The sequence below is a fragment of the Thermobia domestica genome, chromosome 2, assembly GCF_964235325.1.
Source record: "Thermobia domestica chromosome 2, izTheDome1.hap1.1, whole genome shotgun sequence".
NCBI classification, from domain to species: Eukaryota; Metazoa; Arthropoda; class Insecta; order Zygentoma; family Lepismatidae; genus Thermobia; species Thermobia domestica.
The window spans coordinates 122,921,469-123,065,647 of NC_137455.1; the positions used below are offsets into that span (position 1 = coordinate 122,921,469).

At 35.2% G+C, this 144,179-nt stretch overlaps 3 protein-coding genes across 5 annotated transcripts in view; 2 read left to right on the top strand and 1 right to left on the bottom strand.

The window, feature by feature from the left end:
* The window catches only part of Ppt2 (palmitoyl-protein thioesterase 2), a 42,765-nt gene extending 42,032 nt beyond the window's left edge, over positions 1–733 (bottom strand). The window contains exon 1 of the mRNA XM_081745597.1: positions 424–733. Coding sequence (XP_081601723.1) covers positions 424–597 — 174 coding nt within the window. The 5' untranslated portion in view covers positions 598–733. The remainder of the gene's footprint in view (positions 1–423) is intronic.
* Positions 734–41,812: 41,079 nt separating this feature from the next.
* LOC145675219 (uncharacterized) lies at positions 41,813–114,065 on the top strand. 3 transcript variants are annotated; one of them, XM_081745599.1, is made up of 13 exons: positions 41,814–42,045; positions 57,532–57,697; positions 60,846–61,085; positions 62,560–62,655; positions 65,753–65,902; positions 69,593–69,688; positions 78,143–78,268; positions 81,859–82,010; positions 96,204–96,302; positions 99,483–99,604; positions 102,308–102,444; positions 102,917–103,161; positions 108,518–114,065. In XM_081745599.1, exons 2-13 carry the CDS (start codon positions 57,560–57,562, stop codon positions 108,690–108,692), a joined length of 1,776 nt encoding a protein of 591 aa, XP_081601725.1. In that variant the 5' UTR covers positions 41,814–42,045; positions 57,532–57,559; the 3' UTR covers positions 108,693–114,065. The 3 variants fall into 3 exon arrangements, with proteins under 3 accessions (XP_081601731.1, XP_081601725.1, XP_081601727.1); XM_081745601.1 differs by lacking the exon at positions 41,814–42,045 and adding an exon at positions 42,094–42,295; XM_081745605.1 differs by lacking the exon at positions 78,143–78,268 and having other exon boundaries at positions 41,813–42,045.
* Positions 114,066–140,334: 26,269 nt separating this feature from the next.
* The window catches only part of LOC145675232 (V-type proton ATPase subunit G-like), an 18,168-nt gene continuing 14,323 nt past the window's right edge, over positions 140,335–144,179 (top strand). Inside the window, exon 1 of the mRNA XM_081745617.1 lies at positions 140,335–140,527. Coding sequence (XP_081601743.1) covers positions 140,446–140,527 — 82 coding nt within the window. The 5' untranslated portion in view covers positions 140,335–140,445. The remainder of the gene's footprint in view (positions 140,528–144,179) is intronic.

Here is a 144,179-nt window from a genome sequence, read left to right on the forward strand (position 1 = left end):
AAATCGTAAAAGAGTTGTAATTTTTCAACAATTATTTCTGATGGCCAACTTAAATTTTATAGATGCCAAGTGAGATGTTTTCATCTCGACCAACGCAAATCATGTAAGGGACAATAAGAAGAAAATTAGTCAAAGAATTATAATTTTTGGATTGAGTATAGCCCGCTCCTTCCAGTGATTTTTAACGAATCATAGTGATTCTAACGATTCATATTAATTCATAATGAATCGGAATCGTATGTTATAAAGACTTAAGATGTAAATCTTGTGGTAAGGAAGCTAATATATTAAACTATTAAACATTGTAAACTAACATATTAATTAAGTAAAATGTTATATGTTTCTTTTTGAAGTAATATATTTTGCTCGTAACCTTCGTAATGGCCACCGCATTGTTTAACTGTGCCATAAAAAATGACATACCTGTTGAATTCTTTCTCCCATTAAAGACATTCCCGGTGCTCCATCCATTACACCATGTATTATGAATACGGGCTTATATGAAACACAATACTGAATTTCAGATATCATAAGTACGAAGCACAAATACAAATATTGCAATATCACTTGTAAGATCTTTGAGGAAGAATATTTCATATTGACTGTTAAAAATCTTTCAAAAAAAGAAAAAAACTTATAGTTTTTGTTTACTTTAGTCCTGTAATTATCAACATTCAAACAGCTGATCGATCCTATGTTAAAAATAAATCTATGCAGATTTATGCTTTTGTCTTTCGTCCCAGAGAACAAGATTCTTATATCTGTACTGTATTGCCTCAGACAATTCGGTGTAGGTCAATGGGGATTTCCCCTTTTTTTATTATTTATCTGAATTTAAAAGAACAGCATGCGTAATAAATATATTTCTTTCTTTTATATATATGCAATATTAACGATTTAAATGGATTTGAAAAGTCCCTTAAGCTTCGCCCACTGAAAACTACATAGCTCTATGTTTATCCGGAAATAATCTTAAGTCGTGCCCAAGTCTATCGGAAGTCTAGGGCGTTATTTGGATATAGAGCAAATAGATGGAGAAAGGATTTTTTAAAGATATAATGACATACTGTAAAACTTCACGAATATTAATTTTACATTCTACATTAAAGCAAAGTCAATCGCTTTAAAGCTCAATCGCTGCCGTAAAAAAATTAATTACATCACACATGATGAATTGGGTGGTTTGATGTGATAAACTATGTTATCTAAATTATACAATTACAGAAACCTGTTTAAATTATGTTATTGTACCACGTAATTTTTGAATCTCCTCACTGTATGCAATATTCAATTATTTCAGATACAAACTGTAAAAGTGTCGAGCAAATTTATCAGAATGAATTGTTATCAAATTAGCTTTGCGTACCACAAATAATTTATATTAACTTCCATTTTAAGATCCTATTTCATGAACTATAATTTAAAATCATCATCATCATCATTACAGATATTCTGAAATTATTTTTGCAATTAAAAAGCTCCATGCTCCACAGTCTTCAGCTAACCTCTTCGTCTTCAAGGAAGATTTTGCTATTTGGATATCATCCATTAATACTAGTGTCATTTGCCCCTCCCTCTCTTTCCTGATATAGTTTCTTCTTAGCCAATGTCCGAACCAGTTTCTCTTCCTCTACATAATAATATTTAAAAAATGTCTTTTTTCTCCATCATTTCTCAAACACATATAAACTCTACTAGAGCATGATATGAAGGTTATGTTGACTGTGCCAAATAACTGTGGGAGGCAGGAGAAAACATATGTATTTAAAGACATATGTATGAGATGATCGGTAATTTCCTTTTGTAATAAAAAGATTTCTAATATATATATAGGGCGTAACGGGAGGTAATACAAATACTGCGGTAGGTGATTCTTGACATCAAAAGAAAACAAAAAGTCCTCTTGCATATTGTCGAATTCTGCGCGTGTAAGAGGGATAGGGTTGCCAGCTTGAATCGAAAATCGAGTAGAAAGATGTACACATATTTCTGGAGCTGATTTGTCATATCAAAGAAAAGCAAAATGGCCTTTTGCATGGTGGATTGATTTGCAAAACTTTCTATTTCATTCCAATTGTAGTGATTCGAGCTTCAAGTTGGCACCCCTGTCACTTGTACATAATGTGGAATTCGATAATATGTAACGGGACTTCTTGTCTTCTTTTGATATGACGAATCACATCTAGAAGTATGTGAACATCTTTCCGTTCCGTTTCAATTGTCACTATTTGATTTTCAATTCCATACTGGCAGTCATACACGACGCGGAATTCGACAACATGCAAGAGCACTTTTTATCTTCCTTTTATGTCACGAATCACCTACTGCAGTATTTCCATTACCTCCCTTCACACCCTATACTATATATATATATATATATATATATATATATATATATATCTGTGTGTGTGTGTGTGTGTGTGTGTGTGTATGTATGTATATGATACACATGTGACCAACTGTTCGTAGGACAATGTATGTACTCTATTATGAGTAATAATTTACCTTACGGTCAACCTTAAACGTGAATAACATCTTGCCTTGATAAGAAGTAGGTAATCACGCGTTTATTATCACTGTGCAAGAGTGAATTTACAGAAGAGTGAATTTCATCCTTTATTGATTTTGGGCGCTGAACACGAAATTGACGATAAAAATGTTCTCCTGGCTAAGATTTACTTGTAATTATACAATTTACATGTTACCTATAACGCTATAATAATGAAATTGTAAAGGTAAAGGTCACAAAACATTGAAAGGATTACGGAAATAAAAATAGCTGTTCTTTTATTATTTCTTGGACACTGAACAACAAAATGACAATGATAATATTCTCCTAGCTCAGATTTAGTGAAAACTGCATAATTTGCCTTTCGCATATAACGCTATTATAATGAAATTGTAAAGGTAAATGTCACCAAACTTTGAAATGATTACATAAATAGAAATATCCGTCCCTTATAATAAATCCAATAGCCCAAGAAGGACAAGCATGTTTCTGTATAGTCTAATGACGAATCGCCGAACATGTTCAATTGTAACAAAGACAGATTTTTCAGCGGTACACCGAATTAAAAAGGAAAAGAGTTTATTTAGGTGAAGATGGAATAATAATAACCAGAACCAATTACCACTGTACTCAAAGGTTTCCAGCAGAAGTGTAATGCTTTTGAGAATGAGTGATATCAAGCATCTTTCACGCTTCTCAGGTGAATGTAACGCTCCCTTGGTATCTTAATTTTTAAGCAAGAAGCCAAGGCTATGAATATGTCCCATGTCCAGTTACTAAGTATCATCCCATTAGTACTAGATGAATCGGCACAGTCGTGGTTCAAACTACAACCCAAGCCATTTAAGACTTACCAAGAATTCAAAATGACTCTTTTAGATACCTTTCAATCAGCTCAGGTGATATCAAGTAAGTTAGCAACTTATAACAACACTAAGTTTGACCCAAGGGTGAATCAGTCAGTGAAGCAGTTCCCAAAGTTGCATGAACTATATCCTACGTTATCGGAAACGTCTCTCTTATTAGACGTCGCAGCGTTACTACCATGGAAATACCGTGAGGTGTTTGTGATTAAATCGGCGCAACCATTCCCCGATTTTTATCTACTATTGACCATGTAGATTCCCTACGAAATTGTGAGATGAAGTACCGGCAAGATAAGAGTTACCATAAAGCGAATTTTAAACCTAGTGTGCATCAAGTGGTGAAGAGCAAGTCTAGCAAGCGAACTACACAAAGTGACGAAGAAGGAGGCTACCAACAGCAGAAGAAATTGACGCAGGGCAAAAAACGCAAGGGTAAACGATGTCAGCGCAGAACATACAGAAATGACGGATCTGCATCCGAAGAAGGAATGAACGAGGAGGAGACCAGGAACCAATCTGAAGTAAGGTCTAGACAAAGAGATATCCGCGGCTAATAATCTGTCAAGAGACTGTAGCAATTTAACCCCTCATGCACAATAGAATGAGACGGAACACGTCAGAGGTAATAACGGCAACCAGCCGGGAAATGCATCGACCGTGGGTTTGTAGGCCTGTAACCCACGTCCACAGAAATACTCAGGACCCCTCAGCAGAGATATCTAGTGTGCTTTTCACATGTTAGGAGTAACCCCGAAGAACGAAGTGATGTTGAAGATGATTATAGTAAAGAACTGGTAGAAGAGGTGGTACACTTAAGTTCAAAGATTAGGGTTAAGGTGAACGGAGTGAACTTAGTCTCTCTCTTAGACATCGGAAGTGAAGTTTCACTAATGACTCAAGAAGCGTGGCAAAAGGTGAGTGGTTATGTGTCTCATCCTCGGTTATTTTTTGCATCGAATATCACTTTAGTAGATTATACGGGTAAAGGTAGAAAAGTTCTTGGTCAAATTGAAATCTTGGTGAACATCGAAGATATTTAAATGAATATACGAGTATTTGTTGTGAAAAAGATGAGCCAGGACCTGCTGTTAGGATTACATACACCCGTAGGTGAGGACAATATGCAGTCAGTAACAAGAGAATAAAACTGACCTGGTAAAAAGGAGAAGATGAGGAAGAAAATGATAGGTTTCTGCCGAGTAATGGGTATAAGAAAACTAAAATATTGAGCTTCTCCTTGTTAAACTAAGACTGGATCTATTGTGGAAAGTAAATATAGACAGTGTAGATTGGGTGAGATATGCAGTCTGTCAAATATATAATAGCGTGAAGATTACATGAGTAAAAATTTGTAACAGTGGGAAGAGCGTGCAGGTGGTCCATGACAAGTACACTTGTGTAAACTAGGTTAATGCGTAATTACAATAAATCAAATATGTATCGGAATTTACATAATTTATTGCAACGAACACATACATTAATTTATAATACGGTAAATGGTGTTCCTGTACTAAACTGGCATAACAGATTATCACACGTTAATCACGCGCGAAAGGCAAATATAATAGCATGTACCTGCTGCAATCGTTTCTTACATTCATTTACTCAGGCTGTAGCACGTGATCCTCACCGGCTGTAACCTTCATCTACCGACGGCGATAGGTATGAGTAATTCATACAGAGATCTAGAATTGTAGCGATTGGGCTCCCTAGCATATTTTTGCCACTCCACAAATTTTATTTAGAGTTTATTAAGAGTTCTGGAATTTATAACTCTCTTCGGAATAGTTACGTATTGCTGATTGCAGTAGTATTGTGTCGCACAAGTAACTAATTTTGGCATCGCCACGCTACTCTACGCTACTGATCATGAGATAAATATGTGTCGTCTATGTATCTAGCGAATCCTTCACCAAATTTTTCCGTTCTCAGTATTCTTTAGAGTGCCGTAGCCAGCGCTACTGTTCCATTGATGTATCCTACGACACAACAGTAAATTCCCATTGTTTACCTACAAAAAGTAAATACTGTGATTGTCACGAATCAGGATGTAATTGTATTGCATGGTAACTCTGAACCAAATCCAATTCTGACTAAATCTTGAGATACCAAATTTTACTATATATGTCATCAATCGGTTCTTCCTTCAATTTCTTAGTCGGACATGTTTATTCATTTCTCTCAGATCCAAATATATTCTGATATTGCCCGTACCCTTTTTAGGAAGGACTAATATGGGGTTAGAATATGCAAATACACTTGCTTGTAAAATTCAGTCTTCACATATGCCTGGATCTCTTCTCTAACTTGAGGTCTATACTTAAGTGGAAGACGATATTGCTTTCATGCTATGGGATCTTGTGTATTCACCTCTACCTTGTATGTAAACTTATTACATCGTCCAGGATGATCTCGGAACATTTCGCTGAATTCCTCCAGTAACCCCTTCAACACTTCTTTCTGCGTATGATTTAAGGAATCAGCTGATTCAACACATTCATGTATTTCTTTCTCTCAGTAAAACGATTCGTCCACTCGATTCTGTTGTCTGCCCTTAAGTATTGTACCACGTAAGTCTTCCATACTTTCTCCAGTAGTTTCTTCTTCTGGAATAAGAGGAAACGTACGACTATTTTACGCACTTCTTGTCCTGGAATTCTAACAGTTCGATGATTAAAATCCAACATGGCCTAATTTCTCCAATGCATCAATGCCCAATAAAATCTCTACACTCAGCGAATGTATGACAATTGCCCTGACGTTAGTTCGACCATCAGGCACTGAAACCATTATCTCAATCTGACCTAACACTCGCTTCACCCTCCCTGCAGAATCGAGCAATGACACGTAACTGGCAAGTAACAATTGACGGTGAATAACATCATGACTAGCGCGCCTCCATGCATCCCGAAACATAAAAGACACTTCACTGTCGCTGTCCAATAAACATTGGTACTGAACTCCACTTCTGGAAATAATATTGCCTGTCGAATGGGTACTTGAATTATCCATAACATCTTGACTTCTTTATCTTCCACATCACTGCGATAATCGTTTCTTCCTCTGCGGTGCGGGCAGAACAAATCAGTTACATATGTCTTGCGGTCCTATCCTCTTCCACATGCTCTAGATATGAACCACTATCGATGCGTGTTAATAGTTTTCCGATCGACGGTCAAGACAGGTCATTACCTTGTGTAGTCGTCGTCGTTGGATGTTTAAAATGGTGTGCGACTCCGGGACTGTTATTTGAGTTTACATCACAGGGTTGGGTTGAAAGTGTTTCAGGCTTTCAGTTGCGCAATCTTATTTTCTTTTTCTATCTTTCTTCCTACCATTCCATGAAGATCGTCCTTTTTGTTGTCTTGATTAGGGATGTAAAATACCTGGGTATTTATATCAGCGGGTAAATACCCTGGGTAAATACCCGGGTATTTACTCAAAACGGGTATTTTAGTGGGCATTTTATGTTTTAATTATCCATAAACGGATTTTATCGATGTCAATGAAAAATATAATGGTCACTTGTATCACATGCAAGGTGAATACTAAATAACCAACTAACTAATCATTTTTTTTAGTAACTAAAGAATGAATTTGATATTTATTAAGTAACACATTTCGGATTTCCTAGCTACTTACCATTATTTTTCTTTCTACTTACACTAAATTTCCTTCTCCTACCCTTGATGGAAAATAAATGTCCATTCTACCTGTGAATTCTTACCTTAGTATGCCTCTGAGGCGTCCAATCAGCTACGCGGTAGAATTCGATAGTGGATCAAACCAAGAGGAAAATATAAAATTTGTGACAGAACATAACTTGACTAACGAAAGTGGTCAGTTGTCACCACACCAATCATACACTATTATGAAGTATTCTGCCTGTCAGCAGCTCCAGGTATTAATGACACGGAATTTAAGTTCTTAAGTTCGCGTTTGATGAAACTGTTTTCTTCATTTTTCTCATCTGGCGTATCTTCTTTCATCTTACAATACTTTCTCCTTTTTTTCAAGTCACTGATGAGCACACTAACTAAACTATTTAAATAACAGCAGGATTTCTGTTATTGAAATGAATAACCACGTTTTCTTTTAGTTTACCAAAGTTATTAATGGCGGAAAATGAATTATTTAATAATTACTTTCCCATTTTAAGAATCTAAAGTTTACTACAATTTTATACTTTAAAAAATTTAATAGTACTGATGAAAAACTACTTTTATTTGATAATTAAAAAAAACTGAACTGCTATTCCAGATACAGCTGTTTACTTTCTTCACGCAAAATAATATTATTTTTAGTATTTTATCTATAGGCAATGAGATGTACTGAATTGTCAATTATGCAAAGAATTGGACCAATAAATTTCTTATGTTTTACTCCTGGTTTACTGAATTAATAAATTCAATCTGTTTAAGAAATTAGGTTGTTGATATATCAAAGTAAAGAAACTCGGCTTTAGTATGTAATAACCTAAAAAATACTTAGAAACTAAACAAATTACACATTTACGGAATTTGCCATTCTGTAAAAGTAATTGCTTGATTACGAAAGTTGCAGAATAATCAAAGTAAGTAAATTTAATAAATCGGTTGATCAAATTATTTATTAATATGCCGTTGAAAGAAATTTATCCACAAAATAAGGAATAACACTTAGTAAAACACTTAAATAATTAATTCCTGATTTTTAGAAGTGTTCACTAAATTGAGTTTAACGCTAGCACTAATGCTTTAAGTACTTATTGGAATAGCATATTTAAAATAATAATGTGATAAACAACGTTAAGCCGTATAGTAACTCAGTGAAGCTAATATTTATACTTTAAATTATTCAGTATAGAATAGCAATTAACCTCTACCATATTTGGGGTACTATAAAATGACCACAAATTTTACCATTTTATTCTGAATGAACCCTAAGATCACAGTCGAAATCATCACACAGTTCGGAATTATCGCAAACTTTACATTTAAAACTGGGACTGTCTCCCAGAGATTCAGCAAATAGGGTTTATATACGATTTCTATGTATACAACCTAATCACCTAATCTAAGCCTCGAAGTCATACTATGATTTCTTCATTTTTTTAGGTTTTGATGAAACTAATCCAAGTTTAAAAGCCGTTCAGACCTTAGTGAAGAAAGGGCGTAGGTGGATAAATGTAATAAAATGGCCCCAGATCAGTCTTGAGACGACAAGTGAGTCTCCCTGTAGGTACCCCCAGAAGACATTAATCTCTCATGCTTCAACTCTGACTCTGATTCACAACTCTGACTTTTTCGTGAGCAATGACGTAAAATCGGAAAAGTGGTATGAATTATTTCTCAAGATTGGCTTGATCGATGTTGTTCAAACTTAGATGTGGTATAGGTGTTCACGAGTGCTTCGTCTGAAAAATGAAGCAGCTAACCCCCACAATTTCCCTCCTTCCAAATATTTGATTCAATATTTTGATCTCCTCTATGACGTTCTTTAAGAAAAATTATGAAAAATAATAGGTTTTGGATGTCGCTTCAACCCTAGAATAACTTATAATATCCACAATTTTATCGTGGATGCGCTATGGTCGATGCTGCCTGCAAACCTACACCGCACTGAACGGGATCAATTGGTTATTATTTTGGATTTTTACTCGTGAATGAATAAGAAATCACGCTCGAAAGACCACAAAATCGCCAAGGCTCCATTTGGTGGACTATGGCACTCCCACCTCCATTTTGGGTCAAAGTGAAACTGTTGATATTGGTGTCTATTTCGTATGAATATGAGATCCATATCTTCAGTATGAATATGAGATCCAAATTGCCATTAGTTTCCCATAAGTACCGCATTTGATGGTACCTAAAGCTTCAATGTGAGCTGTTATGTAATAAAATGAATGTTATCTATCAAGTATACTTATAGTGCCCAATCGAGGTAGAATCACCTCAGCTGTGAAGAGAATAAACATCAATAAGAATGTAATGTAATGTAATATTTGTTGTGGTGTCCGTAGCGGTATAGAACCGTTTGCATTACATTTTCTTATATTTCTTGGATGAAATGTTTCTTTTCGATTTCATTGAAAGGTTTTATTATATTACATTGTTGTTCATGGTTGTTCTCTTCCCAGCTGAGGTGCTATCACCTCGATTGGACACTGCCCTGTAGGTATATGTAATTTTTTATATGACAGCTTACACTGAAGTTCCAGCCACTCTCAAATGCATGCCTTACCAACGGGGAGAGGGGTTCATGAACCCACTCCTATTTGTAGGGTTCTGCATGGTAAACCAATAGCCACTGAGGTAGAAATGCAGTTGAATTCTGTTCTTAACATTCTTTCTGACAATGCTGAATTTTCTGCTCGGGTAGAGAAGCAAAAGTCAGACTTCAATTGGTTGTGGGTTCGACGAACATCCGCTTGGTACCGTAAGGGTTAATATCCACCTTACTAAATTAAGCTATACTAAACTGTTTGCAGTTTACGTTTGTGACTGCATCAATGTGGTTCACAAATGGTGACAAAGAACCCAATGATTTACTTGAATAAGAACTAGTAGTTACATTTGTACATGAACCCAGCGATAGAGTTGCAGGGCTTTCTTTTGACACAAACATCAGAGATGTATATTTCTAATAATTCAGCTATTTCTTTCGCAGATGACGTACTTGCAACGATATTCGAAAAAGTACTGCATAATGTTGGTTCTTGAAGCCGTTTCATATGAGCTGCGGACTTGAAACACTTTTTCAAATAATTTGTCATTTTACTGATATTCCTAATTTTATATTTTTTATTACAGAACTTACAAACAACATCTTTGTTTTTGGCTTAAAAGAACTGCCACACACGACCTTTCTTCTTCCATGTGTTATGCATTTTAGTGTAAAATATTGGTAGTGTAATACTTGTAACAATTTCAGTAACTAATAAAATACAGAAGAAACGTCATCGGTATGGTTAACAATTCTTAAAACTTCATAATAATTGAATTTTCGTAAAATATCCATTTTTTGGGTAGGTAAATACAAAATGGGTAAATACCCAGGTAAATACCCATTTTTTATTTACCTACCCACTGGATATTTACCCGACCCACATCTCTAGTCTTGATACAACATATGTCTCCTGAGGCGCTACGCCATGCTGAAGAGTCACTCGATTTACCTTATTGTTGTACAGTAATTGACTGATATATATTTTTTTCATTTTTATCAAATCTCCTAACTCCACCATTCATTAGATACTCTACTCGCTCAATCTTAGCTAAGAAATCTGAAAAGGAATATACCCGTGACAAGACTAATACCTCCATGTATTTCCAAAGTTAGGTCGGCAAGATGTCCTTTAGAATGTATAAGGTTCATGTGTATTCGGACATAATTCTTGTAATAGCTCTAATTTGTGTTTGGCAAATTCCTTAACATTGGATACTTGCGAAGATCAAAGCTCTCATTTCTACATGCAGTCAATACACTTCCCACAACATGGGAAGATTGAAACGTCTCTATCAATTCATTCGTAACTCCTGATACGATGAAAAAGGCTTCCTTTGTAATTTGAACCACCTCTTCGCCGAGTCATCAAATAATAAAGGCATTACTCGAAGTAACTGTTGATGGGACGAGTTCGTAATGGCAGCTTCTTCCTCAATTCTTGCAAAGAATGTTGACACTAAGGGGCACAAATTTGGGTTGTCATTTAAATTTTGCAAAGTGCTTTATTTCTGTCAAGTTAACTGGTATCGGCTTTCCTTCCTATGATGACTTTTATCATTGAGTACAGTATGACGTCTGTGTCACTTGGTGTTCCATAATACATTTAATCTGTTTTCTTCTCTTCCTGGATCTCCCATATGATACAAACTAGAGTTATGTACATTATTTTTCTTCTTTCTTTCCTGTTGACCATGGCGAGCTTCTTTAATACAGGTGCTGTATATCACGATTGGGAATTTCATTATACATGACATCACTGTCTGAATTCGTTTTGACAGCATATATTGTTCTACTTCTTAACAAAATGATACAGGTATAAACAGCAATATATCAAATGACTCGTGTAGAGGAATCACTCCTTCAGTTTTCTTGTTGTTAAGTAAGACTTCTCACCTGCCATGTAGGTATTCAACGATACTTCTATACAACACTCAGGTAAATGCACTCGCTATCGTCCTAAAGTACTTCTTTCTCTCTTAATATTCTCTCAGATATACTTCCATACTTGGTAACCTATCAAGGTAAATAACTTCACTTTGTGTTCATGGATTATTTACTGTATGAGTCTCAAAATCTTTATAATATATATGCGACCAACTGTTCTTAGGACAGTATATGTCTTCAATTATGAGGAATCACTTACCTTATTGTCAACTTTAAACGTGAATAATATCTTACCTTGGTAAGCAGTAGGTAATCACGCGATTATTATAAATCCTATTTGACTAAAGTGAAGATAATGTCATTGACTGTATACCTTATGCATTTAATATGATTAATACAATAAAATATAATCTTTATATTCTTTATTGACTAATATAACTACTATCTTTTAATAAAGATGATATAATATTTTTTGTATTATTTAGGATTCTACGCTTATTAATTATAAAGCACTCAGATGAATAAAACAGTAAAGAATACGCACATGACTCAAATGCAATATTAATAGCATCATAGGCACTTACTTGATATATTACTGTTAGGAGTTTAGGATTAAGATTTCTGGGCTTACGGCATCTATGGCCATTCAGCCCGTCACGTATGAGGGATGACGATCCTCGGCGAGCTCACTATCCTGGGAAAGGGAAGGAAACTCGCGGCCTGGGACCTATGTTAGGTACCACCGCGGCATTTGCTTGATGTAAATGAAGAAAAATCAGGGAAACCTCATTCAAGGTGGCTGATCTGAAAAAGCGTTTTACACTTTTTGATCTAGTGCCCCCGAATCGAACACTTTTTTGAACGTGAATCGAACACGGGACCGCTCGAACCGGGGGCGAGAGCGTTAGTGATTGCTCTACGCGAGTCATTTGATATATTGCTGTTTATACCTCACTTTCACTACTGGATGACTTTAATACCCTCGCATTTCTTTATGTGTATTAATGGCTAAATCAATTCTCATTTATAAATTGGCAATTATTAATATGAGCAAATATCAGCATATACATTATCACTTTTACACTAATATTCCAGATATATAACATGTAGGACGTTCACTTTATATCTGAACACTTCTCATTCATTAATACTAACGGATGACTATTATACTTTGAGACTTTCTTAATACCACTACGTTGAGTTCCACTTCTCTTACTAAACAAACAATGCACCTCCTAATTATTCGAATATTTATTTCTCACATTTGGTACCGGATCAATAAACACTAGGTTATAAAACCCACTATTAGTTGTAACCTAAACGTAAAAATGTTTTCTGACATTAACAGATGATGCGTATATACTTAGATTTTTCTACAACTATACTTAATCTGACTTCTGACCATGTTTCCTCCTTTGTTCTGTTTCCAGCATGGAAAATTCTCCCTTGTCAGAGTTGGATCTTCCATCATTCCCTATTATCCGTGTTTTCAACGTTAATATTATTATTATTGCCCATTTGACTGCCAATATATACCTTTAATCAAATTGACATGACTAGAAACCCAAACATGAAGTGGGTACTTGAAGAAATCATTCAAAGTGGTTAGACGTTTTCCTGATCAGAGAAAGTATGAACTCGATACAAATTACAGTCATTCTGATATTTTATCTTTCATCTCTACCCTCGCCATCTGATAATGAGAATGCACTTGGATTTAAACGCCATTAGGAGGGTCACTTTTCATTTCAGTATCCCCTAAACCCATCAATTATACACTATCAGTCATTTTTACTTGTCGCTCCTTCCGACTCCCAGCTGTTGGGATCTGTTACACCCATAGTATTTTTACAGATCGGAAGCTATATGCTACTCCAGACGTTCTGGAGTTGCACTGAAATATATATTCAAACACATACATCCGAATATATATATGGATGTAAGGGCAGTGCACTAGTCTAAAATTTTCGGAGGGTATTCAATTTGAGTTGAGTTGAATTTCAGTTTAGCGTCCCTTTCAGCAGCGAGGCTATGTGAGACGTGGACCTACTGATTAACGTGGAATCCAAACCACATGAGCTTCCGTCGGAAATCGAATTCGGGTCTCCCGCGCCAAAGGCGCGTACGCTAACCGCTTAGCCATGGAGGAGCTCTATACGCTGTTTTATGAATATCTATAATTGTGATAAAGACCATTGAAGGTATTTTTAATGAGCAATGTAAAACGCATGTATTAATTCATTCAATTAAAATGTAAAGGATACATTACTGTTTTGTAGTCTAAAAGGATTCCATGCTATTTTTTGATTATACTTCTTACTTAAATCACACCATTAATAAAATAAGTGCTGTAGGTATAGAGAAGGGAATTCACTCCGTGGAGGAAAAGAAAAAATCGCGCTTTATGTGACAGAAGTAAGAAAATTATGCCTAAATTTAACTCTATAGAATCATTCAGAAACGATGTTTTTCAATTAATAGGTTCTGTATTTCAAAAGTTATGTATTAACATTGGCGTTATATTCATGATATTCATACCTTAATTTTAAAATTTCGAACAAATTTGTTTTTCTTCAGCGGAGAATAAGATTTTAAGCAATTGAAATATTACAGGCATCGAAGTTCAAAACGCTTGCATATCCTCTAAGAACAAGAATGGATGATTTTTCATCGATCTATTCCCTCATCCTAAAACTAACATTTTTTTTATTTCTGCCTGTATTTAATATAGTATCCTCAATTAACGCAATTAAATTATCTCGTGGAATGTTATCTGGAATATTCATTTTATTATATGAACTTTATGAGATTATCATAAAAACACTTACAAATTAAACTAATCTAATAAATATATAATTGATTACATTTCCCCAATATTTTTCTTTATTTGCATTGTATTCAAAGTTTTCTTGCTAATCATAACAACATAACAAATCGTTATATCTGGAACACCACTTTCAAAATTAACAGTCAATTTCAAATTAGTTCTATCACTTACAGTTACTGATTTATATTTACTTGTATTATTTACAAACATCGGTCTATTTTCTAAAACTCTTTTGGATTGTAGTACATCTCAATGTTTCCAATTGTAACACTCTTATATGTTGTATGCATTTGGTAAGCTTTCAGATATTTATATTTTTACAAATCCATGTTCAAAGACTCTAAAGGAAAATATTCATTTCTAGAATTACGAAAATGGATATAATAGACTTTACAATGATCAAAATAGCTTGAATCTCTTTCTTAATTATCATTCCTATCACTTTGGAGAAAGGCACTTACGAAATTAGGCATATCAAATTCAGTTGAGTTAAATTGTGTGGTTAAATCGAATCCTAAATATTTGCCTGTAACTGTTTTCTTTAAACATAGATATGAAGGAAATAGGAATCTTACCATCTTTTAAGATGTTAGATCTTAGCAAGGTAGCACAGTTAGGTTCATAATTAACAACATGAATTCTTAACTCCACATTTGTAATCTTAACTTTGCCTGGATGTAGTTGATCATCTCATATGTCCCATCTTCTTTGTTTTCCAAATAGCAAATGCATTATCAACAAAACCACTTCTTTTAAATGTATATTTTTAAATCCTTCTTTCCAGATAATATCTTTATAATCAGAACAAAATCCTGGCAAAATTTTAGCAAAAACACTATTTCTTCATCTGTTCTTCAAGTAATTCCTTCCCATTTATATTCGTCATAATGATTTGCTTCTAGTTTTGAAGTTGAACATGTATTTACAGCTGTCGAAGTTAAACCAGGATAATCTATAATATATAATATCTGCCCATGCTCACTAACTTGTATTTGAGAAAACGAATGTGGAAAGAAATTATTAATAATTAGGCCAGAAGGGTTCTCTCCATCAGAGTCTCTCTTATTTATTTCAAAAGTTACATACATATCAGCATAATAAGGACGTATAAAATCATCACCTACATCAATATCAAACTCAGCAGACAAGTTTGGCTCATTTACATTTTCGATTCTCTTTTGATTTGGCTTAAAATGTTGTAATTCATATGATTCTATCTTATCCATATTTACTATAAGAAAAACTTATTTCTAGGGACTCTCATTAAACTTAAATATACTCTCTCCAAACATCTTTATTTCTATTTAATTCGCTAATAATTTCTGGAAAACTATATCCATCTGCAAACATTTTTACATAAATGTACTGTGACTACGTCGTTAAAATGTTGTATACAATTGTTACTGTACTCTATATTATCATGACCAAGATATTTTACGTGTTTTTTGTGGATTACCTCCGAATGAATCAAATACGTATCTTTTATTTCCTTTCTTCCAATAACAAATCCAATGTGTTCCTACATTTCTAGACGTATCAAAATTAACAATAGCACACTGATTCTTCTTTAGCTTTTTAGGTAATTCATTCCTCATAAATACACCTCTAAAGTTGATTATTTTAAGCTATTTAAGATGTATGAGATCCAAGCTACTTAAAGGTATAATTTCTTCTTTTGTTTACTCTTTTGGGCTTTACGTTTTTTTGGAAGCACACCACCTGGTTTTTCATTGCTAACTTGTCTCTTTTGTTCTTGTAATTTCTTTTTACTTTTTTCACATCATCTACCGTTTGTCTACAGCAACAGCTCCACCAACAGCAGAACCAAATGCACCTATTAAAGCTAAAATGGTTGGCATAGTAAACCTCCGTAATGAACATTTGTCTTTATTTCTTTGTTTATTTTCTTAACCTGTGTTGTAGAAAGAGATAAAGAATACATTGTCCTTTACCTAGTTTCCCTTCCTTCAGTTTGATTTGTTTCCTGGTTAAAATGTGATCAATATTTAATTGTTCAAGTTTCTCGTTAGAAATAATACGTGTAAAACCTTTCAATTTCATACTTATATTTATTACAAAATTTAAAAAGTCAAAAAATTAATCACAACTCATATTTAAAAAACTAAAATACTTATAAACCTAAACCAAACCTTACTTTTGTATTCATCGCTAATGCAGTCCCTAAAGCTGGTAAATGTTGTGTTATCAGTTTTCATCTTTAGGAAAAGCTCTTTTCCATGCTTTATTTTCTAATTCTTTGTCTGCAATATGCCTAGAAATTTATCTTGATTATCTCTGTAGTAGATATGTTCTTTACAAGCTTCGAATAAAGGATCTATACCCTTATCTTCTCTTTCTAACTTTTCTTGTTGCTTCGTAAAATGTCCACAGTAACTATATCCTGGAATATGTAAATCTAGTATTCCCTTCATGTTTAAAATCCTATTTATTAATCGTTTCCCATACTTCTCACTATTCCAAAATTTTGGTGGTAGCGTACTCAATATCTAAGAAATTACCTATACCCTATGAATCATTAGGAATAAATTGTGAGAGTTTAGAAATAATCGTTTCCATAATACCTACCTGTTCATTATAAAAGTTACTATTACCAGCTTTTTCTTCTCCATCGATAACAATCAATCGATCAATTAGTTTTCTCACATCATCCATCCATATGTATTTTTCGGAAATTAGTTATATATCCTGATTCTCTCTCCTGTTTTCTTGTTGGTGTTGGAGCAAAAGTTGGTTTTATATATTTATCCCAAATAGGTTTGATAATTTCTATATATTTTTCGCTTTTACTGGATCGTTGTTTCCTTGCATTTATTCTGTTATGAAATGCCACATTAGAATCAATTACTATTTGTGTATATTTTTAAATCATCATTATAGTTTGTTGGATTATGTTTTGTTAATAATTCCCATAAACCTTCTGTTCCTGTGTAATGTAGATTATTAATGACTAAATCATCACCATGGATTTTAACTTCCGTATCCCCATCATATGTATGATTTTCCCATCGTTATCGTATGGTTGTATTCCAAAACTTTAGCATCTCCAGTTGCATAATATCTTGAGGCAATTTTACCAAAATGAGTAGTTGCTAAAGACTCTATTCTCTCTACTTTAACTTAATTTGCTTTTTCATGTTTTATTTCCTCTGTTATAAGTGTATCACTTTCACTTGTTGAACTATCATACATAGGAGGTGTCACTAACAAGCTTGGGTCTACTTTCGCACTTTATGTACAACTGGAACTAACTCTTGATTAGATTTTTATTTTCTTCTGCTACTTTTGATATATCTTGTTCTACATCTTTAATTGCATCGATAACAGGCAGATCTTGTTCTTTATATTTCCCGTATTTACTTCGATTAGCCTGCTTAATTTCCTTAAATCTCTACAAGTTCTTCTATTAACTTAATAAATTTCTTAGCTCTATTAACATCCATTTATTATATAAAGAAAATAAAAAACCATAACGCAACATCCATGTTCATCAACGTTCACCTACGTTTAATTTATACTTTTAGAAATTCTTTAATTTTAATATATCACAACGTAACACAACAAAACATTCATGTTCACCTACGTTCCTCTGCGTTCACCTACGTTTCAATTACAATTTTAGAAACTAATTTTATTCCTATATTTACCATTATTCACTTTTCTAGCCATATCTATTGTTAAGAAACCACTCTCTTCACTCCAACACTTATTGCATAAGGATTGTAATTTCCCAAACAACACATCAGATCCAACAAATTCATCATATATGTGTTTTAAATTTACATTGTCCTGTCTAAAGATACAAAGAAATTTAAGTTATATCTGATTAATTATCTTGGTACTTTAGAATAGGTTTGACCGAGATAAAAACTGTTTAAAATTTTATGAGGATTTCGAGTAAAGTAAATCATCAACCACTACTACAGAATCATTCTGACATTCATCTAGTGGAATAATCTCTTCGTTATTTCCTGTTAAGCTTCCTATTGTATCTTTAATATCACGTTCTATATCTCGAAAAAGTTGTATTAGTTGTTGGTATTTATGTTGATTGAGACCTTTAGAATATATATAAGCATTTGCATATTTAACCAGTCAGGTGCCAACAAGAAATTATCAATCATTAACCTCGTTTTCCCGCACCCACTAGGCCCCACTATTAAACATCTTATATCCTCAGGAAGTAATACACCATTCTTTTTTCTCTTCGTTGTTTGTTCTGTTAACCTTAATTTAATATCCCAATTATCAATTTTATTTTTATTATGTAATAAATGAAAGTATTTAATTTAAATTGTTACTTATCTGTACTAAGCATGTCTCTGCACTATCCATTTCAAAAACAATTTAGAAATAGATCTTGCAGGATTTTATAAAACATACTTCACACCAAACATTACAGAAAAAATAATAAATTTACATTTGGTAGAGAGCATTATCGCCCGGGTCCTATTACTAAAAAAATTGTATCTTTTTCCAGCAAATCACAGTTCCACCTGGTGAAAATATAATTTAAAAGAGTTAGAAAAATATATTGGTTCAATTAGAGAGCGTATCAATATTTTTGGAAATGGAGTTCAATTTACCAAAGACAGAAATAAAAATAAAATTAAAATATTAAGCGAAAAATATGACAAAGTTAGATACCATTAATACTTTATTAGGTTTTAGTGAAAAGAATTTATCTGCTAGAAAAGAATATTATGTTGGAGATAAGCCACCGAAGTTTCATCTATTTGATTCTGTAAATATTCACTGTGATTTAGCAGAAAGTATGTTTTTAAAACACAACACAACACAACGAAACAGATTTAATGGCAATTTTTGGAACAAATACAGAGTTTAGAGAACCAGTCATATATGAGCCCAAAGAAAATATATTTTCCCCAATACATCACAATAAATTTAACAGTATTAAAGTTTCAATTCGAGATGAGAATGGTGATTTAATTGAATTTGGTGGAGTTCTTATCACTGTTGTTCTTGCTATTAAATGATCTGAATTTTTATATATAACAAATATGAATATCTTTGGTAATATTAAAAGTAAGGCTGTCATTAGTGAAGAGCAAATAAAACTATTAGAGAATTTAAGTAAGAAAGAAGAGCTTAGAAACCTTAGTGATCTAGATAAAGTTTTTACATCAAATAATACAACATGGGTTGATTTTAAAATCAACGCTTGTTAATGTAGATAATGCAGTTGATCAATAAGATGTAGTAACTTTAGAATAACTTGAATCAATAAATAGTCAATTAGAAAGTGATGGAAAGAAGTTTGAAGATGTATTAAAAACATTATAAGACCCACACTTAAAGAAAGATTAAGTAAATATAAGATCAGAATTATCAAATAAATTAAACATTTTGATAAGAGACGCATTTCTACACATTGGAAGTAGACGATCATGTCTTTTGAGTGATGCAATTACAGATTCCGATGCTGTAAGATTACATCAACAACTCAAAATTAGATAATTTTGTAACAAAAAGGAAGATTTTCAAACATCAAAGAAGCAAATATGTTTATTATGAAGAAGGAAACTACATTTATTATGTCGATTGAGAACCAAAAATGTTAAAGATCCAATCTTTAGAATATTTAATTTATCGAATGGTTATAAGTTCCTTTATAATGGGAAAATAATGCATATGGAATTAAATCGGGATAGATACTTTCTACATATATTTTTAAACAATACTCTAGTTGAAACTTTTCCTTTAGACAATAAAAAGCTGATATAATAATGTTTCAAGCAGATAAAAATTCAGCTTTCGAAGAAGGACAATCGCTATTTGTTATTATGTACATAGAAAGAGAACTTTCATAATTTTCTATATAATAAATAGGATGTATTGTGTTAAGTGTAAGAAATCGGCAGATACAAAGAAAGATACCATTCGAAAAGAGTTAACAAAGAATAGAAGATATATCAAGAAAAGTGTTTGTTCTGTATATAGTGTTACTAATTATCAATTGGTAAAAAGAAAGATTCACTAGTAAAAGGGGAAGGTGTTAGAGAAAATATTATAGAAGAAATTCACAAGCCTATAAGAAAAACTATGCTAGGCTGTGCTGTTATAAAACGTATCGATGATCTTTGGCAAGCTGATCTTGTAGAAATGGATAGTGAGGTACTAAAAAGTGTTTCCAAGTTAAACAAAGACTATAAGTATTTACTAATGATTATTAATGTGCCCTCGAAATAAGCGTTTGCAGTTCCTGTTAAAGATAAGAGCGAGAAGAATGTCGCAGAGCCGTTTGTATCACTATTAAAAATTAGAAAACCTAGTAACTTACAAATTGATAAAAGTAAAGAATTTTATAACAAAAATTTTAAAGAGTTGATGAAGGAATATATCAATTAATTATACTCAACTAACAGTGGTAAAAAGGCTTCCATCGTTGAAAGCTTCAACAAAACTCTGAAACAAAACATGTGGAAAAAGTTTACTACGCAAGAAAATTATAAATGGACAGAGATGTTACCAACATTAGTTAGCGAGTATAATAATAAAGCACATAGAAAAATTAGTATAAAGCCTGTAGAAGTTAATAAAAAGAACGAGCAAATAATACTAGAGAAATTCTATAAGAAAGAATATAAGCGTGTTAAACCTAAATATAAAATTGATGATTATGTTCGTATAAGTAAATCTAAAGGTTTGTTTGAGAAAGGATATACACCTAACTGGTCAACAGAAGGGTTTGTATTTGTTATTAAAGAGGTTATTCCGTCAATTCCGCCAACATACAGAATAAAAGATTTGGATAACGAGGATGTACAAGGAAGGCTCTTTGAGCAAGAATTATTAAAAACTAAAGATAAAGATGAGTACCTTGTTGAAGAACTATTGCGTAAGAAAGGTAATAAAGTATATATTAAATGGCTAGGGTTTGATGATTTTCATAATAGCTGGATAGATATAGATAATGTTGTAATGTAGATTTAATATGTTTTGTCTTTTTATGGATATTACCCATAAAAGGATCCTGAGGGGACTACTAAGTTATGCCAAAGTGGTAGTAAAAGGTTTGGTCATTGGTTAGAAAATAAGCAATCTAAAGAGTTAATTGCTTGTTTCTAGAACCGATATTCCGGGCACAGAAATTTAAAAAGTAATTCATGGAGGTATATTGATGTTAAGACGCAGATAAAATCAATTTCCTAATAAAAATGAAAGCTTTCATGAATTATCTCATAAAAGTGAATATCTCATTATACCTCTCAAGGTTTTTTGTCTAAATGAATATAGTATTGTTCCTAGAGTTATGATAAAAGATTCTGCTGGTTACAATCTCTATTTCTGAAACTGTAAGAATAAAACCTAGGCATGCTTATTTACTTAGAATTGGAATTAAAGTAGACCTACCAAAAGGATCCTTTGGGAAAATCTTTTCTAGATCAAGTTTGAGTTTAAGAAAAGATAAAGATGCATGTGCAGGTGTTATAGACAGTAGATATCATGGAGAAGTTATGGTGGTAATTAAGAAATGAACGTCGGTAATAAGTCTATTTCTGAACTATTTGGAGTTAACACATGCTTAGATTTTTAACTTCCTTCCTTATGGTGAAACTATTCTTAAAAGATTTCCGCGGATTGTACAGATAGTTTTAAAAAACATGAATCATTACCAATTGAAATACAGAATTTGATAACGAAAGCGAAAGAGGTTCTGGAGGTTCCGGATCATCGGACATCTTCTAAGAGAAAAGAATCGTAAAACATTTGATGAACCCATAAAATTATTTTCTTCCTGAAAAATATGAATACTTTGGATAATTCTTATAGTTTAAACGATATTTGCTACGAACAGTTTAAAGATAACTATTGGTATGGTTTATTCGGTGATTTTAAATTGATCATAGTTAAAACTACTGGATACTTTAACGCTACTAAGTTATGTCAGAGAGCAGGTTGAAAGTTTGATCACTGGTTAGAAAATAAGCAATCTAAAGAGTTAATCGATTATGTTTCTAGAATCAGTATTCCGGGCGCAGAAATTAAAACGTAATTTATGGAGGTCTTCCCAGAAGGCTGCAAAAAGCATCTTTTTATGTAAAACCAATTGGAAGATCAGACTCGTACAAATGAAATAAAACTACTTTCTTCATGAAAAATATGAGTACTATGGATAATTCTTATAGTTTAAGCGATATTTGCTACGAACAAATTAAAGATAACTATTGATATGGTTTATTTGGTGATTTTAAATTGATCATAGATAGGAGACGGGTACTTCAACGCTACTAAGTTGTGCCATGATGGTGGAAAGAGATTTAAACATTGGTTAGAAAATAAGCAATCAAAAGAATTATTAGAGTATTATAATGAATGACGGTCAGCTACATTCGTTATATTATATAAAGCCAAAAGGTACAAACGAGAAAGACCTATTAGTTTCTGGGACATATGTATACAAGAAAATATTTCTCTCTGTTGCTTTATGGATATCTCAAAACTTTCGTGATAAATGTTATGATATTATAAATTATTTCACTAAAGACTTTAAACAATATCAGAAGACATTGAAAAGTTACAATCACGAATAGAAGAAATCGAACAATCAATAGATAAATCAAAAATTCTAAATGTAGAGTTAAAGGAAGTAGCAGCACCACATACTAATAACAGTTCAAAAGATAATTGTTTAATCATATACAGGAAGAACAAAGTAAATGATCCTTTCCCTCATTATTCTATCAGATGTCAGAAGAAGAGTTTATAAAACCTTTTAATGAAGCTTACGAAAACTATCGAAAGCATGAGATCATTTACGAAAAATTTAGAAACCCTAACACTGTTAAGCTGTTTAATCTAATGCAACAAGAACTAGAATTTCGTAAGGGTAAAGAAATGAATTTTGGACACCAGTATCAGAAGAACATTTGATTAAAGAAATTGATAATTTGTGTGATTGGTTGTTATGTGTTTAAATCTCTTTACATAGCATAGATTTGTATATAACTTTTATGAATATTAATTATAAGTCTCTGTTAATCGAAATAGTGGCTAAATAAAAATAGAAACTCGTTAGAAATCTTATCTTTAAATTCTAAAATAAGTTTGAAATTCATATTCAATGTCTCCTATCCTGCCTCATGAAATTCCTATCCAATATACTCTATCAGCATAATTTATTATAAAGTTCTCAGATAAAGTTTGAAACCATGATATATCATCCCAATTAAATTTATCAGCAAACTCTAATAAAATCTTCAGATAATTTTTTGTTTGATATAATACCCCAATCAACCTCATCAGCAAACTCTCTTATGAAATATTCTGATAAGTCATTGCATGTTATAGCCAGCCGGCTAACTCTATCTGCAAGCTCTCTTATGAAATCTTCTGATAAGTCATTGTACGTTAAGTCTTTTCAATTAATCTTATCCTTATATTTACGTATAAAGTTTTCTGTAACATTTTCAGTAAAACGCATATAAGATCATAGCTCATCTCTTAGTGTATCTAATATTTCACATGAAAAAATTCATAATATACTTCTCAAGAATATTTTGTATAAGGCGTTCGTTATTTTCCTTAACAGCTTTTTCAAATAACTGTCTAACATACCAATAGCAATACAAAACTCTTTTATCATCATCTAAATTGTTATAATCATCTGGGTTATAATAAATATCATCTGGATCATACTCAGCATATTAAGAGATCATCTTCATCATCATCTAAGTAATAACACACACAATTGAATAAAGGTGTAAGAGATCATACTTGTTTAGCAAGTGACATGTTCGATTACGATTGTCTGTATATAAATATGAGTAATTTCATTTTTCCAAAGTTATAAAAAATGAAACTATTTTTTAGTTTACAATCTTTTTCAAAAACCATGAAAACTATATCACAATCGAAACGTTTAAGAAAAGATGAACTGATAGAAAATATATGCTTAAAATATAAATCACAACAACTCAGTGAAGAAAACAAAAGCTACAAATCTCTGGTAAATAAGCTGTTTGAAATAACTCCATTGCATGAGTTGATTAAAATGTATAGAGATAACGATTTGAGGCAAGATATAGCTCGGTTTTTGCATATTTAGAAGGTGAATTGGGATAATGTAAGCAAATACCAAAAATTATCAGAAGACTATAAGAGAGTTTAAAGATAAAGTAAATTGGAATGAAATATCATGTAATCAAAAATTATCAGAAGACTTCGTAAAAGAGTTTGAAATTAGAGTTGGTTGGATGGAAGTTTCATCTAGGCAAAATTATCAGAAGACTTTATAAGAGAATTTAAGGACAACGTACATTGGTATTACATTGCAAGTGAACAAAAATTATCCGAAGACTTTTTAAGAGAATTACAATATAAGTTCAGTGATGATCTTTGGACACAATTGATGGTTTTTCAGAAATTGCCAGAAGGTTTTATTAGAGAAATTTGTGGTAAATTTAAAGACAGCGATTGTTCGAACATTTTAGCAATTAAACGTAAGTTGAGTGAACAGTTCATTAGAAAGTTTAAACACAACTTTTCTTCGTTTATCATATCACGTGACAAAGTGTTATCTGAAGATTTCATTCTAGAGTTTTGGGTTCTAGTCTATTGGTGTGAGATTGTAAGATGTCAAAAACTCTCTTCTGATTTTAAATTTAAACTTATCAATGGATTTTATGATAATATAGAGCTAGCTGATAATATCAATTGTTCTATTTGTCTTCGGAATAATATTTACAAAGTTAAAACCATATGCAATCGTATTTTTTGTAAGAGGTGTTTCAGAAAGTGATTGTGTTTAAATGATGACTGTCCATTATGTAAAAAAGAGTCTTAAAATTGATCACGAAATCATTAAAAGTAGTGATATACTTTATGATGATATAGAATTTTATGATGCAATTAAAACTTTTATGGCAATGTATAATATCATGGAAATAGAAAGAGGAGATGAGACTGAAAGTGAAAATGAGTCCAGTAATGAAAATCAAAATTCAAATAGACGAAGAAGGACGACATAGACGAAGAACAAGAGGAGTATAAAAATGAAATTTTAAAAATAAATCTTATAAGAGTTGTAGTATTTGTTTAAAACATGTCAACCTATTACTAAACTGAAAAATCTAACCACAAAAAATTCAACCTGTTAAACTTGCAGATCTATATAAGTCTAAGTTCTATGAAATTACAGCTTGGGATCTTATCAACAAGAAGAAAGGTTCAAAAGTATTAGTACATTTAAATTATACACTGAAATCTATATTACCAAATTGATATAACGAAGACAATGAGCGAGTACGGAGTGATTTGAAAAAGATGAGAATATTTATGTGATATGATGGTTTATAAAAATGGATTTACAAAGCATATGCTTATTTTTAAATCATAACCTAGAAACTAGATTAAATGTGTAACTTTATTAAACTAGATTAAGTATTTAACACTTTTATGATGGTAATCACCCTTGTAATGTGGGTTCCTGTCACCACAGCATGGCGCGTCCTCAGGTCGTGAATCGAGGGGAATGCCTCTAGATATAGGAGTTAGCTGCGAATATACTGAATAAACAGTCGCGGACACACGGCAAGGAGCATGGAATATTAGAAGTCTTTCTAGTAAGTTCATGTAGTCAGGATGGAAGACTTAGGTGTGTGGATCGTGTGGTTAAGAATGAAGGACAGTAGAGACCTCCGGGATTCCTTACACCATGATAGTAATCATATGAAATTTGAAAAACATTTACTTCTTGTAATAAACATAAATTATAGTAGACATACTGTTAACCAGTTGAAACAACTTTGCAGAGAAAGGAGTATTAAAGGTTATTCTCGACTAATCTAATGGCTTCCACAATAAACTATATACTGTTGTTCCCTCTCTAAAATACTTTTCAGTGGCGTATTTAATAGAAGGTATGGAGCAATGCATTAGAGAAAACGGCTACAAACTTATGCATACGCTATGGTCAATGGTGTATTTAATAAAAGGACATTAGCAATGCAGTGGTATACTTAATAAAACATGTTGAGCAATTTATTTTTTGCATTAGCGATATCAGTGGTGTGGATGCTGTATGACTTAAGTACTGGGATAAATAATATTGGCCAGTGATGAGTGTGCGAAAAGTTATACGAGCGCTATGGTCAGTGAGGGTCGAGGGGACGGGTGGCCCCGTAGTGAGGTTTGTATTCTACTTTTGCTCACACTTAATTTACTAACAAATGAACAAATACTACATTCAGGTTTACTATTTTCAGTAACACAAAGCCAAACATACTTCCCTTTGAACTCAATCCACTAACAAGTTGTATTGATAGTAGCGTTGCGCAATCAAACAATGTGCAATCGATAGAGGAGTGAAGAAAAGTGAGGAATCCAAAGTTTTACGGGCCGACACGCAGAAACACGGGAGATACAGAGGAAAGAAGAATCTAGAATCATGTGAAGATAGCAATGTTAAAGATACACTGACACAGAAAAAACTTCAAAATAATTAAAATAATCAAAATGACATTTACGCAACAGTATACTAAGCAAACATTGTACCCACAGACATACTCAATAACATCATATGTAATGCAGTGTTGCCAACTGAGCACAAAATGAAGTTTCGTTAAATGGCACGGAACACAAATTATAACATGTAGAAAATCTAATTATGATTAGAACCTCGTAAAGAGTGTTTTCGTGCAGAAGTGGAGCGAAACGCTGGCTGACGAAATGACAAAAGGGAGTCTTTGGATACTTGTACTCACAGTACTTCTTGTTTGTACGATACACGCGTAAAACTATATACAGCCATTTGAAAAAATATACGTATATCAGAGGCGCTGATGAGAAGATAAAGGTGGGGGACTTAGTTAATCTTATAATTAACTCAAATAAGGATTGTGTATAAACAAGTTTCCTTAGTTCAAATAACTACCCCTGTATACATATCCGCGTATCAAATAATATAGGGATAGATTATGCAGTATATATGATAGATTATTTTTTAACTAACTCAAAGCTTTGCGCTGAGTTTTGAAACTATTAACAGTAGTTCTACCTGCAAATCAATTAAAAGTATGGATGGATCATTTAGGGGGAAGAACCCAATCCCCAAAGAAAATTTTGGAGGTCTACCAGGGCGTGAGCTCCTAGGTTCCGGCGCTACTGATTCATACTTAATACTACTTCGAAAGAAGAAATTGTTGATTTCATTATTCGTTAAAAGACTTTTGAAAATGCTAAATATTGTTATGCAGTAATTTATTTGTAAAAATTAAAAATGCAAAATTCGATAACACTCAAACGAGTTGGAGAACTTATCCGTATTAAAGTAGGCCTATTTCCCGTTAGCTTGCAAATATAACTGAGGGTTCATGATTTGTATAATATTTGTGATATTTTACACATTGAGACAAAGAGAAAAGGGGAGAATATAGTGTCAATAAGAACAACTTAAAAATGTACGAAATTAACGGATAATATTAAATATAGAACCATTGATAGAATTAACTCTGTAACTCGTTTTCTCCATTCATTTTCTTCCTTTATTTTCAGGATCACATAAATCATTGAATTTTTCCACTGGAGTTTATCTTTCATTTAGCAGCATCCAACTGGAGCTCAGCCTTGTAAATGAAACATTTTAAAAAGTGCAAACGGCGAGAGCGAGAATCGAACACAGATTGCTGGATTACGAAACTACCACGCTAACCACTCACCTAAAGCGTTACTTCTTCCGGCTCGCCTAAATAAAGAGCCTTTTCTGTTCGCTCAAAACAGTAGCTTGTTAATAGTCAGATTGATTGGCAAAACACAGGAATATGTAATTGAGGACTCGGAGGGCATTATATCACTGTATTTTTTAAAAACAAAATACAAAACTCCTTTATTTTGAATCAAATACGGCGCGTGTATTATACTCGTACACAAACTAAAGACAAGTCAATTGCTGCGTAATAACCGTGGTTAAGTGGTCAAGGCGCTCGACCAGTAATCTGAAGATACTCGAATCAAATCAGATCCAAGAACGACCAGTACTCTTTTTACTTTAGAACTTCTGGTGCGATTGACGATGACTTCGGCGATGACACGCGTTTTATCTTCTTCTGATATTTGGAATATTCGGATGTTTCAATACTAGGGATGGTACCGAGACCGAGACGGCCTTTTATCTACCGAGACGGAGCTCTATAAATCGAGACGAGACCGAGACGAGACTGAGGTCAGTCTCGAAAGTCTCGGTCTCGTCTCGAATATTGATATAGACAACTATTAAGATTGGCCTTTATTCAAAATTTCTTTCGTTGCTGTATTAGGTAACATGGGAACGGTTGACTAATGTTCAGTGGCGTATTTAGGGGACGGCTATCGGACTGAAGCCCCTCCCGAAATAGAATTGTGATCATTTTTTCGCATTGCACGTACAACACAAATATTTCTTACTGGTTGTCAAGCCTCTCCCGAAACAAAATCCACTGTTGATGTGTATAGTCATCTCTGTCTCTCTCTCCCTCTCTCAACACACACACACACACGTATATATATATATATATATATATATATATATATATATATATATATATATATATATATATATATATATATATATATACCAGCGGATCCAGGATATGATCGAGGGAGGGGCTAAACCATAGTTTGACATTTTATCCAGTAGAGATGCGCACGAGACGAGTCGAGACAGGATTTTCCGGACAAAATTCGGGTCGAAACAGGATTTTCTGGACAAAATTCGGGTCGAGACACGGCTCTTCCAATAGAGAAATGTACATTTTTCGAGTCGAGACATCACTTTTACAGCACATTTTCGAGACGAGACAGCCACAAATCTTGTCTCGTGCGCATCCCTATTATCCAGTGTAAAGAAAGAAGTAGGATTGAAGCCCAATTTATACAGTGTGTAGCTGAGCGTCAAGGGGAGGTATAACCCCTTTAACACTCCCCTTGGATCCTCTCCTGTATATCATATCTAATATAAGTAAAAGGAAGAGTTTGTTTGTGTGTCTGCGTGACTGTCTTTCTGATTGCCTGTTTGCGGCCTGGGGACCAGACGAGAGTACAAGAGTTATGAAATTTGGGTGACAAGTATCATGTTCCAGGCCTCAGACCAAGAAGAAGCGTTTTTTTTTTTTTTTTTTTTAATTTTGAATCAGGAGGAGCGTTTACCGGGACATGTAAAAGTAGTAGAAAATGACCGGTATTAGTGTCGAATACATAGTTTTCGCAGTCGCTGAGATCAATGATGATACTTCCATTAGCGATGACTTTCAAAGTCAGCTAAAAGTGCATGCGGGCCGTGGTTCACTTGCGGGGGAGGGGAGTACCGAGACGTAAAAATAATACAAAATGACCGATATTAGTGTCAAATAGTTTTCGCGTTTTCTGAGATCAATGGTGAAACTCCGATCGCATTAACCACCAAATTCACCCCATTCAGCTGCGGGCCGGAGTTCACAGGAGGGATACCGAGACATGTAAATGTAATCCAAAATGGCCGATATTAGTGTCAAATGTATAATTTTTGTGGTCGCTGAGATCAATGGTGTCACTTCCATTAGCGATGACTTTCAAATTCAGTTACCAGTGCATGCGGGCCGGGGTTCATCTGCTGGGGAGAGGGTACCGAGACATGTAAAAATAATACAAAATGACCTATATTAGTGTCAAATACATAGTTTTCGCGGTTGCTGAGATAGTGATACTCCCACAGGCCTTGACTTCCAAATACTGGTCCCATGCGAAAAATGGGTATTTCATCTAGTTATATATAATAGTCATATATATTAAAAATGCTGATTTTTTTAACATGCTGTGTGAAATATGGAAGGGGAAATTCTTCTAGATACTCTGCAATACCACTAGATAAACAAGCAATGTTGCGAACGCAACATAAAGTTGTAATTTCTCAAATTTCACTACGTTTGATATTACATATTTCTGTTCAGTTAATTTAGTTTAGTGCATGGGTTTTCTCGAGGTTCTCCCGTTTCCTCCCACTTTCTTCATTCCTCCATTTCATTCATCGCTCATCATCACAGTCTCCTTTAGCCTAACCGGCGTAACGGTGGGACGTAAAACTCAAAAAATTCATTTCATTTTTTGAGTTTAACGCCTCTTTCAGCAGCGAGGTTATATGAGATTGAACCTACTGATTAACGTTGAATCTAAACCACATGAGCTCCCGCCGGGAATCTAACCCGGGTCTCTCACGCCATAGGCTAACTGCTTAGCCACGAAAGAGCTCTACATATTTCTAATTTAGATATTAAATTAAACCACAAAAGCACATATATTATTCAGTGTAACAAAGGACAATACATATCACTAACATCAACATTTTAGAGATTTCTAATAACTCAAATGGCAGGAACATTAAAACATTAGTGTTCAGTAGTTTTAATTACAAGTCGCAGTTACATTATTTTAAGCAGTGTTGCGAACTTAAACAAATTGCTAAATATTATTATAAATATAGTGCAAATAACGTAGCTAAAGTGCAAAATATTTTAAAATTACTCTAATTTGTTTTATGGTGCAAGAATGTTTTCAAAACACGATGTTATTCATAGTCTTTGGGCTACTTATAACGTTAATGTCAAAGTTTTCGTTCCAGAGTACATGTAAAAGCAAATTGTAATTGAAATTAAACATAATTGACAACTTTTCAGTAGCACTAGTTGTTCTCCCTAAGCCTTAGGCCTGGTGTATTTTTTAGATTAAAACACTGCTTTATTAAAATTTTAATTACACCCTAACTGCATTTCATTTGTTATAGTTTGACCACCGACCACCGCAAACTCGATCCATACCATATAGCTATATGCAATTATTCAAAGACTTACTGTTAGTAATACACATTGTCTTGATTTTCGGTTTGTTTTGTTTTAGTTTAACGTCTCACGATTATGCTAGGGCGGCTAAAGGAGACGTGGAGTTACTGATCATAGTGGAATCCGAAAAACTTCGGTCGTTGAACATTATCACCACCGAGAATCGAACTCGGGACCATGTGAACCAAAATCAAGTGTACTAGCCATTACAGCAAATGGGGGTTCTTACATTGTGTTGATTTAAATAATTGAGTCAGTGTTGCCAGATCCGAAGATCAAAAAGTAGTGTGTCTGTGCTCCAAAAGTAGAGGATATGAACTATTTGTAGCCCAAATATATAGAAATGAATTATTTGGCAACTAATGACTGGTACTAATGAAATAATGTTTAAAATAGACCGGAAAATGTGATGGACATATTGCAAGACGAAATTATGATCGATAGACGAAAACAATTTTAGATTGGATACCAGGTGACAAAAACAGCCTAGGAAATGTCCGCATACAAGAAATTGTGACAAAATCAGGAACCACTTGGGAGTAACCTGGAAAAGAATTACCGAAGATATATAGTTGTGGAGAAAACTCGGGAAAACTTCATCCAGCAGTGGATTGAAAATGCTTGATTATGATGATGATGATGATTTTATATCGAGACCTCAGAGGTAAACTAAACCAAGTCGTAATTTCGTAATTTTACAGGAGAAGCGAAAAACCGGTTCCTTAACTAAGATTTATAATACTGTTTTTCAAACTATACTAAGTAGTTACAAAGTAATAAGATGGCTTTAGACTTACATTATTACATCACTAGAAAGAACATAGTCTATTTTTTAAAAAAAGTATTCTAACTCAATTTGACCAAAACGTGACTTAACATAGTCTACCACTAATGTTCAGATATATATATATATATATATATATATATATATATATATATATATATATATATATATATATATATATATAGGGTGGTCCAAAAAATTCATTTTTGTGCTACAACCTGGGGCACCCCCTAAGTTTTTTTACATTCATACATAGTAACTTTAGGGTAAAATTTTGGATTTCTAAATCAAAGGGAAGATGGTGCTCAACGAACCCATAAAAGATCACATTTTTTCCATTATTTTGTTTGGTTATATATAGCATTTTTTAAAGCATATCATAAACGTGAGACAATCCTTATTTCTTCTATTACAAGATATACACATACAATTACTGAGACATGGCTAAGGTTATGGGTTTTTACTCAAGTGTTCAATATTTAAGTAGAAGCTTTATTATTAGTAATTATTAAATGAGTTATAGTAAGTTAAACTGAGTTCGGGACAAAACTGTAAATACGATTCAACCTAGGTTTCGAAGTGATTTTTTTCTGAACTTGTCACAAAATGGCATCAACTTGCTCGAGTAACGAAGTTTTCCTGTTTGGTGTTCGTGACTTACTGCCGCTATTAAGGTTGAAACAGCTCCAAACTACGAAGCATTTCTTACCATGGCTTCATTATCACCTAAAGGTATCACACAATAATTCGGTGCGAAATGCGAGCCAGGTGACAACCGAGTAATTGATGATTTTGTGGTCTAAGGCTGCAATTCCTACAACTCTGAGGAAATATAAAGGTAAAAATAGAAAAATCTATTGCAATTGGTTGATGCTGAAAAAACAAAGGGCGCACTTCTGAAGCCCAGTGCAGTTGGGAGTTGGAGTTTGTAAAGTTATTGGAACCACTCTTTGATATCGCCCACGCTGATGCCTTGACGGTTATTAAAATAAAGTAAGCTTGCGATTTTCTCCTAGACCAAAAGGGGAATTGTAATATGTTTCTGGCTGCAGTAGACAAGGCTCTTGTACAAAAGCAGGAGAGACCTCTTCAGCGACGAAACAAAGAAGAAGAACGCAGACAAAGAGCAATTGCTTCAATATCGTCATCAGCAGTAGCTTCCAATGTTTGCTTTACAGATGAAGAAGAAAACTCCGAAAATTCTTCCAGTTCGGATGAGGAATTGGAACCAGCTGGATGTCTAAGCCGGAAACGACAGAAACGGAAGGAAAAGGTCACAACACCTGGATTGAAACAAAACATCTGATCGCCAAGCAGTCCGGTTAATGGTCCCGATGGCAACAGCTCTCGGTTGCGACAATAGATCCCTTCCACTTTCACGAAGCACAGTCCGCAGGGAGCAAGAGAAATTCAGAGAAAAGAGAGCGGATTCCCTGAAGATAGAATTTTCTCCGGAATATCCTCTCGTGATTAACTGGGATGGGAAAATTCTACCTGAAATTTTCGGTGGGGGAAGAGTTGACCGTCTGACAGTACTTGTTTCTGGCAATGGTCACGAGAAGCTTCTTGGTGTGCCAAAATTGTATTCAGGGACAGGGCAAAATCAAGACAAGATCGTTTATGATCTTATCACACATTTTAACTTAATCGACAGAAGTGCAGGCCATGAGTTTCGACACCATCCCTGTGAACACAGGTCATATAAATTGGGTGTGCGTTCTTCTTGAACACAGGATTGGCCGAGAGTTTCTGTGGTTAGCCTGTCGTCACCAGGTGAAGGAATTGATTTTGGAAAAAGTCTTCACCCTATGCTATGGTTGCTTGAGTTCACCTGATATTCCTATCTTCAAGAGATTGAAGGCGGTTTGGTGCCGGGTTCAGAGAGAGAATTTTCGGCCATTGGAAATCAAGAAGGAAAGTGAAATTTGCATGAGCTCAACTGTAGACTTCCTGAAGAAAACTATCGAAAGGGAATTGCAACGCAGAGACGATTATCAAGAACTCATCGAGCTGACGATGCTTGTTCTAGGATCTTCCTCCAACAAGATTCATTGAAGAGCTCCAGGGCCAGTTCACCACGCTCGGTGGATGGAGAAGTTAATCTACGTAATGAAAATCTTCCTTTTTCAAGATCAGCGTGATGTGTTCAAGCTGCCGAAGGAGGAGGAAACCCAATTTGTGCGTTTCGTGCTGTTCGGAGCCCTTCTCTACACTAAGGTACGGATACAAGCTCCACTAGCAGCTGAAGCTTTTGGTGGAGATACGAACTTCTGGATTCAGTTGCAGAAATAGCAAGATATCAATTATGAGATCAGCATCGCCACAAGAAAAGTCCTCGAACGTAATTTATGGTACCGTACCTTTCCGATGAATTGGTAGGTCTTGCCTTGTTCTCAGACAAAGTTACGGCAGAAGAGAAAAAAAAATGTCCAAGGAATGACACCTGAGTCCAGAGAGAGCAATGTAAGAGATGATGCAACCTTACTTAAAGAAGGAGTAAGTCTCGGAGATTTTGCAACCAGTCTAACGGCAAAGCTTCTGTTCAGTCACAGATTGGAGATGAATTTCTTAACCTTCGGCCGGGTAAATGGAAGAAGAACCATGAATTTCTGGAAGGCAGAGAACGAGTGAAACAACTTCGAGTCGTGAATGACACCGCAAAAAGAGGGATCAAGCTTTTCGTGGAGTTTAATAATCTCTTAACAAACGAAGAAGAAGATAAACAGTTTCTCCTGCAAGTTGTTGAGGTAAATCGGAAAGCACTTTCGACACAGACAACTAAAAAGTCCGCCATAGGTGCCTTGCAATTGTGAATTGGACACTGTGGAACTGTTAAGCATTCACTGTTTTAACAGGATAAGATAGAGATAAAATATTTGTTTTAGTTTTCTTTGTCGTTTATTACTTTGCGCATTTATTTTTATTTTGCACTTTTGAGTTCATTCTATCGACCTTGTCTTTATGTACCGTAATACACTATACATCATTTGTGTTTGCTATACTTTCCATGTGTGTATACACCAACATAAATGTATCTAAATATAGTATGTAAATTGTACAAATGTAATTGTGTGTACAATGTACATGCTTCTCTAATTTATGTCGTTTCTAAATAAAAAAATATAGCATGAAAACTTTAACTTTTTTACAATTAAAATTTCTATATACCTATAAAAATACAGTAAAACCTCGATTATCCGACAGTTTCCAGGCTATTTCTCAGCTTCTATCCAACCGATATATTTTACATTTTAAAGAACAAAACCAAATAGCAATAGAAGCTAGCCCTCCAAATTTGGTGCAAATCGGTTGAATAGGCGCTGAGAAATAGCCCGAAAACTATTAAATAGTCGAGGTCCAATTGTATTTCTAAGGAAAAGGGTGGTTGAGTACCATCTTCCAGTGGGACCAGGAAGCTGAAATTCTACCAAAATAATACTAACATTGAAAGTAAAAAAATTAGAGGGTGCCGCGGTACCCTGCACAAATTTAGTTTTTGGCCATATGTTTCTGGACAACCCTTATATATATAAGGGTAAAATTGGATCCAAAATTTAACGAAAGTCATACAGCGAAGAAAAATATATTTTTGACTATTTAATACTTCATGTTGCTGCAAAACTACGAAAATGAGTACAAAAGAAAACTAGAAAGTTAAGAATTACTTGTTTTGGCGAGAGAGAGAAAATAGATACAGCTAGCTCGAATTACCTATATAGTTATATAATATGTACGTTCATGTTTGGCAAGTAATTTTCAATCAATATAAAATTTCAACGTAATGAACGCACGATTGGTTTTCTCGAATAAAGATCACATGCACCGCTAAGAGCTCAGGAATAAGCTTAATCTATGTTACGGCACTGGATATATGTATGCGTATGTAATGCATTACAACTTTAGGAACTAGTATAAGAAACAGAATGTACTTAAATTTAGACGCGAACTATGCGAAACATCTGACTTTGAATCTAACTTGTTTCGTGATGCAACCCGAGGCCACAGATAGCAAAGATGAGTGCCGTAGCTCCCACCACAAAGTTCAGGAATTTCGTGTTATAAGGTGTCAATTAAACACGTAGATGTGAAACGGTAATAAAGCATTTGATCAATTTTAAACAAAGTATATTGTAGTAATAATTTACCCTATTTGTTCAGATAATGAACGTTATATTATGTTTTTAAAATGACAGTCAAAACAGAATGTATTGGATAATAAATGAGAAATTGTAAAATTTCAATTTCGGTACGATTAAATACATCCATGCTGCTATGTGTTGCGTTATTCGTTAGAATGTATTGAACAATTCTTATTCTAAGGAAGGAAATAAACTACTGTATAGTACTGAAGTTAATTTAATAGAGTTTAATTGTATAGGCAGTACTGAAGCCATATGAGAAAGTCTTTTGCTGAAAGTGAAATATGGGTTACTATTAGAATTTTATCCCAGATATGATATACCCACTGATGATTGAAACTGGAACACACGCATGGAAGGCATCAGCGCTAGCAAATTAGCTCTGAAGAAGTACACCATACTATAATTTTAAGTGAAGAATAAGGCAAAAAATAAGAACCAGATACGACAGACTTTACAATAATAATACTTTTACAATTTTAATTTCATCTATTTATTTCGAGACTTTCGAGACGAGACCGAGACCGAGACGGCGATTTTTGACTCGAGACGAGACCGAGACAGCTATTTTCAAACTGAGACGAGACCGAGACTGTACAAAGTCTCGTCTCGTCTCGTCTCGATACCATCCCTATTCAATACGTGAACTATCAAATCTTCAGGAATAATAATAGTAATAATAAACTAATAATAATTATTATCTCATAGAAGATTAAAAGTTAGGAGCTCATTATCGCTCAGGGGAAAACATTACAACCAGAAATGTAACGTTTGGCAAGAATATTTCGGTTTTGTTTAGTACTGCTCACGAGAAGAGGAATTTCTAATCTCGTTTCGGAAACAAAACAATCAAAATTGAGGCGAGAGTTAACATTTTGCATTCAAGACGGGACAAGGCTAACTCAAATTATCGTCTCGCTTTGGAGATGGAAATCGAGACGAGAGGAAAAGTATCGTAAATATTTCTCGTTTTATCTCGATACTCGAAATAGTGTATGTCCATTCTTTAAGTAACAATTGCTTTGTAGAATGAATCTTATACGCTATTTTCTTACTTTGTGTTTCGGAGCTCATTGAATTTATTATGGTCTGTGTAGGTATTTTTGTACCAAAGCCTTTATAATTACTTCTGCACTTCCTAATGCCTTACTGTTCAGAGATATTCAGTTATTTTATTACAGTTATTTTCCTCAAAATGTACAGTATAATACTTTCTACATGAAAGTTTAGTAGAAAGCTTTGGTTTAAAACTTTGGTAGTTGCAGAGGTGTGTCCTGGATTCCCAGATACCCTCCCGAAATCCCGACTTATCTGTACGTTTCGCCTTAGTTTAGGGCAACTTTGAATATTTTAATGGCATTATTATTATTATTATTATTATTATTATTATTATTATTATTATTATTATTATTATTATTATTATTATTATTATTATTATTATTATTAGTATTATTATTATTATTATTATTACTGATAATTTAAGACCTCAATATTACGACCTATTGCATTGTAAATAAGCATACTGAAGATGATAGGAAAAGAAAAAGGAAGAATAAGAAATACTTTCGAGGGATTAGTAAATGAAAGCTTTGAGTTTTACGTTCCACGGTTATGCCGGTTAGACTAAAGGAGACGGTCGAGAGATTAGTGTCCGGAAGGAAACGAGAGGAGAGAAAGAAGGTGTCACCTCCTGGACAATATTAATATCGAAACTTCGGATGCCTAAACAGAAACTAAGTAGAATTTGTCTTCACTACGATACACAGTGACACGCTTTCTTTGGATAAAACCTTGGATTATTTATGCGTTATATTGATATTTTAACAAAATATACCACACTGACCCACAACCCACAATGACCCACTCTGACCCATCACCCACCGACCCGGTCGGACCCACCACCTATCAAACACATCGTTATCAACTCTGACACATGATACGCAGCCTCTCCTCTTCTAAATAAAGAGTTTATACTTGTAATAATGAAACCAGGTTGTGAAATTCTAACTAATCGGAGTTTGAATTTTTACGATCACTCGATCAAGCATCGGTCTTCTACAATAACGGTGGATCTGACCTTTACGATGTAAAATGGTAAAGTGTTTGTCATGGGCCAAATTTCGATGAATTTCAATTAAATTATCATGGTATAATTATTTCCTTGTTGAACTATTGATACTTTTCAGTGGAAAAACGCATGAAATTTGAAAGTCTCAAATGAAGGTTGATTCCATCCTAAATGGCGCGGGTTCACATTTCGTGTCCATGAACTCCGTTGCCACCCAGTGTATCTTCGAAACGACTGCGAATATGAGAAAACACATTAGTCATTATTTTAAGGGATAGAAATTATGTGCTATAAAAGGTCCACCCCAGAACTTCCAAATAGGGGTCCAGGAGTAAACTTGAGGACTTGAAATGTCAAAGGGGTTTCGAGTAGTTTGAACGGGCCCGACAAATGAACTTTTTGGTGTAAGTTCTGAACTTGCTAGTTTGCCGAAATCTAAAATGTCGGTGAAATCAAATTTCAGGTTGAAGGCCTTTGATGACTTAGATATCTATGACTTGTGAATGTGGTGCTTCTAAGTTTTTGTTTTTCTTTTTTAAATTTATTTTTTAGGCAGTGTGTAAGTATCGTAAAAAAATTAGTAACACGAGAAAATGATAATTTATTGGGTTGAGACTTGGATTCTGTGCACCTTGCCCCAGGTTTTTCAAACGGAGGCGCATGTTGGTGTTGTATTGTCATTAGAGTAAGGTTTTAAGGAATGGTTACTTCAAAAGTAGGAATAAAGTTGCGAAAATATGGACATCAGAAAGAGGGATCAGTACAAGCACAGTATAGAGAAGTAGTAATCATTAGGGATGGCCATAAAGTTGGGGTTCCGGCGGAGCCTGTTCCTTGGAGATCCGGTTTTAAGAATTGTTTCCGGAAACGGTTCCAGACCCGGATCCGAAAACTCGCTTCCAGAGCTGGATCTTAGGAACCGTTTCAGACCTGGATCCGAAAACACGGATTCAGAACCGGATCTTAGAAACCGGTTCTAGACCTGGATCCGACAGCCCCCGAAGACCAGTAAATGAGGCACAAAGTTCATTTTCAAAACACTGCAAAGAAGACCACGTGCTTGTGTCCTCCCCGTCCAGACCCCCTTGTGCCCCTCAGAAAAAATTTTTGGTCTACCAGTATGTGTTTAGCCAAATAAGTTTACCTGTATGCTTGTTTAACCAATGAGTTTGCCGGTTATCCAATTTGTTTAGCCAAATGAGATGAGCGGGATGATTTTATCTAGCACACTGTTCATTGTCTGCCAGCAGCTCGGGTTTAGCTTAGTGATGCCACAAATTTCTGGTTCCTGCAGAACCGGTTCCGCGAGGAACCGGTTCTTGGAAATCTGGTTTTCAGAACCGGTTCCAGAATTGGATCCGAAAACCCGGTTCTGGAACCAGATCTTGGGAACCGGTTCCAGATCTGGATCCGAAAACCGGTTCCGGTACCGGTTCCAGATCTGGTTCCGAAAACCGGTTCCGAACCGGATCTTCTAGAACAGAATCCGTCACAGCCAAAAACCGGTTCCACCAGGAACCGGTTCTGGCCATCCCTAGTAATTACTAGGTTGTAGACATGTAGAACTACGTAGTTTCGCTGATTGACAATTAAACAACCCTCATACACAGTCCCGAATTACCTTGTAATTAGTTACATTGGCTTGAATCAACCTTTGCATAAAGATCTTACTGTGTCACTTGTTCGTTCTGAGATTTGCCTCTAGGCCCACCAGTCGAAGCAGTGTTGACTACACCGGTTGAGTGTTCGGCCAAACAAGTTATCCATTTGACAGAGTTGAGTTGAGTTGATTTTGAGGTTAGCGTCCCTTTAAGCAGCGAGGCTACATAAGACGGTACCTACTGATAAACGCGGAATCCGAACCACTTGAGCTCCGGCCGGGAATCGAACCCGGGTCTCCCACGCAAAAAGGCGTGCACCCATTCGACAGAGATAGGCTTAAGACCAGGAGAAATTAGGCTCACGCAAGCAATTAAAAGTACAATTGCCTGTCCTATTCGGACATTTGGATGTTATTTTGCGTATCAAATTCTACACTTCTCATATACTATCATGTGGCTACTAGAAGATTTAAGAAATTGTATCCCGATTTTATAGCACATAATATCAATTCCTTAAAATAATGAAGAATGTGTTTTTCCGTATTCTCATATCCACAGTTGTTTCGCAGATACACGAGGTGACAACGGACTTCATGGACACGAAATGTAAATCACCGCCATTTTAGATGGGGTGAACATAGTGACTTGAAACTTTCGGCAAAATATTTCTCTTGTCGAGATCTTTCCAACGATATATCAATCAACCCCTTTGTCATGTAACCCTATATGAGGGTGTCTGGGGTGGACCTTCTATAGCTCAAAATTCAAGCCCCTTAAAATAATGATGGACATGTTTTTACGTTTTCTCATATTCGCAGTCATTTCGAACTACAGGGGTGGCAAATTTTAAATGCACCTCCCTGTATATTACTTTACTTTTCTAGGTTTGAATGATTCTCTAAGACATCCTGCACTGTTATTTACCTTCTTCGTTCCCGAATATTTGTATATGGATGAATAATATGAGTACAAAGTTAAACTGGAATCAGTCAAAAACACTCACCTTTCAACTTTGTGTCACACCGCTATTGTGCATCTGAACAAATATTATTTTGCTACTGACCAATGATTTTATAATCCGTTTGTGAAAGATTAACTTTCTTCTAGACCCATTTTAGAATTTAATCAAATCAAATGTTTTATTAAACATGTCTAACGTCGTAATAGGTCCCATGTCTAAGGAGAATAGACTTGCCTGCATTAATGTTAGCAGTGTTGAAATCATATTCAAACATTTTGATCGTAAGACGTAACAAAATACAAAATTATTTTTATTCCTGTCTTTTCTAAAATGCATATTCGAATTTTATTTATTCGTATTGTTCGTATTATTTTTCTTAGTTCGAAAACACTGATTATATACTTCTGTAGACAAGGACGCCCATGTTGTGGTTTCCAAAGGGGGCAAGTATAAGCGACGTTTCAAAAATAGTTTCAAATTTTGCTGTAACTAACGTAAAAATTCTATTGGATTTTCGATATTGAGAAATACAATTTCCTCTAGGGAGGGCAAGCGCCCCACCTTGCCTCCCCCCCTAATGGTCGCCCTTGCCTGTAGGTACATCCTGCGCATAAATATCCTCGGTGCCATTTCAAATGACGCTTATCTGCATAAATTCGAAATAGCAATCCCGGCACGTTTTCTCATTAGAATAATTTCGTCGGTCTTCCCAATCCCTTCGTAGGTCTTCCCAGTGAAGACATCTGTTAAATCACAATCGATGATCAAATTCAAAAATGAAATTTTTGCGAGAGAAAATTGCGTTGCGTATGTCTATTATTACAGTACAACCTAAAAATCAATTTTTTGTGATTCGTTACTTGTGATTCGTTACTGAAAAAGCCCCCTTCTGGATATTTTATGAAATGAAAAGCCTTTCCGTAAAGTTTTTTCATAAATATGTCAGTATTGAATTAACTGGTAAAATGCGATTCGATCCGAGCTGTGTTATTCAATGTAAAAGCACAAATGTTTTGTCACTCTATTTAGTGAAATTCCTTGCTAATCAAATTTGATATATGCTGCACCGAAATCTCATATTGGGTGCACTGCGTTTCTCAAATAAATGAATCTGAGGAGATAGAGTGTTTCGTGATCTGAGGAGCTAGAGTTTTTTTCTAGGCAGCCATAAGGTGTAACTAAGAAAAAAAAATAATAAAGAGAAGTGAAATAGCAAGCGAATTGAGAAAGACCTAAAAGGATATGACCTTGTAAATTCGTAGTGATTGTCGTTCTGTTTATTTTGTGACAATGTGATAACGTTGGATTATATTTGAACTTTTTTTTGTGTGTTTTTTTTAATGCATCAGTTAACTCGATTCAGATAACTGCAGGTATGTAATTTTTGTGTAAATTGCAAACAGTGAAGATCGAGAATGATGTGATGTTGGAAGAAAGGTGTCAGTTTTGTTTTGACACTATAATTTACTTCGTTTTTATTGCATTGTTGAGAATACCTTAGTATTAAAGGTTTCATTGAAATTCTAAATTCTACTACGTGGTCGAGCTTTCATTAGTGAACATACAAAGAAGAATGTAATGTCACCATTTTTCATTTTGTTGCAATTTTCTTTCTGGAGTACGGTAAGGAGAATACTATTGTAAAGTATTGTACAGTGTGTAAAGGGGAGTATTAGCTATATTGTTATCAACGCTGCTCTTTGTTTTAGCAAGAAGTGCTAAATATAGAAGAGACTTCTTCTTAGTTATATTTTTTACTGATTGTACAAGTGTAGGGTACAAAGACACTGTTACTATGTTATTTTGATTGATACAACATTTAATATCCGTTTACAAATTGACGGTAGTAACGTGTTGCAGTTTTTAATGAAGTTACCTCATTTTAAAAGTAGAAATGGTTGAGTTTGAATAAACTACTACAAGAAAACAAAATGTCAGATTGTGCGAACAAAAGCCAGCATTTGGCATGGACAGTGCGTGCTGTGCAGATTGATTGGATGGATCCATCTAAATTCATTGAAGAAGTGCGTCTTTCTCAGTGAATCAACTGTCTACCTTTTGTGCCGCAGAATTGATCCATTATTTTCAAGCTTAAAAACCTTAAGGGTCCATGTTCCGTTAAGGGGGTCCAAAACTAACCTAACCTAACATGACGTTATATTTTGCCGTGCACATTCACTTTTAAAGGACTTCACCGTTTTGCGTATAAATTTTGTGTCCGGAAATACTTGATAAAAATTACAGTGTATAAACCGCAAACCAGCCTCTGCTAGGTTGCCACTAAAAAGCACGAATGCTATCTAACAGAGTCAAGGCCGGAGCGCAGTAGGGAGCAGGCGCGTCAGGAATCGTGAATATGCTCATACGCGAGTATGTCGCTAAAAACATGTTAGTTTTTTTTTGTTTTTAACAGATTCACTGCGATTATTTATCTTTACGTCGTGAGGGAGGATTGGAATAAATACTATGATAAATACTTACCATATGCTCACTTTTTTCAACTATTAACACGATGTTCACGTTGCTTTCATAATACATTAACTGTAATCACATTCATATCACTACGATATTTATATTTAAATATGTTTTAAGGTTTCTCCATTTCTAATTTTGTGGTCGTCCTGCATTTATCATACTTTCCGTTCAATGTAAATAATTCGTGCCTCTTCACGAAACCTAATAATTTCTGTTCCTCACAACCTACTTAGTTATAAAACTGAAAATCGAAATATTACGTTATAGGGAAGCCAGTAAGAGATGGTCTCTAACGTTTCTTACCACGTGCAATTGGAAACCGCAGCCCCTAGTTTGACACTACTGTTGCCAACCACGGTCAATTTATTTCACTTCCTATATATATATATATATATATATATACCGGGTGCGTCATTTATAATGTCAAACCTTGATGACGGAGAAACCAAAATAGAGAGAGGGAAGCGAAACTTACTTTGCACGAAGCAACTATGCAAAGGGGCACATTGGTAAACGTATTGTTTGGCATCACCGGAAGAACAGTGTTGCCAACCCAATATAAAGTTACGATTTTTTAAATGGAACGACCGAAATCTTATTTCATAATTGAATTCAACACTAAAAATGAAGACGAAAGATATGCCACCCGCAGGTCAGTGTTGGAAACTTCTCGAGAAATAACGTTAAATATGTGTCACATTTAAACGCCTTTTGCACACACAGGGAGTGAGGTACACACCAGTTTTGCACAATAATTTAAATATTGGCCAGAACGGTTTAAATTGACACCAAGTTTAGATGGGTCCGTTAAACACTGTTGACATAACATAAAAGACAAAAGTCGAGTTTGGATATTGTTCAGTAACTCGAAAAAGGCCATAAGTACATTACGGTTTAAAATTTATAGGACTATTTGGTATGTCATAAGAAGCATTCTCACGTTTATTTGAAGTCGATAAGTCAAGTACTTACCGAGATATTCGGAATTTTGTAAAAGCTGAGAATTTTGCGCTGTAGAAGTTGGTAACGCTGTCTCAAATTCCCACTTTTTTCCCTCAACGTTGAGGAATTCGTAAAGAAGTGGTTGTAACAAAATATAAATATTAATAAACACACATACGATGAAAAAGAAACTTTTTTCCAGTACTTGAAATGACTAATTAAGCGTAATTTACTGGATATGAAAATGGAAAATAACGTAAGGAAGTAATAGGACTTCATATGACAAGATAATACAAAGACGTAGAAGACATGTAGGTAGCAGTAGCTACTTTCGTACGATGAAAATATTTATCCTCTTAAAATTTTGGGACACCAATATCAAAACAACCCAATACTCACTGTGTACATTACCAGTATGGTACCAATTCCTGTTAAAAACACGACTGATTGAAATAATTAGACTGTTTGCTTCAAGAGAAGCAGCACAAGAAAGTGCTCTGCCAAGGTGGTCAAAGCTCTCGCTTGTTATACGTGAGGTTGCCAGCCTGGTAACTGAAATAGTGTTATTGTAACTTTTGGCAATTTAATATGGCCTCGTTCGGAGGGATGATTTATAGTCTGATGTCTAATCCATGAAATTATGTTTTTTGCGCAGTGTTTGCTTTTTCGGGTACAAACAAAACAATAACAAGAATGTGTGATAGATGGCAGCAGAAGTAAGCAGTGCCAGGAATGACCAATGGACGGCACAAATAGTATCCGCTATCCTTTAGGAGTCGCTAATCGTGGGCAAACGAAGTAGTGTGCGTGTGTTCAGGAACGTCATTCAATTGAAGAGGATTGGTATGGTGGGAGTTGTAAGTGTTGCATCTAGTTCTGTGTTGAAGTGAGTTATGTTGTCATTGCTTTTTCTTCAGGTGTAAAATTGTCAGTTTTACAATGGCTTAAAAAATTGATATCGTCTTCATTTACGGGGAGGTACAGAAAAATGCTAGCAATGCTCGAATATTGTATGCAAATCGGTATCCAGACAGGGAACAACCTAGTTTGAATGCTTTTTATCAAATAGTGAAAACGTTCTCGGAAACAGGGAGTGTGCACCCAAAACCGAAGCAACGACGAAGGACTGTAACAAATGAAGATGCGAAATTGTTGTGTTAGCGGTAGTGGCTGCAAATCGCCATAATTGTTCATGCGAAATTGCACGAGGTGCAGCAATATCTGAAAGTAGTGTTTTGCGCATACTGCATCGCTTTAAATTCCACCCATTTCATGTATCATTACATCAAGAGCTACATGAGGACGACTTTCAAAATCGCGTCAACTTTTGTGAGTGGGCATTACACCAAATACAAAATGATCCCACGTTCTTTTCACGTATACTGATCTCAATTTGAAGCAACGTTTACAAACCATGGGCAAGTTAATAGGCATAATATGCATTATTGGTCCATAGAGAATCCCCACTGGCTACGGATGGTGGAACATCAGCGCCCATGGAGTGTCAATGTTTGGTGCGGAATTATTGGTGACCAATTAATAGGACCGTATTTCATAGATGGTGCATGGAACGGAGCCAAGTACAGAGACTTTCTGAATGGAATATTATCTGAATTGATAGAAGCGATACCATTGCAAACACGCCTACGTATGTGGTATTAACATAATGGCTGTCCGGCTCATAATTTTCATGAAGCACGCGTCATTCTAAACAAAGTTCCCCAATCGGTGGATTGGACGTCGTGGCCAGCTCGTTTGCCAGATTTGTCACCTCTAGACTTCTCTCTGTGGGGTGTACTCAAAGATGAATGTTCTCGAGAACTCCCCACAACACCAGTAAATATGCGAATGCGAATTAGACGTGCGTGTGCAAGGATTTCTCCTTAAACATTGGCTTACACTCAGTTGAGTTTTAGAACTCGCATTGAAAAGTGTATTAAAGTGAACCATTTTGAATATTTGCCCCACTAAACGATACGACAGGTCGAGCTGCTTTGCTGTGACAAATCTGAATTGAGCTACGAAGATATGTATCATATGTTTGAAAGATCTGCACATACTGATATGTAGGGTTAGCAGACGTGCTCTTATGAGTACATGTACTGTTTTTCAAGCAGGGTTGGCAAAAACCATGGTTTTTATTAAAAAAAAAAAAAAAAAAACGGTTTTTTTGGTTTAAACCAGGTTTTTATGGTTTAAATAATTTGCTCTATATATTCATATCATATATGGACAGAAATAAGTTTGTTTCGCCTTGATGTTATTATGCAACAACCGGGTTATGCTGGAAGGGGTCACATAAGCTTAAAGCGGAATAAAAACCGCTTCTCGAGTTACATCCGAGAGAAATTGTCCTCCATTTGAACTCGGAACCAGGACTAATTGGCCACAAATGCGATACGTCTGCCGACTCACTCAAGAAGGAATCCTGATAAAAAAAAACGTTGTACTGATCTTTACATGCTTCTTAATATAACTGTCAAGACTAATTTCAGAAGGGCAAAAAGATAAACAGTTGCACAAGTGAAACCAATATACAGAATTACATATGAACAATTTCAAAGTACTACGGAGTACAGAAGAACTTATTTAGTTCAAGTTAGTTAACAACGACTTTGATTGGTCCAAATTAAAGAAATACGACAACTTAATCTGCATATCAATAAGAAAAGTGAATAAAGATACGAATTTTTTGAGTCCACTTTGGCTCAGACTCATTTATACATAAATAGATACCAAAGATACTTATTTCACTAAATGCCTCTCGTGGGGTCTGTATGACCCCCCCCCCACACACACACACACAAAGCACGGCATTTTCGATGTATTTTATCAATAGTAAACATTGAAACGAAACAATATTTAGAATTTTTCTTCGATTGCAATTACATAACAATAATAACAACTACAAAAAAATCAGAAAATAAACATTTATAAACTTTTGCTTTTGTAGTATAATCTTTTTGAGTAATGAATGGGAAATTTAGGTCTGAATATAATACGAATAATACACGGGAGTGAAACGCGATAACCCACAAATGTGTGTTCATCAAGATTTTACAAACACTTACACTTTTACGAACATTTTTTTGTTTTTTGGTTTAAACCAGTTGGTTTTTTTTGAAAAAACCAGCTGGTTTAAACCAGCCAACCCTGTTTTCAAGGTATTCACTTTTCTACCCTCTCATTTTTAAGTGGAATATTCTTTTGTACTTTTTTTTTTTAATAATGTGTGACTCCTGACACGCTGAATACTTTTTCCATGTATCTGTTAACAGGAATTGGTAACATGCTGGTAATGTACACAGTGCGTATTGGATTGTTTTGATTCTGGTGTCCCAAACTTATAAGAGGATAAATATTTTCATCGTGCGAAAGTAGCTACTAGGTACCTACATGTCTTCTACGTCTTTGTATTATCTTGTCATACGAAGTCCTATTACTTCCTTACGTTTTTTTTTTTTTTTTTTTTTTTTTTCATATCCAGTAAATTACGCTTAATTAGTCATTTCAAGTACTGAAAAAAGTTTCTTTTTCATCGTATGTTTATTAATATTTATATTTTGTTTCAACCACTTCTTTACGAATTCCTCAGTGTTGAGGGAAAAAAGTGGGAATTTGAGACAGCGTTACCAACTTCTACAGCGCAAAATTCTCAGCTTTTACAAAATTCCGAATATCTCGGTAATTACTTGACTTATCGACTTCAAATAAACGTGAGAATGCTTCTTATGACATACCAAATAGTCCTATAAATTTTAAACCGTAATGTACTTATGGCCTTTTTCGAGTTATTGCACCATATCCAAACTCGACTTTTGTCTTTTCTGTTATGTCAACAGTGTTTAACGGACCCATCTAAACTTGGTGTCAATTTAAACCGTTCTGGCCAATATTTAAATTATTGTGCAAAACTAGTGTGTACCTCACTCCCTGTGTGTGTGCAAAAGGCGTTTAAATGTGACACATATTTAACGTTATTTCTCGAGAAGTTTGCAATACTGACCTGCGGGTGGCATATCATTCGTCTTCCTTTTTAGTGTTGAATTCAATTATGAAATACAATTTCGGTCGTTCCATTTAAAAAATCGTAACTTTATATTGGGTTGGCAACACTGTTCATCCAGTGATGTCAAATAATACGTCTACCAATGTGCCCCTTTGTATAGTTGCTTCGTGCAAAGTTTCGCTTCTCTCTCTCTCTTGGTTTCTCCGTCATCAAGGTTTGACATTATAAATGACGCACCCGGTATATATATAACCTGCTACTGTAGATGAAGCGAAAAGGAAGACTTTTCTTCCCTAATTTGTTTATTGTTTCTTTATATGTCTTTTGTTACTGTTTTAACAATTTCTTATTTTCCTTTCTTTTCATCATCTAGGTTCTTTCCACCATCCAGAACCTGGGTGATTAAAAATACGTTTTTCAGAGAAAGTTTTCTCCTGATGGCTACAAAACGTATTACATAGATCAGTTCCACCATGTTTTTATTTTCCATACTATAACACAATCAGTGGAAGCTTTTATTAGCTATAGAAAACAAAAATACTGCCCATAGTGTATAATTTAGCATTATATATGTATACATGAAATAGGGTCACAATTCCACAAGGGACCTAAATATTTCTCCACTTAAGTATTATTTTCTTTTGACACTAACAACTGGAGGAAAAAACCTCGGGGATGATGTTCCCATTGTCTTTTTATTACACTAGTGAAAAATTTAGGATTATAGTTTCGTTTTTAAGTGTTAAACTATAAGTCCGCGGATCACATTCACAATACACACTTCATCTGTACATCAATAAGTATAACTGCTTTAAGAGAGTATAGTAGGGTAGGGAAGTTTGGACCCATTTTGTTAAGTGTATCGAGCGTAATTTCTCGTGTCTGCATAAAGATAGGCCTACCAGTTGGAGCGGGAGTTGACCCAAGTTCGAATAACATGATTGATGATGATGGGGAAATGATGGGTTGACTTTGCTAAGTTCAGTAGTTATTTAAAAGTATTAACTCTTAACGTTACCATCGCTATTATTGGACACAAATATATGCGGTAATACAAGAGATCGTTTATTACAAATAATATAATATTTTCTGTCGTTTCTGTTTACGGATTATTTATTACGTATAAATAGATGCGCTCTAAAGATTCTCATATACAGTAATAATCAGTGTGAATTCATTTTTGTGGCGTAAAGTTGACGGATGAGTTTCTACCAATTTGATGGGGGGAGAGGGACGATATGTAGAAATTTTTCAATCTACTACATTCCCTATATTGTTGTATAGTAACCATCATGATCTTACCAGAAATATACGTATTTCCGTCTATAATAAGTGTTTTTGGGTTCTTGCTAAATACACATGTTACAATATTGTATTACCGCGTAAGGATTGTGCACCTTAACCAGGGTTTGAAAAAACCTAACCCACCTGGTCCCATATGGGTTTTTCGGGTTTAATTTTTTTTTTTTCGAAATATTTCAATGTCTTTGGGGTAAAAGTGTTAAAATGTGATTTATATTTCAAGATTGTCATTGTTGCAACTTGCAACAATTTTCTGTTCACTACTGTTTTGAAAAAATGGCCCTCATTTTGAAATTTTAGATTGGATCGCTGAGAAAATCTACCCAGCAAATTTAGAATGTCTCTTGCTTCTACCCTCTATATTTCCACTTAAAAGTCCTAAAATTGCCCCCTGTAGCGTGGATACCCACTATGGCCGCCATTTTGAAATTTTACGCTGGATCGCCGCCAAAATATATATACAGCTAATTTAGTGTGTCTCGTGCTTCTCCTCTGAAAATTTATATTTAAAAGACCGAAAGTTGTACTCTGTAATGTGTATGTGGTACAGGCAAACGAACAAATGTAGAGCGAGTCATCCTAGGAGACAGTAACATTTGCCGAATATAAATACCAAATATATTAATTTAAAACAAAGATATAATTCATGTATTATGAAGAAAATGTTTCAAAATGTCTTAAATGGCAAATATTTTCCAGCGTAAAATAAATGTTTTTTATTGTTGTTGTTGTTGTTGAAGTTCACTTCCGATACTTTGCGCGTTCAATTACGGGAATATCCCTAGCACTAGCAAGACGGTTCTTTCCCGAAAATGAATTTAAACCAATTAACGAAGAGATAATTCATATTTTATAAAGTAAATGTTTTAAAATGTCTTAAATGAAGTTAAATATGTTCCAGCTTAAAATAAATAGTTTTATTGTTGAAGTATTCATTTCCAATGCCTTGTGTGTTCAATTGCGGGAATTTCCCGAGCACTTCTTTCACGACGGGTTTTCCCCGAAAATACAACTTTCTTTGCTGGGCGATTCTCTGGCAAGTTGGCCATTGTCAGTAAATTTTCAAAATTAATTTGAAACTATGATGTTTATGTCTTTCTATTAAGAAATAGTGTAACTATATACTGACACGTTTAAAATCTTTTTTAAAATATATTTACTAGGTTTTGACCACATAAACTTTATCTGTTCTACACCGTGTTCATTGCTGTCCATATATCCAAATTTTCAAATATTTTTTAAACAATTCTAAATCTGTAATTATGTGAACAATAGCAAAAAATATGAAGTGGACCTTTGGCAAAAATTTGACAATTTTGTTTTAATTAATGTTTTATTCTTGTAAGCAAAAATCGTAGTTTTCTCACGTTATGTTTGGCTGTCCCGTGCGTAACGGAAAACATGTATTTTTCGTCTTTCCTTTGTAATTGTAGGAGATAAAGTATTGCAATCTTTTGCTCCAAAGTAGAATTATTATTAGCTTGTTAGTGGTACTTACTAAATTTGTTTATTATCCTCCTTATTTATTTCATGATGTATAGAAATGTTGTCCCGTGCGTAACGTTACACACGGGACATTTACAAATTTATGCAAGGAAGTGAATAAAATTAAGTTATTAAGATTTCAATACGTGTTTATTGTTACTGAGATTAAACAATGAAGAATAAACTTTTATATTAATCAAAGAAACATGAATTTGCTGAGAGAAACTAAATCGAACACAACTAAACATTACTAAAAACGTCTACGTTTATATAGAAACATTTACCATGAGGCTTAAAAAGAAATTATCGTGATAAATCACACATTTTTCTTTTCATTAGAAAAGTAGGTATGTAAGTTGGTTTGACAGTCTTGTAGGGGGCGAATGGATTCGCTTCAAAACTCTTTAGTTAGCTGTACAAAAACGGCTATTGGTTCTGGAACTCTATACTATATTCTTTCACCCTTTATCAGCAAATTAGGTGCTTGAAGTATATTTAAAACTTGATCTAATGAGACATAAGATCTGTTTTTTTCATCAAAACAAAACTTGTCCATGTATTTCAGATTTGTTACTTACTCTAATGTCCCCATCTTCTTCTACATCACTTTCAGACACACATACCGGAATTTAATCCTATCTCTGGAAGAACCACAATCAAATTTCAGTAGGAGAAATACACGTGCTCTAATATTGTCCATCTGAGCCCGTCATTTAAAGGGTTCAAATATCATTATGAACATCGTTTTCAAAGTTGTATTTTGAATTAATGTCGCTCTCATCACTTGACAAATATATCATTCTGTACACTGGCACTCTTTTCCTTTTCCTTGAACCAACCTAACTTGAATTATCTTGTTCTTCTTTACATTTACGAGTGTTTTCCTCTTCTAAATGGCCAACAACGAAACAATGAGAAATGATTTTCGCAAAAGGAACGTGAGAGGGAAGAGTTAATCTTTTAACTTGCCTATAATGTTGCATTCTCGCTTTATTTTTCAGTCGTGCTCATGGGTTACCTCGGTGTTCTCCCGTTTAGTCCCACTTCCTTCATTCCACCATTTCACTCATTTCTCATAATCCCCGTCTCCTTTAGCCTAACTGGCATAACCGTAGGACGTAACACTCAAAGATTTCATTTCATTTTCATTTATTTTTCAGTCTCACATTGTTCCTATGTTTTAAGTGTATATTTTCTAGCCCTTTCAGCACCACTCATTGCTTTTGTTGATTGATTCAGTTCATCACTGACAATATTCCTTAGAACAGAATTAGTTGCCTGTGAATCCACATTACTTATTTAAAAAACTCACACTGAAGCAAATCTTTACTGTAAAGTAACAATCATACCAAAAACCAACTGTTTCTCTTCAGTTCACTTTCCCGCATTTCACCTGACAATGGCAGCGTTCAAACGATTCAACATTTGGTAGGTAGCACAGAGGATCGAGCAGCTCAACAGTTGAACAACATTATGTGGTTTGAACGCCACCAGTGAGCACTCAGATAAGTACTCCAAAGACATGGTAATAGTACTAAGCGAGTTGCCTAGCAAAGTTCAACTTTGATGCTTTGGAATGTATTTTAATTCATTTAAATTAAATTATGGATGCAAAGTTTCTATGCTTGTTAATGTCCAAATGTTAATGTTAAAATATCAATCTCTTTAGTAAGGATATTGATAATTGCAGTCTGTGAACAACCAAACAATTGCATGGTTACTTTTCTATCCCGTGCGTAACGGCAAGTCAAAAAAGGAAACATAATCTGACGCTAATTAAATTCTATTTTTCAATTTAAAAACATAATGCACAGTAAGGAGAACGAACGTAGAACGTAAGTGATGGCATATAAAATGAAAATGATGCCATAAATCGCAGAAAATATCCAATGAATTTGAAGTTGTCAAATGAGCTTTTCGTCTGAGTCCCATGCGTAACGCTTAATTTTGGCTTATAACTCAAATTTGCAATTGTTTTAAGTGTTTCATTTTATTTAATTATGCACTAGTAGTTTTCCCCCTAATTTTCACATAGTTTTTATTTTATTTATTTGAAAATACATTTTTGTGCAAAAAGGCAGTTTTTGTGTACAAATGTTCCATGCGTAACGCCGAGAATCGCCCTACTAGACATCGATATTTCCACTAGTACGGAAGTTTAAATTCAGTATTTGAAATAGTAGGGTTACATAGTCTTCGGAACTCCGAGCATTAAGCTTCTTAAATTTGACATTTTTTTTTTTTTTTCTGTTTTCTACAGAATGCTATTTGAAGAGTAGCAACAAATGATTGAACTATACTACTGTTGCTGGAAAACATAATTTTACTGAAGAATACTTGTGTAACCGTCATACTAATAGTTTTACTAATTTATTTACATATTTACAGGTGATACAGGTACCTATGTCCTTGAACTCGTCAAACGTATGAGGGATAACGTCCCCCGGCGTCGCTGAGCACACTGTTCACGGAAAATATTTTCTAAAATATAAAATTGGACATTTTACTTCAAATAGGTTATAAACAGAATCCATACATTAACTTTTTTGTAATTATTTCAAGCTAAGATAAGCTTTTTTTTATTCATTCAGTGCATTCAGAACTTTATAGATCTAACGTTGAATGTTGTTGTATACTTTAACATGAAAAAGTCTAATTCGCTCAAGGGAAGTCTAAAATCTGATAAAAATCACTTTCAATGTGATCATCTTAGTTGTAACAATAATATACTAACAGAAAGCTCAAAAACCCAGGTGGATTTTAAAGTGTTTTTTTTCAGGTGGGTCCATCCGGGTTTTTTCGGGCTGGGCCCACTTGGGCAAACCCTGACCATAACTAAGTGTTTCTAACGTATACCACTAAAAATTACATACATATATTGAGTGTGAAATTGCTATAAGTGATTGCCTTACCTTTATAATGTTGTTAGGGAGGATATAATTTCGAAAATAGTAACAAAACACTATAAAGAACGCTAACTTTATAACCGATTTTGTATCACACATCAATTCCTGTATACATACGAAATCAATTATATGATATACAAACCAAAACCCTTCATGCAGTGAATTATCATTGTCAGGAAGGGAGGTGGAACTGGAATGGCAGCTTCATTTCTCTTATTTGATCATTCTTCATTTCATGTTCTTTGCCCTCCTCTCAGTTACGAACATCACTGCAGGATTCACGGGTTTAGCGTTGGAGTTTCAGAAGAGAATGATCAGTGGAAATCTCTCCTTTTCTAAAGTGGATGTGCACCATCCCTCCCTGCTTTGCTCGAATCCAGATATATATATATATTTGTATAGAAGAGCTAAATGTAAAAAAAAGTTATTTGAGTATCTAGTGGATCTGGCTTTGGTGCATGTCGTTCGATTCTCGGTGGGAGCACACAAATGACTTAATTTCACTAAAAATTACAATTATTATAACAAAATGACCATATCTCGAAATCCGTTGAGGTCAAAAACGCGAAATTTGATATTTAGAATTTTCATTTAAAATAAAGACATGTTCTGGCGTTTTTTTTACGATTTTTTCCCCTAGAAGAGAAGAAAAGGGGTAGGATCTGCAATTGTTATAAAAAGATGGCCATATCTCGAAAGCATTTTAAGGCCAGACATGTTAGGGATATGAGAAGTGCGAGGTCGTAGGCGAGCAAATGCAGAGATTTGGAGGCGAACTCCCTAGCTTGTCAAAGGCTAGTTAAAAATTATTATTGTGATGAATGTACAAGTAGTGGATCAAAGCGTCTGTGTTCGATTAAGAGCTTATTCCATTTTGTAACTAACGAAGTAATAACGCACACTGCCGTACAAGTTAAAGACATTAGAAAATTGAGAAATGGCACATTGTTGGTAGAAAAGAGTAGTGAAAAGGAAACTGAGAAACTGTTTAAATTAGACTTCACTGGTCCACTTCACGTCATTGTACAACTGCACTGTCTGTTGAAAGTTAGCTGTGAACTGATTATCGTAGGTGCCAAGTAAGCATAATTACTTGATGAGAGTTGGATACTCACCCTCAATGACAGCAGTCTTACTCATTTCTCTACTGGATCGGGTACTTCTCGTGCATTGACCTTTTCCTTACGGTTTTCTTCACATGATCTCTGTGACGGTAATCATTTTACAGTAATCACTGATGTCATGTCTATTACTAAATCGTGCCAGTTTCGGCGCTTTAACTTGAAACGTGCTGATTGGTCAACCTTTCGCAAACTCAGTGAGTTTTATCCTCCAAAAAAATTGCCGTATACATTATGCTGTATACTTATTTGAATATACTGTCACGGATGCTGCCTTAGTTTTATACCAGAATACGGAGGCGATGGTCCACGAGAGCGAGTTCCATGGTAGTCCGCGAAAATCGTGAAGCTATCCTGGCTCGTTGGTGCGCTCTTGCCACATGTAATCGGCATTCAAGTACTAAGAATTTCAACTAAAGGTGGGAATTCTCTTGGTTGTGCTTTCGTCATAGACGAGGTTAGCTCGGAATTAGTCTACACGGTCTGCGTTCAATATTCACTACTGAATTAAGCAATATGTAGGCCTGTTTCGAATGAACTCCAACCGAAGTTAATACATTATTTTATGGGTGGTTTAATGTTGCCATCCTCATGAGTATCTTTTAACTTTCGAAAAAAAAAAAAAGTTTATTGACTGATAGATTGAATGAAATTTTCTCATATAGCTTGAATCGATACCCGTTGTAAACGAGTGAACTGCTAACTACTCTCTAGGTTGTCATAGTTACTACTACTACGTGTTTACTGTATTGCGCAACTCGATAATGATAAGAATGATGATGTAATCTTTCCACATTATCATGGACAACCAGTTACCCGAAGGGGTCAGTCTTCTGTACTAGGTTAGGCTACACCCGTTCAGAGAACAAACCTTTCGTGTACATGCTACTTCAGTGCAATATGGAATGGAAGACTCAAATACAAGCCTGGATTCGAACTCGGGGTAAAACCTTGACTTAACCTTGGTCGTTGACTCCCACGGCTCGTATGCATACTTCCGACTTTTGACTGCGATTTGAGAACCCAATCAATTTCCAGGCATGAATACGAAACTTCAACTTTCCAGATTAAGCAAACGCTCCTCCTCCCCCCCCCCCCCCCCCCCAAAAAAAATCTAAAATAAAAATAATCATTCAATAAAACTATTATTTTCTATCAATTACATTTTGAAGCCAAATGTTGTCTAACATGAAGAAGATTCCACATACTGTTTTCCAAGCACAATTTCATTCTCATACAACGCAAATATAATGTTTACATTTGAAATAACACTTGTACTAGCTTTCGCTTCCTAATGAAAATATATTAAAACATCAGCAAATCTCTACCTAGTATTATGAATACAGTTCTGCTTATGAAATGAAAAGTTTCTTCCACTGAATTGTTTATTATAAACTCCAAATAATAATAATATACACAGTAAAGTTCATTATTCAACTTGCAAAACAGGTTTATCCAGATAGTTTCATGTACGTCAAATAAGATAGGATTTAATTTTGAATGACCCCTTTTCGAAATAATTCTGAACTTGTTTACATAGTGTCTTGCCAATAATATAGAGGGAATTCGAAGTTTGTAAATGGAAATTCGCAATTCCATTTTCCTTATTTATGGGTAAAATTCAGTTACTAATAAGTGGAGATAATAGAAAGCAATCCGTCCAAGAAGATATTTCCAAAAAATAGTATAAAATAATAAAAAATATAAGCAAAAAACAAAATTATGCTCGGTTTTGTGTATACTGGCAATAATGCTTTCGAGGGATTTTTGCAGTAGCAGAGCACGATTGCAGAGGGAATTTCACGATTGGTGGTATCCAGAAATTGAATCAAGGGACTAATATCATGATTTCAAAAATATCTACATAGAACATGCTTATATTTGTTTCAAGTTTCATGTCTTTATCGTTCTTGGTTCAAAAGATATACGCAACCGAACTTTGGGTTGCGCAACAGTACGGACACACTGTACATAGACGTTTAATGTAAATTTGAGATGGGACTTTTTCCGTTTCTTTGCCAGCTTTGTTTATTGTGTCTAGTGTAATTCAACCTTCGTCAGGTGCTTTCCTTGTTTCATCCTCCTTGTAGCAGATTAAACCTTTTGCAGCTCATATGGAAACAGAATGAAGTGACTTCAGATTGAATGTCCTTATTATAAATATAAAATGTAACGTAACAGGAACACGGATCATGTCCATGGGTTTACTCGGGGTTTCTTGCTCGTTCTCCCCCTTCAAACACACACACTTCCTTCATTCCACCTACTCATTTATTATTATTATTATTATTATTATTATTATTATTATTATTATTATTATTATTATTCCATTTCACTCCATTTGCGAAACGAGAAAATGTATTTCAAACTTTTTATGGGAGAACTAGCACTTTTTTTTTCTTTCTTTTTCAATTGGAAACAGTGAAAACAAGACCTCACCTTCTTTCAGTTTTTGCGGTAAGAGATGGAGGAAAACTCTCTTTTCCGCGCTGAACTTGAGAGAGTAATTTTGTAAGTGGCAAGAGTTCCACCTAGAAGTGTGAGTAGAAAGGATTTAATATATACGAAATAGTCGTTAATGTTTGTAAAATTTGTGTAATGTATGTATTTTTTCTTCAGGCTACCTGCTGTGACTCAGGACAGGATTATGGAGCGTCTGATGAAACTGACAACTCAGAACCCACTATCAATGCTTATCAAATATAGCATTATGGGATGGAATGGGACATGTGCTGATAATTGTTCTGGTCATGGAGAGTGTCACAATGGAACTTGTTTATGTGAAGTAAGTTGGAGTTTAAGAAAATGCTGATTTGTGTATAAAGAATTTCGAATCGCATAAATTTCAATTGTGGTAAGGTGCATATTTTGCACCATTACCTAAACTTTGAACTTTTTGTCCGGAATGGTGATTAAATGTCTTTTGATTCATTTTACATTGAAAATATTAGAAATGCTATCTGTTACTTCTGCATATAAGTTCTTAATTCTCTAAATGTATTTTATTCATTATTATAAATAATGTGCCATCAATAGCAGGTCAGATGGCGTGCTTTTAAAAAGAAAAACCTTGAGGTATAAATTCTCTCTTAACAGTTAAAAGCACTTAACCATTGATGTAGCATCAATATTTATTTTCACACAATGCTCTTAACAGTTTTTTTTTTTTTTTTCATAACTATCTACCTAAATATCATATTTTGTAAAATTCTTTTTCACTATTTCTTTCCTAATATACAGGGTGTAACATAAATGCATGGCCAAAAGTGACGAGGTGATTGCTGACACTCAAATAATTAAAAATGTTCCTATAAACATGGGTCTGATGCCGCTCCGTTTCCGAGATATAGGGTGTTCAAATATCGAGTCCCTCTAATAGTTCACTGTGGGAAAGTGAATGGAAGTGTTCAGTATTACAGGAATAACACAATCAAATGGAATTGTGCCAGTGAAAATACATTTACACTAACATAGATAATGAAACTAATCAACATTTGAGGTTAATAGGTTTTCAGTGTTGCCAACCTGGTACAAAGTGTTGTTTTCAAATAGCACTAGACGTCCACATGAAGTGCGCAACATTGTTACCCAATAACATTACTTTGTGGCTTTTAACATTTATTTACTTTGTAGCTTCATGCGTATGTTATTCTCATGTGCATTCATTTGTAACGACACAATAACACTTTCATCCAAGAGTTGTGATCTGTGAACCGTTGTTTCCTATTGTGCGTCGTTAATTGACTTCACACTTGAACTCCGTGTCTTTGGAAAACGAAGCAGAATCTGCCTCATGTTTAAGAACGTTTTGATAACAGCAATCATATGCTAACATGTGGACGTCTAATGCTATTTGAAAACGTAACACTTTGTACCAGGTTGGCATCACTGACAACCCAAATGTTGATTAGCTTCATTCTCTATGTTAGCGTAGATGTATTTCCAGTTGATTGTATTATTCCTGTAATACTGAACATTTCCATTCACTTTCCCATAGTGAGCCATTGAAGGGACTCGACATTTGAACAGCCTATATCTCGGAAACGAAGCGGCATCGGACCTATGTTTATAGGAACATTTTTACTTATTTGGATGTCCGCAATCGCCTCGTCACTTTTTTTCCATGCATTTATGTTACAACCTGTATAATGAACGACGTTGGTAAGAAGTAGCATCCTTGTTGAATGTTCCTTCCAGTTACTTCCCTTTCTTATTTTTCTATTTTAATTCTTGCTTATTGGAAGTTTCTTACGAGTCGTCGATCCTTTCATTCCACCTCCAATCTTCTTAAACTCTCCTATCAAACTTCCTCAGTCGCCAGGTCAAAAGCTTTCTCTGAATTAATAAACACTATCCTCTTTTCCTTCCTCTATAAACTATTCACTGATTACGTGAAGTAATCTAGTAGTACCTCTTGTACCCTTCCTCTTTCTAAATCCAGACTATCCGTTCCTCTTTTGTTCTGTTGTTAAAGTCTTCTGTTCAACATTCGAAGGAGGATGCACCTGTTGCATGCGACATGAAACTTGCATTCGATTTCTAACAGTATTGCGATGTTTAAAACAAAATGTTTTACGTGTTATTATATAAAACAGTGTTTACACACGTTTCTAATATTTCGTTGTAAACATATTTGTTGTTTTAAATAATTTTAACAATCAAAACAGTTCTAAAATATGTTCTAAACAGTTTTATTTTTTATTTACTTGCATTTTCAGTAAAAAAAAGACATGCACCAGAGGAAGGATAACTTTTCCAGTGCAGGACGCGCTATATTCCTGTTATGGAAAGTTCGTGCTGACTTTGACTGAAAGATTACATCTCAGCGTCGCATTACCGTTTTTTTTTTCTTTCTTTTCTTTTCTTCAGTGTATCTATTGGTCACGAAAGTCCCGAAATTAAAAAAAAAAAAACGGTCATGAAAGTCCAAAAATTTAGCTTTTGGGTCACGATTTTTTTTATCTGTACAAATATAAGTACATACTGGAAAATTTTATTATATAAAACGTCAAAATTCACCACCAAAAAAATTTTTATGGTTGGCTTTAGGCGCTACCAAATCGCAAGCAAAGCATGCCTCTATCGCATACATGAAAGTTCGGCCTAATTGGCACCCAAATTCGCTCTTGAGAATGTTAACGAAATTTTATGGTTTGGTAAATAAAAGGTCACGAAAAGGCACGGAATTTCATTTTGGAATTGTAGTAGACAGTCTGTACTAGCATCATTTCCTTTAAACTTGCTGTGAAAACTGGCGATGCCAAATGTTATTATTTTGTTGCTGTGTTTCATCCGTATAAACAAGGCAAAGAAACATAAATATTATAAAAAGGAAGTATTACTGATACTCGTAGTTGACAGACACACGTCGAAACCGTTCCACTATTTAGTTCTTCAGTAGTATTCATTTCATAGTATTTTATTCATTTTTGTGATAGTAAAGAAGTACTTTGTTTCTCTTGTATGTATGATGAAATATTCTTCGCACAAGAAAATATATTTTTAGTGCTGGTCAATAGAACGTATGGGGAAGTTGTATACAAATAAACGAATTAAAAAAATGTAATTCCAGACTTTCATAACTACTGTTTGAAATTGTCTTTAAAATTTTAATATTCATGTATGTTTGTTTGTTCATTATTTTTCGGGCTTTCTGAAGAAAAGGACGAGTAATAGAGAGGCTTAAATACAAGAATTCGATACAGATGTGCAGCGTTCATCTTAGCCGTTGCACAGTATACTTTTTTAGTCATAAACATTGCTTCAGTTTGTTCATCTACATATTTGAGTGTTAAAATGTTAGTTCATTATTTGTAGTCATTAGTATATGTATATTGAAATTCGTTAACGAATATGTGAGGATTTTTTTAACGTAAATTGAATTACTAGGTGAACTGTATGATATATGTATTTTTTTTTTTAATTTATTTTAGATTCAATTCGATGGCGAAGAATGTCATAATCCAAATTTGAGCTACTATATCGCATTTGCATCGGCGTTCTTCTTGTTGGCATTAGTATGCCTGATCCAGTTGGTTATGTGCATAACGGCCGAATTTCAGCGTATGAAGGCTCCATCTCTTCTAAGAGCATGTCGCATCACTACCCAGAAATTGTTGTATTTTGTAGTATTTCTTGCGGCAATGATTCGAGGAGCTTATTTTACCTCACCGGTAAGCAGTACTATATGTTATTTATTAATGTCTATATGTATGTAGATATTGCTGTTTATAGAGTTCAAGCTTACGATCGAATCGAATTAATTCTAATCCTACTTCATACTGAAAATTTTAAAAATCATAATAATAATGTGTGTTCATTTAACCTACTGAAAACTAGAAATATTGAATTTGATATAAGATTAGTATATTTGTATTAGTATAGATAAGATTAGTATATAGCCTTCAATTAGAGAAGATGTAGCATTGTTTCTAAAACACTAAATTATCAGTCATTTTGTATTTTTATTTATTTATTTTTTTAAAATCAGCTATTCGTGTGTATAGCTGAATATTTTGATGTGTTTATATTGTTGATAATCCGATATAGTGGTAATGATACGGAAGAAAGATCAATGTTGATAATGATATGGAACGTTTGTTCTCGAACATCTCTTGGGAAACCCTTACTTTTGAAAGCATAGTTATTTACTTTGCAATGGCGATTTCTCTGTGTTACTGCGTTTACCGCTGGTAAACGAAGAGTCAAAACGTAATATATTATGGGAACTTTCTTAAAGTACAATTTAAAAATATTCCCTTTGCTTTTTCAATAGTCTACCTTTCGGTTCAAGTCTGCAAACACCAGTAAACACTTGTGCTGGGGTCTTTCGTTCAGTATTTCACTAAAAAGAAAGCAATTTTAAAAACAAATAATAATTGGCATGTGCTGCAATGTAAATGATAATAAAATAAACGGAAAAAATTCAAGAAATTGCTCATGTCTTATTTCATATATAGACATATACAGGGTGGGTTAGTTGTTTTGAATCTCCCATGTAACTTTTAAATCAGGTTATTTTCATATTTCAAATCTGCATAACACCGATGCTGGTATCTAAACAAAGTTGTGTCAAACTGTCGTTTAGTTAAAAAAAAAACTTCCCCGACATACATGCTTTAAATAGCAGACCGATTCATAACACACGTTTTCATGCCAGAATCTCCTAATTTGACTAGAAGTATTCCAGCATCTATCATAGGATTCCAACCTGCATGCGACATATTTGATATCTTTGGTCCGTGAAATGTTTTGTATGATTTCTGACTGTGGAGGTTCAGTCGATTATTCATCTGTGGTTAAACACTCAGAAAATATTTCTATAAACACAATACACAAAAACTAAGAGTTACACTTGAAATAATATCTCGAGCGACTCTGTTCTTATGTTAAAATATACTGTAGGTAAGACATGTATTTTAACTGCGTTATGTTCTGGTTCGTATATAAAACTATGTAGAAGAAAAGTATGATTATTTAATGATTTTCCTTAAACGAACAAACAAATTAACTTGTTTAATAAATTGATAAGAGCATCGTAAGAGCTTTCTGTGTAGAATTTTACACATACAGCTTTCGGAAATAAACTGTAACTACAAAGAGATTTTGATATCGGGTAATTTACTTTCATTATGGCTTTCATTTCAGACTGCTTTTCGTGAAGGTTGGTCAACTAGTTTGATGAGTGCATATTACCCATTACTGCTTTCCGGCTCTTCTTTGATTGTATGTTTTTGGGCTGAGGTGAGTTTTTTTTTTTTTTTTTTTTTTTTTCAATATTACTTAAATATATTTTAATTTTAGTTTCGCTATATTGTTTAAATTATGATGTGTTTTTATAATTTAGCTTAGATACAAAAATTCATTGTCTTGAATTTGATCAAAAATGAGCTTAACGGCGTTTTATTGAGTATCTATTCTATATATATAAAAGAGAACGCACAAAATCCTTTGTCCGCTCATCACGCTAATACGGCTGAACCAATTTCTTTCATTTTTGGGGGGTTATTAGGATTTGGACCCTAGATGGTTTTTATCATATCACTTTAATTTTTAATTACCAGTGTCTTGAGATAATTGACCATTCAAGTGTCCATAACGTACAAATCCTTTGTTATTAGTTCATCATAGGTAAAAATAAACGTATTTATATGCAACCCGCATGACCGTGTCACTCGGCGGGTTAACATAAATGACAGGCGATATACAGCGGAAAATAGCTTGAATCTTCTGTTTAAAATTTTTTAATTGATTTGCTTATTTTTACAGACACTTTTACAATATGCCAGCACCGGGATGACCGCAGCGAAGCGGGGCGGGTTAACATAAATGACAGGCGATATAATGTTAAGATTTACTGCAATCTTCTATGGTTTTTATCATATCACTTGAAAGCGAAAAAGTAAAAATTATCTAAGTAACAAAGTTTATTGCGTTCCGGGGTGACCGCAGCGAAGCGGGGTGAACGCTGCTAGTATAGAATATATAAATATTCGTTTCAGCTTTGGGGCTGTGGAGTTACTGGTATTAAGATGTCAGGTATAACTTTCTTAACGATTTTGGCCTTGCTAAACCCTTCCATTTATCTCAAGTATCATTTCATTGTGTGTAAAGAAATTAATAAATTAAGATTTTTCATTTTTTGTATAATACGCACTTGTATAAAATAAGAAAATTACAGTAACGTACCGTAGCGTACTTGAGTTTTATTATTCTGTAGGACGGTAATATCAATGTCTTGCAAATCCTCTGACGTCTTCGTCTCGGCCAACAATATCTTGAAGCTTGTAGCTCAGTTGTTTTTTTAATTTTAACATATTTGGTCTTAATTCCCTTACCTTTGGCCTTAATTCCCTTACCTTTGGCCTTAATTCCCTTACCTTTGGCCTTAATTCCCTTACCTTTGGCCTTAATTCCCTTACCTTTGGCCTTAATTCCCTTACCTTTGGCCTTAATTCCCTTAAATTTGGTCTTAATTCCCTTACCTTTGGCCTTAATTCCCTTACCTTTGGCCTTAATTCCCTTACCTTTGGCCTTAATTCCCTTAAACTTGCCTTCTCTTAAAACCAAAAAAGTTCCTGAACAAACCAATCACTGAAAATAACACTCACAGAATGTTATTGGGAAAAAATACACGGCTAAGGTATTAACTTACAATTTGTTTCTTCAAAACTAAGTCACCATAATGAATCTTTGGTTGTTTGGATATAATGAATCCATAATGAAGACTGTTCTTAATGGTCAATGTAACTTTTTATTCAAATTAAAATTAGTCAGTTATATTCAATATAGCTGCACTAAATAAGTGTTTATTTGTATGAGAAAATGGAAGAGGAGAAATAATTTAAATTTATAATATTTTATAGATAATCTTTGGAACATTATGCTGCAGTCACTATTAATAATTAAAAGACTAAGAAAATAGTATTTAAAACGTATTTTTTGTGATTTTTATAATAAAACATATAAAATAAATCCAACGCAACAAACTCGAATACTTGTATTGTAAAATAACTTTTATTTGATTTTTTGATTGTTGCGACGTCAGTGATTCTTCATATAATTCCAACTCAATTTTTCCAACCTATATTTCTTGCTCTTTCACTCTTTATCGTTGTTTGCCGCGTATTGCGGTCAAAATTGTACGAAAATACATATATATATATATATATTTTTTTTAACAAAATTGGGACTATTATATAAATTCCAGTACAAATTATTCAAAGGGCGTTCAGTAAATTTTACACAGATGATGGGTATAATATTTTTATTACTTACAATGTAATGATGAAATTTTAGGTGAAGATACTTTGATTCTTTGGATTCAAAATGGTAATTATTGTTGTTTCTTGTTATTCACTGGTAAATTACAATGGACACCCAAGTAGACATCAGACCCGACAACGGTCGGTAACGTAATTTCTGTTCAAAACCGATGATGAATCAGCCACATCAATTCATGGGAATTTGCTTTCGGTTATGAGGATCATACATTGGACCGCGCCAGTATCCAACGTTGGTGCAGCGGTTTAAAAACCCTATACTTTCCAGTTCAGGCTAGAAAATTATGGCCTTTTTCTGGGATCAGTGCGCTGTCATTTTCATAGACTTCTTGGAACACTGCTCCACAATTAACATAGAGCATCATTATTTGTAACTGGATAAGGTACGACGTGCTCTGCAAACCAAGAGACACGCCGGAGGTAAGGTCAGCAAACTTCATCATGACAATGCCAAACATCACACAGCCATGATGGTACAGCAGAAAATGATGAAAACGGGATATGAAGTATTCATTAACCTGTTATAGTCCTTCAGATTTCTTCGTGTTTGGTCGTCTGAAGGCCCACCTTTGAGGAAAAACATACGACAGTAACAAGGTCCTCATTTCATGTGTGAACCAATGGTGCAAAAGTCAGTCACCTGAATTTTACCAAAGTGCATTGAAGACATGGAAAGAACATTGGACGAGATGCATCGTAGCAGATGGACACTACATTGAGTGACGTGGCCTTGTAGTTAAAAGATCAAAGTATGTTCACCTGAAATTTCATCATCATTGCAATTAATAATAATAATATAACGATCTGTACAAAACTTATTGAACGCCCCTTGTACTTTAAACTTCAAGTATGTTTAGAACTTTTTTTTATGCATTTGAATTCTTCGTAAAACATATGCTTATAAATAAAAGTTTGTGACTTTTATTCTGAATTGAATGTGGTAAATACAATTAGTAAGTGTGTGTGAGAGAGAGACATATAGGGAAAGTTAAGAACGTAGGTAAGAAAGATTATGAAATCGAATATAATCCCTATTATATTTTTATTTTTACTCACAGGTTTTCCATCTTCGAGATATCCGTTGTGAGAGACCTCAGTTCTTATCGAAATCCTTCTTAGGATTTCTGACGTTTAATATTATTACGTATTCCTTACTTCTAGCAGAGTTCATAACAACGCAGGTAGCCAATACTACTTTGGAGGAAAAGGTAAGATAAAAGAATACCTAAAGTCTACTCTCTGGTTAATAAACATAGTTTTTAGTTACTTTAAAAAAAATAGACGAAGATATTGGGAGTTAAAAGAGAAAGCTGAAGAACGCGAAACATAGAAGAATCATTTCAAGGCCTGAACCTAAAGAAAAAGAACTCATTAGTTCTAGGACCTGCCAACAGTCAGAATAATTAATACTATTACTATTACTAGTGAAAAAAAAAAAAAATACACACACTTATATTCCAGGCGCTCATCAAAACTCTTTCCACGTCTTGTTCGTTAATTATTCTTTCCTTTCTTCTTTTGCTCACCCTTCCCTGATGAAGCGTGTACAAAAGTGTTTACTACAGTGATTGTGTTTTCGTGTTTGTAATTCATTTTTCATTTCAACTTTTGAATTCCTTTGTTGCAGTTATTTCCAACCTGTCCTGAAATCGTTTCAACACCCTTATTACGAGAGCTCGACCTTTGGAAAATCTTGTACTTGCACCAGCACTAAACAAATGTCAGAAACCCTCATCCCCACTATCTATACTCTTCTGTGTCTAAAGGGGTGAAAAGACACTTACTTGCATTCCATCATTCCATCTTAACAATATCAGACATTCTTTTTTTTATTTTTTCATTTATTTATTTATTTTTACATTTTTTCTGCTACTACTTTTCAGTCTGCTTTAGTTTCATAGTTTATTATTATCATTATGTATTGTCAGTTTCTTTATAATTTAGTTTTTGTATTATTGTTCCTTTTTCCTGAGTTATATTATTTGAGTACTCAATTGTGAAATTAAACAAAAAGTGTGTAAGGATTTATTTACTGTATCTTAAATCATTTTGAATTGAAAAAAAAAATATACAATATTCTTTAAGAAAGTGACTCAAAAGGCTTGCAAGAAATACGAAAGGAAATAAAGAATATAAATCGTTCTTTATAATATCAACAATTACAAAATTCAAATTATGAATGAGATTAAATAAATAACTGAGATGTTTTGATGTGTGTGTGTATATATAAACCTATGGAACGTCAATTACCGAGATCAATTAATTATAAGTAACATTTATAAATCTGAAAATTAAAGGGATAAAATTGTATTGTTTGAAGTTCTTGGGTGTTCATTTTTGGAAATTTGCCGTTACTTTTCTTTGTATGAATATTACGAGAATAAGTCCGTATTGAAAAATGTGTATTGTTTTAACCATATGAACTTTATGATAAAACAAGCCTTACATTGTCATTATCTGTATCCCAGAGAAGTGATTTCGAGAACCGCCCGTCTCATCCTCGTTTACTTAATATACGAAGAACAATGAAATCATGTAAATGGCATACATAATTAATTATATATAAAACACGAAACATGATTAAGAGAACAAGTTGTCAACTAACAATTGTTACTCTGTACCGAAAATATAAAATCTTCATAAAGATAAATGAAACATGAATTAAATCATCATTATCCACACATCATTTCATAGAATATATCACACATAGAGTTTACAACTGTATACTCATAAGCAAGTTGCTCTACTATCACGCTCCTGGGCAAGGGGATAGTGAGCATGAAGAGTAAGTTCAAATTTGATATGCATTAGAATTCTGATTGAAACCTTGATAATACAGCCTCAGTCAATCCCGGCTTGGGTTTTTTCGTTATAAGATTCAATGAGTCCTTTTTTCAATATTTGATGTAGTTTTTTTGGATGATTTTGACTTTCTTGATGGTACAATTGGATGTCCCTAGATTCTTGAATAGACCTGAAACTGCGTAGGCTCTTGATCTTTAGAGTCTCGTATTTGCTCCTTTATTCTGGTGTCGACTTTTCTCTCGGTTATAAGTGTTTCAGCCATTACACTGATAGCTTCATAAATTCCGTTACGTATACATTTCTTCATGAAATATCTTTAATAGTCAGTAAAAGATTAATTTGGGATTTATAATTTGCCAGTAAACCATATTTCTTGGCAATTTTGTTCAAATTAAGTGATAATTTTAGCCAAAAAGGAATGAAAATCCACTTCCCTGCTTACTGAAAACCCTTTTAGTGGACATTCTAAGGATATTCAAAGTTTGTGTTATAATTTTTAAATAAAAATATTCTAAGAATATCCACTTAGATTACTTGATTCATATATAAATTGTATGTGAATTTATTGCATTCTATTGAACATTATATGAAGCAAGTCCAGTTCAAAATCAAGTGTAAATTTAATTTTTAGATATATCGGATTCATTCCTGAAGCACTGTGCAATTGTTCAACAGTTTTATGAAGTGTAAATTTGGCTAGCTAGGGGTCCGCTCCCTGACCCCCGCTTTTCTTCTCCCTACGGCCTCGATCTCTTACGTATCAGTCTTTGCATCCGGAGTGAATTTCATGCATTTGCTCTTAATATTTCCTAAATTTGGCCAGTTGGGGGCTTTGTCCCCAAACCCCAGCGTTCTACATAATTCTACCGAATTTCAAGTTTCTTTTCCTATTTCGACTACCTAGAAGACAAGAGTTTGTATCCCAAAAAACGCGCTTTTAAATAGCATGGGAATTTCTTCATCTCCCCTTTAGACCCCTTAAAAACTACAAATATTTACTTTTAGCAATTTTCCTGTGGATTAGTTCTGGAAGGCTACAATCGTGCCAAATTTCATCATTCTAATGGTGACGGAAGTGCCTAAACATTGTGGGGTGTAGAAGATGTACCATATAAATAACATGGGAACAATTTTTGCAGTTCCCCTAAGATCATTCTAAAGTCGCAGATTTTTATTTTTAGTGATTTACTTAGGTAACGCTAACGAAAACGTACAAACATACCGAATTTCAAGTTTCTATTCCAATTCGAAGTACCTAAAATATGAGATTATAGGTCCAAAAAAAGGTCCATTTAAATAACGTGGATTTCTTCATCCCCCTTAGATCCTCTAAAAATTAAATATACAAACTTTTGGCAATTTTTCTGTGGGTTAGTCCCCACAAGCTACAATCATACCAAATTTCAACTTTCCCCGTCAACCGAAAGTACTCATTATTTTATGACAGTGAGTCAGTTCATAAAGTGTTGTTTACATGTCTGTTTTGTAGTGTATTCGCTCTCGCTTTCTAAAAGTGTTGCATTCGAAATGATTCGTAACTATACTGGCCTATAATAGAAGTATAGAAATGCCCATGTCTAAACCGTCTATCCTTTCGTGTATCTTTGAATCGAAAATACTGGGTATTGAGACATACCCCAACATTGTTATTATTTCGCAATTTAATTCTATACCTATATCTGTTTTAATCAAATTTAAGTATATTCTAATGCCAAATGCATCGAAATAACATTTAACAGATCAACAACATGTATAGAATTGATTGTCCGCGTACATTAATAGTATTGATACTGAACTGTAAGTTAGTTAGTTAAGAAAAATGTGGTTTTTTCATATGAAATATAGTTAAACAGTAAAGAGGCCTTCTCTGACTAGTTTGCGGAAGGGAATGATGATTCTTAAATTTTTCTTATTTCGATACACGTATAGTAAAATCTGTTTTGGAAATTTTAAAAGTGTTGTATATTTTCAAGAAATGCAATTCGAAATTAATGTTGATGTTTTGTTTTACTATGAAAAACGTTATTAATTGTCTATAATTTATTGCACTGATTTGTTTCAATAGGTTGCATTATTATTATTATTATTTTCAGAGCTTCTACACTCACGTTTTTAATGGATGTTACGCAGTCTTGATATTCATTGTAGTGGTATTTTTCCTTATATATGGAGTTGAAGTTTATTTCAAGGTAAAACTATAATTTCATTTTAGATAGTAAAATATTTTACTGTATGTTTTCACTTTTTACCTAAAAGTAATGGATATGAAAAACATTGGTTTTACTGAATGCTATATATTTGGATGTTTTACCTGCCTGGTTTGGTAGTTGATATTGCTGTGTATATTCAGTTTCGATGTAAATGGTTGTATTACGGACAAGAAAGTCTCAGGGATTAGAAAGGTAGGTCGAGTAAGTGAATGAACCCAATTATCCAATAATATGCTGGAAGTCATTCTTCGCGTTCCTTACAATACGTAGCATTTTAACGAAGTTCCTTCATTTTAATATAAAATTGGTCACAATGAGTCTATTATATTTTCGTTTAACAAGTTTATTAGAGAGAAGCGTGGCATGCAAATAAGCCCAGGTTATGTATGTACTGATATTCCTGGCAAATTAGATACATAATTTAAATGAATGGTTTGTCCCATAGTTTTTATTTTTATTTATTTATTTATCTTTTTAATTGACTGTTACTTCTGTTTGAAAATATAGACTATATATTAAAATAAGAACAGTTCCAGCATTAAACTAAATTGAATGAAATACTTCGAGGTAAGAAACAAATTTTATCTGTAGATCTGTCAATGACATTTAGATAATTTACTATTCAAACGTAGATTTAGTTTGCTGCGGCGTTTTTATATCCTTTCTAGTTGCTGCATCTTCCTATCCTTTCTAGTCTTTTGTACAAATTTTACGAATTGATGTACAATTTGCTATGTTTACTGACGACCTAATTATTATGCTAAGGCTTTACATGTGGTGCATGTTAATTGTTTGTCATAATTAATATTTTTAGTTTTATTCTTGTCTGCGTTATACACACTGAGAGTGCGAAAACAAACAGTTTTACCTCATCATACACTAAATGAAATATATATTTCACGAAGCTAGGACCGTGATCATAAAGATAAGATAGAGTTGTGTTGAAGATTTCAGAAGAGAAATGGTCAATGAAAATTTCAAACTGCATTATAAAAATTGTATTCTCATGATCGCTGCATAATGAAATTTGAGTGTATACATTGTGTCTATGCGCGTTAAAGTACTAATTTAAAAGAGCGAGTACGGTTACCTTGTGATGCGTCAAGGGTTATTCCTACTATATATTATGCAAACTTTACCGGTTACTTGTTGAACGGCTTCTTAATTCATTTATTCTTCTTTCTTGTTTTTCTTCTTTTCGATAAAATGAATAACTCCAGCATTAGAGTCGAAATTGAGTAGATAGTATGACTTACTTTTACTTTTCTGATAAACTGGAAAGCTGTACACAAAACTTCCATCTTGTTGAAACTAACAATGTTTCTATATGCATCACTAGCGGATCCAGAAGAATCATTTGGAGGGGGCGGTTCGCTTCCTGGAAGATGAGCATAGCCTCAAAGTGACCAGAATTTCAATTTGGAAAAATGGGACACATATGAATCCGGGGCTGGAGGGGGGGGTGTAAACTTGATTCCCAGATTATATTTTATGATCCAAATTTGTAAGTTTTTTTAAAAATGAAATTATATTCTTTCTCTAGATTTAAATTAAATACGCACTTCCGTTTCGGAGGCGTGGCGGTATCATGATTCACTTCACACTTAGTCACTGCGATTTATCAGATGCGCTGTATTGGATTGTACTTACACAAAAGAAAGTGCTATATTGACTATGGTATTTATCCTGTCATCTGTTATCTGCTACGAAGCCTGTCCCATTTCTCTTCTGTGTATATAAATATAGCTTCTCTTTGTTTCACTAAAGTGATCGCAAGAAAACATGAAGCTTGACATAAATCTAACAATTTCATTATCCAATAGAATGCGAGGGTATGTTCCGGTCGTCGATCCGTATCCATGACATTTTTTTTCAGTGCCTCTCTGAGAGGGACATCATCTTTGATCTCTGGCGCTATGCGAAGAACATCTCCTGAGGGCAAGATGTTGAATTTCCGTTACGTTTCGTTTTTCACCATGATTTCAGTTTGTCAACATTGTTGACATTTTCTTAAGTGCGCGTTAAGATTGCGGCTATATAAATCATACCAAAATCTTCTGATGTATCAAAGGTGAAGAAAACATTTCCATGATTGGTATAGAACCCAGGATTCACGAGGAGTTGGGGAGTCGCTGACTGATAAACTTTGACACCCATGGAATTGTTCATTTCTCAAGAAAAGCTCCCAACTGTACTCAATTGATATATTTAAAGATGAATGTGTAAGGAATTCAATTTGTGGTACATCCAGGAATTTTCCACTTAAACAGGAGAGAGCAAGAAGACAAATATAGGACATTATTACAAAAGTATAGACCTCTGTACATAGGGTATTTTGATTTGTTGCTTGAGTTTAACGTTCCATGGTTATGACATGACGGCTGAAGAAGACGTGCACTTACTAATTATAGTGGAATTCGAACCACCTTTTTCGTTAAAATGTACCCTTACCGGGAATCGAACCCGGGACCGAATGCTCCGCTTTTGCAGTGGTATAATTGAGTATGTAAAGAAAAACCCGCATTAGACCAGATTAGGAACAGGAGGTTGGAAATTGACTCTATTAGGTAATTTCTTAAAAGCAGCATTTAGAAACGTATAATTATAGTCATGCTTACAACAAGAATAAAAGTACGAGTAGTCTTCGCTTAGGCGGGATTTCGCTCCCAGACCTCCAATTTGTTCGGAACACGGCTTCACACAATATAGCAAATGCTTCCACGTAGTACTGTGACACAATATTTAGCGTTCTCCCTTCTGTTTCTTTCATATAGAATTGGATTGAGCTAAAACGCTGTCACGAAATTCAAACACCTAACAAATATTTTAGTGAACCCTCACCTCTGTTTTTGTCCTACGTTAACTGGCAAAAAATGCTCAAATCCATGTTTCATTATTTTAAATGAACAATCAAACAAGCAACTTTCATATATCTAGGCGTAAGTGATCCCGAGATATAGGAATCTTATAATAATAATAATAATAAGAAGAAGAAGAAGAAGAAGAAGAAAAGAATACAAAAACGCAGAAATATGTATTGAATTGTTTTAAGTGAGAAGTCCATATACCAAATTCCATGTTTCTAACCTTCAAAGATTCGCCCCCTTTTCTTTCCACCTCTTTTCCCAATTTTACTAAAGTATCAAAAAATGTTGAAACGCGTGTCAAATTACTTTAAATGAGAAATCCAAATCCAAATTTCAAGTCTCTAACCTTAAGGGATTTGGAGTGATGACCATTTTATTAAAATAATTTCCACCCCTTTCCCCCTTCATTTCTTTGAATTTCCAAAAAATCCTTCCTTAGTGGCATCCTAGATCACAAATCCTATCTACTATCCGAATTTCAAGTTTCTAGCTTAACCCAGATATGCCTAAAAAAGATATGCCAGATATGCTTAACCCAGATATGCCAGATATGCCTTTTAAAAGGACACTCTGCAATGCTGACTTTAAGGCGTCCTCGTGTATGCTCTATCAATCCAATGTGCTTTCTACTGGCCCTTTTTAAAGCACACCCCTTCCCGGTGAAACTGGAAGTGGGGCATCATCTTCTTTTGCCTTTTTCTCCGTCATAAGGCAATAATATGTGCTATATAGAAAAGATTAAAACAATTAATAGAATTTTTTTCAGGCATAGCTGGGTTAAGTGGTTTGGCCTGTGCGAAGATCAGGACCACAACAGCTTGTAGCTTGTATTATTTCCCAAGAAAAGATGAAATGCCATTAAAAGTCACATTGAATGTTTCCGTGTTGAACCTCAAAAGTCACAGTTCTTTGTTGATGTAGTATCTAGCGAGAGTTCCGGTACTTTTGATCTTTGATGCATGAGGTTCTGTGGTTTGATACCCAATGAGTGAACATCGAACGTACTACAGTGGTTCAGATCCAACTTTAAACTCTGGTTCTCGTTCTGTGAAGCATCACTTTTGACGAACAACATAAACACATATCAATCAACCAACCAACCTAAAAGTCCCATGTCAGATTTAGAGAGCTTTACAGTAAGGAGCGCTGAATATTCTATATTTCTCTTTATTCAAGGTAAAGGTAATTGAAGTTTCAGGTTTTGAATTCCATCCCCACATTTTTTTTTCTAGGACACAATTTTAAAATATAATTTTTAGTTCACAGAGTGAGCCGTCTTTCCTTCTTCCTACAGCTGTTCGTTCAACGTATGAATCATTCTCTCTCGTTTGCGGCTTATGGTAACCGTCCCAAGGAACTACGGACAGAAATATTCACAATTCAAATATGTCTGTATTAAGTACTATTAATTACCACACATTTTGATTAGAGTCTACTAGGCTTGTTACACAGATTGGATCGGCCGGGAAAAGACAATATTTGTATTTCCGAACGATACATGCTGGAAGTAGAAGACCTTTGGGGGGGGGGGGGGGGGCGGTCGCCCCCTCCGCCCCCCACGTGGATCCGCCAGTGATATGCATTAACATTAAACTAGGTGGATGTTTATGAAGTGTGCTGAATCAAATGCTGTGGAAATTCGACGAGGAAGGGGTGGCAATTACTATACTAAAATCTCGGAGGATTAGAGACAAAATTTGGTATTGAACATCTAATTTCAAGTAATTATATACGTATTACAGTGTTTATATATCATGTGTTCTAAAAATGGTGTCCACGGACTTCAGGGCATTATTGTATAAATCAAAATAAAGCAATATATGTATATATATATATTTGTATTCTTTTCGTGTCCTCATCTGGAGACGCGAATTGCATTGTATGACAGCGCCGCAGATAAAGAACCATTGAATAGATCTACCAATCTATCAAATAGTTACATCGATTCTTTTCAGATGTCTGTTAAAATAGATATAAATTGATAGTAGCATCACTTATTAATGTAGCAATCGATGTAACTGCTTGATGGATTCGTAGATTAATACTAATGGTTCCGTTAATCTGCGATGTTGCCACATAGTGAAATTTTGATATCCCATAGCTGCTCAAGGAGGCCCCGGAGGGTATACCATCATATAACACTTTCGCTTTATTTTGACCTGTAAAATAGTACTCGGTGGTCCGTGGGCGCCATTTTTAGAACGCCCAATATATATTACTTATAAGGAAAGAAACTGGGTGGGGAGGAAAAAGTGAGTTGGGATTATAATTATCATAGTAAGATGTCGATATCTCGAAATCCCGTAACGTTAGAAACATGAAATTGTGTATTTGGATAAATAATTTAATACGTGTTTCAGTGTTTTTTGATAATTGTAGGAGGAAATGAAAGACCTCGAATTAATGTGATCTTATGAATGCCATCATAGAAATACAACTATTGCTATCCGAAACTTTTAATAATAATAATAATATAAAGTTAAAAAACTATTGGCATTCCATTTTATACAAAAATAAGTACAATACTAGAACCTTCTAAAGGGTGTAAGGAACTCGCTATCTGGTTACATTGACGTTTCTTCATCAGTATATAAAGCGATCTGTGAATGTAATAATTCTATTTACACGACAGAAAGCAAAACTAAACCGAAGGGAAGGTCGAAAATGGACTTTTAAACATTTCAGGACAATGAATGGTGTACTCCCCGCTGCTCTATTGTAGTGCTCGCACATTCAATGCATGAAGTCCTGTTTCGATTCCTGGTGGGAAGGGTCTTGAAATTTGAAGGTTCGGATATTACGTTTAGCTCAAGGTCCACGTCTGGTATAGTCTTGGTGCTTAAAAGAAACGCTAAAACTCTAATCAATCAACTAACAACAAATGATATTCTTGCACAAGGATTCTGCAGTCTTTAAAAAATAACACGGAAAAGAAAAATTTCAAATCAAATTCATTTAAACAAGTGATCCCGATTTTTAAACCCTGAAGGAAATTGAGATCAAATATGGAACCATAGTTGGATAACTACAATTTACATAAGAAGAGCTAGGAACAATGGATTAGAACAATACCTAACTGCGAATTTCATAAAATAACTCATTTTCTACAATGCAGATTTAAAATCATCTTTGCCTGTTTCTCTCCTCACAACCTTCAAAACAGCCTCTTCCTTTCTTCATGATTAAGGTTGACTGTTTTCAATTGAAATATTAAAGAAATTACGTTCCACTTACATATAAAGGAGATAGTGAGATAAGACTTTTATGTTTTTATTTTTTTTATTTTTATTTTTTTTTATTTTATTTTATTTTTATTTTTTTTATTTTATTTTATTTTATTTATTTATTTTTTTTTTTGATTGTAAAGTACTAAAGAAAGACATTCAATAGCAACAAAATGTAACAACACGGAATACGAAAGTAGACACACAAGACGGTTTTGCGAGTAGTTTTTAGTTTCCTTTGTAAAGTAATAATAGTGAAATATTTATTGTGTTCCATTAAGTTAAATAGAATTGAGCTTTCTGAATATTAGTGGAGGTTTGTTTTCAAAATTTTAAGTTAATAAGCGTAATTAACTGGCGACTTCCCTTTGTTTAACATCATTTTACAACAATGATGTTCCTCTAGATGAGGATGTGCAGTTTAACGGAGTTCCTTCAGTTGAGCTCCCACCATTGATCAGACCTGCGAAAGGCAAGAATGCGAGGGAACTACGTCCTGACATGAACTTAGACTATATATACTAATTGAATTCATGAATATTAGTTGAGAATATAGTGAATGGTAGCAATCCTAGTAACGTATTAACATTTGGAATAACATTGAATGACAAGCCGACGTATTGTTTACTTAAGTAATGAGAAAATCTGATTTGCAATTGAAAGAAGTCGTTTACTTCGTTAATACTAATTATAGTAATAATAATAATAATAATAATAATAATAATAATAATAATAATAATAATAATAATAAAAACAGATACATATAGATTTAGATATTTAGGACAAAAATTGGATACAGGTCATTGACAAATTCACAGAAACGTTCGCCTGCAAATAATTGAAGAACTAAAAGAAATTGCTCTGATTTATTATTATTATTGTTTCTTTTCTTGTTCTGCGTTTCTTGTTGATTTGTTAAAACATTATTTCATTTTCCCAAGATTTCCTGAATTAATCTGCTACTGAAACTGCGAATAGCTCGATAGTTAAAAAGTAATAATATTAACGGCCATTAGGGTGTTTCCTTATATCATATTGTAATGATCATCTGCGTCTTATAATACAACAAAAAATAATTAAATAAAACATTTATGATAATTTATATAACATTAATTTTCAGATCTTAATAATTATCAAAGCAAGAAAGATGGATCAGTATAAAGTACATTTGCACTATCAGGTAATAATGGTTAATCAAACTCTATTGGCAAAAGAATTTTGCACATATCATTCCAGTTTTAATATTTGGAGATTAGTTTCAACTCCATACAGTAGCCATCGTGAGTGCAACAAATAGCTTCGTTGTTAACATCCTCATTAAACTCCATATGGATCAGTAGTCAATCTATACTGGACTCTTCATCAAGTGCTACAAGTATGTAACTAAAATAATGAGGAAAAAGTACCCTATCATAGCATCTTAATGCGAAATCTTGGGAGAAACAAACAAGAAATGTGTTTCTTCACCTGATCGCCAAAAATTGTTTGGTTTACCAAATTCCATCGTGAAAATTATTTTTTTTAAAAATAAAACAAATGGATTCGTTTCACGTCGTGAAGGTAGGGTGGACTTCCAAACCATCGAATTCAATATTGAAACCAGAAATAGTGATTGCAATACAGGGATAGATCAGAGATATGAGATATTCTTCGGACGCTGAATTATTTAAAGAAAAAAAGATTGCAATTTATTGCCATTTTTTCAATATAATCAATATAAATTTCTACCACTTGCGGCTGCATTAAGGAATAAAGTCGAAGATAGAACCTATTTTTACAGTACTGAATCCATATAAAAAGTCACGTTCCGCTCTTACTCTCTTTTGTCAATAAAAACATAAAGTATTCAAAGTAATGATTAAGTACAGATTTCCATCTTACTTTATTAATCACAAAACAGCTGGAAAACTATTCATATTGGCCTCAGTAGAATAGAAATTATAATACCTATTTCGTAGTTCTTTCGTTTGTGTGTTTCTGATTACAACATCCCACAGCATATAATTTGCATGTACTAATGTAGTTTGAAATGCGATTGATATTTAAACATAGTAGAATATGCGATATCTGTCTAGTAAAATAGGAAAAAAAATATTTGTGTGTGTTAATATGTTATTGTTATGCAATCTCATATATGTTGTGCATGTGCGCTGTGTATGAATTTTAAGTAAATGTTGCTATTTTAATACTAAATATGGTATTAGTTGGACCATTTAATTAATTGATTAGAAGAAACCTCTAAGGTAAATTAGAGTTTCGTCGTAACATCTTAAATTCTACGAATATGAATATAGAACTAAAGTTACTCAAGGTCACATTTTCCGCATTCAAATTTTCTTCAGGTACGAGGCGGTTTCTTATGTGATCATGACTCTACTGTGACATCTATAGCTGCCAACAATCGCACTCCAACTGATGAAAAGCGAACAGATACCGATCCTGCTGTTGCCAAACTTGTTGACCAAAAGGCATGTAGTTGCTATATTTTGTTTGTTTTGTTTGATGTAGAAATGAGCTGCTTCAGGTAACAATGGCGAAGTAGAATAAAATATATATGCTATGAGTTTTAACCATTGTATTGATAAATTGTGTGTACATTTTTTATACACTGTTTGTACTAGCACGACAGATTTAGTAATGGCTTTTGTATAAATTGCTTACTGGATTTCGATTAAAAGTTACGGCCTCCCGTTCAAGCAGTTTGAAACCCATAACATTGTAAAATGACAAATCCGAACATAGGTGTAGGTAATATTAAAAGATCATTTTGTATACGGTAGAGGACTTTTGAATATTTTGTAAAGGTGAAAAATATTACGTGTTACTTAATGTGTATGTGTTGTTGGTGAAAACGGGGTAGTGGCATTGTGCAGATGGTTATGAAAATAATGGAAACATCTAAGAAATTGCAGCTTATGTGATTAATAGGGTGTGGGACCATCGTTAGCGTGCAGAATATCTCTGATTTGTAGCCGAATAGAACCATGTAAGTCATAAGTTGTTTCCAGAGGAATATTGTCGCGTTGCTTATGCAGTGCAGTTACGGAACTGTCAACGAAGATAAAGGAGGATATTTGCTCCTGAGTCAGAGCTCCAAAACTAACCATCAGTGTTTAATGATGTTGAGGTGTGGGGATTGGGCGAACCAGGGGAGGTGTTGTAGTTCATCCCCATGTTAATGAAACCACACCAATTTCTTCCGTGGTGTGAATTGGAAAATTTACATCTTAGATGGCTGGAAACTGAGCCTTGGGATACACGTGGTGACTTAAAATGTAAAATGTCATCTGACATGATCACTGTCAGTAAATCGTTCTGTGACACATTCGTAATCACAGAACCCGTAGGAAACAGGATCTCACGGCCCACAGCATCACAGAGGAGCTGCCAAGATTTGCAGTAGGGAGGGCACCGTTCGGAACATAAAACTTGTTTGAGCGTCCGCTATATATAAACATGGCCTATTGGAAATAAGGTGATGAAAGTGAACTCATCGAATCCTACTATGTGTTTCTAATCGTTGCCGGTTCACTTTGCATGTTCTTGCCGTCGTTTTCTTTGCGCTGAAACATTGTAAACGATGATCAGCCAGTCTAGAAATCGCAACCTAATCGCAGATGTTTAGATCATGCAACTCGTATCGGATTGTGAAATACACAATAGGATGTTGTAGTGCTGACTGAATTCAGCAGTAGCTTTGGCGCATTCTGTCTGTGATCTGTGATGACAATCCTGTTCAGTGCTCGGCGATCCCTATCACTGAGTGTTCCACTTCCGTCCACCATTCCTCTTCACCGATGTTGTTTTACTAGTAGGCCGTCATCATCATCTATTAGTTCCCTTGCAACGCATCTAACACACTAGCCACCTTAGATATATTTGCTCCAGCTATTGCTCACCCACAATTTGGCTTCTTGCTCATCGTCTCTCTGCTTCAGCACAAGCTTTTTAGTTGTACTCCGCCTCAACAGGTCCGGTGATGTAAGTTAGCGCATTGCCATCTTAACAATCATCTAACAAGGCACTGCCCACGAATCCTCAGTGTTACTACTTGACACATTTTAGACATGTTCCCATTAGTTTGATAATTATCTGTATACATTCAGATCTGATCTATACAAAAGGCAATAAAAGCTTTTGACATACTTGAATTAAATTGATTTGGTGAATGGATAAAGACCTAAGAACTCTTAACTTCAAGGAAGATAGGTAATACTGAGACCAAAAGTAAGTTATGTAATCGCTATGTATGGAAAAGCAAAAAGAAGTTTTTCAAAAGCTTGACTGGATAACATTTTTTAAGAGATCAGAATCGAATTGATTGAATATCGAGGTTAGTCAGTTTCTCCAAATCACGATTAGGGTTGTACTCCGATTTTTATAAGGTTTATCACTAATACGATAATAACGTGTTTTCTCGAAGTGCCTAGACATTTTTTCTTCCGTTTTTTTAATGACTAATTGCTGAAAGAGGGTGGATGACTTTCATACATAGAAGGGCACAAACCGTAGATGCTAAATTCATTATCTGAAACCGCAGATCGGTACATTTTTGTTCTGTTTGTACTGAATGCATATCATTGATACGTTTAATTGTGTTAATAGCTTCGTAGCATACATAGAGTAATTAAAATAGAACTTCAAATAAGTTAAAGCCGATGTAATTATCTTTTAAGCTAAAGAACAGTGTAGTCTAATTAATCAATTTATTAAGAAGTTATTAACAAAAGTATTTTTTTAAACGTATTTATTTAATGTCTAGTAGTTTAAAGACGCAGTAAGCTAAGAAGAAAAGAATTCTGCTGCGGGACTTCTTTAGATTAACCACTTAAGTATGAGTGCGAATATTGCACATTCGAAACATCACTCTTCAGAATTAATATGCCAGTCAGTTAAAAAAATAATAATTCCTTATAGTATATATAACACTCAGTATTTGTACTGGTGTATGGAATAGCATAGGGTTAACTAATGTTTTTGATTTTAGGGATCTCACTTGCAACGACAGTTACATAAAAATGATAATCCCTCCTGACATGCAGTTTTTACTTTTTCTTCTTTCTTTAATTGCATGTTGTCAGTATACGTAAATAACTTATTCAGTCTCGTATTCATTAGTGATTAAAATGTATGAGTGGTTATGTTTCCGGGTACAGTAAATACAAGACTGGCTCAAAACCGTCTATTGTGTTTTAAGTTTTCCATCTGTTACTTACTGTCCAATTATATATCTGATTTCTCTTTATTCTAGAATGATTTCACAAATTAAAATTGATAGTAGGGGATTGGAAATACGGAAATTTGTAAAATTATGTTAGAGAATTCCACACACTAAAATAGAAAAATTTCGCGCTGGTAATGCATAGGATATTACTAAAAAAAAAAAAGTCGAGATATTTGTAAATAATAATAACCATAGACTATTAATTTGTTGTTAAAACTGTATAGATTTTGCACTAAAAATAAAAGATAATAATTATGTAGTACTTCTTTCTATAGTTCATGATATGACTATTTTCATTTATTATCTGATTAGCTAGAAGTATAAAGTAACAACATTTTTACTAGGAGCATAACTAAATAAATGAATTAATGAACATTGATCATATTTAAAATAAAAATAACATGACATTGTTCTTTATGTACTTCATTTGCCGTAACTTCTTTTCGGTGTTTATTCATAATGAGAATTGGACCATTCAGTATATTTATTGCAGATTTAAGATAGATTTTAGTTTCACATGTCATCATCTCAATTAGTTAAAAAGATTAGAAGTGCAAATGAATATGTATTGAATATTTGAAAGAGAGAAATTTCTTTGATTTAATTTTTCTTAGTATGAATTTATTCAGCGTACCTATATAGTTGGTGAAGAGAAGAAGAACATTTTCCGTTTTTGCCATCCATTGTACGTACTATGTCAGCATGTACAGAATCTTCAGTAAAAATCTAAAAATGTTCAGTGATTTTTCAAATAGTTACATGAGGACTATATAGTTTTTGTTTGCTTCGAAGTCTTAAAATCAAAGAAGAAATTTGACATTCTGTTTCTTTTAGCTGCGAGGAGGATTTGCAGATGGACCTCCAAAGCGAGTTGACACATCACAGCTACATCAATCAAGACTTGGATTACTTTCTCAAGCTTTCATGCTGATCATTATTGTTGGATTTCTCTTCAGCGAGACATTAAGTGAATTTTGGAAAAAGAAGTAAGTTACTTAAAAATAACGATAGTAAGTTCTTTTCAGAAGTGTTATAATATATTAATTAAGAATGGTAAATGAAAGCTACGGCAAGAAAGAAGTTAAAGTTGATTGGAGATAGTATCTGGAATGTTCAGTAGAGAAGTTTCTGAAATACTTGTATTCTTATATATTTTTCAGATTAATTTATACAGTAAATGTGGGTGACCCTTCTGAGTTCGTATATTTTCATATAACGCGAAGCAAAGCTCAATAAGTATTTTGTTTGTCGGCCGTAAACCTGTTACTATGAGGATCAAGACCAAATAGTTCAGAATATTTTAAAATCAGACCTGTGGATTTAATTTGTATTTTCGCCTATTGGTATGTACGTGATACGAATATTATAAGTGAATGTAGTCGAGGTTTCATGTAACGGTAAAAACGCTTCATAATTTCTTTTTGGTGTTTAAATTTTGGGGAATAAAATGAAATAAACCCAGATTTAAATGGAATAAACCCAAATCAGTTGTTACTTCCTGTTATTCGAGAGTGGATTTCTGCTAGATTGCAGAGGTATATGCTTGAGTAATGACATATTTCTTGCTGCGATTGGTTTGATAACTGGCGACACCAGAGGAAGGAGAGATCCCCTAAACTCACATACTTTAAAATTGAGTACATAAATTATAATACCAAATAGTCTACAGACCGAAGTGAACCGAACTCGTAACTGACGGGTGCAAAGCTGTGGAAAATAACCTCTATTACTGAACCGAGCCCGTACCTGGCCAAGCTCGGCAACCAAATATAGCAATATTTTTTCTTTAGACGATGGACTATTTGTCTACCACATTGCGTACAGATCCAGCCAGTTGTTGCCAAGAAATAAAGGACCACATACAAGCTAAGTTGAACCTGTCCCTAACCCAGCTCGGCTACCAAATATAATGATCTTTATTCCTTAGTCGATGGGCTACTTGCTCATTAAAGTTTTACATCTGGCCCGTAGTTACCAAAAAATAAAGTACCACACACACAAGTCAACTAGCCTTGAGCCTGTCCCTAGTCGATGTTGGCCACCAAATATAGCGGTCTTTATTTCTTAGATGACGAGAGCTACTTGCTAACCAATTTGATTTAGATCTGGGGGCGCGGTGGCTCACTGGTAGAGCGTTCACCTCCGGTGCTTGGGGCGTTCACCTCCGGTTCGATCCCAGCTCGCGCCGTGTGGACAACACCATGCTCGTGGGTTTTCTCGGGGTTCTCCCGTTTCCTCCCACTTTCTTCATTTCACTCATTTCTCACCATCACCGTCTCCTTTAGCCTAACCGGCATAACCGTGGGACGTAAAACTTAAAGATTTTTTATTTAGATCCGGCCAGTAGCTTCATAGAAATAAAGTTCCATGCATATCTAGTTACTTCATAAATACTGTCATAATTTTGGAAGTGGAACACAGACACAGTATTGACAATATATTGATATCCTTTTGTAAAATAATGTATGGCAGTGTGAAGCATGAAGAGCTCCAATCAGTTTTCAAAATGTTCATCTTGAGCCTAGATGCAGGTCTGGAGTCTGGCGGGCTGGTTTGACCAAGGCGCGTTTCAGTGAGTTCACATTCGAGTGTCTCTTCTTGCAGGCCATTAATTCAAGTACTAACCACAGTTGGTAGTCGAGCGGGTTCGGTTCTGGGCTGCTAGAGGGTCAGTCTGATGTGGAGATGAAGTGTACCTCGTTGGCCTTAGTCACTCTTGTGTTGACCGTTCCACAATCCTGTTGGAAGATCCAGTGTGGTTGGCGACCATGGTAGTACTCAGTAGTTTCACAATGGGCTCCAACACTATGCTTATATTTTTTTATTTTTACTCGAGGATATTAAATTTTTTTTAGGCTATGTTGTGTGTTTGATAGGATTTGGAGGGACATCGTGGATCACAAGTTGCTGCCTCTGGACAGCACATAGTCTCGGACCTGTACTGCCTACAATTAGTGCGGATGCACGTAGCAATTCAGAAGAAACAGCTGTTACTTGTCAACAAAAATGGTGTTTTATATATCGCCGCAACCGCATACATTTTTAACGATCCGTCAAAAATTGATAGAACTTGGCTGAGAGGTCTTAATGCATCCACCGTATAGTCCAGATCTGACATCGTCAGACTTTCATGTTTTGGTCTCTGCAGAACTCCCTGAATATTGTTTCAAAAAAGACCTGTGGAAACCATGTGTCACTTTTTTTGACCAGAAACCGCAGAATTCCTATAGTGAAAGAATTAAGGTGTTTCTGGAAAAATGGCAGAACATCGAACAAAATGGTGCATATGTGGTGTCATAATGTTATTTTATATTCAGAATAAATGTTTTTTCATTTTGATTCACAAATGCTCAATGGTTTTTAGACAACAAATATCTATACTGCGTTATAAAATAATGCTAAATCTAATATATGAAAATAAATTTGATCTTGTGTGGGATCGAATCACGAGAAGACATCTGCACCGTTTCGGAATGACAGCTGAAATGATTTTTGAAATTAGTTATCATCTATTGTGAACTTTTTTTTTTTTTTTTTTTTAATCGCGTCACTTGAATAAAATAAGTCCTAAGGGGAATAGTGGAAGGAAGGGTGTAAATTTATGCGAAAAATATAGTATTTCACAAGCCCAACAAGTTAGGAAAGTGACACTCGGTATATAAACTCTTCATTAAAAATAAATGGGTGCTTATCTGAGCTTTCTTGAAAGTCTTTATTATAACGGGAGGGAGAGGAAAATATCTTCTATCATATGTTTGCCTACACTGAAAGCGATGTTTTCTGTTACTCGTGATTGTATCTCGGAGAAATGGGTGAAAAGTTTGAAATCAATTTTGGAACATAATACCCACCTCAGCTTTTATATGTATATATATATAATGTCACTGTAGTTAAGGAGACAATTGGGTTTCGTAATTTACGCCAAAATAAAGTACCTTTTGGATTGTTATTATTACACTTCCCTTGAAATCTGTATCCTAAGTAATGAGGTTCAGATATTCTCCATCAATCTATTCTCCCCATGCGAAGAATGAGCATTTAAGCTAGTTTGTGGATAAATACCAATATCTAATCGGAACTAATAGTTACAGTTGAAGGAACTATTGTAAGAAGTTTATTTAAGCAAACCTCAGATTTGAATATTCTATTTGGTGGGATTTTTAACTATATCAAAACTGTGATAGTTTTCGGTAAACCAAAACTATAATTTGTATATCAGTGGTAAACCGTAGAGATAATGGTAGAACATGATTCGAATTGTTAATTTTTCTTTTTACCATCACATATCTTTAACATGTAACAATGTACACTCATGTCCAAAATTATTGTCGCATGTCTATAAATATGTTGTTGTAGGAATATAATTTGATAACGAATTTGCCCGGTATTTCTTATAATGTTAGTATGTGTATAATGTGTGTGGAAAATTTCATGTCTGTGGAAAATTTCATGTCAAAAGAGCAGTAAATAAGAATAATAAAATGAAAATAAAACTTCCTTGTCCATTTAGCAACATTTTGTTTTACTCATTCTAATTTTCGTATTTATAATTCTTTTCCTGTGAAATTTACCACAAACACTTATTTCTCGATTATACACATAGTATCAATATTAAAAGTACCCTGCAAAGTCATTATCAAATTATATTCTTACAAGAAGACAGCTATAGATATGCGACAGTCATTTTGGACATGAGTGTACATCAACGTACTCATTTCTTCAGTTAATAATACTGTATTCTTTAACTGTCATTGAATTAACTGAAACACACTTGCTGTGGCAAATTGTAAACGTTATCAATCTTATTGAATTTCCACATAGTAAAGTGTATACGAATCCTGTTGCTTTCTGATAGGCACTGCTGTAGCATTACTAAACACACTGTTCCTAGTCTTACCATAAATATGTTCCCAACTTTTGAGGGTGGCTGTACTTCCGCCCGTACAGCGAGCGACGTCAAAAGCGGTGTTGTGAACCGTGAGTCATTGCTGAATAAACTGAAGAAGTGTAAAGTGTCAGTTGTAAGTGTTCAAGATGGAATGGGGCGAGTATGAAAATCGTGTGGCCATGATAGAGGCACAAGATAGGCATATCACCAGGGTAGACTCTCAAAACCCTCCAGAAGCATCAATTAGTTTAAAAAAAAAAAATCGCTTACCACACTATCCAATGTTTTATTAAGACTGGAACTGTGAAAGATTTTTCACGGCAAGGAAGACCACACACAGTACGAAAACCAGAACTTGTAAAAGCAATGGCAGCGCGTATCCGACGAAATCCAGTTAGAAAACAGTCAATAATGGTTCGTACTAAAGATATCGAAAATGTGTATGCAAATGAATTGAAGCGCCAGAGGCTCCTTAAAGCAAAGCGCATATTTGAGCGTTGCGCAGCAAATGGTCACCGTCGAATTCTTTTCAGTGATGGAAAGATTTTCAGTGTTGAGGAGACTTCCAATGCCCAAAATGACAGGATATGTGCCACATCCTCTAGAGAAGCTGGTGAAGAGATTCCAAGGATCCAAAGGAGTCAACATCTTGCCTCAGTCACGGTGTGGTGGGGTGTGGACTATGAGGGCACAACAACGGAGCTCCATTTCTGTGAAAATGAAAGTAAAGAGGGGGTCAAAACGTGAGCCAAGGTGTACCAGGAGACAGTGCTTGAGAGACTAGTCAAGAATCTCACCAACATCCTCTTCCATGGACAGAACTGTAACATCTAGTAAGACTCAGCCCCAGCACACAAGGCACAGACAACCCGGCAGTGGCTGGAGGCAAATGTTCCAGACTTCATTTCTACTTCAGTTGTTCTACAAGTCCGAACCTAAACCTTTTGGATTATAAATTGTGGTCCAAGGTTCAGGAGATGGCTTGCAAGAAGAGACATCCCAATATTGAAAATTTAAAGCGATCTCTTCGGAAGGTAGCTGCAGATTTTCCAGTTGATGTGTTGCGTAATGCAATTGATGAGTGGCCACAAAGACTTAATTATTGTGTGCATGGTTTTTAAAAGGCCCAAAGAACTAATTACTCCTTGTTGGTATATATATATATATATATATATATATATATATATATATATATATATATAGGGCGCAAAATTTCAACGTCAGACTCACTCGCCAATCCAAAAGTGATGGTCGCCAGTATCTGTCACGTACAAATCATGAGAGGTGCCCCCAATGGCCTTTGGTTTGAAAAAGAAAGAGATTACACCACGTCATAACATTTCAAAACCAGGCTATTAGATTCAGGATAATCAATTTTGAATTGGACAATTCATATATATGTTTAAAACATTTTACCTTAAGACTAGATCTCTCTCTGTACTGAAGTACCAGTTGTCGAATGCAGTTTTCGGATTACAGTCCTTAAGTGAAGGACCATTGATGGAAATTGTCAGCAAATCATCCAGTGTCGGTTTTCAGTGAATTCCTATAGGTAATCTTAACTCTGTTGAGACTGCTGAAGCCTCTCTCACATGAAGCGGTACTCATAGGTAAAACTGCACAAAATGTGACAATTGGAAGCAAATTTGGGAATCTAGTAATGGAAGGAAGGGCGAATTACAACGTTGTGAAGACTTCACCTTCCATGTGCGTTGTGAAGACTTCACATTCTGTTTTTTGCCTCACTCAGTGACAATTATTTTCGTGCCAAACAGAAACTTCGCAGTCCTGTGAATTTAGGCAGAAACTATTCCTACTGAACACTATTCGCCAGCTGTAAATTTCTAGTCGTCAGTGGCGACCGGAAATTTTGTTATATATATGGTGAACCATTTATCTTGATATGCTATTGTAACTTAAACTGACAAAAAACTCTTGAAATTGTGAACCATGTAAATATCGGCAGGGGGCATTGTTTGTCATATGCTGTGATACACCAAAGTTCAGCGTTGCCAACGCAAGATAGTTATATTTTTTTCAAATGGCACTACGTCAGGTTATTACATATTCAAAATCTACAAGTAAAACGAAAACATACAATACCACATTTGCCATGCACTGTTGTAAACTAAGAACGCTGCAGTATCACAAACATCGAGAGACGACCAAATTTTATAAATAGTAATAACTTCAGTTCGACGGACAGAATAACATATCCAAGTACCTTAATGTCGAATATGACGTATTTCGTCAAGTAGAAACGAAGTTACAGAGACACTTAAGTCCTTTGGATGTGTCTTGCTCCGTCCGTCTCATTTGCATTATTACTGCTGTAGAGGCCACCAAAATTTGGATGTTTGTGATGCAGTTGCGTCTTTAGTTTGTATCACTGTATGGCTAATGTAGTATTGTGTGTTTTCGTTTTACATGTGAATTTGTAATATATAATAAGCGGACGTTGTGCTGTTTGAAAAAATACAACTCTGTTACGTCGGAAGCACTGTTAAGCTGGTGACATTACAGACTATGTCCAACAGTCCCCCCTTCCCTGTCGATATTTGCATGGTACAAAATTTCAGCCCTTTCTTTATTGAGTTTAAAAGTTACAAGGGCGTGTTAGGATAAATCGTTCACCTTGTGTACAGTATACATACATATATATATATATATATATATATATATATATATATATATATATATATATATATATATAAAACTCCTAACAATAACAAAACTTCACTTACATGTTCTAGTTGTGATTTTCGTTACTTTTTAAAAAATGAAATGAAATCTTTGAGTTTTACGTCCCACGGTTATGCCGGTTAGGCTAAAGGAGACGGTGATGATGAGAGATGAGTGAAATGGTGGAGTGTATAAGTTCATTATATTAATACTTATAAACATAATACGACAAGTCAATATGTATGGATAACTAGTAATCAGAAGAATAATTATATTAGCAGATTAACACAATCCTTTTCGAGGATAACTAGATTTTACCTTTTTTTATTTCCAAAAGAAGTCTCACCACATTACATTTCAATAATCGTTACTTACTTCTTACTTTCTTCACACATATCTATTTATTATTTCTACCTAGCAACCTCAAGACATTTCTTTTTTTTTTTATCTTCCTTTTCGCATAGCTGCTCAGCTATTACGCCTCTGATCCTTTACATAAAAACAGGTACAGATTGACAATGACAAATACCGATTGACAATGATAGTACAACGATAAACCGTTGTATATGTCGCCATGGACGGGAATTCCGCAGTAGCTTTACTACGAAGGAAAGAACCCTGGATTAATCATTACAGAACATTCACTTTTAGAAGACCTCGTATTAAATAACGTTACATTGACACGAATATTTACTTCTCATACCATATTACAATATTATATTCTTTTATATTTACAATTATTCATATATCCATATATATCTATAAAGTCGATGGATCTATTCAATAGGGTTCTGCAAATTTACTAGTTAACTATTCCTTCCTGCAATATGCGAAAACATCCCTGTACAATCGATATTGTTTACAAATAAAGATCATTATCATATTAAAGGTTAACAAAATCAGAAGGCAATATAGCATGCAAACATACCAGCGATCACCATTTAGTGCATTAGTAATTGAGGTTACGAAAATAGAATTAAATTATCTAAACTTTGCAAATAACGCAGTAAATTAAAGGAACTTCAATTCACGATCGATATCAGGAATTTTAACGGAATACAATCTGCCCTCTCTTGAGCATATAAAATAAATGAAGATAAACATAACATTTAAAATTCATTACAATGAGAAAATAAATTAACAAAAAAAAAAAAATAAATAAATAATTAAGACAACATATATACTATACAATCATTTCATATGGTATCAAGTTCAAGCATTGCTTAAACGCGTACATATAAAGATGGATTAACGAACATCATTTAAATTCAAATTAGCAAGAATTTCAGGAGTAATTAGGGATTTTACAAGACTTAACCATTTGTACTTAGTGATTTCAGAAGGATGCCATACTTTCAGTTCATCAATATTGCGTAGTCCGATGGATTTGCCCGTTTTAACATCTATCAAGTCAAACACTTTAGGATTCACTTGTTTAACACATATATACGGACCTGCATAAACATCGCAAAACTTATAAATCTTCTTCAAATTAGCATTACTTTGAGGATGAAGTTTCACAAACACAAGATCATTAACTTTAACTTTGTATTTGCCCTCCTGTTGTATTTCAATCTTTTTATTTCTTCGCTGAAATTTTTGCAAACGACGCACTTGAACCATACTCACAAGTTTTGAAGGGTCCATATTCTCGGAATCCATTAACCTTACATTAAAATGATGTTCAATGGAATATAACGTATCCGATCCATTATGAATATTCGCTGGAGCTACTCCTAACGTATCAGAAATAGAATAATTGAGTAAGTAGGTAATTTGTGTGATATATTTTATCCAATTGGAATGTTTGTCTTTACATAAATGTCGGAACAGCATGCCAAAATTACGATGAACATTTTCTACCACCGAGCTACTCGGATGATAAGGAGTAACAAAATGCACTTTAATACCTGCATTATTCATTGATTGAGATCCATTATCACATAAAACATGCTCCACTGGTCCACAATGCGGTATATATACGTTTAAAATACGATGCACAATAGCTGTAGACGTTGCTTTACGCAAAGGATAGGCCACTATATATCGAGAAAAGACATCCATCACTGTAAATAAATAAATTTCACCAGTTGATGCTCTGGGTAAGGGCCCATATAAATCGATAGAAAGAAAAGAATGAGGTTTATCGGGCATTATTGATAGCATTGGCTTATTGATGGCTTTATAGTTATGCTTAATACGCATACATTCCTCGCAATCATTTATATATGCCTTAACATTTGTCCTAAGCGATTTCCAATAGAAGGATTTACTGATTAAATTTAAAACCTTTATATAACCAAAATGTCCAAAATCATCATGATAAGCCTTTAAAATTCGTGGTACTAACATAGGAGGTACACAAATTTTCTTTCGATTTTTAAATTTAAAGTCTTTAATTAATAATATCCCATTTGACAACTCGAACAAAGAATTCCACCTTTTAGGACAGTTACATTCAGAAGTACACGACGTTAAATGATCAATAATTTTCATGTATTCTTCATGATCTCTTTGATATTTCATCAAATCTTCAATAGTAACATGAGCAATTTCATCCTGAAGAATTTTAAATACATTAATAGTCAAAACACGCTGTTCTTCCCCAGGGAATATTCTCGACAAAGTGTCTACTGGACCATTATCTATACCCTTAATATGTTTTATATCGAAATCAAATGATTGAAGTTCTAACGACCACCTTAGTAACCTGTTGTTATACCCTCTAATACTTCGTAAATAACGCAGGGAACTGTGATCTGTGATTACTGTAAAATGACATCCACTTATATATGGTGCAAATTTTTGAATAGAAAAACGTACAGCCAAAAGTTCAATTTCTGTTGTAGTATAACTTTTTTCAGCTTTCTTTAGGGTCCTCCTAACACAATGAATGACAGCTGGCTCTTCGATTGTGGGATTTGGTTGCCACAAAATTCCTGAAATTCCAGACATGGAACCGTCACATTGTACAAAAAATGGAACATCATAATTAGGGTGATTCAAATGAATATTTTGCATCACACAATCCTTTAGTTTATTGAAACTTCTTTCTTGTATCATTCCCCATTTCCAAGGAATACCCTTTTTTATAATTGAAAACATCGGCTGTGCAATTTCCGCAAACCGAGGTATAGACTTTCTAAACCAATTAAATAATCCCAATATTTGTCGTGTCTGCTTGATATTAGTGGGCGGTGGTAAATCTTTAATAGCTTGGATTTTTGCTTCACCAAAACATAATCCTGATGCATCAATTTGATAACCCAAAAACTCTATAGATTTCTTGAAAAATTGTGACTTTTCTAAATTTATAGTAAAGCCTGATTTCTCTAAACGATCCAATACAATATCAAGATATTTTAGATAATCATTTGGATCTTTTCCCATAATTAGTATATCATCAGCATATACAATTACATTGCTTCTAAGATCTTGACCAAGTACTTTATTTAAACAGGAAGCTAATGCAGCGCTTCCATTAACCAATCCAAAAACCACCCTATTATATTCATAAAGGTGTCCCTCGAAAGAAAATGCTGTATAAGGCCGAGATTCTTTATCTAATAAGATTTGATTGTACGCCATTACTAGATCCAGATTTCCAAAAATAACATTACCTTGTAATGTACTCAATATTTCTTCCACAGGTGGATACCTAACCTGTTGTAGTTTTATACGAGAGTTCAACTTTCTCAAATCCATTACTATTCTGAGACGTCCATCCTTTTTTGGTACTACATGTATTGGGTTTAAATGGATACTCTGTGATGGACTAATTATTTCATCACGTAACATATCCGAAATTTGCTGTCTTACATTGTCCCTAAATCTATAAGGAATTATATATGGTTTCGTGACTATCGGACTATTGCTTTCTACTTCAATTGAGTACATAAAATCTTTACAACAACCCGGGCGTTTAGAAAATACCTTCCGATGTTTACGCAGAACATCAATGAATTGAGTTATCAAACCTTCATCTTTAATTCCTGCACCATTTACAATTTCTTGAACATACTCGTCAAAAGGATATACATCATTACCATCAATAGTTAAGTTATTAACCGGAGCACATTGTGACGCGACATCTTCTGTATTAGAAATTAACTTTTGAACGATATTATCCGGTATCCCAGGCAATGTAAAAGTCTTATTATCAAAATTTAAAATTGCACGGAATTGTGTTATAAAATCCAAACCAATTAATAAATTCTCATTCAATTCATTCACGACTAAAATTGGTATAGGAATATCCAGGTCTTGTAAAGATAAAACGATTTGAGTTTTTCCCATCACTCTCTTTTTGTGCTTGCCAGTGTAATCAACTAATATTAAATTTTCTAACTTATGCAACTGTGGATTAGAATAGTCTTTAGCAATTATACACCAGAAAGAATATGATAACAGGGATACATTTGCCCCCGTATCTATTAATGCATTTAAGGGAACACCGTTAATTTTTACAGGTATTCTTGCTGTACAAAACGATTTCAAAAATACAAAATCAGTATCACAAGTGAATGTATCATCGATATCATCATCATTCATCCAACAATAATTTACAATAGGTATATATTGGTACTGACAACGCTTATTTAATGTATTCAAACTATTTCTGTTTTCAGTATTGCTGATAGATGATTTATTAGAGACATTCAAGAAAGGATAATCATAAATGTCATTGGCTGATGTGGACTCAACCCCAACCACATCAGCTGATATTAGTTTAAATTGTGAGCGTCAAAAGATTCTAGTATCGTACATTGTACACCGCAATCCTGATTATTTTGTCGATATTGTTCAGGTGTATGTTCTACACTATCACCACTCTGATCATTTCTATTCTCTCTGGCACCAAAGTTATTTCTATAACGAAAGAAATTAGATCTATTGCCTACATTACTATTATTATTTGCACTATTCCAACGATTTTGCCTGGCCATAAAATTTCGTCTATTATTATAAAATCGAGTACCACTGTTTCTAAACTGAGTTTGAGTTCCATTGATGCTATTAGATCTCCTGTTAAATCGAGCACCATCTGTCTTTTCATTTCTCATATTTACATTTCTGATTGCTAACTGATTTGGATTACTTTGGTTACGATTGTAGTTTCCTGGTCCACGATTGTTATTATTATTACTATTACAATTCAGTACCTGAAATTGGTTCTCAAAATGTTGGACTAGCATGATCAAATGGTGGAAACTAACGCATTGAGTTGATAATAAAACCTGCTGTAACTTGAACGGTAGTAGAATACGAATAGAAGCTATAATTCTAGATTCTGGCTGCGACGGATTTATATTTTTCAATTCGTTATATGTATTCACTACGAAGTCTGTTACGGATCTATCAATCCGGGAGTTATAAGGTCGATTTCTAATCACCGCGTCTCTATTTGCAAGCATAAAATCATTTTCATAATTTGCAAGTAAAGCTCTTTTGAAATCAGCATAATTACTTATTCTATTACGTACGGCTTCGTACCAAGTGTAACACGGTGGAAGTAGAACATGGGGCAATAATTTCAGATATTTAGATTGATCGATTCCCATTAGATTACACTCATCTTCAAAACGTTTTAAGAAAGAGCTGGCCGTCATTTCATTATATTTCCCACTGAATTTGGTCATCGCCTTGATTTCACTTACTTTACAACAAACCTTAGACTCTCCAATATCCCGTTTCCGTTGCCGTTTAACATACCGTACTGCTGGCATTCGTGGATCCTGTCTCCTTTCATCTGCTGGCATTCGTGGATCCTGTCTCCTTTCATGTATGCGCCTTCGTGATCTTACTCCGTCCGTTTCATTAGCATCTTGTACTATGTTATCTTCAGACGAATAAACTGAAGGAGATGTAGAATCACACTCAATAATTGGGATTTCTCGTTGATGAAGCGTCTCCTCATTATTATAGAAGGAACTGAGGCATTACTCCTGTTACTTAGTCTTTGTTGCATCGATCTGATTTCCTCCTGCATATCCTGTATCAAACAACTATGGTTGTGGATTTTAGATATATTATCCTTTATTTGAGTCGCTTGTTGTGTAATAACAGACTCCAAAACTTCTATTTGTAGACTATGATTATTAATTTTCGAAGTCGTGTCTTTCATTTGGGTTGCTTGTTGAGTTAAAGCGGATTCCAAAACTTCTATAGACCTTTTCAAAGTATTGATATCTTGTGACGATTTATCAGCAAACTGTTGGAATTTTTCATCTAATTTCTCATCAATTTCCTGAGAAATTTGCTGTATTTGTTGATTTGTATTTTGTTTAATTTCATCAACTTTCAGTGCAATATCGTTAGACATCTGTTGATTAACTTTCACAGCAACGTCATTAATTTGTTGTATCAAGTTATCATCCCTCGATTGCATGGATTGACTTAATTGTCGGATCATATCCAAGATCTGCTTAGTATTTACTGTTTCAGACATAGATTCTTCTGAATTACCAATTACGGACATATCATCACTGTGTATATTAGTCATAGTTGACTGGCGTATAATTTTTCTGCCACTACTTAAAAAAAGTACATTCAATATTCATACGTCCCTTTTTATAAAAATTAAGACCCTATCTTTACTTTACTTCAAGATTTGTACAGGGTCCCGGGTTTCGGCACCAAAAAGATATAATGACATAAGCTTATAAACATAATACGACAAGTCAATATGTATGGATAACTAGTAATCAGAAGAATAATTATATTAGCAGATTAACACAATCCTTTTCGAGGATAACTAGATTTTACCTTTTTTTATTTCCAAAAGAAGTCTCACCACATTACATTTCAATAATCGTTACTTACTTCTTACTTTCTTCACACATATCTATTTATTATTTCTACCTAGCAACCTCAAGACATTTCTTTTTTTTTATCTTCCTTTTCGCATAGCTGCTCAGCTATTACGCCTCTGATCCTTTACATAAAAACAGGTACAGATTGACAATGACAAATACAGATTGACAATGACAAATACAGATTGACAATGACAAATACAGATTGACAATGATAGTACAACGATAAACCGTTGTAAGTGAAGAAAGTGGGAGGAAACGGGAGAACCCCGAGAAAACCCACGAGCACGGTGTTTGTTCACCACAAAGTTCACTTGGCGGGGGCTGGGATCGAACCCGGGACCCCAAGCACCAGAGGTGAACGCTCTACCACTGAGCCACCGCGCCCCCTCGTTACTTTTTAAATTGCAAAATTTTCCTTTATCGCTTCCGTATCTTAAACATCATTGAAAACCAACTAATTTAAATATAAGGCAGCAAAGATTTTTGCCTATTTGTTAAATGTGGATCGTGAGAAAGTAGGTGAAGATTATGCATATTTTGGAAATGAAAAACGTAACTCTTTTAATATAAAGAAGAGGAAATGAAGGATGTAATAAGTTTATAGTTTTTTTTTTTTTCCGAAGAAAGAGAGACTGTCATTCACTGTTAAAGATTATAAATTTATTTTAGTGTTACTTAAAATATGTAGTATTTATTTGTTCAGTTTTAAATATAATTTATTCTGTGAAATAGTTTTATGAAAAATCTATGATTCAGTTAGAAACATTTGTTCATTTTGCTTATTTTTATTTCAGAGTCCCTTTGTACAGTCGGAATTGGCATGATATTGTCTTTCGAGTTGTAGAAATTGGAGTTGCCCTTTGGTTTCCTTGTGTCCTGTGGAATTGCATGAGGTAAGTATTGAAAGGTGTCCCAAAATTCACGCAAGATTTTAATTTTGCGTCATTTGTGGGTAAGGTGTTTGCAACGAGGGGAAAAAAAGCGTGACAATTGACAGTTTAGGGTTATTAAAAATGGAGCGCTATATGAAAGAACAATATGGAGAGCAATATTTTAAAAATAATGAAGGTTCGCAATATTCGTTCAGAACTTGGTTGGAATAGTGATTTAACTTCATCAACTGTGAAGAGATTAATTTAAAAAGTTAGGAAGATTGAGTCAACTTCTTTGGCCATCCTTCACGTCTTTCAACACAAAATATCGAAGAAGTTCGTAAGAGTGTGTTGCTGAGTATCCAGAAACATCATCGTCGGACCATTTTGCTTCGAAAATGCGGCTGGTCAGGCAGTAACAGGTAATGGTGCTCGCTATCGCGACATGATAAACAGTTTTTTGTGCTTAAATTCAAGACAAGGATGTGAATGTGTGGTTTCAGCATGACTGTGCCACATGCCGTTACTGCATGAGTCATTTACTCGTCGTGTAATTTCCCGTTTTGGTGATCAGTATTGGCTGGCCCAGATCATGCGATTTACCATTGGACATTTTTCTTTCTTTCTCTTTTTATGTCTAAGGTTCATGCCAACAAACCCATGACTACCCACCCCTTGAAGGAGGAAATTGAGCCCTGTATTAAGTAATTTCAGTTACATTTATACAAAACGGTCATGAAAAATTTCAACAAAAAAGTGCGTATGTGCCAGCAAAGCCGTGGAGGCGATTTACCCAATATGCTATTCCATACATAACCCGGGGGGCGCGGTGGCTCAGTGGTAGAGCGTTCACCTCTGGTGCTTGGGGTCCCGGGTTCGATCCCAGCCCCCGCCATGTGAACTTTGTGGTGGACAAACATCGTGCTCGTGGGTTTTCTCGGGGTTCTCCCGTTTCCTCCCACTTTCTTCATTCCACCATTTCACCCATCTCTCATCATCACCGTCTCCTTTAGCCTAACCGGCATAACCGTGGGACGTAAAACTCAAAGATTTCATTTTTTTCCATACATAACCCTATACTGTATACTTTATGAATCAATAAAAAAATCCACGATTTTTAATTATAAACCCTTGTTTTCTATCAAAATTACTTCGTGCGTGAATTTTGGGACACCCTTTATTTATGAATGATGTTCATACGTATTAAGGTTTACTTACTCATTGGCTTCTTTAGTAGTCGTTAAGGAAACAGTTTTCTGCCACATTACCATAAGATTTATCGTTAGCTTAGATATATACATATCATACACAGTGTGGTAATAAAATTCCCACTGATTTCATGAAGCGAAAAATATTGTCTGCAGAAATATAGTTTTGAGTGTGTGATTCAGAACGATCGCACAGCTTCCTTTTCTCCAAATCTTCATGGATAATGAACCATTTAATCAAATGAAAATTGTAAGTCATGCCCTAGAAGATAACCAATATGTGTGAGGAAAATAGATACACGTGAAGCTGAACGTGTTAAGTGACTGAAATAGTGTGTAGTCGTTGTATTATCATCGTAGTAGGTAGCAACAATATTACGAGGGTCATTTAACTCGAACTGGCAACACTGCTACGATTGGAGTGCCGTGTAGGCAGGAGACAAATGACAAACGTAGTGTGCTCCGTGGATGTGTACAAGTCAGTTCAATGCTGATGAGGTCCCATATTACGGTGCTTGTGGCGAGTAGACAATGTTCAAGTAATTGTTGGGTGAAATACCTCCCGAAAGCAATGTTCACTCTTGCAGAACAGCTTGTGTTTATGAAATTCCAAGTGGCACAAGGGCGAAATCTTAGGGCGATTCACAGAGGATTAGTAGAGGCCTGTGGTGAAGCTGCTCTGCCGTATCGGGCAGTGGCAAGATGGGTTGCAGCGTTTCAGGCGGGACGACAGTCAACAGACAAAATGCACGGTGGAGGGCATACGCAAACGGCCACGGACGAAATTCATCTTGCAAGACTACGGACACAGCTTGACGGTGATCGGCGCTATACTTGTAGTGAATTGGCAGAGGAGCCGAACATTTCTTCCGGATCAGTGTTCCGCATGCTAACACAAGATCTTGGCATGCGGAAAATTGCAGCCAGATAGGTACCTCATGCTCTGACCGAGATTCAAAAGTGGCATAGGTGGGAATGTGCGCACCTACACCTTCAACATTACAATGAGGAAGGTGATGACTTCTTGCACCGCACTATTGCAAGTGACGAAACTTGAGGAAGGTCCTACGAGCCTGAATTGAAACGTCAGTCGAGTGATTGGCGCCACCCAGAATCTCCACGACCGAAAAAACTTAGGCAAGAGCCATCAAACGTGAAGGTGATGATAATAATGTCATACGACCACGAAGGCATTATCCTGTCACATCAAGTTCTACCGGGCGTTACCGCCAATGCTTCATACCTCAGTGACCATTTGCGACGAGCATTACGGCGCAAACGTCCACACCTGGAGTTTGAACCAATTCTCCTATACGACAATGTCAGATGCCATACAGCCAATCTAGTACAGACTCTGTTACGACGATGGGGTAGGAGGTACTAGAGCACCCGCCATATTTCCCGGATATGAGCCCCTACGATTTTGATCTTTTCCCAAAAATGAAAGAACCTCTTAGGGGCAAACGTTTCAGAGACATTCCCAGCATTGTTTGTGCCTGAGGGCGCACTGTCAACACCCTCTCACAAAGTGGGGCTTTGACAGGTATTCAACAGTTACCAGATATCTGGCGAAGGGTTTAACAGGCTGGCAGAGACTACATCGAACGAGGTGAGTGATTCCCTACATTCCATACTATGTTGCCACTTCGAGTTAAATGACCCTTGTATATATGAGTTTATACTACGATAAACTTTTTAAATAAGTAAAAATTAGAACTGTGGTTATAATATAAAGTTTTAAATCAGTTACGAGATTTCTAGGGCTTCATCATAAAGTAAATAATTCTATCCTTAATTTAATGATGTATAAAATTTGCTCGAAAATAACTACTATCGTATATATAAGATAATATTTTGTATCACCACAAAGTTGGCGTGTTTTTACTGTTCAATTCCTTTGAGTGTGGATCAAAGTTCTCAAAAAAGATTGGAAACCACTGCCTTACAATGTAATTAAGTACGAAAATATTATATTCTGATGTGTATTTTACAGCCCAGAGCAACTATGGATACTGAACCCTAAGAAAATATTGAAGAAATTGGAGTTAGATAGTCCGTCGATTGATTCTAGAGACGAGAAACCAGGATCTTCGTCTACATCAGGCTATGTAAACGGTAAGTTCTTGACGCATTTAGTTATTGAGAGTTTTATAGTTTTCATAATATATATATACTACTACTAATACAGTCAATAAGTTTGTGGATTGAATACAGTGTGGCGACAGTGGTGTACTGCAACTGATAAGTGATATCCTGGAGGAAGCAGTGGAAGTTCATCTCTCAACGTAGCAAGAGGCAGATCTGTGCATAGAGTGTAAACAGACGTACTGTTTGTGTTGTAAAAGGAGTTGATTGCGCCGCGGCGGACTTGGAGAATGTCGCAGTTTGAGCAACGGGCAAACATCAAGTTCTGCCAAAAACTACTCAAATCCGCTGCAGGAACGTTGCAGATAATCCAAGTAAGCGTAGTTTAACAACGCCCTTGGCTGCATTGCAGTGTTTAAGTAGCATCAACGCTTTACGGAAAAGAGAAACAGTTTAGTGGATTATGAACCATTAGGTCAGTTAATAACAGTCCGAACAGAATGCAATACCAAAGAGGTTGCAATGGTTGTGCTCGCTAACCGTTCCCAGCCGGTAGATTATATCACAGCAGCAGTACGGATCAGTCATGGTACGTGTCACAACATTCTGACAGATGACTTGGACATGTCGCGTGTCATCCAGCACCGTGTCCCATGCATTCTGACATAACATCAACATCAGAAATGCTGACGCTGATGGAACGTTCCTGAACCGGATAACAACAGGAGATGAAACATGATGTCTCCTCTACGATCCACAACTAACGAGACAAGCAGCCACCTGGAAATCGCCATCATCTCCGAAACAAAAATGCCAAAACAGATCGAAAGGGAAAAATTATGCTTGAACTATTTGAAGGTCAGTGTGGATCTGTGTAATTGTCTGTGTGTGTGTGTGTGTGTGTGAATGTTCATAACAAGCACAGCAACCATGGATTCTACTGGTTGCCTATAGTCTGGGTACCAGCCCATGAATTTATTGACTGTACTAGTATATATATGACGTTAATATCTATTATGAGGATTACTTAAAAAGGCTGTTTTAAGTTTTGTCTTACAATGTAATACTACTTCTGTTGATACAAGTAATATTCTCTACAGTTCTGCCGTCCAAAAGCAAAAGTGCACATTTGGCCGAAATTGAGTTATCATCATCAATGAACTTATATGACAACGGAGGTTTAAATGACATAGTGGAGGTTTAAGTAGAAAATCATACCTATAATACTGGTGACGTTACTATATCTTTTAAGTTTGTGATTGCATAAACAGATAATAATAATTTTATAAAAACCAGCTTTTCAGCAGGTACGGTCTTTTGCCTTTAGACAGCAGAGTTAGATTAAAGAACTCTCAACATTGGATCTACCTCTTCAGAACAATGTAAGAAATCTACCTCAAACACGGGGATGTGAAAGTAATCGAAGAATCACGTGCAGAAATACCAGCTGTACTTTAAGGGAAATGTTCAATACATACGATAAGTAGGCTATAACCGTGCTCGTGTATAACCGATTGTTCAACACTCAGGGAGCGCTACCTCTAGTGCGTGAGCTTGGCACAATGGATTTTCTCAAATCTGTTCGTGTTTACTCCAATTCTCGTCATTTCCCTTGTATTTACTGTTCTTCTTTTCCAGTCTACAGGACATCAGTTAAACTCCTCTGCATTTATTTATGCATCTTAAATTGAATTATCACGAGCTATCATATATAAGTGCGGAAAGTATTCATCTTTTTGACAGCACACTTTCTGAATGAGGGACAACTGTAATACCACAAATCCCATAATCCAACTCCATTGTAAAAATCGGTAATTTGTGTGATTTACATTTGCTAACAACTAACAACTACTCAGATGATGTAATGCTGTAGAAGCAGACAGGCAGATAAACATGTAGAGAAGTGCACAAATAATTATTCTAAATTAGGACTAAACAATGCACAGTAAATTATCGATAAAACAATGTGAATATAGGGAAAATCCGTTTATTATTGTGATCTGTTTACTACCAATACAAGATGCGTTTGGAAGAATAATAATCAGTCATCACAATTAAAATATTATTATTATTTTTCCGAAATGATTAAATCCAGTGTTTAGTTATCGTCTAGCTGATATAGTTTAAAATAAACTTAGAGTGGTAATCTTAAAAAGTCTGTTGTGCAACCACGTGTCTGAGGGCACTGTAGTGGTGCATAGTAATTCGGTTAGCTTTTTAGTTTCATAAAGTATTGTCATATCCATATATTTTATCAGGATACCAATTTCCGATTAATAAGTAGCAATACAAGGTTTTCCATGCTCACCTTACTAAAGTGGGATGTATTTGTTTACTTACATCTCGTGCCTAGTCACATGGTTATTTGATGGGGATGGTGGTTATTTGATTTTGTTCTTGAAGAAGGGGAAAGTATGAGTGTGGTCATTAAATTTAGAAAGAAAAAAAAACTGGGCAATTGTTCCAAGTTTCGAATAATTAATGTTAACATACTGATCATAATATTGGGCATTAAAAATTCTTTGATTTATTAAACATATCTTATGCTGACAAAGGTGGTAGATTTATGTTGTATAGCGAAATTAAGACATGTAGTACACAATTTGCAAGTGAAACCGTAGTTAAAAAGAGAATCGCGTATATTAGTGTTTATAAATAAATAATAGGCTGACTTGACTACCTCATTCTAATTTGTAGTTATCTCACACTTTTATTTTTGTTACTTACATGCAGATGACAATGAACGTCAAGATTGCTGGATCTGCTACGATGCTGAGAGAGAGGATGCGGGGCCTCTTATTCAGCCATGTCAGTGTCGAGGAGATGTCAGCACTGTTCATCATAATTGCTTACGACGTTGGCTTGTTGAAGTAAGTAATTTAGTTTGTTTTCACTATAACGTTGGGAAACAAGAGGCGAAGGAGAGTCTGATTGTCAAAATAGGGGAGAATCGAATTATATATGCCGGACTGTTGTATACTTAAGCTAGCAGTGACATGAGCTCGTTTTATACATACGTTGCTTATTTCTTAAGTCTCGACTAACCAGACGTGTGGAGTTATCTTGTAGAAAATTCCTATCCTGAGGATATTCTTGTTTTAAATATACTATTCAATGTAACCTTTTAAAGATTTATGCGAATGTAATACTTTTGAGGTGTTTTCTATCTTCTTTTCGGATTTCTTTTAATATTTTAAATAATAGTTAAGGAGACTGTTATTTCGGAGTTATCGATTAAAGGTAACTTGTGATAGTAACGAAAGAAAGGGAAGACATGATTAATCTCTTCGATTCTTGGAAGCACTTTAAGTTTGCTTAACTGACTGCGTATGTTTATTCCAGAGTTCAGATAACCCGGACAGCCTGCGCTGCAAAGTGTGTGGTTCGTCGTATGAAGTGGAAAGAGGATCAAGGCTTATCTGGCAGTATGGCTTTACTACTCAACACTGGCTACAGACTGCAGCACTGGTGACGTGTATGTGTGTGTCAGCAGCTGGTGCTTGGGTTGTCATTCAGTTGTTCAATGATCCTGGTATACGTATGCTAGCCGCAGGAAGTGCTTTGCTTATTGAATATATTTGCGTAAGGTAAGTGTAACCTAGTTTTAATAGTTTGTGCCTTTCATAGAAACTTTCGGTATTTCGAAATCCAAGATTCCGAATAGACAAATAGCTAGTGTGTGTTTGTTGATAATGTATGGGGGTGAATGTTAATAATGTGGAATGGAAGTGCTTTAGGAATAAGCACAAGGAGTTGTGGAGCAGATTATAGTCTATGACGACTGATATTTTTTTTTTAGCAACAAGCTTATAAATTGAGAATCTCTGGTTTAAGCACAAAGTGTACGGATTGAAAGTATACATGGTGTCCTAAAAGTAATGGTAAAAAAATGAAACCACAGATTCCTGGCACCAAAACAAGAAAACAAAAATGTTTATATGACATATAGTCCGAAAGTGGACAGAGGCGGAGCTAGACACCTTCAAATGTGGGGGAGAAAGCAACTTCGCACCTGCCAGCAGAATAATGATAGGAGCTAGGAAGTAGGTTTATAAATACATAAAAATCATATTGACTTGACATGTTAAACGCATGTTACATAAGTGCGCCAGAGATTCTCCATACGTAATTTAGAGATTCACCGAATGCTTGTACAGCAGGGGTATTGAAACGGTGCAGTAAAGATGAAAACTATACAGGAAAAAGTTGTTATCCATGGCACGATTGCACGCACATCTACAATGGGAGTCAAAGCAAAGATCACTTCGTATGGTTGCATAATTTCAGGGGCCAATGGAAAGTGGTATACCAAGTAGAAACTTGCAGAGAGAGGGTAGAAATAAGAACAAGTATAACTAGTCGTGTAATATAATGAAATAATAGTCAGAATACACAACGATGTACTGTATTTGTAACGTGGTATCTTACACAGAGTAGCACTATAAACTACTATTTCATACGTGCTAACAATAAACGTACCTACATAAGATGCTCAAAGTGCTGTCCTCCCACATCTATGCAACGTGCTAATCGTGAGTTTCGAATTCATCACTCCCAGTGTGTTGCGTAACTGTTCACATGCATCTTCAATGCGGTTTTGTAAGTCGGCAAGTTCCTTTCCCTAAGTGTGAAATTCCTTTCCCTCCACATTCGAAGCTATCTAGCTCTGCCCCTGTCCACTTCCGGACTATATGTCATATAAACTTCTTTTCCTGTTTTGGTGCCAGGAATCTGTGGTTTCTTTTTTTAACATTACTTTTGGGACATCCTGTATTTTGTAGACACTCGTTTTTTACTAGGTATAAGCTTAACTTGTACTTTGGTTGTTGAAAATAGATATTTATTACTTTGTGTGAACTTGCTTTTACCAAAAGTAATATTTAAATGTCATCACTGTTACGTTGCGAGAGTATCGTTTGTGGAAACTTTTCGGTTATATTTAAGTCATTAATTGAACTATACATTTTCACTGGTAAATTTAATTACAAAAACTCGAAAAACAATAAATTAGCTATAGAAATTAAGAAGGGTGTTAAGATGTAGTGAACGTGTAAAGGTTAAACGAGCAACAAAACTAATCGTATCAGTAACATCTTGTACGGCGGTTCCCGATGACACTCTATGTCACACAGTTCCATAGAATGTATCACGATATTTTAGAATTTAAACATCATGAAACATTTAATAATTATAAATCAGATTTGAGACAAATTATACCAGTCAACACCTCCAGCTGCAGCAACAATATTCAGCACTACAAAGTGTGAAACTTCATAGAAACTTATAGCCTTGCACTACTATAATTAATATTATTAATAAAAAATCAAAGTATTTCACAATGGCTGTTCAGTAAAGATATGTCGTGAGTCAGAAAGTGTGGGAACCTCTGACCTAGCACATAGATATAAATCTGCTGGCCAACTTACCATTTCATGAATTTTAGTAATCAGATGCTTAGTAGCGATGAACTTCAGATGGAAGATTCACTCCACAAAACAGGCTATCCACACTTACAGTGGATAACAACATCTAAGAGTATTTTTTAATGTACTAATAAATAAAAGTGAAAGTTTTTATTTTTGTTTTTTGTGTTGTGATTCTGTTTTGATTTTAATAAAGTGTGTTGTAGAATCTTGACGATGCTGTAACAATCTGACATCCCATATCCTTATCCATATACTACAGATGAAGATTTTACTTTGCAGTTATAGAAATATTAGTTCTTCGAACGGGGCGAGATAAGATTAATGCAAAATAAAGAGCTATGATAACAAATAGTGTCACAAGGAAACATTATAAATGAATGGGGTGTGTGAATTCCCACAGTTAAAATAACTGGTACCAGTGATGTTAACGCATTGACTCTATTAACAAAATCGACCGCGATAATCGCTCTGCCTATCTATTACAAAAGAACAGAATTCAGAAATTTATTTTTCTTCAAGCGTTAACGTGAATAGTAATGGACGGACGTAAGTCGCCGTTACCCGAAAAGATATTAACAGATTGACCTCATTAACGAACTCGGTACTAATATTACAATCTCACAAGGCCCACTAGCATGATCCTAATAATTGAGAGCGATGGTGTAAACACGACCATTGTACCCCGAGGCGTTTGTAATTATGGGTCAATGGAAATTGACAGTGGAGAGTTCGTCACATTCTATCATGACTGACATTCTATGATGTGGTCAAATAACGCAGTCCACCACTCGATCCTTGCTGTGTATAGTTCTCTTCATGTCCATTGCTTCCACATGCGTCATCGCGTTGGTTCATATGTTAGTACTTTATCGTACAAATTTTGATATTTTGGATGTGTTTCTTCTTAGTATTGAAATTTTCATAAACAGCAAAATGTATATACAAAATCATATATTTTGTATATGATTATATACAATATATATATATATATACATTATATACAAAATCATATATAAAAATATATATATTCCAGCAGCAGTGATAGATTGTCTTTATTATCTATGCATTATGTTCTTTAAACTTTATGACATACTTTACTTTTTAGTTATACCTTAATGTACTGCTCACAGCGATAATTGAATTCTTTAGAAAAAACGCTTTGTCTGCAGAATACGAAGCTTGGCTTAAAAATAACTGGTCTATCAACTCTGTCAATAGTATACATGGAGCAATGTGGAGCGCATGCGCGCAGAGCAACCTTGAGCCTTCGAGAAGAGAATGATATGCATGAGTTGCCGCTCTCTGTTGAGTTTAGTCTCCGAGCAGCGATTGAAAGGGGAGGAGTGCAATCGTGTTGCCGGAAAAACAGCAAATGTGAAAATTGAGTAGCGCATTAACTTGAAATTTGTTGTGAAATTAAAAGTAATCACCGAATGAGTGTGTAGAACTTTTGAGTGTTACAAACGCTTCAGCGAGGGGCGCGAGAAAATTGATGATGATGAAAGACCGGGTCTTCCTGTCACAGCCACAACAGAGGAAATTGTGGCAAAAGTGACTGACATTGTCTGAAAAGATCACAGACTCAGCATTCCAGTGATAGCAGAAATAGTGGGCATCGATAAAGATTCTGTCCACGCAATTTTGCACAACTATTAGAACATGCGCAAAATTTACGCTAAAATGGTGCCAAAAAATTTCATGCAGGAGCAGAAGGACTTCCGGATGCACGTGTGTAGTGACAGAGTGGAACACCTGGAAGCAAAACCGGACTTGTTAACGAAAATCGTCCCTGGTGACGAGACTTGAATCTTTCAGAATGATCTTGAAACGAAAAGCCAATCCATGCATTGTAAAACTTTCATCACTGCGAATGAAAAAGGCACGCAAGAGCAAATCGAAAGTGAAAGTCATGCTATTGTGTTTTTGATATCAATGGCCTGCTCTTGATTAAATGGGTATCATAGGTCAGCCAATGAAGCTGCGAGAACGCGTGAGAAAGAAAGTACCCCTCTTGTGGAAGAACAGTGACTGGATTGTCTCACCTACCTGAACTTGACATAGTGCGATTTTTTTTTTTTTTCTTCTTTTCCGAAAGTGAAATCCGCCCTCAAGGGAACTCATTTTCAGACTGTAGAAGAGGTGAAGCAGAAAACTTAAGCGGTGTTCAAGACAGTAACACCGAAGATTTCCACAACTGCTTTCAACAATAGAAAATTTGTATGCAAATGTGTATAGGTAGGGGAAGGGGGAGCATATGTTGAAGGGGATCACCTTTAATTTTAAGTTTGTAACAATAAATCGTATTGTTGGCACCAGTCCCGTTATTTTGTACCCATACTTCGTATATATTTTAACATGTTTAGAGATTCTCTTAGATGTAATATTTTATATTTGAGGGAAATGTGAAGAAATTTCGTAGTTTCTCATTAAATACCTTGTTTTATTATTTTGGGTACATAATTGTTTAACATTTCTGAGAATCATTATAATCATGAACGCTCGTTTCAGACACCCTGCTGGGTTTTTGTATATATATGATGCCTCAGGATTTCATTCACTCAGTCATTCTTTATTATCGACTTTTTTTTACATAATCTTGCCATATGCCCCTAGGTTTTCCTCGTGTTAATTTCATGTGTAAAAACTTCGTACGTATAATGTTCTTCCTTCATTTTCTCTGTAGTTCTGTACCAGTATAGACTAATTTTTTATACTCTTTCTCAGCCATTCTTAATTATTCATTTGTTATATGATCTTTCCGAGAAGATTTCATAGAAATCTCATCTCCATCTGCTAATTATGCGTATTCATTCTTTGATAACATCTGTCAGGATGTCAGTACTTGATCTGTAATATATCTATTTTATCTATCTATCCATCTATCTATATATATAGGGCCGGATTTAGGGGGTGCACCGGAGCACTGCACCCCCCACCCACCCCTCCGTTCTGAATATACACTATCTAAACTGAGAAACTGGCAGTGGAAATAGCAATACTTTCCTAAAATTTCATGTCATGTTTCCGTTTCGGGCTTAAAAGAAAACGGTTTTGCTAAACACAATAGTTTAAGTCAATTCCTCATACACATCACAGATGCCTAAAGGCATTTAAAAAAATTAAATTTGATTCAAATGTACTGATAGTTATTGGTGCACCCCCCCCCCCCTCAGAAAATCTTGGATCTAGTTTATATATATATATATAAACTAAATGTCAGACCCATTTCCATGCCAGATCATTTCCAAGAATCCGAGGCTTCATATAGGTTTGAAGACGATATTTATAAATTCCTTACTAGGTTGTTACGCCAAATGTAAAGAAAACTTAGCTTCTCTTACAAGAGTTCTCTCCTTGTCACCACGAGGATTTTGATTTACTACTTCCATCATTATTTTTATTGTATTAGCTATATACAATTTCCTATATACTTCACTAGTGATTTCATATTTCCACTTCGAATTCAGGGTTAGTCAAATGTAATTTTTGTAATTTATTTTTTCTTACTGCAAAATAGGTTTCTGGGTCTTAATACAGTTACAGCCTATCAACGTGCAAAAGTGTCAGCCTTACAGATTATGGGTCGAAGATTTAGTTCAACACCAACTGCACATTTGGCAACCATAAGTGAGACTGTAGCCGTCAATGTTGGATCGACAGTGTTACCAAGGGGAAGAGAGGCAAGAATCTGAAACAAGGAGAGACGAAATTCTTCATAATAGGATCGTGGTGCTGTTTATTGTTCACAGGCGTAATTGAATATGTATGTATATATGCATGAGTGTATATATATATACATATACGTATATATACATTTAATATGGGTGAATGTTAGGTTCTTATGTACTTGCACATTCAAAGATGAACCCGCACGGTCACCAATGAAAGATCATAATTCAGAATTGACGTGACATTTTAATGAAATACAAATATAAGAGATTAACGAATTCCTTATTCAATTACTGTAAATGAACAAATAGTCCACCTATTGAAGACACAGGGCTTAGAATGGTTTAAAGGAGGGTCAGAACTCAGAATATGAGTTTACAAACTAATTTTACATTAATAGTTGATTGTGTGTCTGAGCCTGACGTAAGACATCAAGACAAAAAGGTATGGTAACAAAAGACAAAATTAGCATTCTCCAACTATTGGTAGAGTCAAGTCTTCTTAATTTTGAATATCAATCCTGTTGTAACGTTTGCATTTCATATGTATATAATGAATATATTTGCCAGATTTAAAGATTAGGTAAAACTTGTGATCTGAAGAGTTTCATCATCAAAATCAAAATAACAGAGTAAGTGCTTTCCTGTTAATTTAATGCCCTTGTTGAAGCTAAGTAGTACTTTCCTTGCAAGTAGCTTCCTGGGAGGATCGTAATAGATATGAATTGACTCCTTCTGCTTTTGTATATTGCATAACAAAAGGTATGGGAAGATAGTAGTACAAAATCTGTTGATGTAAATCTAATGTTTTGCAAGAAAAATTTTGTTCATGTCCTGATTCATGAAATGCATTTGAATAGGGCAGTGTATGTGTTATCTTGGATAAAGCAATGTATGGTATGGGATCAGTAGTTCTGTTCAAAGTAATCTGTATGCCTGGAAATAGACACTTCCTTATATTTGTAGTGTAGTGTTTTCTTCGTTTTCTTTATTTTAATATTAGGTTAATTCTTTTTATATTTGTATAGAAATCCTTTAATATTAGCTGTTACGATAAGAATTCCATTAAATGATAAACAAGGCACAGTGTAACTGTAAATCAGTATTTTTTTCCCTTTCTTTCCTCCTTGTAAATGGTATTCTGTTGAAGCATTAACTGATGTCGGTGTATTGTATTCACCAAGATTCCGAGTGGTATTGAAGTTAATTGTAAATGTAAATAGAGAAATATAAGTTCGAACCAGGTGCTATGAAACCAATTTTTCTTTTAATACAATACCTCATTAATAGTTCTTTTGTGCATATGTATATTACATAATGCATAAAAGGTTGGTGAGGAACATTATTCTGAGACTAATCGAACGTAATTCTTCAGGAAAGTTAGGATAATAATCCAACATAGGAGTTGGTGCGTAATACGTAGAATGATATGCATGGTATATATGGAAGCCTATAATCCTTAACAAATTACAAGAGGAAATTACCTAAAGGGTTACGGGTTATCGTTATAAGATAATCGCCATTTTTAGGGAGGGGGAGGCAGGAATATGTTGTGAATCTCATTTTATTCTTACTTTCAGTATACTAACATTATATTTTGAGAGAGAAGAAATCGTAGTAACTTTATACAGGTTTTGATAATAATATTCATATGTTGTACCGTGACACATCTCGGCTGCATGTATCTACAGATGATACGGTGATAATGAATGAAAACTATAATTAGTTGTTTGTATTAAATCTAAAAAGTTTGCTGTGCGTAATTTTAGCACATGTTAACTTGAGAATTTGCCTAAGGGAACCTTAGAAATTTTATTTTTTCCCCTTTCTTTCTTTGTTTCCTGAATGTGTTAAAAATAATTAAAAAAAGAGAGATATTCAATGCCAACAGTGATCCTAGAACGACGTATTTGGGGGTAAATATCACTATACCGTATGTAATATATTTTCCATTAAGAATTGCAGTAGTGATTGAAAACCGCTAAAATAACAGAAACAAATAAAGGAATGATGAACTTAAGAACATTAACCTCGTCTTTCGTCATCAGCGAATCCAAGTTTTATGATATATATATATGTTTTATATTTCGTGTAGTGTAGATACTGTAATATTCTTTGTAAAATCGTTGCAAGTCAAATTAGATATTTGTGTTCTATTTCTAAAAATTAAAGTGTGCACTTTCGTTGTGTTAAGATTTAACGTGTCTGAGTACATACAGAAGCTTCGGACAATCACTTGTATTATACTCCCTAATGGCAAAAACAAGCTAATTGTGTTAGAACATATCAGAAACTTTTCAGCGTGAAATTAGGCTTTTGTAAGTAAATCCGTATTGTTTTGAGATCCCTAACCAAACACTCATATTGGGTAATTATTAAATGAAGCTGTTTCGACCTCTGTATGTGTTAGGATTAATGGCTTTCCATTATGCTATATTTGTTGTATTTGAATGTGAAAAATGTTTACATTTTTAAGTGAACTTGGTTGATAATTAGAATTTTCTCTAGAATTTAAATGAAAATATACTTGTACTATATTATTTCGATATGCTACTAAGATACGCCTTTTTTCTTTTTGATAACTTGTCAGTCAGCTTCCTATTTGGAGACCTGTTCGTGTCAGGTTTTTATGTAATTGCTGACCAAGACATTCCTCTCTGATTTTGTCAACTATTACACATCCATATCATTTAATTTAATTTGGGGTTGCCATAAATATATGGAGAGAATAATACATTTTTAAAATGTGACCTGAATCAGCGATATTAAGAATGTAAGTAGACCAGAGACGTCATCTTCCTTCTATTGATTTATGTCGGAAGTTCCAATTTTGCTCAGGACAGGATCTTGCGAATTGTTCTTTCACCATTCGTTTCATTATCATTCATTTCTCAGCGTCTCTAACCTAAAGGGCAGAGCCGTGGAATATAACACTTAAAAAAAAATAATCTGAAATTGTTTTATTCAGCATAGATTTCTTCTGCGGTGAATTTCTTACATGTGTATAGAAGAAATCGAGCAAAATGTACAACCAAAAAATATCAGAATACTTTTAAGTAACAAAATACTAAAATAAGTAAATAATAATAATAATAATAAAAAAAAGCTTCACTTTCCCATTGAAAACAAAACTATTTTCATATCAACCAACGTATTTTTTCCAAGACGTCTCTCGTCCGTGGAAATGAAAGGGTTCTTTCTTCTAGTGTTGTAAACCAGAATTGGAATAGTAAGACTATTCAAGTATATCGAGGCGATTCGAATATTTGTGTTTGTTCTGTCTTAAACCGTAATCAATTGTTGTCGCATGTTTTTCGACGAAAGCTTAAGGCAACTTCCATAATCATCTAGAAGTAGTATTTGGATAGAGATCATATTCAGTCTGCATAATCGCTATAGCAGTTGGCGGTGCACCAGATGGAAAGAAAGAAAAAGTGTGTTCATTTCACTTTGACTGAGGCGTGAAAGTACAAGTTGCTGCATGTAAGTGTTAAATAATTAAAAGTTATCAGTGTAAGTACTGTATTGATTTGTTTTTTCACCCTAGTGAAATGTCCAAAATAATAGATAGTTTAAAATGTTGAAAAGACATTTAACAACTTGGTCTAGTAGATAGATGATTTAATGCTTCTCAAATTTAAGCCCGGCTGTATACTAAAACTTACCAGTAATAAATGGCACGAACAAGTCGTGGTGGAACAAAAACATTAAATCAGTTCCGTGCCATAGAGAAGTGAAGTTTCACATTGATAGCTTTAAGAGCAGTACAGTGATACGAAAAGAAGGAATATTACAACATTTAAGGAAAAAATAAACTAAAAAGACGTGTACTATATCGTTAAAATAAAACTGTGCAATTTTTTTTTAATATTAATTACTATGTAAAATATTTGTACATAGTTAGTAGAATTATCTTACTTCTATGAACTTTATTATGTACTTATTATTAACATTTGTACTATATTTCCGATCCCACGTTGTTTTACTACAGTCTATCATGTACATAAAAAGTAGAAATTATCAAATCACTTGTAGAAATTGTCCTTTCTTGAGTAGATGTCGACGACTGGTGCTTCAAGTTTTAAAGTATTTAATGGGATATCTGTAGTTACTATCTAGTCAGCAATGCTCATTTTATCCACTATCTGGTGAAAGTGTGCGTTTTGTTTTTTCTTCTTCGGGTGACACTTTTCATTGTAAGATTAATCAAGAATTAATTGACGATGCTATATCTTCTTATCATATTGTCTCTGGTGGGTTTTGTATGTATGTGGACGACAGTAAAAATCTCATGAAAAAACACAACTGAAACAAAATAGTTAAAGTAAATAGAAAAATATAATAATAATGTTTAAAAAAAATTCATACAGCCAATAATTTACTGACGACAAGTATAATAGTTCCATAATTGTGGCAGCCCTTAATACGTTTATCTTTCTATTTTATTATAAATTAATATTGAAATACAATTTATTTTGTATGAGTATGAATAAATGCAATATAAGAGTAGTACCTTCCCTCCAGCATCAATTACTGCATTCCAATTATTACTGCTATAAATAATAATTATAGCATGTTAAGAATGAAGTTAATATAATACATAGTGTTATAAATATTGCATCTGTAGTTTTGTATAGATAACATTAAAATAAATGTAAACATGTGATTATGTCACCAGATTTCACTTCAAAAGATGTGTTAATTGTTTTAAATGACGAAAGGTGTTAGGGTATATCTTATAAAGTGCAGTGCATTCAAATGTAAGGTTTATTTATTATATATATGTTAATATCTTCTTATAAATGTACGTTTAAAGAGTACTTCATAATTCTGTCATGGTCCCTGGAAATTTTAAAGTATTAGTCATTATAAGTAATGATGAATTATTCCACAGCATCGTAGAGAAATGCAGGGAGTAATTTGTGCAGTAGCTCGTTTTGCACACACTTTCAACAGCAGAATTTACTAAACGTTATTTAGTATTTGTATTAAAACTAATTTAGTGTTCGATCAGAAAACGAATAAAAATTCCAATTATAGACGTTACCTTTCCTGAAGAAGTACTATTACTGCGCAGTTTAAGATCCTTTCCTATAAAAATTTCAGTTCATTTCACACCTATACTAGATGTATGAAAATGATTAGTTTTCCTTTATTTTTTTTTTAAAAAAAGGGACAAATTTTAGTTGTATATTGTTACAGTTTAATTTGTGAAGTTTGTTCGACGAGAAAGAATTTTTTTTTCTTTTTAGCGACAATTGGTTATTGTTAGAAACAAAATATTTCTTTTACTATTTTATTAAATCTAACGAGAATGGTGCAATTTTTTATTTGTAAAATGATATGTATTTGTATTGATCAGACTTACGTTTTCAATAAAATGTGTACATATATATACGTACAGACCATTAATTTGTAAGAGAGAAAAAATTCCATTTCTTTTGTTCAGTGAAAAACAGCAAACTGGCTTTTAAGTTCCTTAATTGTATGAAAATGTATTGATTCTTCAGTTTCACGGATGATAAATTTCACAAGTGAAGACCTTATCCTTGTTGCGCTGTAGAAAAAGAAAGAAAAAAAAAACGCGTTTCCAGGTAATCATGAAGAGAAACAGTTGTCGTCACTCATCAACATTAAGAGATGGCAGAACACCTTTCAGTATCTTTATACCAGGTTATTCATAAATCCGTGAAACTTTTAGAAAAATGATAAATGTGTTACACAACGGACCGTAGTAGTTCTGAGAGAGATAGACTTTCCGAGGAAAAGCCCACGAGCATAATTACTGTGATGTGACCGTTATTTTGTGTAAAAATAGAATAGAATGGAAGAATGTCTTAAGAAGCTTTAGATATGCCGTGGGTTACACCACTACTTAATACTTGATCGCCTTATTTTTTCTTATTCTTGTTTTCTCAAAGCTACCGAATCATCTCACAGTGCTAACAATGCATCAATAACTACGTGCCTCACTGGGGATCAAACCTTATGCATTCCTCATTCGGTTTTCATACAATATTAGTATATTTTCTTTGATACTTTTTGAAATCACCTGTGTTTGGGATTACAAACAGTTAAGAATGAGCAATGTGTTATGTCCCCTAATGTGGTATGGATTCCTCTCCCGTCCCGTGATATTAAAAAAATATGATCCAAGATATCTTTCGTAAAATATTAGATTTGTATGGAATATGGCATATACTTTTTGACGCTTCACAATCATTTCCACTATATGGATTTCAAATCAGTTCATCAGTGGTAGAGCGTTCACCTCTGGTGCTTGGGGTCCCGGGTTCGATCCCAGCCCCCGCCAAGTGAACTTTGTGGTGGACAAACACCGTGTGCGTGGGTTTTCTCGGGGTTCTCCCGTTTCCTCCCACTTTCTTCATTCCACCATTTCATTCATTACTCATCATCACCGTCTCCTTTAGCCTAACCGGCATAACCGTGGGACGTAAAACTCAAAGATTTTCAAATCAGTTGAGAACTAGAGAGTAGACTCTCTGTACCTCACCCAGGTTTTAAAAAATATTCTACGATAACCTTCGTTAAATATTCGACTTTGACACGCATTTGTGTTCATTGAGGTTTACATTTAATCCTCACTTTTGCAGTTGAAGTCAACTAAATATTAGGACTCATTTAAAAACCTCCCTCCTGAAGATTTAAAGTTAAATTCTATCATAACTTACGCAAAATATATAATTTTTTCTGAGAATTTCCAATCGCCTTAATTGTTTGCATGCAGTTAAAATGGGTCAACAATTAGAGAACGCATTCTCCCCAATTTTATATAACGTATTTTCCTGAATATTTATTTTAAACACCCTCAGTTTTTATATGATGTTGTGTGTTTTATTGGAAATTAGAGACTTACTCGTATAATTGGGGCTGAAATATTGGGAGCGAGGATTGCTCGCTTCACAATGCACAGCATAATAGTTGGTTTTTCATCTTTAGTTGAAGTTGAGTGAGCAGTAAATGGAGAGAGATACTGCATGTATGAAAAATATTTAAAATTGTATATATATATTAGCTGAACCTGCGCTTTCTACACAGTGCATCATTCGCATATGAGCATAAATCTCCTTATCATTCCTTACAACATCTGTACATGCCCCTTTACGGACACAAGTGAAAGACGTATTGATTAAAAAAAAAGCAATGGGGTATCATAAAGGGGAGACTTTTTCCGATTATTTTGCTCAATATCTCGCACCGTTTGCAAGATTTGAGTCTGCTTCCGGTTGGAGTTTCTAATTCATGTATGACCAGTGTTTTCTCTCTTCTTGCATGCAGTATGTAATAAGCAAATACATTACATACACAATTAATTATAATGTCAGTTATATATGGTATTCATTGGGCAAAACACTCCCAAAAAAAGGTTCATCTTAGACTGGAGAAATGGTTATCCTTCCTTTTCCATTATTATTTGGCCATGAAACAAACGCCTGAGACATATACAACCCCTACATACAACAGGTGCTGTTGGAATGTATAATGCTTAGGATGTGATGCTTTAGTTTTTTTTTTTTTTAATTTCAACACTTCCAATGTACCCGTAAAAATGTAATAAAGAAATAGTGGCCATGTTTTTTAAATATTCAATTAGAACTGGACATTCTACATGAAATTTGCAATCGATCAGTGAAAACGTCATCTTTATAGAGCCTGTAGTTTCCGAGATCTCATTGTCGAAAGGATTGGGCACAAACATATAAACGTAGTTTAAAAGAGCTCCAAAGATGGCAGCACAATTCATTTGCATTTATTTCGGAGAAGGCTTATTAAGGGCAAAGGCCTTTGAACAATAATTTAAAAGGCTAAACTTTGTGAAAAATATTTCTGTAAGTAATTTATTTAAAATACACTCTTTTAAAAATATTTGTCTTTGTTATAAACGTGAAATCACAAATAACCGTAAATCAAAGGTTTGAAAGCTAAGGTTGTAGGTTAGAGCTCGGTCGCTCTTAATTGGTACTGTAGCATTTTGATAGATATATAGTGTGTGTGTCCAAAAATAGCACCACTCAGAGTAACCGCAAGGGTTTCATTATATTTACTATTTAAATAAGCCATTCTGTGACATACTGGTGTCTACTTGGTGTTTCCAACAACCTCTAAGTTTGGGGAGGGTCGGAGCAATATTTTGCGTTACACTAGTTCAGATGCTCTCCGTTTGGTGTGTCTGTACTCACTATGAGTGTGATTGAGACTTGAAATCCTTGTTTTGTTTGCTTTTCTGGAGCGGTATAAAGTTTTAATAAAAAGAGCGGTGAAATTTTAATAAAAATTATGTATTATTGAATGTTCCTTTTGTTTACGTTGCAAACGGAAGTGCTTCAAGTACATTATAAGACGTTGAAGAATGCCATTATTCCCTAGACTCGAAATATGAGAAAACTGTGCGACACAAGCCTTTGTAAACAAATACGAATTCTGACACCTCGAAGTGAGGGCTACTCAATAGACAAATCGCCAAATTTCTAAGTATACATCATACTATCTTGGGTAGAATAATACAGAAGCAAGAAGAGCATGGTATATCATCTGAATGAGAACGGTGTGGCAGAAAATGAAAACAACTGCAAGATTGGATCGAGAGGTTTTTCGTTTGGCTGCATCAGACAGAGCTTCCAGGGATATGAAATGCAACGGCTACTTATTCTAATACAGCTTATAACATAAGCCGGGTTACTGCTGTCAGACGATTGAATGAAAAAGGGTTATATAAAAAAAAAACTCTAAGATAGAACCCACTTTTAACTGATAAACATGTAAACGCTAGAAGAGTTCGTGAGTAGACACGGTGCATGGAGCGATGAACAGTGGTGGCACGTAATTTTCTTGGATGAGAAGTTTATGATTATTGGAAATAACGGTGGAATGAAATTTCAGATGAGAAAAGGAGAAAGCGAGAAGCCAAAGTACGTTTCCAAAACACGGAAATTTGAGAAAGTGTCATCTTGTGGGGATGCATTACTTCAAATGCAGTGGGATGAATTAACATCTGGAATAAACAAATTAGTGCGGCAAATTACATTGATATTTTGAACCGAAAGTTACTACGATCATCTGTTGACTATTTATCAGGTCCTAATTTGAGTTGGTTTATTTTTAAAGATGATAATGCGCCGTGTCATAGAACAACGAGTGTATCTCATTATCAAAGTCTGCTGGAGATGATGGTTGGATAATGTGTCAGCAGTTCCAAGAATGGGCCCACGATCAGTGTGTGGTGTTGCTGAAGATTTCTGTATGTGTGACATGTGTTCTGCCACTAAGGCATGCTATACACTATAGGATAGATCCTAGGAAATCTCGTACGATTTGTCCTAGAGTCAAAATCTGAACGTGTATGGCATCAGATCGCATGTCATTTCCTGTGTTCTGAACGATTCTATGAGATTTCTCTTGTTTACAGCACGTTCTATTTCGGAAAGAAAATTCGTAAAATTTAGATTAAAGTGACATCAGTTGAGAGAATGTGAAAACAAACAACTGATGAGGTATCATTTGATACTTTATCTTCTGATCGTGCAGGTTTACTTTAGGTCGAAATGATTGTTGAAAAATTATAATTTTTCACTAATTTCCTTATTATTTCCTAAATGATTTGCGCTGAGCGACATGAAAATCTCTCTCATCGCGTAGATAAAATTCAAGGGGACCATCAAAAGCAATTGTTCAAAAACTACAATTCTTTTACGATTTGCGTATAAATACGGAGTCCGGATGTATATAGTATAAAAACCATAGGACAAAAACAAACCAACCTGTGCTAGGTGTCCATTGAAAAGCACGAATGCTATAAAACCGAATCAGCGCAGGGCGAAGCGGGGGTCCAAGCGTTAGAGAGGGTGTGCATCCGAAAGAAGCAGGCGCGTCAGTGCAGGTAGTGAAAACGAGTGGATTTCGGCAATGATATGAGTTGGAGTAGCACTGGTCATAGTATCATGGTAGTAGCGTTCAAATTGCATCTTCTGTAAATCGTACAGAAATGCAACGGTGGTGGAAAATAGTATCACCGGATATCATATGCACTCACTTAGGTAAATCTTTCGCAGAAGAGTTCCAGAAGTACGTAAAAAATACAAAATATACAGGAGAAACAGAAGATGCAAGTACTTAGACCTAACATAACCTAACCAAGTCTAACGTAAATCAACCTAATATTAATAGAAATATGCGAAATTCTATCATCTTTTTGAAAATTATGCTGGACCCCTACACTAGTATAACCTAACCGGAACTAACTTGAACCTAACTAATGTAAACAAACTATCGAAATTGTTACATTTCTTAGAAAAAATACAGTGACTCACATTAATATTCGGCATTGAATATATGAATATATATATATTTGAATATACGAATTTGGATATATTGAATATACGAATAATATTTGAATATACGTGGGAGAAATACTGTTTTGTGCAAAGGCTGTTTTCTTAAAGTTCTTGGAAAGACTAATTGTTTCATTGAAGTAGTGTTCGCCAAGAAACAGGGTTCACTGTCTTCCACAACAGAAACAGATATCAGAGGGAAATCATTCCTAGTATGATAAGGAAATTGCCAGAAATCACATTCTGTCCTTCCTATCCTATGAAAGTCATTATTCTAGACAGCATTCACAAAAGAAAGTTCTACCTCTTCATTTGGTAATAAGTATAGAGTACAGACTTTATTATGAATCTGCAGCACATCCAATAAGCAAGACTGCTTATGAAACAAATTTTTCATGACCTAAATTTATCGTTTAAAAACATTACATTATGTTAACTACGTTATCCACTGCACTACAAAACATCAAACATTTCAAATCAAATTTACGAATGAGCAACACAAGATAAGTCAGATTTAACAGTGGTCGAAGAGAGGTAAGCCACTTAAAATGTTAATAAACAATAATTGTAATTTATTTTCTATATTAAATATACTATTATGCTTAAAAGTAATTGTAATGACTTATTTCAGCTACATTTTACCAGTAATACATCTTTAAAATGATAAAAGGTTCTCCTGTAAAATCGCATTTTTTGAAATCCTTTTTCCCCGGGGATGAGTCAATTTTTATATTAAAAATGCAAGAATAATGTATTTTAATGTGTTAAAATAACGCTTATGCATTTTAAATTAATATCTGGCGATTTATTCCTTATTAGTATTTCAGTAGCTTTATTTATGCATATTTACGTAACTTCGCACTTAATAACAATTTCTCTCGCCAATAAAAACAAATAACAAATTTTGTTTGTTGTTCCTTTGATATTCTGAGATAGGTCAATATTAAACGAAACTCCACCTTGCATTCATGTTTAACTTAACTGCTATCCTCATTTGTTTAATTGTCTCAGACTAATGTATCTACATGATATTTTCTTTATATTACAACTTAAGGCAATGGATACTCATGTATGAATTTAAAATATATTTCCAACCCTGGGATCATTCGAACTTAACATTTTAGCATTCTTTCACTAATATTTTAACATTCTTTTTGCCATGAAATTATCTCACACGATACTGAAGTATTGTAATAATAATAATATCATAACCTGGATTTTTATATGTATGGAATAAACCTTTAGAAAAACGCGAATTACAAACTTTACCTCGGTGTTTGTGCATGAACGATCAAGGAAAGAAAATGCTGTGACAAAATGGTCACATGGTAAGTTGCGTGTACAATACTAATATACAAGATCGGTGGTTTGATTTCTACCACCAACCAGCGATTTTTTTTTCGAAAAACTAAGGTAAAGGAAGAGGATATTAAGGGTAGATAGTATGTCAGAAAGAAAAAAAAATTACATAATGGCATAATCCTCATCAAGAAACACTCGCTTCATGCAAAAAAATCGTCTACATCAGGAATCAATAAACTTGAGTAACTTTCTAAATTTGATTGAAGTTGTAGCGAGCAAAGTCATACCAAGGTGCTTTAGATTGAGATATTAACTGTCGAATTAAAAACAGCTAGATTACAAAGAGTGGCTGCATAAAAGATTAGAAACAGTTTTTTTATGGCTTTATTTTCTGTTAAACTTTGTGGCTATATTTCCTAACTAAAATTATACTTTTAATTTTTTTCCTGAAAATGTATTATATGAAAATTAAAAGTAAAAAAATGTAGAAAGTAACCAAAAAATCTTGCCGTTTTTGACGCCCCATTAATCATGTCATGTGCTCACAGAGAGGAAATGAAATGACGCACGTGCCTACCAGGTGATCGGGAGTTAGTCTGACCATCGACCTTCAATAATACAGGCTCGTTGCATACATACAAGTCATAGCTTCTCCTGTGTCAGAGAAATAGAGGTATCGAAACAGCTTGTTCACGTGCATTTGTTATATTACCTTAAAGTGAACCTCTGCATCAAGTCGCCGCATATGCCAGACATTTGGGGTGAATACCATGAACGAACGCACCGCCAGGCATAGGTACCGTTCGGGAGATGCGAGCCTTTCGGATGAACCTTGCAGTGGACGACAACGTGTGTTGAATGTTGTTCTTCCCAGCAAACCTAGGCCCCTTACATCTACATACCGACACAACCAGTCAAAACGGTGGTGCCATAAGTGGTAACTTCCTGAAGCAACAAGATAAACAATTGACACTTCCAATCACGTCTACGAGTGGTTCTCTCCAGCATGAATAATCTGTGCCCCTATTAAAACTGCCTGACTTAACTGCTGCCTCCCTATCACCCTTAGTACAAGTACTACTGAAAATGTCCATAAAAAGAGAAAATATCTAAAGAAAATCAAGCAATTCTAAGTGCTACATCTGTATATACCGCAACGACCTTGACCTTCCCCGCCGTCGTGGGTATTAATAGCAAATTAGACTTGACGAATGAATAACATGTTCAATAAGTGTGTAAAGTCCGGCTCAAACACTCTGGAGTTTAATGCGTGTTCTCCTTTTCACAATACCCAATGGAAGTTTCGCGACATTGTCTAATACTCGATGCTTGAGAGAAATATAATTTGGATTCGAAAATGTCCTTCGCAATGAAATGTTAGCGTATATCTAGAAGATAAACAATAATCGTTTGTAAATATTTAAAAAAAAACATAATTCTATGTAGTGGTTCATTATTTTATGGCAAATTTCTTCTTTATGTAGAAATCAATCCGAAAGAGTGCTTATTCTTCCATCTTCTTCGTTTGAAGTGTTTGCTTTGATTCTCTCACCTGCGTTATATGAAAGAAATGTTTCACGTTATACTCCTAGACAAAAGGAAACAAAATTGAACAATGCCGCACTTACAATCCATTGGTTTTTGGCAGACGTCAGGAGGTTTGAGCCGGAATGTAGTTCTCGTGTGATAGGAAGGTCATGCTGAAATGTAAACAAAACTTCTTATCATAGAATATTGTAAGTTTGGGGTGATTTAGCAGGTACAAAGACTGGTGTTAGTTCTTCCTTAATGATAGAACGTACAAGCTTACGTCCTTCCGAAAGGCTCTTTCGGAAGACTTTCGTACAGAGCCGCCATCCTGCCAGTCGTACCAACATGATTAAGAGGTAAGACCTACATTAAGAATTATGTAGTTCTATCATTAAGAGGTAAGACCTACATAATCTCGTATTACATGTCATGACTACTTTTCTTCGTTAGCGATAAAATTCTACGTGGATTTTCCTGGTCTTTACAAATGTCATGTCCATCCCGTGGCTTACAAGGGAAATCATTTCCCTGTATTAAATAGTTTGTCTCTATTTGATTACACAGTTTTCATCCAAACAATTCCTCCTGCTACAGTAAGAACATATATTCATTAAATATGAATATGATTTCCAGCAAATGATTAGTGAAATATATATTTATGAAAGATAAAATCATCGAAAAAGTACTCACCGCCATAAATAAACTACCACTCGTAGTTTTTTCTCAGGAAAATAACTTATACCAGAGTACAGAGTTGTTAATGCAATATTGATGTACAAAATATAAGAAAATGATTAGAACCGATTCCAAGAAAATTGCACTTATTATCTTCACGCTTCACTAAACTCTTTATTTTGGAAGTAGAAAGAAAAATCGAAAAAAAAACTCTCCTAGAGAACCTTTTCTAGGCGAATGGACACGTTAGATTCGGACAGACAAACGAATATTCGAAATCCTTTTTTCGGTATATAGAGGTTATGAAACGTGTAAATCCGTTGAAATCTCGAATTCGATTTTTTTGAAGATCATCATACTTTATATTCTCCTGCTTCACTAAGTTTTGTCAATATGACACGACTGAGTTCGTGGCGGATAATTAGAGGTTACAGCTCTTGCAACATATAAACATAATTTTCGAACAAGTATCTTATTTTACGCCGGTGTAAGTGATTCTGAAAAGGTAGGGGACGCATGACGTCACGCCGTCCCCCTTGCCTATCTTTGCCCATTGTAATTTTTTTCGGAAGTCGGGAACGCTTTAGATATTTTTGGAAGTGGGATAACAGCATCGACTCGCGTTCCCCCTCACTTTTACCCTTGATTTTACGTCACAATAACTTATGTACAACAGAACCCTAAATTGATAGGGTTTTGGAATGATTGTTAATAATAATAATAATAAACAATAATAGAATTACAATAAGAATTATCTAAACAATAAAATTTAATAAAAAAAATGAACTCATACGGCCAGACTCCAACCCAGATTTGCTGCTTGGTAGCTTCGTACGGTGTCACTGCGTTATAAGTCCTTCCTATACAGCTGATAAATTAAAGTATTAGTTACGAAGGTAATATATTTGCTAAACATATTTTACTTTAATATATCTCGAAACCTTACAAATATTCCCGGGGTACCTTGATACAATTTAAATAATTACAAAATAATGCCATCTTTTTTTCCTCCGAGGCTGCGGAACTAATATTAAAATCTCAGCCTCAACTTGAGGAACGTTTTATGACATCTGCCTCATTGAGAAAAAGTCTATTTGAACCGTTTCTGGCTTGAAGAATGAAATAGTGAGTAACTCAATGAACATCTCTTCATAAAGGCCTTAATATCCGGACCAGTCTTATACGAAACGTTCTTAAGTAGCAAACAGTATTTGTGCAATATAAGTGGTCGGCGTAGGTAAGCGGTTACTGCATCGCTTTTCTACAAAGGCAGCCCGAGTTCGAATCCCTACATGTACAAAATTGTTAATATGCTTTAATTTCAATTTTAATCCATACTCTGCGTGATAGGGATGATCTCCTGTGAAGAAGGAGAGATACGACAATAACAGGAAACCGGAGCACGTTTATGAATGGAGACAAAGGTTCACAAGCTCATTTCCTTCAATCGTTCCAAATTTAATCTTTTCAGTTAATTAAAACATTTCCTAATTCATGTATGATCAAGGGACCGCGGTGCTCAGTGATAGAGTGTTCACTTCTGGTGCACGGGATCCTTGGTCCGATCCCTGCTCGCGCCTAGTGAGCTTTGTGGTGGACAACACTGTATGCGTGTATTTTCCCGTTTCCTCCCACTTTATTCATCCCACCATTTCATTCATTTCTCACTATTACTGTCTCCTTTAGCTTAGCCGACATATATTCGTGGGACGTAAAACTTAAAGATTTCATTTCATTTGCATGTATGATCAGTGATTTTTTCTTCTTACATATAGGACGTAATGAAACAATGCACTATGCATGCAACGAATTGTAGTATCAATGATATATATAGTTTATTGGACAACAACATGGGCGTCTCTAGCAAGCAAAAATTGAAGGGGGTGTCTAGAATAAAGAATAATTATAGACTCCAGTTAAATTTACATCAAAATTATGAGATAAATTGAAGCTCCTTGAGCTAGCTGGATTGGGTTTCCGCCTCTACCAGCCAGTGTAATCAATGAAAACATGTTCTTTCATTACTGGTAGCTCACTTGCTATATATTTAGAAGTTTCTACATACTAGGGAACTCCGCTCGATGTAGGAATTATACCATGAATACTACCCATTTATTTATATATGTATCCTTGCTTTTCTTCCATCATACCTTCTACAACATCACCAAAAGTAAATTTTTCTTCAACTATGTATTAGCATCTTTTAAATTATTTCACCTCTATTGCTCCTAATGCGCTTTGTTAGTTTGTCTTTCCATTCTCCGCAATAGATGTAAATATGGTTTGTAGTAACCATTCAGCAAAGGTTAATACGCAATTTTTGCACGTCTAATCGTTGCAATTCTGTACACAACTAACGGTATACACCAAGAAAAGGCTTCAGTGCCGGGAAGTAGCTCTAGAAATATGAAAAATATATAAAATTTACAGGAAAGAAATGGTGAATCGGAGATTTTTCGCATAATTCATGAGATAAACAAACCCAACGTAACTCAGTACTGTAAGAGAGGAACATAGTGTAAACTTACTAAACCTAACTTAACCGAACTCAGTAACAGAAGGTACGAAAATTTAACCTTTCTAATGCTTGTTGCAGACGATCAAAGAAAGCTTGAACAAAACCATTCAATACCTCAAATTTACACGTTCAAAATAGTATTGTTCAAGACAATTAAACAAGAGTCTCGAATGATCTTGAAACAACTTTTACACCATCATAGAGGTATTGAATCATGTGTGCCAGTCCAAAACAAGTGACTGAAACTATGAAAACTACTCTGCGTATGAAAGCTATACTATTAGGATATATATTACCTAACTTTCTGCAGTGATTTGAAATTTAATAGATTATATTAAATCATTTAGAAAACATGTCAATTGATTTTGTAGCAACCCCATCGAATTTTCACTAAGTATTTTGCCCCTTTTTACATTAAATGCTCGTTAGGTTAGCTTACGTTAAGATCAAAGTGCTGCTTAGCTATAAAATCCCTGTACTAAGCTAATTGAAAATCTGATTTTTCAAATGGCGTTCCGATGGCAGAATCACACTCAAAAAGAAAAATCGAACTGTCTCAAAAAATGTTTCTATCATGAGGCAATGACTGCCTTTTGATGTTATTTATGCTATGTCATCGAAGATCATTTAAAGAAAAGGCTGAAAACACAGGAAACGAAACGAAGCAATGATAATATATTTTTTCAGCTACTCGACTTACCGTCCATATCTGCATCAGACTTTCTTTACAAACCTATCCCATATTTGATACTGGAAAAGAATAACCCGTCAAATAGTAATTTTACTGTTAAAATGTATGAGTGCGTATGAAAGAGGATTGTTTGGGATAATAATATCCACTGTCGGAACATGGCTGTATAATGTAGGAAACTAGTATTTTATGTTTAGAAGTTTAATGTTACCAGTATCAAATCATTACAAGGGCTACAGCTGAGTTAAAATGAGTGAATACGATGTCAAGAGTTTGTTGCGCTATTCTTATTTATGTATTATTCTTTTTCTTATGTTTCTTGCACAATAACCTCGGTCGATGTCGCGCCTGCTCCCTACGGACGTACTCTCGCGTGAGCCCCTTTCTCGGTTCCTGCCCAGATGCTGTTAAATAGTATTCTCGATTTTAGTTTTTTTTTAATTTTCGTATATGTGGCATAGCGCTATGCCTGGATGCGCATTTGTACCTTAAGAGAAAGTCCTCGTAAAATCACCAGCACGCATGAAAGCAAATCATACCTTAAGAAATAACTTCTGAAATACTGTGTGAATTCCGTAATAAAATAATTGCATATCTTGTAATACGATAATATGTAATCATTTCCACGGTACTTTAACAGTACTGGGTTCGAACCTTACCTGTCCCTGATTGGGATTTCTGTCCCTGTGCAGGGCTTAGCCATATATTTAACAGTATGTGGTTCGTGTCCTGCGGTCCCAAGGTGGGCTTATGCATTTCCTATGGTCCGGGATTCGATCCTCTATACTTTGGATATCTCCTTTAGACTTTAACAACAATTTGGATCATCCATCTAAACCGACTATATAGCCACTGGACAACACGATTCAGAGTTCGAACCAGAACGTTTTGGGAAACCGGCACAAAGCTAACTCTAATTATATTCTCAGCGCTGATGCAATTTAATAATGTAGAAATTATTACGTTGCATAAGCGCTGGTCACTTGTGCTGAAAAGAAAATAAATTTAATTGTTTCTTAAAACTAACAAATATAAATTTATGCCATAATAATTATTTTGTAAAGGATACTCAAAATTTCACTTTTTGCTTTAATTAATAACACTAAAACTTCACGAACATATATTACATTATTTTTAGGCACTTTAATTTAGATAACTGATTATGATGGTAATATTTTATATTTGGCCCATTTATTATTATTGTAAACGCGGTAGACGCGGGTGACCGGTTGTGATTTCGTTACATTGTTGATTTCACGATTTCACTGTCACTGTTCACTCACTTTGGCGCTGAAGGATAATAATTTTTGATGATTCCGGGGGGATGTCCTGAAGGTTGCGGGTTGCCTTCCTTCTCTATCTTCTTTGCGACGAACATTTTAAAATTATAAATAATCTTCTTAAGGCTGTGTTTTTGTGATTATCAACATATTTTAACGTATTATAGCATTAGTTCCTCGTTGTACCATTTACGTTTCTTACATTTTGCACTAATTAAAATAAAACGTTCTTTTGGCTTCAATTTGTTGTACGTTGTTTTCCTGTTGATCGCACCAGTCAGACTAATACACTTTTCTCTCTGTCTCCCCGCGTTGCTAAGCAACGGATCGGCGTTTGGTGATGTCAAAGTTAAAAATAGCTATGACAACCCATAGGCAGGAATTTTTAGAGACGAAGTTTGTCCATTGTGCTGAATTTTAGCTCCTTATTTGGGAAGGCGAGAGGAACACTACGATTTCCGTCGCAGACGAGACGCACATACATATATGCATATTCGTTTGTTGGCTGAGAGAAAAATTCTTGAGAGCGCTTTTATACGAGGTTCATTTAAAAATTAAAATTTTCTTCATTAATAATCGATCAACTAGACCGTATAGTTACAGTACTTCAGTTAGCAAGCATATTATCAATCTGTATGCATTTTTTGTAATCCCATATCAAAAATAGTACAAAACGTCTTATTAAAGCAAGAAAAGTCAGATATATGGTTTTTGTAAGATGGACTCTTCTTTCTTAATCTACACCCGATATTTTTGTATATTAAATTCTCAAATTAATCCTTATAACTATCATTGCCTCAAAATTTAACAATAGTTATGGGCATGCAAGCACTAACTACATAAGTCGTGTATATTATCAACAAAAATACTAGCAATATCTTCCAGCGCAAATATTGGATTTTGCTTATTATTATAAGCACACTTTGAACATCAGATAATTATGGAAAAGAGTAATGAGAAGTTATTTATTCAACCCCAGACAACACGTACGTGTACGACACATGTGCCCTATCCATGCATAAGCCGTACATGTGAATATGTGCATTTGTGTGGATGATGAACACATACATAACCCGTGCATAAACCATACACGTGAATTTACGTGGATGAAGCACATATACCTAACTCGTGTATGTGCACATGCGCATTTGCGTGGGTTATGCACACGTATATAACCAGTGACTAAGTCGTGCATGTGCACATGTGCATTTGCACGGATAAAGCACACATTTATATAATCCGTGCCTAAGCCCTTACGTGGACATGCGCATTTGCGTGGATGAAGCACACGTACAGAACCCGTGCTTGAACCGTTATTGTACATGTGCATTTGCATAGGTGAAGCACACATTTATATAACCCGTGCTTAAGTCATTATGTACACATGTGCATTTGCGTGGATGCAGCGCACGTACATAACCCATGCTTGAGCCGTTAATGTGCACATGTGCATTTGCGAAGATGAAGCACATTTAAATTAACTGTGCTCAAGCCGTTGTGTGCACATGCGCATTTGCACGGCTACTGCACGTATGTATGAGACGTCCATAATACCGTGCAAGCGTATACTTTTACTTTCATTCTTTTACTCTTATTCTCATCAACAATATAAAGTAATCTCCAATTTTGGTAGGTGTCGTTTTTCCTCCAGGCGGTGTTATAGAAACTTTTCGACGAATGACAGCTGAATGATTGTAGAAACTACATAACGTCCGCTGAGCTAGGATGCAAGATCAATAGGTGACAGCACTGTACTGTTGTAACTACTGTCAGACAGTTCATAGGTTTACAAAATTATTTTCGTGACCGATTACAGCAGAATATGTGCGTTATTTGTTACTTGGCAAACGTGTCAAAGATACTACTTAAAGCTTTGCTCGTTGCAAATAATAAACTCCAAAAATAAAATTCTCACTGACAATTATTAGTTACTTGTGATATACTTTGAAGTTGATGCCTTTGGTATTACGAACTGGTCACCTGAAATCTCTAACCAGGTAAAAAAAAAAAAAAATAATAATAATAAGGTATCCGTAGCTGGCGGAGAAAAATAAGCAAATCACTAGTATTTCCATCCCATTTGTTGAATCGCGAACTTCTAAATACGGTTGGATTACTTGCCTTCTTGAGGATCAAGGAAACAACCGTCGAGTTGATTTTAAGCCTCCACGGAGGCTAACACACCTAACTGGTCTGACGACGCTGCTATTGTTCTTGGTTTTACGGTTTATTTGGTATCTCCTACTCGGGCTTAGCCCACCAGACGGCTTTCACTATGGCGGACTCTGGCGTAGACACTGGCAAATCCATAACCGGTCGACACAAGTTACCTGGCCTCATTTCAGGACCTTCCGGATGTTCGACTAAGGTGGAAAAACGAAAAGAGCGTTCAAAAGACCTAACTGCTCGTACCAGGAGCGCATCTCAAAGTTCCATTAACTCTGTTTCATCACTCTCTTCAAGAATCCAAAGTAGCTATGCTACTCGTTTGCAGCTTTCACCACCTAGTAAAAAACCACATAAGACTTTGGATGTTGAGATAGGTACCAACAACATGAAAACCGAACCATCTACTGCTTCTGATTATTCCAGTCCACCATCTGCAACAACTTATTCATTTCTATTGACGAAATTCGACACTAAATTTGCGAACGAGTAACATATCGCCATACAACTTCGCAAATATCTCCCTAGAGCTTCGTTAAAAGAAATTATCAAGACTAGAAATGGATACATCTTTAAAACAGAGGATCCTAATTTACTCAGCACTATTAAGAACAAAGTGCCTATTGATACGTTTGGCAAAGATGCTCAACTTAGCAGCCTTAATGCATCTAAACAAAAACAAATGCCTCCTCCAAGACGTACACCACTGCTATCTGTGGTTATTCGGGGTGTCGATCCTTCCTACACCGATGAGGAGATTCAAGAAGAACTAACCTACGAAGGACACACTCTCCAGAAAGTTCTGAGAATCCGTAACGCTACAGGCCCTACATTCATGGTTCGAGTTTTAACATCATCGCAAAGCACCATAGATAGTCTGCTGACAAATGGCGCATATATATATATATAACAGGAAGCATCGTGTCGAACCCTCTCGCTCCTCTGCACCAATGCCTGTTCGTTGTGAAAAATGTCAGGCTTACAATCAGCACACTACCGCCAACTGTACTAACACCAACGTCTGTGGTTATTGCACTGGCGAGCATTTAACACGTGCCTGTCCAAATCTAGAACGGCCACCTACTTGTTCTACTTGTCACGAAGCACATCTGACATATAGCTATAAATGCAAAGGAAAACCTGCTCCTGAAGTAAATCATCCAGAATATGTAGTACCATTGCGCACAATAATTATTCCGAGGATGTTCCTCCTACTATGGACTCACCTATAACAGTGCGAAATCTTCTTTCTTTCCTCACGCTTACCTTACAAAATATCCAACCATTTCATCGCTCTCACGTCTTACAGCAAATTACTCACGCAGCAAGAGAGATTTTTCATGTTAACTTCTATGCAACTTATTCAGGACAAAATGTATACTTTCATACCTCTCGCTTGGAAACCACTGTTTAGCTTTGTCTGTTTCATCATGGCTTTAAAGTTTATATACCTTAACATTCGTTCACTTCACAAAAACAAACCTTTATTCGAAGCGTTACTACTAGAGGAAAGAGCCACAGTCTTTATTCTTAATGAAACCTTCCTTACTCCATCCATCTCTTGCCAGTTTCCTGGCTACACACTGATCAGACAGGATAGCTCCCTTCCGCTCAAACGAGCCAATGGAGGAACAGCTGTGGGTTTTCCACATCGTGTTCCATCTCGCAGACATCATTGCAATTTACCTGGTCTTCCTGAGTACCTACTACTTACATTATACTTCCGTAACGTAGCCATCACTGTAGCCACCACTTACATCAGACCCGGCCATCCACTACCTACATCCTTTGTTCAGTATATTTCCGATAACTATAAACGTTTTATAATCATGGCCGATTTCAACATGCATAGTAGATCGGAGCAAGACAGAACTACATTCCGAAACTTCATTACAACTCATACGCTTGGTATCATTCACAATCTGCCTAAACATACAAGACCTATCTCACAAACTACCCCGGACATCGTCATTACTTCAGCTAATCTAGTCTCCCAAGTACATATTGATATTCTTGATCCAGTCGGCAGTGACCATGTTCCAGTTAAACTTCAGCTCCGTACAACTACTATCAATTCCTGTAATCATTTCCAGCGCACTAGTCTCCGCTTTGACAAGGCAAACTGGGCTCTGTATCGAGCTCATATACTGACAGCTATAGAGCCATTAGAAACACCCACCACGGAAGATGAACTCTATGCTCGTATCGACACTATCACAACTACAATCCAGGAGGCAAGTTCTCTCTTCATACCAGTTTCTACCTCCATACCGTACCAGCCTGCATTACCTCCGCAATACCTTACATTCGTTACCCGCTCTCGACAATTTTATCGTGATTATCGAAGGACTGGCAATCCTGAATCATTTCGTCATTATCAACAACTTCAGCGGATGGTCAGAAACTACATATGTGCTTACAAACTACGCTGTTGGGTTAAAACATGCAATTCATTATCTGATACCAATCATCCCACAAAGTATTGGAAACGTTTTAACACTCTTTGTTGAAAGTACACAAAAACACCTTACCCACTATTACAAGGGGAATCTCGAATTCAATCAGATGCAGACAAAGCCAACGCTTTCGCTGATTTTCTTCAAACAATATTCACACCTAACAGGTCTTCTCCTACTTATCGCCATCCAGCAGACGCAGTCAATACGTCATCTCCTTCTTTACAGCTTCATCTACACCATACTCTTCCACTTAATCAACCTTTGACAGAACCAATTACAGTCCAGGACATCATCACTGTTGTTCGAAATAAACGTAATAGTGCACCAGAATTCGATAATATCACTTACCGACATATCAAGGAAAGTCCGCTTTCATTGCTTATTCTGCTTGCCAGCATCTTTACCTTCATACTTCGAACAGGCTATTTTCCTATCCAGTGGAAGACTTCAAAGACGTTAATGTTTCCAAAACCTCACAAACCACCTGAAAGTGTATCATCGTATCGTCCAATACAATTAACGTCTACCTTCAGTAAAATCTTAGAACGCATACTTGTCCGACGTCTACATACATACATCGACATACGCCACCTTCTTCCCATCCATCAAGCAGGATTTAGACCAGGCTATTCTATCAACGACCAACTGCTTCGCTTATCCACTATGGTCACACATCATTATAATTCCGTCAAGCCATCATGCCTTGTACTGTTTGATCTAGAGAAAGCGCTTGACAAAGTTTGGCACTTAGCACTTATCTATAAATTAATACGGCACCGTTTTCCTCTCACATATATCCGTCTGATTTACAACTTCTTAGTGGGTCGCCTTTCCTATGTTTCTATTAACAACTGCCTATCACACCCTATTTTTCTGCTATCTGGAGTTCCTCAAGGATCCGCTTTATCGCCACTTCTGTACATTCTCTACGTTGCTGATATGCCTCCACTACCAGATAAAGTCCATCTTTTTCAGTACGCCGATGACACTGCATTCCTTGCTTTGGGATCGACTATCCAATCAATAAACAAATCTTTGCAAACAGCTATTAACGATTTCCTCCGCTGGTGTGATAAATGGCAACTTACAATTAATGCCACGAAAACCCAGGCGATTGTATTCATTCTCTCTAAGAAAACCTCACGAGTCCGTCGAAATCCCAACCGCCTCACACTTCATGTCAACCATACACCTATACAGGCACGCTCAACAGTGACCTATCTGGGCATTACATTCGATAGACATCTAACATGGAAACCACATCTTCAAACAGTCACCGCCAAGGCTTACAATAGACTAAATCTTCTAAAGAGGTTAACCGGAACAACATGGGGCTTGAAACCTACTACAGTATTAAATACCTACAAAGCTTTCCTACGACCGACTCTAACATACGGTCACACTGCTTGGATAGCTGCTGCACGCTCTTTCTACGAAAAGCTCTTAATCTTAGAAAGACATGCACTACGTATTGCATTTCGCATTAAGTTACCTAGCCCAACAGCAGAATTATACAACCGCATTGAGTTTCTATCTGTACAGTTTCATCTTGAAAAGTTACGTCTCACCTACATACACAATCGTTATGAAGCACACCATCCTCTACTTCTGACTACTATGCATCATATGGCACTCCACCCATCAGCATTTCGATATTTCCATCCACCGCTATCACTCCTGTATACTCTGTACTGCTACACACTACCTCCTGATGCACTAGACCGGGAGTTACTTGCTGACTATCAAATTCCTGACCATCTTCCGCTTATCTTTCCATCCTATGTTGCACAATAACTCCATCCACAACTCCATATAACCTATACAATGACAACTAAGTTGCATCTTGTACATCATGTAATTGCTCTGCCACCCTTTCCCTGCCTGATGTTAAGGCCCGCACAGGTCCTAAGTCTTTGATCGCTATAACAAGCTTTAATAAAGAACTCTGAGACCCTCTCAAAGTCAGGCACATCTACTGTTCTCATACTTCAGTTCCCTAAGAGAGGGCATAACCCTCTAACAGGGTTCTAGCCGGAACGGCTAGTCACCAAAAAAATTGGTATTACATACTCTCTCAACAGCTAGACGTACCATACGTCACAAGCTGCATTTTGTACCAAGCCTAGCCTAGCTGAGAATCGTTAACGTGCTTTCGAGGACATTGTGTTGCATACGCACAGTAGAGACCAGCACGCATACGCTCTCTCTGGGATTGATAGTACTTCTCAGTGCTGGAGGGTGAAACCTATCATCATCTTTATACACCGTTTCATCGTATCATCTCATATCTTCGACATCATCTAGACTGATCATTGTTGTTTTCTTCTCGTATTGTACTGGCTTCGGCCACTTCGCGATCCGTGGGTGTGTCCCCTGTGAACTCGATGGAGTGCAAGGGGGCCAAACCCAGAACGGGTCCCAATTCCCAAAAGCGATCAGGTGAAACATTACAATCACAAAATCAGAAAAAGCAACTTCGTCCTCGATGAAGATCTTCTGTCAGTCAGGCTTCCGAAAGTGACCTCTATGATCTAGCTATGGACATCGCTTCAAACCAACCTCCAACAACATTCAATTATCTTCTCACTAATGCTGACAACAAATACTCTAATCCTAAACACATTCTAATTCAACTCATGAAATATTATCCTCGAGCTAATATATCAGAAATCATTTTCACTAGGAACGGAATAATTATAAAATCTCCAGACCAAAACTTCGTTACTACAATCAGAAACAAAGTAGGCTTTCACATTTTTGGTGACAAAGCTAACATCCAAGCTCTTTCTCAAACCAGAAAAAAAGCAACCACCGCCACCTCGACGCCAACCCATGTTTTCAGTGGTGATAAAAGGCGTTCCACCAGCATATTCCGATGAAGAAATCCTGGACGAATTAAGACTCGAATGCTATGAAGTACACAAATGCATTCGCATCAAGTGACAGTCAGGTCCCACCTATCTCGTTCGAGTTCTTACAGCATCCAAGGAAACAGTAGACGATCTGCTTCAAAATGGTGCCTATATCTATCGCAGACGCCAAAGAATAGAACCATCCCGTACTTCACCACCACTTCCAATCCGCTGCGAAAGATGTCAAACATAAGCCTCACACTTGACTAAAAACTGTCCAAACTCACCCCGCTGTGGACACTGTAATGAGGACCATTCCACTAACAACTGTCCTAACCTGAAAAAACCACCTTTATGCAATACCTGCCATCAACAACACCCGACCTATAGTTATAAATGCCATCAAAAACCTGCTCCACCAACTGATAAACCTGAACTATCCGTTCCCATCCGCACCACCGATTCCGCTACACCACCTGCTAACTCCTTACGAGAACCCATCACAGCTGAAGACTTGCTCCGCTTCACCACTCTTATTCTTCAAAATATCCAGCCCTTCTTACGCCCACACATTCTTATGCTTGTCGATCACATAGCCCAACAATTATTTGGCCTCCAACTTTCTGCCACTTACACCGGTCCACACGCCCACTTTTCCATCACATCTACTAAAACAGATCCAGAATGGCCATCTCTATAATTTACAACCATCGCCCAACAGCTTCTAACACACTATCAATCTTCATGGCAGTCACTTTCCTTTTCCTTAATATCCGATCTCTTCTTACTCACAAAGCAGTTTTTGAACAACTCCTAAGGGAGAAACAAATACAGGCTTTTGCGCTGAACGAAACCTATCTCAAACCTACACATCATGTCCGTTTTCCACAGTTTCAACTACACCGTCATGATTGCTCTAGACCATATCAACGAGCAAATGGAGGCACTGCAATTGGAACATATCATAATATCCCTGTACGCCCTCACTATTTTCCAAAGCCACATAACCTTCCCGAGTATTCCATAGTCACACTATATTTTCGCACCAAAATCATCACTCTATGCACTATCTACATTCGACCAGGTCACAACATACCATACGAATTTTTTCAATACATTGACAATACTTTTATGCATTACATCATCATGGCAGACATAAATATTCATTGCCGCACACAGGCTGAGAAACAACAGTTTCACAGCTACATCTCTAATATCCTTGCCGCCTATTTTCATCATCTCCCATCGCCATCTCGCCCCATCAGTAACACCTCCCCAGACATAGTTATCAGCTCTGCCTCACTGAACATTCAAAATCTTAGGGTTCTCCCACCTTTCGGCAGCGATCATGCTCCGATCCTACTAGATATTATTCTCACCCACTCAGCTCAATCACAACCACCGCCCATTCACTACTTTGATTATAATCATGCAAATTGGGCTAATTTCCAAGCGGATCTTACAAAGTCGATACAACATCTTCAAGAGCCTACCTCAGAGCACGAACTCTATGACCTTGTTGACCAACTCACAGCATCTCTTGACACAGCCACCCACAATAACATACCCCTACGTATACGTCATCCACACAAACCTCCGATCCCTCCACAATATCACTCCATCCTTGCTGCTTCTCGCCGCTCTTTCCGCGACTTTCAACGTACTCATAATCCTATATCATTAGCACAGCATCGTCGTTGGACTCGCATGCTTCATAATTACCTTACTGCCTATAAAAGAAAACGTTGGATCTCCACCTGCAACTCCCTCTCAACTACATCACATCCTACCAAATTCTGGCAAAAAGTCCATCAGTTAACTGGTCAACCTCGACATACATCATACCCTATCATTTCACACCGCCATCCTCTTCAAACCGATACTGATAAAGCAAATGCTTTTGCCTTCTTCTTCCAAGAAATATTTACCCCTACCGTACAACTCCCACATCCAAATATCACCCGACGTGTCGAACGCCTTGCAAATCCGCACTCCCCCTCCTACAACCCAACATTCACCATCAACTCACCGATTCACCTCTTAATGATCCCATTACTCCTGCAGATATCTCTTCCTCCATCAAATCGAAACGTACCACAGCGCCTGGCTTTGACCATATCACTTATAAGCTCATAAAAGCCTCTCCTCCCGTCTTATATACACTTCTTGCAGCCATATACAACTTCATTCTCCGCACTGGCTTTTATCCACCGCAATGGAAAATCTCAAAAACTCTGCTTTTCACCAAACCCAATAAATCTCCTACAGAACTCTCATCATACCGTCCTATACAATTGACATCAGTACTCAGCAAAATCTTTGAACTCATTCTTGTCAGTCGCCTTCATACCCATCTTTCTGAACGAAACCTCATTCCTCTTCATCAAGCTGGTTTTCGCCCAAACATCAGTATTTCCGATCAACTCTTACGCCTCACGACCGCCATAACTAATCATTACAATACCTCCAAACCTTCCTGCCTATTATTGTTCGATCTAGAAAAGGCTTTTGACAAAGTTTGGCATGCCGGCCTCATCGCAAAACTTCTCTCTTTTCATCTTCCTTTCTCCTACATCAGATGTATCCATTCTTTCCTGTCAAATCGTATGACTTACATTACCATCAACCAATCACTTTCACATCCGATCTTTTTTCACTGTGATGTTCCTCAAGGCTCTGTTCTTTCACCCCTTCTTTATATATTATACGTAGCAGACATGCCCCCTCTACCACAAAATGTCTCATTATATCAATATGCCGACGGTACAGCTTTTTTCACCACAGCCAACACTGTTCAACACATAAATCGAACACTCCAACAAGCAGTTGATGCCTTCACTTCTTGGTGTGACAAATGGCGTCTAACCATAAATCCCCTCAAAACACAGGTTATCGTTTTTCTTCCACCTCGCTGCCGATCACGAATTTATCGAAATCCTGCTCTTTTTCATATTCACGTCAATGGCACTTTCATACGTCCATCATCACAAGTAACATACCTCGGAATCATCTTTGACTCAAAACTCAGCTGGGAACCTCACTTACAGAAAATCCGATCACAGGCTACAAACCGATTAAATCTTCTCCGGCGGCTAGTGGGCACCACTTGGGGCTTACATGCTGACACTGTTATTAAGACTTATAAGGTTTTCCTTCGACCTGCTCTCACTCATGGCCATATATGCTGGATCTCCGCCCCTGACGCACTATATACTAGACTTGCAACATCCGAACGTCATGCTCTCCGCCTTGCTTATCGCATAAGACTACCAGCACCAACTGCCGATCTCTATCGTCGTATCAACTTTCCCACCATCTTACAACACTTGGAAACACTCCGCACAAAATACATAACAAAAGTCATTGCCGAAGGTAATTCGCTCTTCCTTGACACCTTTCACCAGGACATCATTCATGATACCTCTCCTCACCATCAAGCCACACCTCTTCAACACCTTCTTACTCTTTACCATACCACTTTAGACGATAATGACCCCCATAAGGCCGATTTTGCTATATACCGTCCACCTCACCTTAGTCCATGCATTTATCCATCTCTGCACTAGTGTTTCATCAATGTTGTTAGCAGCGGGCTTCATCTGTCATCATCAGCCCTGTGACGCCCCAGGGCAGAAGATAACCATTCATTTGTCTACACTAACCATATCCCTGTGTTTGTTGTGGCGTATATCAGCACTTCACCTCATCTCTCATTTCCCAACAATAGTCCGGCCTCCTTAATGCAATAGTGAATAATAAAGGGACCCTACATATACTGATGCCTTCCTTATGCCAACTGATGCCTCCAAAGCCATATTGAAGAAAGAAAAAAAATGATGACCACAAAAACAATAAAATAAATTAATGCTCCTTAAACTCTCAATGCGCAACTATCAATAAAAGTAAAACTCTATACCTAGATTTCCCCCTACCGAAGAAAGGGCGTAACCCTTTGATCGGGTTAACCCTAAAAAAAACTTTGGTATTACAGATGGTGTTATTGCGTAAGCCACCAAATATATATACTCTGTTTTTCGTTGCATCTCGAGTATGCTTTTACATCACCTCTGCACTACGAGGAAATCACCTGGGTACTGCGTGTAAATAATCTCTGTCTACATGTGAATCACCTGGGTACTGCATGTCAATCACCTGTGTGCTACGTGTAAATCACCTCTGTCGTACATGTAAATCATCTGGGTACTGTGTGTAAATCACCTCTGTCCTACATGTAAATCATCTGGGTACTGCGTGTAAATCATCTCTGTCCTACATGTAAATCACCTGGTTACTGCGTGTAAATCACCTGTGTGGTACGTGCAAATCACCGCTGTCCTAAATGTAAATGACCTGTGCACTACATGTAAATCGAATATGTGCTACTTGTAAATCACCTGCGCAGTAGGTGTAAATCACTTATGCAGGACGTGTAAGTGTGCATTGCACATATCCTGTGCACGTGAAGATGTTGAATAGGACTTGTGACGTATATGTGCATCACATGTACAGGCGTGCATTTATACAGATAATGCACATGTTGCATCTGTGTAATTGTACATGTACTATACGAGTACTGTACGTGCATTGTGCTGTCTGGGACAACTGCCGCTCTGTTTCACTACGCCATCATAGTTGTTTTGTATTTTCCTGCACTCAAGTCGAGCGCTGATTGGCTATTGAACGTTCTTGAATTGGATTGTTTACAACAGGAACGAACGAAACGAAATTTCTTGAACGAAACTATTGCATTCAAGACAAAAATGACGTCAGTGATGATGTCTTTTGCATCAAATAATCTTGAATGGTCTTCAACAAGACTTGTTCAAGCTTTCTTGGATCGTCTACAAGATGTATAAGCCGTAACATTTTGGACATACTCTGCGACACAAAGGTCCAAGAGAATAAAATTCCAGAATGCTCTCGGTAATTAATTTCAGAAAAGGAAGAATAAAATATGTAAAAATATTTTGTGAAATGAGCCCTATTTTCTTCATCTGCACGTACTATAGTTACAAATTGGCTTTTGGCATAATTGGCTTCTCTTTTCTTATTGCCGGTTAGGGCACGCGCCTTTGGCATGGGAGACCCGGATTCTTCTCCCAGAGGGAGCTCATGTGGTTCGAATTCCACGTAAATAAGTGGGTCCCGTCTCATATAGCCTCGCTGCTGAAAGAGACGTTAAACTTTTAAAAAACTCAATTTTCCTCATCGCCTTTTCTTTAAGAAGCAATACATTTTGTTTTAATTTTACTTAATGCTGGACTGTTCTCAATTTCAACCCTATAGCATTTTTACATGTTTCATGTTTGGGAATGTAATTATTGGGCAATAGTATAGAAAGAAAGCAGACCAAGTGAATGATACAGGGAGACAAAAGTATTAGGCCGCGTCTCCATTGCTTCCGAATGCGATTATTAGAACGGGTGCAATTAATAGTATGGAAGGCTCATGGTTAGGTGTAGTTTGTGGTTTGGTCTTAGTACTCTATTGAAATATCTTTCATTCAAATATATAATCCATCCAACTTTGTTTTCTTTTGTTTTTCCTTGATGTTGCTATTTTAATTTTATCTTATAATTACTTTGCTATAACATAATTGTTATAGTAGATTTTCGCTTGGGTGTCTTTGAATTGAAATTACTGGTCGATTGCGAATCAACCAAAAGAGAGCAAGTCGACAAGTAGCCTTCAATTTTTGTTTATAATAATGGAACAGATTTCCAAGAATGGGTATGACATAGTCACTTCGATTTAGTAGCAACTGCAGACTGTCGATTAGCCATGCGAACAAGTGAATAGAGGGCTTTGATGTTAAATTAATGGTTGGCAATGTTGTCTATCGACTTAATTTTTTTATGTTACGTAGTTGGCAGCACTTTCTCAGTTCACAGAGAATATCGAAAAAAGTAGTAAAGTCATATGATCTTTTAGGGAGTTCCATTGAAGACGTAGACCATGGCGAGCCAAACACAGGGAATTCAACAGCTTCTTGCAGCAGAAAAACGAGCCGCAGAAAAAGTTTCAGAAGCTAGAAAAAGTATGTATATTGCTAAGTTACAATGTTGAAAGTTATATTGGTTTGTATCTTGTGTTTAACGGAATTACTCTTCTTAACAGAACTGTTCTGGAAACTATCGCCAGATGTATCATATGATAAATGTTTAGATTCTGTTGAAAGACTTCATGGAAGGTTAAGTGTGTCTGCTTTTATGGAAGAAATTTATGTAGTATTAATAAATAAGGTAAACTTTACAATAAACGGTCTAGCTGCGCATCGATAAATAGACCCGAAAGTTTGAGTAGGTAGGGTAAAGTAAGATAGGAATAAGCAGGGTAGGGTAGGAAAGGGTTAGGTTAATGTAGTTTTGATCAATTTTCACACAAGTATAGTGTAATTTCTCGTTTCTGAGTGAGTATACCAGTTGGAGCGGGTATTGGACAGTTAATCCAACGTGTATATTGCTTTCTTTTTGCAATACCTAATCAAACAGTGGGTTAATCAGTATTGCTTGGGTATTGTGAATTAATCTTTACAGGTTCATCAGTAGTTCTGAATAAGGACTAATGTTTAGCAGAAACGATTCAGCAATTGTTTCACAAAAATGTTACAATTTCGGTAATTTCTGTTCACATTAGGTTAGTTTAGTTTAGGTGAGGTTAATTTGTTACATTATCTTGGTGTTGGGCTCCAGCATAATTTTCCAGATTTTCGCTAATTTTTACTAATATTAGGTTAGTTCAGGTTAGCTTGGGTTAGGATAGGTTTGGTAACGTTGTTAGGTCTAAGTACTTGCATCATCCATTTCTCCTGTAAATTTTATTTACGTGCTTCTGGACTTCTTTTGCTAAACATAACCTCTGATCAAGGTTTAGTCTATCCACCTTCAATTATCAGCTTTCCTTTAGTAATAAATTAACACATACTAATAGTATTCGAGTGCTCTATAGGTCCTCAGCAAATTTCAAATTTTAGGGTAGAATGAGATACTTCAAAAGAAAAGTGGGTAAATGTTTAGCAAAAGGACATAAAAAGTACAAAATTTATGGGAGAGATGGAAGATGCAAGACCTACCATAACCTGACTAAATCTAAACTGAACTGAACTAACTAAAGCTAAGCTGAACTAATCTAAACTAACCTTTCATGCAAATTATTGGATTTTACCCACAAATCTTCCAAGATAGGTGCGCCAAAACTAAATCAGCACCCATGAATGTAAGTAAATTTTCGTAAAATGGGATAGCTTGATGTATCTTAAGTTTTATAGAGGCCTACACTTTTCGGACAATATTTAGCAGGAGGAGTCCAGTTATTATTATTATTATTTTTTTTTCCCTTAAAATGTTTATTTCCGTAGTTTCTGTTCACATTAGGGTAGGTTAGTTTGAAATTTAGTGTAGGGTCTAGTATAATTTTCGAAAAGAATGTTAGAATTTCGCTTGTTTCTATTGTTAGATTAGTTCAGTTTACGTTAGATTTGGTTAGCTTATGTTACGACTGATTACTTGCATCTTTCATTTCTCCCGTAAATTTTGTTTTTTACGTACTTCTAGGCCCCTTCTGCTGAACATTTACCAAAATGGTTCTATTAAATGGTATTTTCCACTGGCGGCATATTTCAGCACGGTGTACAGAACCTGTATTTCATGCTTACAAGTGTAGTGTTACTATTATAAAACCATAAGTGCTATTGAAACTCGTATCATTGACGAAACCCACTTCTTTCCATTAACTTAGCTTGTGCGCATGCCCACCATCGCTGACGCGAATGCTTTCTTCGAACACACTAACCCAGGATCATCCGCTTCACCCTGCCCTGACTCGGTTAGATAGCGTTCGTGCTTTTTAGTGGGCACCTCTCAAAGGTTAGTTTGTGTTTTTGTACTATGATTTTTATATTTCTGGGAGGCGAATTTATACCGCAAATCGTAAGGAAATTATAATTTTTCAACAATTACTTTGATGGCCCTCTTGAATTTTATCAATGCCGAGTGAGATGTTTTCATGTCCAGTTGCAAATCTTTTAGGGGACGATAAGAATGGAATTAGTCAAAGAATTGTAATTTTTCAACAATTTTCTATTGGTGCGCCAAAAGTAAAGATGTACGCATCATGAAATATCAACTTTCAGCGGTATGTACACTCTTACTGCTTTAAGGTGTTTCTTAGGGAAGAATACATTGATGCAGATTGACTTTAGGAGAAATGAGTATAAATACAAGGTGTCCATTTCTGGCGTTAAAAACGCAGCATATAAGATCAGGGGATATGTTTATTTAAAGGGGTACAGAAGTACGTAAAGAGTATAATATTTAAGGTAATTATGGGTTGAAGTAACGGAATTGTAATTGATTTCTGGGTCATTTAAGGAATGTTATTTAGAATCGGCCTGAATTCGTTTCATGGCTCCATAACGGTGTTCTTGTCTAACTGCGCGGCTTCTAACCCTTTTGCTTGATCAACTAGGTTTTGTGAGCTAAGTGAGTGATCTTACATGTGCAATATTGGGAGAGATACTCCATTTAAGAATGGAATCGTCCTACAGGTTGTAAAAATGAGGAATGCAAAATGCTATAGAGACTTTGCACTTACCGGAGGCGCACGTAAGAGAATATGAATACGACCATGCAAGAGGCTAGTCCTAATGTAAACTAATTTAACGTTAACTAACTCAATATTAACGAAATAAGCGAAATTTAATCACGCTTTTGAATATAAGGCTGGATCCCTTTAGTTAAACCCAAAGCAAAAACAAACCAGCTTGTGGTAGGTGTACACTAAAAAGCCCCAATGTTATCTAACAAAGTTGGGGAAGAGCGCAGTAGGGAGACCCCTAGTGAAACGAGGGAGTGCGTCCGTAGGGAGCAGGCGCGTCAGTGATTGTATGTATATTCACAAACGAGGATAGTAGAAACATACATGCCTTTTGTGGCACAGGTTTGCGACACTTCTATGATCACTTTATATGCTGCCTACATGTCACACTTCACTTCATCATAGCTTAATTATGCTGTACAGTTTGCATTTTATATTTCTTTTTTTTTTTTTTTTTTTTTTTTTTCTTCTTTTCTGATGTATGAATGGCATAACCGGTTTTAGACAATATCATCATTGCCAGTACATATCTTCAGATTGCTCGCTGGAACGAGTCGGACACTTTGGACACCTTTCGGATATTTTGATCATTAGGAATCACGATTTACAATATTGCTTTGTACAACTTCCGTGTTTAATACTATGTTCTTGTGTGCTTACATGTGGGCTTTATATTACATGTTCTCGCGTTTTATGCATGTTACAGGGAAGTTCGTCGTATATTCCGATACCATATATGTTATCTTTCGAAAACAGTTCATAGTTCTTGCGTAAATTTTACAGAACTGTGCCCTCAGAAAATGGGATATCACAAGATACATTTACAATTTACTGAGTATTACGCAAACAGCGAAGTAAGCCATGATTCAAGAAGGCTTGTAGAATAAAGATTTCGGGACCAATTTCTGAATTTATATCCCTAACTTTCCTTGTCCTGAATAGTACCATAATGCATCGTGCTTTGCTCTTTTCTAGGCGCAGACCCCAGTACTTGCGTAAAGGTTAATATACCATAGGAAAGATTGTTAATGCGAAAATTTTACACTAACTTTTGTTAGGTTGTCACAACAAGCAAGAGTAGCTATTTTGTTACA

Coding starts and splice junctions, on each gene's coding strand:
- LOC145675219 (XM_081745599.1), top strand. CDS start 57,560: ATGGAGCGTCTGATGAAACTGACAACTCAGAACCCACTATCAATGCTT. Junction 57,698..60,845: donor ATGGAACTTGTTTATGTGAA/GTAAGTTGGAGT, acceptor AATTTATTTTAG/ATTCAATTCGATGGCGAAGA. Junction 78,269..81,858: donor CCAAACTTGTTGACCAAAAG/GCATGTAGTTGC, acceptor TGTTTCTTTTAG/CTGCGAGGAGGATTTGCAGA.